The following is a 144,179-nucleotide window of genomic DNA, read 5'->3' on the forward strand; positions in this document are numbered from 1 at the left end:
GCGTGCCGTATGCCGCCATGAATATACCGAAATGAAACTCAGTGAAATGCAAGTTATTATTTTATTGAATATTCATTTTTACTTACAGATTTTCACATTAAATGTTGAAAGTGTCCCCCCTGTTGTCGAATACACAATTCAATTCGTCTAATCATGTTTCCAAACACAAGTTGTAACATTTCTTCTGTAACAGTAGCAGTGAAAGTGAAAATTGCAATTTTCAATTCATCGATGGATTTTGGACTGTTTTTATAGACAGTTGCTTTCGCTGGACCCCAGTAGAAAAAGTTAGGTGGTGTTAGGTCAGGCGATCGTGGAGGCCAAAGTCCGTGTGAAATTATGCGATCATCGAAAACATCAGCAGGTAGTGACATTGAAACGCGAGCTGTATGCGCGGTTGCACCATCTTGTTGAAAATAACTGTTCAGTATTCCACTTAACACAAGTTCTCCTATGAATGGGTATAGAATATCACTGCAGTATCGTTGTGCGTTTATTGTTTCGTTGAAAAACCCAGGCAGGAGAAAAATCAAAACGCACGCGCGGCTAATCATATGGCACTGTGGGGAGATTTTTTGAACACCCCGTATTTAAAGTAAAAAACTGTTATAGAATCACCTTGTTTATTTAAAGGACGATAACTGTATTTTCACAATGTTAATGTCGGCTAACGCTAGAACATTCAGATACGTCCGTGTAAAACAACCAGAATGCCGTAAAGTAATGAGTTTGCAAAAATTTCCTTTTTTTTTTTTAAAAAAAGTCTAAGTGATATCGTCTTACACATCGATGCAAAATGTTAATACCTCAGATAAAGGCAGCCACAGTCATCTCTTTGTTCAATATAAACTAAATAAAAATTATTAGTAATAGCAAATAACCGCCTTGGTATTTTAAAACAAAGAAAATTCTTTATGTAGTTTGATGACTTGTTCTGATATAATTTCTTACTAAAAATTATTTAAGGATTGAAGAAATTTTACTTTTATGCAATACAAAGTAGAATTTATTACTAAAAAGTAGTTATGTATTGACCAAATTACACTTTTATGCAATACAGAACAAGATTTGACAGTGTCTAGGATGTACCGATAAGTAAATATGCAAATATGGTTCCTCGAACGAACTAAGTTTAACATTGCATTTCATGTAACGAATATTACGTTCCAAAATTCAAGAAGCTGTGTGTTCACTGTTCGTTCGAGTGTCTCGGTAAAAGCTCACTGGCGAAAAGAGTAAAGATTAGAGTTGTCTCGTCGAAACTGATGTCATCAAAGACACAGCATTAGCGTAGTGAGAAATGAATGACAGAGGAAGATGGTTATGGTCTTTTCTCCAACCAAATCATGTGGAAACTGTCCATTTGTAGGCTATCAAAACAATATATCTGTGCTGACCATTTACAAGTTTGTAAAAGGCACACTGCCCAATATTTAACGTTAATGACCATGTTATTTTTCAGTCCTACTCATGCAACTGCACTTAAAACTAATTTTTTTTACACATTACATTTCTGAAACAAAAAAAGTCGTCAGTGAGACAGAAAGATTTGTCCAGAAGAAATGACTGGGAGTTACGTTTAAGAATTGCTTTACTACCTATATGACAATTTTCATGTTAGTGAGAAAATAATCAAAAGTTTTTGTTGGTGTATTCTGAGCTCCTTTGAGAGACAGCGGCAGCTTAAATAACGGGTTATTAAAGTAATTTTTTTCCTCTAGTGTTGTAGTGCGGATATCACTATTCTTCCCAGAATTGTGATGGATTATTTCCGACGAATTTTACTAGCGATTATATGTATTGTGATGATGCAATTAAAATGCCTAAATCTTTGAGGGGCAGTATCCCACTGCACTACCGCGGTTGAGCACGACACATTATTGTTAGTTCTCGCTTTTGCACAATCAGTACTTTCAAAGTAATGAGTTATTCCAAAACTGGTAGTATATTATTACATGGGACACTTTCTGCTCCCTTGATCATATTACACCGAACTTCAAGGAAACCAATGGATTACTGAGCACGAAACCCAAAACTGTTTAAGGAGTAATAAATTTTGTTCACCAAAAGCGAGAGTATTGTTTAGCTTAATAAAGGAGACAAACAATGGCAAAGGAATCTGTTATGGATTTAAACACAATTTTATTGTTTTGTTATCAACTTAGTTCTTATTTTAAATTCATATGTAGAGAAAAATTTTAGCTGCTTGTAAATTATTATGATTAAGAAATAATAAAGAAAACTTTTATTTCAAAACATAATTAAATATAACAACACATTATAAAATAAAGAAACTTAATTACTAAGAAATGAATATGTTCCATACAGTAAGAAAACAGGTTTCACTCTCTTGAATGATGAGAAACGACTGACTAGTGGACCTAAGAAACAGAAGCACCATATTGACAATACTGATGAAATTAGAATTATCGAGAAGAATGCTACTGCATTTTCTCCCATGTTTTATATGTTCTGATAGATAGTCGCTTTTTTATCTGTCAGCTATCTGTGTTTAATATATATATATATATATATATATATATATATATATATATATATAAATTATTATTTATCTAAGACTATATATTTAAAAGCCGGAACTATTGTGCCTTACAGTGTATGACATGATTGTATCATTGCATTCAGTCTGTAATACTTTTGACTGGTCATTAAACTTTTCTTTTCTATACACACGAACACTGTCAAAGTGTCGTCGTCTATAAATTAAATGTGGACTAGAGTTCAGCAGCAATTTGTGACTACTGCTGGAAGAATATTATTGTTACCGTCTCTCAACAAGAGATGCCTGTAAAACTGGTGGACAACTGTAAAACAGTGAGTTATTTCACTGGGTTCTGTTCGACACATCGTTCACCGAATAAGTCGGAGCTTCAAGCAGCGACCCCCTCGACACTGGCATCGGGAGTGGTGATGGTCTCAGTGGCGATGCCGAGGGTCACCCTGAGCGGACTGCGGTCCACCCTGTTGATGTCGTCGGAGATCTTGCTCGCCGAGGTGCCGGGTCCGCCGCCGCCGAACTGGCCGTTGAGCTGGCTGATGAGGAAGCTGAGGTGGACGCTGCGGTCGACCCAGAGGAACTTGACGCAGCGGCCCTTGCCGTCGGAGCGGTAGCCCGGCGAGCAGGGCTGCGACTGGCGGCCGGGCGCGACGAACAGCGACTTGGGCACGATGCGCCGCGGCCGGTCCGCCTCGTCGCGCTCCTCGTCGGGCTGCGGCAGCCAGTCGGCGCCGACGGGCGCGTCCGTCAGGCGGGCGGCGACGCCGGCGCTCCCGAGGCGCGGCAGGGCCGCCAACAACAGCACAGCGCACAGCCACAGCACGTGCCGCATGGCGTCACACCGCCATCACAGGGACCTGCGAACCGGATTAGATTACATTAATACTATTTCCATGGATCACGAATACGATATTTCGTAATGATGTGGAACGAGTCAAATTTTTCAATACATTGTAAGAGGTATGCGCTACCTGCGATATGTAAGCTATAAGAGAATCTGAGACCAAAGAGCAGTGTTGACTGCAGTACGAACTGTGTAGCAGTAGCAGTATGTTGTTGCTAGCGAGCAGTCGCCTGTCTGCGCTTGTCAGTCCTGTCTGGTGTATCATGTTGGCTGGGCCGGTCGCGGTGCAGCGATGCCGGAGCCTGAGTATTATTGTATAAGGTAAAAAAAGCAGCCTCGCTCATATCTAGTAACATTATGTAAACTCACATGTAAATCTTTAAAAAAAATGTCCTAACAATAATCTTTGTCCAATTTCTAACAAGCATTCATTTCAATTTAAAGAATTTAATGTTTTTTTTAATGCATGATCATTCCGATTGTTGCAAAAGAAAAATCATTTGCTTCCTTTCATTAATAACAAATGTATAGGCCAGCATTGCACAGAGATGTGCCGGAAAAGAGCTATTGTAAGAGCAGATATATTCGCCGTTTTTATTGAGGTAAGAATTTTTTCCTTTTTTTTATTCAGAATGATCTTACAGGGCCATGACGCAGCACTGCTGTCGTCCAAATTTTACCAGGTTACTGAATTTATTTTTTATTACGAGGTTTAGGAATTTTTCTGTTTCGAGCTTACATTAAATGAGAAAAGAATTTTGTGGGTACATTAAATGGGAAACAAATTTTGTGTGGAGGTTAAATCTGAATGAGTTTCTGTAGAGAGGTTACATTAAATTAGAATCACATTCATTATTAATATTTAAATTTATTTAGTTATTTCGTGTGGGGAGGTTACAACATGACATAATTAAGTTAATTTAACAACATAATAAAGTTAATATAACAACTTTTTTATTTTTTGTTCTTTTTTTAATTTTTCTTAATAATTTTTTTGTTTGGTTTTTTCTCTTTTTTTCTTAATTTATATCTAAAAATTCCTCTATGGAGTAGAAGGAGTTGTCATTCAGAAATTCTTTTAATTTCTTCTTAAATACTTTTGGTTATCTGTCAGACTTTTGATACTATTTGGTAAGTGACCAAAGACCTTAGTGGCAGTATAATTCACCCCTTTCTGTGCCAAAGTTAGATTTAATCTTGAATAGTGAAGATCATCCTTTCTCCTAGTATTTTAGCTATGCACACTGCTACTACTTTTGAATTGGGTTTGGTTGTTAATAAAAAATCCGGAACAGGTGGTGCCGGATAAGTAAACTTTGCTGTACAAGAACGTCACGCGAAAAGTATTGTGCCAAAGACAGGGAACCACTCAAGAGCCATCACCGCACAAGGTATGTTTCATTCAAGACAACCCGTTTCAGCAGTCTTACCTGTCACCTTCAGGTCTTAATCATTTTTTTGGTAGTAAAACGTGTTCATTTTACGCTGAACCTCATAGAAAGGGTAAAACGAACACGTCTTACTATAAAAAAAGTTTAACACCTGACGATAACATCTAAGACTGTTGAAACCGGTTGCCTCGAATAAAAATACACTACTGGCCATTAATATTGCTACACCACGAAGATGTGCTACAGACGCGGAATTTAACCGACAGGAAGAAGATACTGTGATATGCAAATGATTAGCTTTTCAGAACATTCAAACAAGCTTGGCGCCGGTGGCGACACCTACAACGTGCTGACATGAGGAAAGTATCCAACCGATTATTCATACACAAGCAGCAGTTGACCGGCGTTCCCTGGTGAAACGTAGTTGTGATGCCTCGTGTAAGGAGGAGAAATGCGTACCTTCACGTTTCCGACTTTCATAAAGGTCGGATTGTAGCGTATCGCGATTGCTGTTTATCGTATCGTGACATTACTGCTCGCGCTGGTCGAGATCCAACGACTGTTAGCAGAATATGGAATCGGTGGGTTCAGGAGGGTAATACGGAACGCCGTGCTGGATCCCAACGGCCTCGCATCACTAGTAGTCGAGATGACAGGCATCTTATCCGCATGACTGTAACGGATCGTGCAGCCACGTCTCGATCCCTGAGTCAACAGATTGGAACGTTTGCAAGACAACAACCATCTGCACGAACAGTTCGATGACGTTTGCAGCAGCATGGACTATCAGCTCGGAGACCATGGCTGCGGTTACCCTTGATGCAGCATCACAGACAGAAGCGCCTGCGATGGTGTACTCGACGACGAACCTGGGTGCACGAATGGCAAAACGTCATTTTTTCGGATGAATCCAGGTTCTGTTTACAGCATCATGATTGTCTCATCCGTGATGGCGACATCGCGGTGAACGCACATTGGAAGTGTGTATTCGTCATCGTCATACTGGAGTATCACCCGGCGTGATGGTAAGGGGTGTCACTGGTTACACATCTCGGTCACCTCTCGTTCTCATTGACGGCACGTTGAACAGTGGACGTTACATTTCAGATGTGTTACGACCCGTGGCTCTCCCCTTCATTCGATCCCTGCGAAACCCAACATTTCAGCAGGATAATGCACGACCGCATGTTGCAGGTCCTGTACGGACCTTTCTGGATACAAAAAATGTTCGACTGCTGCTCTGGCCAGCACATTCTCCAGATCTCTTATCAATTGAAAACGCCTGGTCAATGGTGGCCGAGCAACTGACTCGTCACAATACTCCAGTCACTACTCTTGATGAACTGTGGTATCGTGTTGAAGCTGCATGGGCAGCTGTACCTGTACACGCCATCCAAGCTGTGTTTGACTCAATGCCCAGGCGTATCAAGACCGTTATTACGGCCAAAGGTGGTTTTCAGAGTACTGATTTTTCAGGATCTATGCACCCAAATTGCGTGAAAATGTAATCACGTGTCAGTTCTAGTATAATATATTTGTCCAATGAATACCCGTTTAGCATCTGCATTTCTTCTTGGTGTAGCAATTTTAATGGCCAGTAGTGTATTTTACGTTTGTTTGCATGACCATCTTCCGTAGCAGCAGTTAAAATCTGTTACTAATGGTTACAATGGAAACCTATCCTAAGCATAGAAGGCAATGCAGGAAGGTGGGAGGAGTATATGCAGGGTCTATACAAGGGCAATGTACTTAAGGGCAATGTTATGGAAATGGAAGAGGACGTAGAGGAAGATGAAATTAGAGATACGATACTACGTGAAGAATTTGACAGAGCACTGAAAGACCTAAGTCGAAACAAGCCCCCAGGAGTAGACAACATTCCATTAGAACTACTGACAGGCTTGGGAGAGCCAGCCATGACAAAACTCTTCCATCTGCTGCGTAAGATATATATGAGACAGGCGAAATACCCTCAGACTTCAAGAAGAATATAATAATTCCAATCCCAAAGAAAGCAGAGATTGGCGAACTATCAGTTTACTAAATCACGATTGCAAAATACTAACAAGAATTCTTTACAAACGAATGGAAAAACTTGTAGAAGCCGACCTCGCGGAAGATCAGTTTGGATTCTGTAGAAATATTGGTACACGCCAGCCAATACTGACCCTACGACGTATCTTAGAAAATGGGTTTAGATAAGACAAACCTACGTTTTCATCATTTGTACACTTAGATAAAGTTTTTGACAATGTTGACTGGAATGCTCTTTTTCAGGCTCTGAAGGTAGCAGGGATAAGATACGAGGAGCGAAAGGCTGTTTATAATCTGTAAAGAAGCCAGAGAGTCGAGGGTCACGAAAGGGAAGCAGTGGTTGGGAAAGGAGTGAGACAGGGTTGTAGCCTATCCCCAATGTTATTCAATCTGTATGCGGAGCAAGCAGTAAAAGAAACAAAAGAAAAATTTGGAGTAGGAATTAAAATCCATGGAGATGAGATACAATCTTTAAGGTTCGCCAATGACATTTTAATCCTGTCAGAGACAGTAAATGACCTGGAAGAGCAGCTCAACGGAATGGACAGTGTTTTAAAGGGAGGATATAAGATGAACATCAACAAAAGCAAAACGAGGATAATGGAATTTAATCGAATCAAATCAGATGATGCTGAGGGAATTAGATTAGGGAATGAGACACTTAAAATAGTATATGAGTTTTCCGATTTGGGAGCAAAATAACTGATGATGGTTGAAGTAGAGAGGATATAAAATGTAGAATGGCAATGGCAAGGAAAGCGATTCTGAAGAACATAAACTTGTTAACATCGAGTATAGAAGTAAGTGTTAGGAAGTCTTTTCTGAAAGTATTTGTATGGAGTGTAGCCATCTATGGAAGTGAAACACAGACAAGAAGAGAATAGAAGCTTTCGAAATGTGGTGCTGTAGAAGAACGCTGAAGATTAGGTGGGTGGACCACGTAACTAATGAGGAGGTACTGAACACAACTGGGGAGAAGAGGAGTTTGTGGCACAACTTGACCAGAAGAAGGGATCGGTTGGTAGGACACTTTCTGAGGCATCAAGGGATCACCACTTTAGTATTGGAGGCTAGCGTGGCGGTTAAAAATCGTAGACGGAGACCAAGAGATGAATGTGTTAAGCAGATTCAGAAGGCCGTAGGTTGCAGTAGCTATTCCGAGATGAAGAGGCTTGCACAGGACAGAGTAGCATGGAGATCTGCAGCAAAGCAGACTCTGGACTGAAGACCACAACAACAACAAAAACTATTGGTTAAAATGCGGAGGATGTTAGACACCAGATAGAAAGAACGTGTAAGAGAATGGAAATATTGGACAAATCATTCAACTTTTGCTGAACACTTACACCAACACCAACATAAAATTACAGCCAGAGACACAGACATGGAAATCATAAGGATAGACAACAACAAAAAACTACTCCTCACCTTAAAAAAACTGCCACTTCCAAAATATCGAAACAGAAGAGAAACAACACATAAATGATCAAACCAGCCTGGCAAAACCACACACTCTTTAAACTGATCGACCTCTTAATATAAAATAAAATACAGACATATAACCACATGCTCCATTTACCACTAACATATCCTCCCAGATTCTGGCCTGCAATCACCGTCCAGGCCCATTGCTGCTACCCCTCCTCCTCCCCCCCCCCCCCAAAAAAAGAAGAAAAGAATTGTCAACCCACCCCATTTCTCTCACGTCTCTACCTAACATACAAGACAACTTCTCAGATTTTCACTAACTCTCGCACACACAAAAAAGTTGTTTCACAGGTTGACAACACTCACAACGTGAACGAAAACAAACGAACAGACATAAACACTGTCAACTCAAAAGACTTGCATCAGGCGACTGGTCTACTGGACTGGAGGCCCTAGCCACACGAAGTTTCCATTTGTGCGAATGAGAAACAGTTACAAAAGTGTAAATAATGCAGCCCAAGAAATACTGCAGAATCGCAAAAACTGCCAGGTGCCAATGTGAATGAAATCTTTTAATGTCGACCGCTGCTAGTAAGTACGGAAGGAGCAGAATATGTAAAGAAACATCGTAAGTTACTCGCACACCAACTTAATAAACAATACGCTGTTTTTAACGTAAAAGAACAAAAAATTTACAAACGTATGAATAGGAAAAATAACCACGGAAAATGTTTTATAAATAAAGGCGAAACGCGTCTGGTGTATTCTTATTAATTACGTTGATTAAATTGCATTCAGCTCAAGACGGGTAACCAATAGCAACAAAAAGTATTTTGAGCGATCTTGGCTTTTGAGTGGTTTTTAACAACTTAAACAGATCGCCCTTCAGTAATCTCATAATGAGTAAATTCAATCACATGGTGCCATGTCCGTGTCAGGCGTTCATGCATAGACAGCAAGAACACTGTTGGTCATTAAAACTGAAAAAAAGGAGGGGGGGGGGGTTCGGTACAACAGGAATAAAACTAAATACTTGGTAATAGGAGGAACAAATAAAGATCTGACACTGGAAGGAGTTATGAGAACTATTACACATACTGAAGAGTACAAACATCTAAGAGTAAAAATCACACAAAACAGTAAACAAGATAAGGAAATTAATTTAAGTATAACAGGCCACAAGCGAGTAGGACTCTACCATTCCGTACAAACTTAACAATGTATACAGACGGTTTATCCATTCCGGAAATCGATGATATTGACGATTTGCACCTATTATCAACAATAATACTGGCAAGACATCGGTCCCAGGGATTCTAGGACTTTCGGTAATGTTTTAGTTTCAAGTTGGAGGTCGGATAACAAGTGACACAACCAATATTTTATTTTCGTTTGATGCAATTACAAATTAACAATTTCGGATTCTTCCTTTACTTGTACTGTGAAAATTACTTCTTGATAATTTCGTGATTGTAGGTGAACGAGAAGTACCCTGTAGGTTTTGATAAGTAAGTTTTTGAGCCGCGCGGAGTGGCCGCGCGGTTTCAGGCGCCATGTCTCGGACTGCGCGGCCTCACCCGCCGAAGGCTCGATTCCTCCCTCCGGCATGGGTGTGTGTGTTGTTCTTAACATAAGTTAATTTAAGTAGTGTGTAAGTCTAGGGGCCGATGAGCTCAGCATTTTGGTCCCTTAGGAATTCACACACATTTGAACATTCTTCTGAGTTTTTGAGTATCAAAATATGTGGCATAAATGCCTCTTCATTAAGAAGGTCTTTTTTTTAGCATATAGCTTTTTAACATTGTCAGAAATGAGATTTTTAATGATAGGTCTAAAGAACTTGGGATCTTTCTTACAAGTAGCAAAAAAAGCTGTTTCGCTTTATATTTATTTTATACGTGACGTGTAAGTACTGCTTCTTTTTGTACAGTTAATCAGTTTTCAGTTTTCAAACTGTATTTCTATGCTTTTATATAAGCAAAATGTTACCATGTCTGCTGTTGTCATATAAAACTTTACGTGTGAGTTCAAATACTAAATACTGTTCATTTTAACGTTCATCTGTCTATATTTTAAATGTTAAATAGCCTACTTATATTTACGGCTAACAGACGGCACTCTTGGTGTCATGTTCACCTGCCCGCACTTGTTAACGCGGGCGCCTCAGTCCGTTGCTACCTGTGGCTTCACAGATATGAGCAGCCCATCGTGGCTCACCTTCATGCATTCTTTTTGAAAAAAGTTGTGACTAAAGCCCTTCTGGCCTGTTATTTATTTTATACGTGACATGTAAGTACTGTCTCTGTCTTGTATTGTCAGTCAGTAGTTACACTTTTATACAAAAAATTTTCTTTTCCCATAAATTTGTAGTTATGTTATAGGCCACTTCAAACATTTAAATTCTGATGAAGGCACTCTTAGAAGTGTTGAAACGTGGTTAGTGAGACTAAAAATTGTGACCAGGGACTCATTTGTTTCACCTTTAATTTATAAACGGTCACTGAACCAAGCAGCTGTGTTTAAAACGAGGCATAAAGTTTTGTGTCCTGTTCTTATCAAGGGTTCACGAGTGGGCCTTAGGCTCCGAAAGTCTATATCGATGATGTTTCGCTAAATAGTTCGCACGTTGACACTTGCTCATAGTCCAGCACTGAAATCTGCAGCAATTTGCGGAAGGGTTGCACTTCTGTCACGTTGAACCATTCTCTTCAGTCATCGTTTGTCCCGATACTTTTTCGACCGCAGCGACGTCGGAGGTTTGATGTTTTACCGGATTCCTGACATTCCTGGTACAATCGTGAAATGGTCGTACGGGAAAATCTCCACTTCATCACTTCCTCGGAGATGCTGTTTCCCATCGCTCGTGCGCCGGCTATTACACCACGTTCAAACTCACTTAAATCTTGATAACCTGGCATTGTAGCAGCAGCAACTGATATAACAACTGCGCCAGACACTTGTTTTATATAGGTGTAGCCGACCGCAAGGCCGTATTCTGCCTGTATTTGAAAACGCATGCTTATACCAGTTTCTTTGGCGCTTCAGGGTATATCACATAAGTACAATGATAGCTCCGCCCTTTTATACCTTGTGGACGCGGTACTACCGCCACCTGTATGTGTCTACACCGCTATTCCATGACTTTTGTCATGCCAGTGTACAGACAGTGTAACATCCACGAGATAAATTTTAGCTACAGTGCGACGAGAGGAAATTATGCCTGTAACAGTTATAAACATTATCTATTTGACATATAAAAAATAGTGAAAAAGATGATAAATATTAATTATTTATATAATATTCTATGATGTAATTGGATATATCGATGTGTATCATACAAAGACAATGATAATTGTAAATTCCTTTTATGATCTGCGTTTGTCTTCCTTTATTTTTACCTTTTGTTGGATTACTTTTGTAGGTTGCGGACGCATAGCAAACTGAGGTCTGTTAAGAAATAGTAATTATTTGTTATTTATTACTTGAGAATAGAGTTCATTATTATTATAAATATGAGTGAATAATTATTTGTAACTTTAATTCCTCTCTCAGTAAGCATTATCTGTGTTAATTATTTCTTTCCGCTGCAAGGAGCGCAGCCATTGATGATAGCGATTTGTATCGCGTTTTTGTCTGTTTTCCTTAGAAAAAAATCAAGTGTTTGCTTGATGAAGTCTAATATGTTTAATAAGCATTTAAAATACTTATTTGCTCTAACAATAGAAAGTCTCTATCAATTGTCTGCCGCCATCTTAACAATTATCTCAGCGGCAAATTCAAATTACGCAACTATGCAGACATAAATGCCGAACGTAATACAAACGTGTAAAAATAAATGTGCACCGGTGGTCCCGAACTCATTTTAATGAAAATGATTCGAATCAGATTGGTTCTTTAAAAACAGTGCTCATAGCACGATCCTTATAACAAACTTTTCTAGCGGATGTATAAAGCCGAAATTAATTACGCACCAGTTGCGAAGAATATTGTTTCAGGTAACATACGTCAGTGTTGTGCGCGGCTGACATTCGGTGGTTTTAATGATCATTTTGCTGAAGATAACTATTTCCATCATAATCAATAGTTGTATAGAATCTGTTGTATGAACTGTGATTTAGTGACAGTTACACAACTTACAGACAACACTTTAACACGACGTTAACTTGGAGTTCTTTAGCAACTTGGCCAATTCTTTAGCCGGGAGAAAAATTATTTAGTAATTACTCAATGTAATAAAATAAGATTATCATTTTCATTTACAAATTAGTTAAATACCAAACCACAGAATAACACAGCGAACGCCACAACAGTCATTTTCCTCTCGCCCTGTGAGCGAATGGAACTGGAAAGAAAATCGGTAATAGTGGTACTGTGCATCTCCCGCCAAGGACTTGAACAGTCGCTACCGCCCGATTTCTTACTCTGTCCTTTCATACCTGTACTATTAAATACTTCTATGTCTTAGTGGGTCAGCGTCAGACGAAAGTTGTAGCTCCATTGTTCACGCTGCTTCAGCATGTGAATCAACGTATTTGCTGTAGAAGAAACTTGCCGGGGAGGAAAACCGACAATCCGAAACGCCCGCGCACGCTAGTGTGCTACTAAAAAAGATCGCGTGACTGCAGTCTGTCTGCTATGCAGCCCTGGCCACGGGAACTGTGCGACATTGCCGCGTGCCACAGCGCTGACTGCACGTACGTCCGTCGCCGACATCTGTGCATGCCAGCTACGATCTGCTCTTGCAGATAGCCGACTTGCAATGTAGTTAATTACGAAACATCACCACCTGATATACTAAACTACAAAACTGCTGATTTTCTTGATATTTTACATGTTGTTGTTGTTGTGGTCTTCAGTCCTGAGACTGGTTTGATGCAGCTCTCCTTGCTACTCTATCCTGTGCAAGGTTCTTCATCTCCCAGTACCTACTGCAACCTACTTCCTTCTGGATCTGCTTAGTGTATTCATCTTTTGGTCTCCCTCTACGATTTTTACCCTCTACGCTGCCCTCCAATACTAAATTGGTACCGAGCGAGGTGGCGCAGTGGTTAGCACACTGGACTCGCATTCGGGAGGACGACGGTTTAATCCCGTCTCCAACCATCCTGATTTAGGTTTTCCGTGATTTCCCTAAATCGTTTCAGGCAAATGCCGGGATGGTTCCTTTGAAAGGGCACGGCCGATTTCCTTCCCAATCCTTCCCTAACCCGAGCTTGCGCTCCGTCTCTAATGACCTCGTTGTCGACGGACGTTAAACACTAACTAACTACCTACCTACTAAATTGGTGATTCCTTCATGCCTCAGAACATGTCCCACCAACCGATCCCATCTTCTAGTCAAGTTGTGCCACAAACTCCTCTTCTCCCCAAATCTGTTCAATACCTCCTCATTATTTATGTGATCTACCCATCTAATCTTCAGCATTCTTCTGTAGCACCACATTTCAAAAGCTTCTATTCTCTTCTTGTCCAAACTATTTTATCGTCCATGTTTCACTTCCATACATGGCTACACTCCACACAAATACTTTCAGAAACGACTTCCTGACTCTTAAATCTATACTCGATGTTAACAAATTTCTCTTCTTCAGAAACGCTTTCCTTGCGATTGCCAGTCTACATTTTATATCCTCTCTACTTCGACCATCATCAGTTTTTTGCTCCCCAAATAGCAAAACTCCTTTACTACTTGAGGTGTCTCATTTCCTAATCTAATTCCCTCAGCATCACCCGACTCAATTTGACTACATTCCATTATCCTCGTTTTGCTATTGTTGATGTTCATCTTACATCCTCCTTTCAAGACACTGTCAATTCCTTTCAATTGCTCTTCCAAGTCCGTTGCTGTCTCTGACAGAATTACAATGTCAGCGGCGAACTTCAAAGTTTTTATTTCTTCTCCATGGATTTTAATACCTACTCCGAATTTTTCTTTTGTTTCCTTCACTGCTTGCTCAATATACAGATTGAATAACATCGGGGACAGGCTACAACCCTGTCTCACTCCCTTCCCAACCCTTGCTTCCCTTTCATGCCCCTCGACTCTTATAACTGCCATCTGGTTTCTGTACAAATTGTAAATATTCTTTCGTTCCCTGTATTTTACCCCTGCCATCTTTAGAATTTGAAAGAGAGTATTCCAGTCAAGATTGTCGAAAGCTTTCTCTAAGTCTACAAATGCTAGAAACGTAGGTTTGCCTTTCCTTAATCTATTTTATAAGATAAGTCGTAGGGTCAATATTGCCTCACGTGTTCCAACATTTCTGCGGAATCCAAACTGATCTTCCCCGAGGTCGACTTCTACCAGTTTTTCCATTCGTCTGTAAAGAATGCGCGTTAGTATTTTGCAGCCGTGACTTATTAAACCGATAGTTCGGTAATTTTGCCATCTGTCAACACCTGCTTTCTTTGGGATCGGAATTATTATATTATTCTTGAAGTCTGAGGGTATTTCGCCTGTCTCATACATCTTGCTTACCAGATGGCAGAGTTTGTCAGGGCTGGTTCTCCCAAGGCTATCAGTAGTTCTAATGGAATGTTGTCTACTCCTGGGGCCTTGTTTCGACTTAGGTCTTTCAGTGCTCTGTTAAACTCTTCATCTACATTCTCTTCCATTTCTATAATATTGTCCTTAAGAACATCGTCCTTGTATAGACCCTCTATATACTCCCACCTTTATGCTTTCCCTTCTTTGCTTAGAACTGGGTATCCATCTGAGCTCTTGATATTCATGCAAGTGGTTCTCTTTTCTCCAAAGGTCTCTTTAATTTTACTGTAGGCAGTATCTGTCTTACCCCTAGTGAGATAAGCCTCTACATGCTTACATTTGTTCTCTAGCCATCCCTGCTTAGCCATTTTGCACTTCCTATCGATCTCATTTTTGAGACTTTTGCATTCCTTTTTGCCTGCTTCATTTACTGCATTTTTACATTTTCTCCTTTCATCAATTGAATTCAGTATCTCATCTGTTACCCGAGGATTTCTATTAGCCCTCGTCTTTTTGCCTACTTGATCCTCTGCTACCTTCACTATTTCGTCTCTCAAGCTACCCATTCTTCTTCTACTGTATTTCTTTCCCCCATTCTTGTCAATCGTTCCTTAATGGTCTCCCTGAAGCTCTCTACAGCCTCTGGTTCTTTCAGTTTATCCAGGTCCCATCACCTCAAATTCCCACCTTTTTGCTATTTCTTCAGTTTTACATATCTGTACCTAAAGCGAGTACCGCTACTGAACAGCTGTGAACGGAGAACAAAGTTTACCTAATCGCCTTACAGATTTGATCTCTGATTACCTGCGAAGTTCACTTCGTAATGGGAGTCGATGTTGCTTCACGTCCGTAGGTGTAAACCTGAAATTTTCCCCACACGTGACCCCTGAGTGGTGCTAAGAAGGCAACAAAATTGGCAGCCAGACAATCTTTCTAAACCTCCTGGCTATACGAGAAGTACATAATCGAGAGGAAATGACTCGTAATCACATCAAGAGCCCTTCTCAGGGCCAAGCATCTAGGAAACTTGGAACAAGTATTAAAATATGTCAATTGAACATTGAGGGCATTCGTAAAACCAAATGCCAAATTCTTCAAAAGTTATTGACTAAGCGTAACATTGATGTGGTTTCCCTACAGGAAACCCACACAAATAACGAAGATCAACTACGCTCCAGAGGAAAAATACCAGGATACGATATCATTGCTGCAACATACCACCATGCCTATGGAGTAGCCACATACGTCAAAAATAAAGCAGAGAACGCTCACCTGCTATCCACTTCCACAAATGACAATATCCACTCTGTGATAATCAAAATAGGTGAACTGGTCGTAAGTAACATTACAAACGACCAGGATCCGTATGGCCAGCACATGTTCTCCAATCACACCGCCATCCCGCGGTCTTAGTAGGGGACTTTAATAGCCACCACACGCAATGGCGATACAGAACAACTGATACAAATGGTGAGGCCTTAGCAAACTGGGCAGAAGAAAGCAACATCCACCTCATTTTCAATGCTAAAGATCGTGGTTCCTTCAGATCAGCAGCTTGGAAACGAGAGTATGACCCAGACCTATGCTTTGTCACGGCTGATGAAAATCACCAGCTTGTCAACACAAGCAGAAATGTTCTGGCATATTTCCCTCACAGTCAACACTGTACAGTCCTAGTAGAAATCGGCGCAAGTATTCCATTGGTAACCTCAACTCCTCGACTCAGATGGAACCTACAAAATGCAGATTGGAAAGCTTACTCTGAAGACCTCGATAAATGCCTGGGATGGATCTGTCAATCTGCTGATAGCTATAAAAGATTTGTGGGAGCAGTCATCAGTACAGCAAAAAAGCACACACCTACAGGAGACCGCAAAGAGTGTGAGGAACTGTATAATGACTACCAAAGCAGCGGTGACAGAGAAACAGCTAAGAACTCGTACACAGCCTTGATACTGCACTACGACGGAAGTGGATGGAAACTACTCAGGCTATGAACTTTAAAGTATCCAGCAGAAAAGCATGGTCCCTGCTTCGAAAACTAGGAGGAGCCAGCCGTTTCACTCGAGAAGAAAACCCCACAACACCTAACAAAATTGCTTTTCACATTCTTAAAACATCTAAAGGGATAAACCACCGAGAGACAACAATACGCATTAAATGTGAACTTAGAAAGCTTAAAGCAACAGCCAGTGTTGACAATAAATATTCATGCGACATTACCCCCGAAGAGATCTCGGCAGCATTAAAGGACACAAAACCAGGTAAAGCCCCTGGCTCAGATGACATCCTCCCAGAGTTTCTTATCAAGTCTGGCAAATATACCAAAATATGGTTAGCAAAGTTCTTCACATCACTACTGCAGACAGGAAACATATCCCAAGAGCTTAAACGCGCCCGGATAATTGTCCTCCTAAAGCCAGGTAAACCGGGAAATCTTCGGCAAATCTACTGGCCCATAGCACTGCTTACCATGATGTACAAACTTCTGGAACGAGTACTACTTAACAGGATCGGCCAGACAATACGCAACGGCCATCTCGGCAGAACAAGCCGGCTTTCGTCCCACCCGCAGCTGTGCAGACCAAGTACTGCCTTTTACAATACATATTGAAACGGGTTTCCAAAAGAAATTAAAAACATCTGTGGCCTTCATTGACTTGTCAGCAGCCTATGATACTGTCTGGAGACAAAGCCTACTCTATAAACTGATGAAAATAATTCCATGTCAAAAATTGGCAAAGCTTATTGGTAACATGATTGGTAACAGAGGATTCCAGGTCGTCATGGGAAAAAAGTAAGTAGCCAGAAATTTCTTCAAATTGGCTTACCTCAAGGCTCAGTATTAGCCCCACTGCTTTTCAGCCTACACTTTTCTGATATGCCAGCAACAGCTTGTATGAAATTTGGCTACGCTGATGACTGGGCTATTGCAACAAGGCACACCGATTTTCATACAATGGAAGAAACCCTGTCACCCGATCTGTCTGCCCTGGCAGCATACTTTCGTAAATGGAGGCATAGGCCTAACGCCACAAAGACAGAAGTAACTTGCTTCCACCTCAAGAACAGGGAATCCGACAGAGCTCTGGAAGTATATCTTGACGACACGCGCCTCAGCCACAACAGGGAGCTAAGGTACCTAGAGGTCACGTTAGACAGAACCTTGCAATTTACACCACACCTTACAAAAGCAGCTGCCAAGGTGAGAACAAGAAACAACCTCATCCAAAAACTCTGCGGAACCACCTGGGCCGTTGATCGGCAACAACTCTGAGGACGTCTGCACTGAGACTGGTATACTCTGCGGCAGAGTACTGTGCACCAGTATGGCTAAACAGTAGTCATGTGAACAAAATCGATGTCGAACTACACCATGCGCTTTATTTCAGCAACCGTTAGGTCTACCCCTAACATATGGCTACCTGTCCTGAGTCTTATACCACCCCCAAAAATACGACGAGAAGCAACCTTGGTCAGCGAATACAACAAGATCGAAGCAAACCCTGAACTACCGGTGCACATCGATATACCTGATCTGAGTGCCAAGAGGCATCCTCCTCTTGCTGTCGACAGCCTCCCTGGGTCTCACATCAACTCTTGGAGAAGAGAATGCCCCAACAACTTGCCACCTAATTATTAACGAGGCAGTTCCTGGGTTTGATCAGCTCCGAAAGATCTGGTCAACTCTGAACCGATTAAGAGCTGGGCATGGAAGTGCTGACTCACTCTTCAAATGGGGACTGCTGTCTTCGCCAGCACGTGACTGCAGCGCGCCTAAGCAGACCATCCAACACAGAGAAGAATGCAGTGCTAGAGCGTTGAGCGGGGACTTCGAAGAATTCCTCGTGGCATCCCAAAAATCCATCGAATATATACAAGGACTAGATGCTTGTCTGCGAATATATGTAATTTTATGTAATGTAGAATAACGTGATCCAATACTGAAATGTACGTAAATGCCATAAGCTAAATAAAATAAAAATGTGGGAGTATAAGCAGGACGAGTGTCCAGAACTATCTGTCGCTCTGCAGCGGAGAGTGCGCTATTTGCGGAATTTCCTGGCTGATTACAATGGCGTACCACACCGGGGCTCGAACCTGGAACTGCATAGCACGGGCAGTGCTCCTACTTACCGAGCAACACGGGTATGACTCACGACCCGTCTTCACAGCATCGCTTCAGATAAAGCAAATAATCGGCAAGTAAAGAAAAAACTTGTAACGGTACACGTATTTCCTAGCACCTTTACAAAATTCTAAAAATGAGTTTTCATTTCATTGCGTTGGCTTCATGTGTGAGTAGCAGGAGCATCTTTCACAATGTAGAGCCCTATTAGCTTTGGGCACGCCTACACCATCTAGCAGCAGCATTATGAGCTAACAGGATGTCACAGATCGAACTGTTCGGTGCTGTGCGGTGCTGCCACCTAGAGACAAATATTGTAAATATCTAGCTACATTAGCTGATATGTTTCAGATATTATTTATAGCAAAAATGTTTGATACGCAAATAATATTGTGTATAAAATGAGTAAATGTTATTGTCAAAATATAAATGTAAATTGCACGGGAGTAAAGACTATAGGGAGAACAGCAATGTACGTCAGTTACGGGAAGTATAGACATACAAAGAACAAGTGACTGACTATTCCGCCTTTTCAGTTGGCTTCTTCGTGAGCCTTCTTGTGACGTCGTGAAGGGTGCTTGTTAGTGAACAGACATGGACACAGCCTCTTGTTTATTCTAAGTAAAATAATATTGTTGCGTCGCCAATTATATGGCAGCAGTACGCCGTCACCATGGAATGCGCCAGCCAAATTTCTACAGGGACTTAACAGCCAGAAGAAATAAAGATGAAATGGACATCAAAACTTGGATTGGATTGATGTTTGGATAGCTACATAAAGGAAGCAGCAAATTACATGGAATATGAGCTGTTGGATGGAACCAAATATCTCGATAAAAGGATCATGTACCGGTACTCTTCGACTTCTGATCTTTATCATATTTGTGAAAACGTTTGTACTGGTTGATATGTGCTACTGTCGAAATTACATAGTATCTAGAACAGACGCACAGAACTGCTCACAGGCGTGACTACATATCTTAAGTACTTTTATACAAGTGTTGTGCAACCGGAGTTCGGTGACAACACACTACATGCGAAATTAACTGGAGGTGGTGTAAAAACCACCGCTCTCTCAACTTTGCGGTTTTATTTAAATAATTTGGTAATACACTTGGAGTTTCATTCACTAAGTAGTGAATTTATCCTGATGCTATGTGCCCTGTGCTGAAGTCAATTAACATTTCACGGTGATAAAAGTAGAAGCTGGTACCAGAATTAACATGTTCAGTATTTAACAAACGCAGTGGATCTACATCTTCTATACAAATAAGTCTGCCATACTGTCGTGTCTGTTTGAACAAGCTTCGCCAAAACTACTGGACGAATTTTTGTAGGGTTTCCGCAAGTAACTTGAGCTTAGCTTGGCGCTCCGTATATGCCTTAGTTCGAGAATACTGGATCATGAAAAAAAAGTGTATCGTTATTTAAAGTTTTGTTAAAACCGTCGCGTCTGTCCCATTGACTGTTTCAACACGCAAATCTCCAAAACAACTAGACGAATATTCATGGGGTTTTGGCAGGTACCTTGACCATAGCTTGTGGTGCCGTACAGACTTTTTATCTTATAAAAATCGTATCACGAAAAAAAATATCGTAACAGAAAGTTTTATTCGTACTAATATTACAAATGTGAAAGTATCTCTGTCTGTTACATTTTCACGACTACCCTCCTGAACAGGTGTCAATGAAATCTTGTATGGAGGTAGCTTGAACCGTGAGAAAGAATGTAGCCTACTTTAGGAAGTATGTAGTACGAGATACTTATTGATTTGAAGAATATTTCGTGAATTAGGGAAAATGATTATGGTTCGAGAAAGCTACTTGCTCTTTGACTTTTGATCTGTATCACATTTGTGAAAATGATTTCATAGGCTGATATGTGCTACGTGAAACGATTGGAAGTAATGAATGCAATGCTTATACAATCATCAATACGTTTAATCCATATATCCACACTGTTGTTGTTGTGGTTTTCAGTCCTGAGACTGGTTTGATGCAGCTCTCCATGCTAATCTATCCTGTGCAAGCTCCTTCATCTCCCAGTACCTACTGCAACCTACATCCTTCTGAATCTGCTTAGTGTATTCATCTCTTGGTCTCCCTTTACGATTTTTACCCTCCACGCTGCCCTCCAGTACTAAATTGGTGATCCCTTGATGCCTCAGAACATGTCCTATCAACCGATCCCTTCTTCTAGTCAAGTTGTGCCACAAACTACTCCTCTTCTCCCCAATCCTATTCAATACCTCCTCATTAGTTACGTGATCTACCCACCTAATCTTCAACATTCTTCTGTAGCACCACATTTCGAAAGCTTCTATTCTCTTCTTGTCCAAACTATTTATTGTCCATGTTTCACTTCCATACATGGCTACGCTCCATACAAATACTTTCAGAAACGACTTTCTGACACATAAATCTATACTCGATGTTAACAAATTTCTCTTCTTCAGAAACGCTTTCCTTGCCATTGCCAGTCTACATTTTATATCCTCTCTACTTCGACCATCATCAGTTATTTTGCTCCCCAAATAGCAAAACTCCTTTACTACTTTAAGTGTCTCATTTCGTAATCTAATTCCTTCAGCATCACCCGACTTAATTCGACTACATTCCATTGTCCTCGTTTTACTTTTGTTGATGTTCATCTTATATCGTCCTTTCAAGACACTGTCCATTCCGTTCAACTGCTCTTCCAAGTCCTTTGCTGTATCTGTCAGAATTACATTTCCACACTATCTGTTGCGAATGTGCACATTGTATAATGTATAGCTACTTCAATAGCATGATGCATAGATGCGTATCCTGCCATTGCCCCTCTGTACTCACTGCTCGGTAGCAACACTGTGCATGCCAACCCAACATGCATTGCGACAGCTTGGGATGGGGAACAGTGGGGCACACATCACAAGCTATGCTTGTCCAAACAGGCAGACGCGTGAGGGTAGCTGATATTATTGTACGTATAGTCACTTACTTGTCACCGTAACACATCATAACAAAATTACTGATATGCAGGTGCAGCCACAGCTAGAAAACAATAAATAAGTTTCATGTGACCGATGTGTGACACACTATGAAAGAGTCAACGAATGTGACTTCAAAGAGTAACATGCTGAATTAATCACTATTCAGAAGATGCACTGTGGTGAACTAGTTCCAGTGGAAACAGTTTCTTTCAGCATGTGTGATGAAGATAAAATATTAATTCCATAAAGCTTACTTTTCAGTGACACATTCAGTTAACTCTTGCTTTTCATTTCAGTTGCTGTACAGTGAACAACTTAAAACCGTTATTTATAAGCTGAAATGTTGCTCACACGAATACTCGAACGACTAGCCACCACAATGCACAGTGTAACTTCTGGGTAATACAGTTTAGTCATAAATATGCTTGTTGTGTATTTCTTATGTAAATGTTCTTTATTGTTGTGTGTGATACATGTTAACATCGCGTGAGTGTATATGCTGATAGTCTGACTTACTGCAGTTAATGAATTGCATTTGTTGCACTTGCTCCCAGTCCCCAGTCTTCTCCAAGTTACAATGAAATTATCAGTATAGGTAGCAACCCGTCCACTCATCAGATTGTTATTTCAGAACATTATTTCAAGTATAGTTGCTTACATACGCCCTCCCCTCATTAAGTGTGTAGTGCAAAATTGATTATCTAGTAGCTACTAAACGCGATCATCACCATTTCAGTCCTAAGGCTCAAGGTTAAATAAATATCACTCCTAATTAGGGAGGGACAAATTATATGAAACATCCCCTTAGAACAATTATTGAATTGCTGTGCTGATAAACTTCTTACAATATTTGATTTTCCAACAGCTGAGCAAAACTGGACGTACTCAGACATTTCGCTCTTTACCTATTCTGATCAACACTAAACTGACACACAATATTTTTAGCGCAACGCAATCTGACTCAATAATCCCTACAAACGAATGGCCCTGACTAACATTAACCTATACCTTTCACAAATCACTTACCTCACAAAAATCTTCGTTACTCGAACTACTGCAATACTTCGAGCGCCAATACTGCCAGCTAAATAAAAAGAGTCTAACTACTGAAGGGACTAACTACTGATAGGCATAGTTAGCAAATGAAAGATTTTGATAAAGAATATACAATGTATTTAACTTAATAGTGTTCAAAAGTCATAATATATATATCAATTCATGGCATCCAGTCTTACAAATTTACTGTCTCTGTCCAAAACTCCGCCATCTCACTCCCCACATCCTCCACTGCTGGCGGCTCACCTCCAATTGCGCAACGCTACGCGCTGTTAACAGCCAACTGCCCAACACTACAATAGCAAATTCCAACAATGCCACCCAGCCACAGACTGCACACAGGACAGCCAGTGATTTTCATACAGAGTGCTAGGTGACGTTACCAACATAGAATCCTAAACAGCCTACTTACGCACTGAACTGGAGACAGCCCTTAGCCATACGAAATGTAGAAAAGCAGCAGGTGCTGATGGGCTCTGTCCTGAATTTTTAGTGAACAATGGTCTTACAATGTGAAAGTCGCTGGTTTGCCTTTTCAACAGATTTCTTTGCTATCAAAAGCCAGGGAAAGAAGGAACAGCTGCACAACGGTTTCGACCAATATCTCTACTTAGCTCTGCTTATAAACTCTTGCAAAGAATGATATTAGACCGAATACCAGACAAAAGTTCTGTTATGCCATGTGGACAAGCAGGTTTCTGACATGATAACTGAGGCTTAAAGTTTCTAAACCAGAAATGTGTCTTTCCAAACCGTCTAATTGTCTAGCATCAGCAAATATCAAACCACAGTTTGGCCTTCTTCGCATAGTCAAATACAAGAAGCCACAATACCTAGGTGTCATATTAAAGAGAACGCTGACAAACTATAAAAGCCTTTCCAACACGCCTAAGAAGATACAAATACGAATGAACCTCGCGAGGAAGACAAAAAATAAATGGGGAGCAAATACATCAATTCTCCGCGGAGCGTTAGTAAACTTTGTTGCAGCAGAATATTGCGCACAATTTTTGCTACGCTGTGCTTACCTGAAGGAGGTTGACGTTGATTTCAATGCATTTATGAGAATCATTAGTGGTACAAGTGAGAGCCACACCTACATGCTGGCTACCAATACCATCAAGCATTTCCCCAGATTGCCTTCATCGAAAGGTAACTCACTCCCTCTTCACGAATATTTAATCTCGCTGCCTAGAAAACGCCTCAGGTTAACAACAGCATATGGAGAAGGAGTCCAAAAGTTCTCCACTGGGTTCAATAGGGACGCTGAATGGGAACTTGAACGGCAAGCGACGGAAACCTGGAAACACGAACTTATTCAGAATCTAACTGTTAAAGTTACAGGCTTTCAGCGTCCTAGGGTGGTGACGGTACAGCTTAACAGATTCTGGACTGGAGAAGATACGTGCATATACAACGTGCAGAAGTGGGGCTTTTGCAGTGACAGTACATGTGAGTGTGGAGATACCCAGACAATGAGCCACATTATAAATGAGTGCCGTAACAGGTATTTTCCAGGTGGTATCAAGTGTCTGCGAGACACTGGATCCAGTCTTCTGACATTCGTGGGTAGCCCGGGCCATTGAATGTTTATGTACTGTGTATTATTTGATTAAATACGTATAGCAACTTTGTGTTTATAACTGATGCATACGATTGCAATAACTGAGCTAGTACCTATCTCCTACTTTCTAAACAGAAGGAAGGATACTGCAGAGAACTGGCTTAAACACAACCGGGGGGACTGTTTCTAGAATGAATATTTCATTCTGCAGGGAACTGCACTAATTTTGAAACTACCTGGTGCATTAAAACTGTGTGATGGACCGGGTTTCGAACGTGGAATCCTGCCTTTCGCATGTAATGCTTTGGAAACAATCACCTGCTGTGGGTAAGTCAAGGATCGGTGTAACACGAAGTTTTAACCGGTAGGGAGTTTCAAAGAGGAGTATGATAAACACACTGAAATCCATAACCTACCATATTTTTCTTATCAGCAACTTGAAGAATGCTAAAAGTATACGTAGGAACTTCGGAAAGTAAGTTGCACATGTCTTCCTAAGCTAAGACAATTCCGCAAGAAGAGTGGCGCATTGTCGGAAGGAAGTACATTTTCCGTGTTTCCTGCCGACACAGATCTACTGCTGTTCAGATAACAATTGTGGAAGTGAAAGAGCGTGGCGACTGTAAATGCACTCCCAAGTTGAACTATGCGAGACAGTAGGATTCTTGAGCGCAAAAAGAATAAGCTGCACACGGATTCACCGTGAAATTCGACGGTATGCGGACAGAATGTCTGCATATATACTCCGCAAGCCACCTTTCGGTGCGTGGCGAAGGGTACCCTGTATCAGTACTAGTCGTTTCCTCTCCTGTTGCAGACAGAGCGAGGGGAAGACGACTGTCTATACGCCCCCGTATGAGCCCTAGTTTCCCGTATCTTATCTTCGTGGTCCTTACACGAAAAGTCGTTCTGCAGTCAACTGCAAATGCCAATGCTCTAAATTTTCTCAACAGTGTTCCTCGAAAAGGACTTCGCCTTCCCTGCAGGGATTCCCATTTGAGTTCCCGAAGCAGCTCCTTAACATTTACATGTTGTTCGAACCTACTGGCAATAAATCTAGAAGCCCGCCTCTGAATAGCTTCGATGTCTTCCTTTACTCCAATCTGGTATGTATTCCAAACAGCCGAGCAGTACTCAAGAAGAGATCGCACTAGCGTCCTATATGCGATCTCCTTTACAGGCGAACCACTCTTTCCTAGAATTCTCTCAATAATCTCGAGCTGACCGTTCGCCTCCCCCAACACAGTTCTCGCATTCTCGTTCCGTTTCGTGTCGCTTTGCAACGTAGCGCCCAGATATTTAAACGACAAGACAGTGTCAGACAGGATGCTACTAATGCCGTACTCGAACATTATGGGTTTGGTTTTCCTACTCATCTGCATTAGCTTACATGTTTCTACATTTAGAGCTAGCTGCCATTCATCACACCAACTAAAAATTTTGTCTGCGTCATCTTATATCTTCCTACAGTCACTCAACTTGGTCACTTTATCGTACATCACAGCATCATCAGCAATAACCGCAGATTTCTGCCCACCGTGCTCGCCAGATCATTTAGTTATACAGAAAATGATAGCGGTCTTGTCACACTTCCCTGCGGCACTCCTGACAATACCCTTGTTTCAGATGAACACTTGCCGTGGAGGACAACACACTGAATTCTATTACTTAAGAAGTCTTCGAGCCATTCACATATCTGTGAACCTATTCCGTATCCTCGTACCTTCGTTAACAGTCTGCAATGTGGTACCGTGTCAAATGCGTTTTGGAAATCTAGACACATGAAACTGCTTGCTGGCTTTCATCTATAGTTCGCAGTATATCTTCTGAGAAAAGGGCAGCCAGTGGTAAAATGGAGCCAACAATACGACCAAGGCCGCAGAGCAGTGTGTGATGCTGTTCGGGAAGGAAGGTCGTCGACATCGACCACAGACCACAACGTCCGGGAAATCGAGAAAATGACCGTCAGGAGCTAAGCGATTGGTAGAAGATTTTGAACGTTGTTTATAGAGACGTGACGACTAATTTGAAAATGCTTCATGTGTCTGTGTTACTTTGAATTGTAATGCAGTATTCAATAGAAGTTACATAGCAGCCCTAATGATGTGTAACATTTTTTGAACTCAGCTCGCAGCCTACATAAGAAAACTTAGGATGTGTTACAGGACCATCATTTTAGCTTTAGTACAGGTAAAGGAACGGAATAGTCAGTTACGACGTTGCTGTTGATGACGGAAGAATGAATCTGAAAGAGTCGAGACAATTCCGCAGGATTTATGAACCGAGAGAAAGCGCCAGACAACCTAAAATGGTGTAAAATGTTTGAAACTCTCAGAAAAATAGTCATCAGTTGTAGGGGAGACGTGTAATATACAAATATTGTCAGGAACGAAGAGGGAACAATGAGAATGGAAGGCCAAGGTAAAAGTGATCGAATTATAATGGGTGAAAATTATGGATGCAGTCCTACTCTACAACTTTTACGTCGCAGAAGCAATGATGGGGATTTAAGAAAGCTTCAGGCGTGGAATTGAAATTTATGCTGAAGAGCAAGAATGTTGTTGTCAGCGGAAGTGACGAAGAATTACAGGATCAGTTGAACGGAATGAACAGCGCACTGAGGACAGAATATGGACTGAATGTAAACCAAAGAAGGACGAGAGTATTAAGGAATAGCAGAATTTATATTAGCGCCAAATTTAACGTCAAAATTGGGGACCATGTTGTAGATGAAATGATGGAATTGTGGTACCTTGGGAGCAAAATATGACGGGTGGAGGAAGGAAATTATAAAGATGATACTAGCACAGCCAAATAAGGCGTTCGTCACTGAAAGAATCCTACTAATGTCAAACGTAGACCATAATTGGGGAAGAAATTTCTAACAATATATTTGTAGTACAGTGCTGGAAAGTGAATCATGGATTGTGCTAAAATCGGTAATACAGGAACCGGAGTGTTTGAGATGTGATGTTACAGAAGAGAAGAAGTTAAGAAATGCGGAGGTTCTCCACAGAAATGGCGAGGAAAGGAATCGTGGAAAGTAATACGTGAAAAATGCTGAACAGAAAAAGGTAAGTAGTGGCGAGTGGCATCAAATCAGTCAGGAGATTGATGACAAAAAAGAAATAGAAAAATAAGGCAGTCATAAACGATTTTTATAATATCACACGATGTGTTTAAAGATTTTTGTCTCTCATCTCCTTGTACTTCTCGTATACTTTTGGTTTACAACAACTGAATCTATGGAATTCTGAGTAACGTTATTGTCATGTTAGAAGGCAACACACTAAAATTACAAAGAGAAAGTGAAAAACTGTGAACAAAGCCTCAGTCTAAATTTCATTTAAATGTACAACTCTGTCAGTACAGTAATAAATTTAGAGTAAGACGTTTCATGATTAATTCTAGCTGGTTAAATGAAGAAGACGTACAGTAACCGCCCAGACTGCTGATATCATAAGTAAAGGGTAGTAGCACGGAGGTGCTTTGTAAAGCAGCACGCATTTGTTTTGTGTATGGTATGTACTCAGTTTTTTCTTATTGTTTAGTTCGTAAGGAATTTAAAATGTTTCTTAGGTGTTCTGTCTTCTGCGAGAAACTCCCCTCATGCGGCTGTTGTCTTGAAATGAGATTTTACTATTTACTAGTTGTTAGGAATGAAACGAAAAGTGGTCAAACGATGGTTTAATTCACCTGTATTTAAAGATACCGTAGTGTGCGTGTTTTAGAGTGGTTTGTAGGTGCTATCTGGTTGCTATCTATAGGTAATCGTTTCTTCATTGTTTCTGTGTTGTAGTAATTTCCAGTCCTCCACGGACGTTGACATCGACATTTCACTCACTCGTTCTTTCTAGGCGCATGAAGTTCTGGAGTCGACGTCAGCGCGTAAATTTAATTTACGGTATTATCTTTCGTGTTTGCAATGCTTTTTTATACTGGAGAATTGTACTGAGCCTATCAGTTAGCCTAACTAAAACCAATTTACGAGACCGTTGTTGGTAGATTTAGAAATGGTCGAATGTAAATAACGTTAGCAACCGCAACCAACAACCTGTAGTTCCGTTATAATTCTCTGAAACTGAGAGACTAAAAAAGCAGCTGCGTAAAGAGCATTTGAAATTTGTAAAAGAAGCGTTACTCACCGGGAGGTTTCAGCAACTTCTCTCTCGATTCATAAATTAATACTTATTAGAATCGAGTGCTTACGATTTATAAAATTTCTTTGTCTGTCAAAGACAAAGTTAACAGAAAAAATAACAGAACTCTCTTTCGGATGTCAAAAAACAGTAGAAATAGACAATTATGAATGCGTAGTGTACAAAATAAGGAAACCACGATTGTAAAAATGAAATATCTATCACTACAATGTCAATGTAGGGTTAATTTCCGTGTACGATATCAGGATGGCTGCAGTAGTTGCATGGGGAATGTTCATTATTTTGAATGGAATTGACCACCAACAATTCCTCTCTTGTGCCAACCTCTTCATTTCACAGTAGCACTTGCGCTCTGCGTCCTCAACTATATGTTGGACGTATTCCAATCTCTGTCTTCTAAAACTTTTACCCTCTGTAGTTCCCTCTAGAACCATGGAAGTTATTCTCCGATGTCTTAACACATGTCCCATCATCTTGTACCTTCTTCCTGTTAGTGTTTTCAGTATGTTCTGGGTGGGAGTCCATACGGAAGATAATGGGGATCCCTTACTAGAGTAGAGGTCAACAGAACTTTGGAAGACTTTGCGACAAAGTAAGATGGAAGGGACAGTAACATACCTTCGCAATTTCTAAAATCATTGCGGGAAGTGGAACCAAACGGCTACTCAAGTTGTACTGAACTCATAGACCAGACTTTCGCAAAAATATCGCCCACGCAATCCCGAAGACTGGAAGAGCAAATAAGTGCGAGAACTTTCGTACCATTTTAACAGTTCATGCATCCAAGTTGCTGACAAGAATAATATACGGCAGAATGGAAAACAGGTCCAGCTCAAAATGAACACATTTGATAACCAACATTTGTGAAGACCTGAAGATGATAGCAAAGTCTGTCAAAAGTGGTTATTTGTAAATAAAGAAAATTTTATGCGGTCTTGGCTTTAGAAAGTTTTTACCAAGTAAAACACATCCGCTCCTTCCGATTTGTCGACAAGAGAAAATGCAATGGAAAGAAAATTGAGGATTTGTTAGATGACGATCAGTTTGACTTTCGGTGGGGTAAAGGAAACAGAGAGGCAGTTCTGACGTTGGGATTGATAGAGGAAGGAAAAAAATCAAGACACGTTCATAAGACGTACCTAGTTTATGAATCCGTGTACCTTGTGTAAGAATCCGGGTGTTTGGCACCTCTTCCTACTTTCAGTGAACTTCAAAGCCTTATAGCCACAACAGAGAGTGTAGCATCTCTAAACACGATCTCTGAAGTGTACGATGAGTTTCCGTGGGACGGCAAGTTGAACATTTGTGAAAACCAGAACAAAACTTGGATGACAACGTAACTGCAGACATTTCCCATGGCTGTATCTGAATGCCTCTAATATGCCCTTGTAAAATCACCTTTTTCTTTTTCTTTTTTTTTTTGAGGAAAAGATACTTTTTAGTTCATAGTTGTGACATATTCGCAATTAAATTCCATGCGATCCAAAAAAAAATTGTTTTGTTATAAATCCAGTCAGCACATCGCAAAAGTTTATTAACCAGTTATTAACCAGGTTATTAATTTTGGTCAACTGTGGCCATTTTCAGACCTAAAAATAGTAAAATATAGAGGTTGCTTGGTGCACAATGTTTCCAAATTACATAAAATACAGCATGAAAACCGAACGAAGTGGCGCCGTGGTTAGCACACTGGACTCGCATTCGAGAGAACGGTTCAAACCCGCGTTCGGCCAGCTTGATTTGGATTATCCGTGGTTTCCCTAAATCGCTTCAGGCAAATGCCGGGATAGTTCCTTAGAAAGGGGACGACCGATTTCCTTCCCTATCCTTCCTAATCCGATGGGACCGATGACCTCGCTGTTGCGCCCCTCCCCCAAATCAGCCAACCAACCAATAGAATCAGGAATCATTACTAGCAAACGTGACAGGATTTTTGTGCCTGAATCGATCCGGTACACTACATAATTCGTGCATTACGTATATAAATGGTACAGTCACATAAATAAGCCACGCAAGCTTCTTCTTCTTTCGTTTCACCCTCTTTGGGATACGCTGGATCAATCATTCATTTGTGCGTTGTTCTTTTCTTAGGGCCCATTTATTTCTTCATTCTATTCTTGCTGATCTTCTTTTCCTCTCTTCTTCCGAGATGAAGGGTTTGGGCTTTTTTGTAGATTTGTCTTGGAACCTTATGTTTTCATCTTTAGTAATTAATTTAGCTGTTCGATCAATAAGTGAATTTTCTGAAATCTTTAATTCCACTAGGTCTCTCTCAGTTTCTCTAACCAGTTGGGTTTCGTTTTGCGGTTACAGGAAAAGTCAAAGATTTGTTTAGTTAATCTGTTGAAATTCATTCTCAGAAGATGACCATAAAAATTTATCCTCCTTTTTCGCATAGTATCTGAAAGTTTTTCAATTTTCTTGTAGAGTGTTTCATTTTTTATGTATATAATCTTATTGTCTTGAAATTTTGGTCCTATGATTTTTCTTAAAGTTTTTCTTTCCTTTAGCTCAAGTTTCTCCATTTGGCCTTTGAAATTCATGTTTAGTGTTTCTGCTGCATACAGTGCTTCTGGCTTAATCACTGTCTTGTAATGCACAATTTTGGACCGCCACGAAAGGGAATTTTTGTTGTATGTATTTTTTGTTAGATGGAAGGCCAATTCAAGTTTATTTTTTTTTTTTTTTTTTTGGATTCCATTGCTTTGCTTTCCCCAGCATTCCAACTAATCCATTCTCCGAGATATTTGAATTCTTTTACTATTTCAATCTTTTGTTCTTGAACTTTGAGGTATTTACATGAGTGCTTGATGTTTGTCAATATCTTAGGTTTTTTCAAAGGAAATGTGAATACCTATTTTAGCTGCTTGTTTCTTTAGTTCAAGGATTTGCTCCCATGCTTCTTCCATTCTTTCAGCAAACAGGGCCATATCGTCTGCAAAAGCAATGCGATGTACTTTAAGGTTCTTCTTTTTGCAATCCAGTCTTGTACAAGCTTCGTCACTAGATCAAAAGACTTCTGTGATCTGTGAGTGGATTTATAACAAAACAACGATGCGCAACGTAAAATTTAAGCCAAGTTTTTATTTTCAATTATGTAAAAATCTGTTGAAATCGGGTGAGTCTGTTTCAAACGCATTGTATATTCTGCAGCTAAGCAGCAACCTGCAAAAAAAAAAAAGAAGCACAGCGTTCAAAGTGCTTGCTCGTACTCGAGGAGCCGAGTTCAAACCTCGATCCAGCCACCCGTTACCCTGAATTTGGTTCTCAGCTGTTTTCCTACGTAAAGCCAGATGAACGTCACGGTACCTTTTTGAGCAGAATCCATCTTGTACAATGACACCACTGTCGACGGACCATTTAATACCTAACGAAGCAGAACCGGACGTCCTAAAAACAGATATGATGCTCACCCACTCTCGCAATTCCCCGGGTTGTTTTCGTGTTCCGCAAGGCGCAGTGGACAGCGGTTAAAATGGGGACCCGAGTTGCGTAGCCGGCAGAGCGACCGGCGCCTCTTGCAATCCCTTTCAGACATTTTCGTGATACACAGCACACGGCAGCTAAAAGGGGAAACGACACCCTTGCGTATTTACAGAGTTGTCAAGGTTTCACTTCATCATTGCACCGACCTCATTCGCTGCAGATAACTGAAGCATGCCGTGAATAACACTGTATGACACACTTTTTCGGATATTGGAGTTTTGGTGGGATAGCGCTGTTTATCTCCTCTTAAGCCAGTGGTAATAGTCTTCACGGTATACAATACCCGATCAAAAGGAGGCGGACTTTGATTTAAATGTCGCAGGAGGCGGACCCACCAGCACAAAATGAGGCGGGTAGTATCGTGTTGTCAGTAGAGAATCAGTATCAGTAAAATAGATTGATCATGAGATCTCAGTGACTTTGAACGAGGACTAGTCATTAAATGTCACCTAAGAAAATCCATCAGGCACATTTCAACCAACTTCACCAACAGCTGTCATGCGTATGGGCCGCCGCCTTCTCCCTGTAGCACCACCTAATTCACCTGCTTCTTCGTATTTCTTTATCATATTTTCAGCCCATTTATTGACAGGAGCATCTTCGCAGCTCTGTCGGCGATATTCCCGCAATGCAGCGCTACTATTGCTGCTGTTCAATTAAAGCAATGTTACCAGTAGAGCACGGTCTTTCTTCTCAATAGCCATTGCGTTTCGTTTCGAAAGCTTCATCCTAAACCTTTACACCAGCAATCACTTCGCAACAGATATCAATAATCTTGACCAAGCGTAAAAGACAAAAAACATTTCACTTCCTGACTGCTTACAACGTCATATTTTCACCTAGTGGCAGAAAGTAGAACTATTATTTTTTCAGCGTACTCTGCGAACGCACCGATAAATGAACATAGATAAGATGGCTCTGAGTACTATGGGGCTTAACATTTAAGGTCATCAGTCCCGGCCGGCCGGTGTGGCCGTGCGGTTCTAGGCGCTTCGGTCTGAAACCGCGTGACCGCTACGGTCGCAGGTTCGAATCCTGCCTCGGGCATGGATATGTGTGATGTCCTTAGGTTATTTAGGTTTAAGTAGTTCTAAGTTCTAGTGGACTGATGACCACAGATGTTAAGTCCCATAGTGCTCAGAGCCATCTGAACCATTTTTCATCAGTCCCCTAGAACTAAGAACTACTTAAACCTAACTAACGTAAGGGCATCACACACATCCATGCCCGAGGCAGGATTCGAACCTGCGGCCGGAGCGGTCGAGCAGTTCCAGACTGACGCGCCTAGAACCGCTCGGCCACACCGGGCGGCTAGATAAGATGTTTCAGCACCCAGCGATGTACACAGCCAGCGCTGTAGCACTCGCAACGCCGTCAGTTTATTTACAAACACTCGGCAATTGAGAGAGTTTTAGTGTGTAAACACTGTAGAGGAAGACAGAGTAGTATGCATACAGCAAATAACTGACGACGTAGGGAGCAAATGCTACTCTGATATGCACAGATGAGAAACAAAATAAAGTAGGCGACAAGAATCCCCCCCCCTCTCTCCCCCCTCCCCCACCCCTCCCATACATTCAAATTGAACACTGCTGACAGGATGGCTAGCAGAATCATATCACACATCGTTCGTATTCCCAAGAATTGGAGAAGCCAACGGACCACACATTGGACTGTTATTTCTGCCTGACAAAAATAGAATCACCTCGAAAACAAGGGGAACTGTGCAATATCTTAATTTATCATCCACTATAACACATTCATGTCACAGCGAAGAATTGCCGATACCAGTGCCTCCTGAAACTGTGACAATGACCGAAGACGAATAGAGTGATGAACACACACACACACACACACACACACACAGAGAGAGAGAGAGAGAGAGAGAGAGAGAGGAAGACAGCGAAGGAAATATGTACGCCGACCCAAGATTTCAGGGCTACAGTGAATCAAATGAACCGCACCTTTTGTCTCAATGGGATCTCAGCGATCTTGTTCATGCTTTAAGTTTGTCGAAGTAACAGGCTGGGCATTTAACTTCTTGATAAAAAGGGACTGAACCTTAGTTTTCGTGATGCAAAAGTGTTTATCATGAATATTTGTCCAAGAAAGGTGATTTGGTTTTCTGCAATGATGTAGAGTTTATTACGAAGACTCTTGGGTAAGATTCCAATGTAAATGAGTGGTGCTTGTCCGTTGTCTCCACCAAAGTTAGCCTGAAAGCAGTACTTCTCCATAGTCGGAAAAAAACCTTCTGTTCCGATTACCCGTGCAGTTAACCTAAAGACACAAATGAGAACTTTAAACAGCTTCTGACCCTTATCCAGTATGAGAAATACAAATGGTGTACGTGTGGCGATATCATGGCAATTGTAGTTCTTCCAATTAACCTCGGTAATGCAGCTGAGGCACACAAAGAATTGCTGATTTTTGTATGAGTAAGACAGCGGAGATAGAATTGTCATTGTTATGGGGAAAAATGACCTATTCGAAATGAAGTACTGCCTGGAAAGAAGAATCTGAACACTCCTTTTCATGAACCGAAAAATACACTACTGGCCATTAGAATTGCTACACCACGAAGATGACGCGAAATTTAACGGACAAGAAGAAGATGCTGTGAATGCAAATGATTAGCTTTTCAGAGCATTCACACAAAGTGGCTCCGGTGGCGACACCTACAACGTGCTGACATGAGGAAAGTTTCCAATCGATTTCTCATACACAAACAGCAGTTGACCGGCGTTGCCTGGTGAAACGTTGTTGTGATGCCTCATGTAAACAGGAGAAATGCGTACCATCACGTTTCCGACTTTGATAAAGGTCGGATTGTAGCCTATCGCGATTGCGGTTTATCGTATCGCGACATTGCTGCTCGCGTTGGTCGAGATTAAATGACTGTTAGCAGAATATGGAATCGGCGGATTCAGGAGGGTAACACGGAGCGCCGTGTTGGATCCCAACGACCTCGTATCACTAGCAGTCGAGATGACAGGCATCTTATCCGCATGGCTGTAACGGATCGTGCAGACACGTCTCGATCCCCGAGTCAGCAGATGGGGACGTTTGCAAGACAACAACCATCAACCATCTGCACGAACAGTTCGACGACGTTAGCAGCAGCATGGACTATCAGCTCGGCGACCATGGCTGTGGTTACTCTTGACACTCAGACAAGAGCGCCTGCGATGGTGTACTCAACGATGACCCCAGATGTACGAATGGCAAAACGTCATTTTTTTCGGACGAATCCAGGTTCTGTTTACAGGATCATGATGGTCGCATCCGTGTTTGGCGACGTCGCGGTGAACGCACATTGGAAGCGTGTATTCGACATCGCCATACTGGCGTATCACCTGGCGTGATGGTATGGGGTGTCATTGGTTACACGTCTCGGTGACCTTTTGGTTTTATTGACGGCACTTCGAACAGTGGACGTTACATTTCAGATGTGTTACGATCCGTGGCTCTCCCCTTCATTCGATCCCTGCGAAACCCTACATTTCAGCAGAATAATGCACGACCGCATGTTGCAGGTCCTCTATGGGCCTCTCTGGATACAGAAAGCACATTCCCCAGGTCTCTCACCAATTGAAAACGTCTGATCAATGGTGGCCGAGCATCTGGCTCGACACAATACGCCAGTCACTACTCTTGATGAACTGTGGTATCGTGTTGAATCTGCATGGGCAGCTGTACCTGTACACGCCATCCTGGCTCTGTTTGACTCAATGCCGAGGCGTATCAAGGCTATTATTACGGCCAGAGGTGTTTGTTGTCGGTACTGATTTCTCAGGATCTATACACCCAAACTGCGTGAAAATGTAATCACATGTCAGTTCTAGTATAATATATTTGTCCAATGAATACCCGTTTATCATCTGCATTTCTTCTTGGTGAGCCGGCCGAAGTGGCCGTGCGGTTAAAGGAGCTGCAGTCTGGAACCGCAAGACCGCTACGGTCGCAGGTTCGAATCCTGCCTCGGGCATGGATGTTTGTGATGTCCTTAGGTTAGTTAGGATTAAGTGGTTCAAAGTTCTAGGGGACTAATGACCTCAGAAGTTGAGTCCCATAGTGCTCAGAGCCATTTGAACCATTTTTTCTTCTTGGTGTAGCAATTTTAATGGCCAGTAGTGTATGTTTCTAACTCCGCTGTATTTTAAATTAGATGGTGAAAAAAGTTGTGGAAGCTACGACCAAACCTACACGCCGATTTATGTACTTGCGAGAGATGTTCGAAGGATCAGTGAAGCAACATTGAAGGAAGGAGTATTTGTAGCACCGCACATTAGGAAATTAACGTTGGATGAAGTTTTCCTTCATTTATTGAATGATACTGTAAGAATGGCTTGACTACCTTTCATGTGTCTGCAAAAATGTTTAAGGCAATCATAAGGCAAAGAAGTATCGGGATATTGAACAAAAACTTGTCAACTGAACTAAATTTCTTGAATGATCATACAGACTTCTTCCCGGATAATCTTTTCACTGCACGCAAAAGGCAAAGGTCCCGAGTTCGAGTCTCGGTCCGGCATCCAGTTTTAATCCGCCAGAAAGTTACATATCAGCGCACACTCCGCTGCAGAGTGAAAATCTCATTCTGGAATCTTTTCACTGTTAGTCAAGAACATGGTCAGCAGTTCCACGAGCACATTTCTAATGCGAAAATGGGGTACAATAATGTCGTGCGGCCGCTGCTGGTCGTTGCAAAGCGGCGTTCCTGAGGCAAAGTAATGCAGGAAATCGTTAAGCGAATTTCATTTAGTCTGATGTTAGTCATTTTTGGTTGCTTTGTGTACTGATAGACTTTTTTTGCTGTTTGCATTCGGAACTCTTGTTGCGAGAGCGTCTCATTTTGCTACATACATGTAATACATAGGCTGCCGTAAGCATTTACAAAACCCATTATTACATGAAAACTGAGGCCTCACTCACATAGGCAAGTTACCGAAGATGTTATTACACGATGAACGCAGCTGTCAGAGCAAGAAATGGCACAAAGAGCTCATAAAAGCGGATTTCTCTGAAACATACCCATGAATCGGGTTTCTTCAGAGGCTCGTACTAAGCAGCAATGAAATTTTAATAGCTCACTTCGTCTTTTAGCACGTACCAGAGTTGTTTTTCTGCATAAATTAGTTTCCCGTGTGAGTTTCATGCACGCTTATCTTATCAAGCGCCGTATTTCACGTTTACGTTGCTAAGACCGTATTTTTCGCGAAACTCGCTTTGCGTCATTCCCCAGTGTACCCACCCACAGTATTTTTTGCTTGTGACCAGAGTCACAAGGACACCAGTTTCAAAGCAAAATGCTTTCTACGCCTCAGATAAAGCCGCTGATTTGATCAGTGACATCAGTAAAATCATCAGCCTCCAGAATTCGACGGTAAGTTTATTGCAATCACACGCTCTTTCCGTGTTGAGACGATTAGCAGAGGTAGGAGTTCGCAGGATATGATGAGAGAGGAGCAAAGAGGTGACCTTGGTCTATTCAGAGAATGTTGGGATACTCGGGGGCAGCACGACCAGAAATAAGGATGTTGTGGTGAACACGGGAAGAGATAAGACCGGATAATAACGTGACGATGATATCCGCCAAGTCTTAGGACTACCACAAATAGTACATTGGCTACAGCTGCAGTACGTCCCGCTCCACCGCACCCAAAAGATTCCACTCACAAACGTGGGAAAACCGAGGGAGCGTAGGCTTCTATAAGAAACTTTAGAATTTTTCCGCTCGGACGAATGTGCGACATGGACTTACAAGGGAGTAACATGTTACTGGAAACATGGTGAAGATATGTTAGTCACCATCCTTAAAAGACTACAGTGGTCGCTTCGGAGCGCTTTAGATGGCGTCTTCGTTGGACTTGGGGGCTCATTTTGAAGACAGTTCTCCAGCGAATGAGATTCCAGGCCGAAGACGTGTCTGGAGACGCCCTGGACAGCGGTGTCCTCAGTGTCGTCCGCCATAAGGGCGGACATCCAGGAGTGTCGGTCAGGGGTGCCATTCCTTTTCATAGAGAACCTCTTTGGTTGTCGTCTATGGCACCCTTTCAGCACAGCGTACGTCGAGTATATTCTATGCCCCGTTTTATTTCCCTCATGGCAACCCATCCTAGAGCTGAATTTCAGGCAAGATAATGCCCGCTCAGAAACGGCAAAATTCCTACTGCTTGTCAAACCCTATCTTGGCTGGAATTTGCCGTATCTTTCCCCAGTTGAGAACGTTTGGAGCATTATGGGTAGGTCCTTCAACCAGTTCGGAATTTTGACGATCTAACGCTCCAAATGAAGAGAATTTCGCACAATATCCTTCAGAAGGACATCCACAAACTCTATGAATCAATGCGAAGCCGAATAATTGCTTGGATATGGGTCAGAGCTGGACCAAAGCGTGCTTGACTTGCTCAACTTGTGAAGCTCTTTCTCTTGAGTAAATCATTCAATTTTTCTGGAATAGTAATCATTTGCTTGCCTGTACACGTACATCCCATCTACCGATTTTCGTCTCATTCAGATGATTTCTTCGTGCCTCGTTTTTTTGTGTCTTAGAGTGTATTTACAATAATATGCAGGATATGGCCGCCGTCTGTGTCGATGCAATGTTCTGCTCGATTTATCGAACTGTGAAACACGCGTAGCAGCCCTGCCTGACGGATAGCACAATAGCGTTTTCAGTGTTCTGTTGTGGTTCTTTCATTGTGTGAAGACTGGGTACACATGACCCTCTAATTTACCCCGCAGATTAAAATCACAAGGAGAGAGAGCAGGTGATCGAGTTGGTCAGGAGATTACACTGCATTCTGCCGATTCTCCTTTCCTCACAAAACGCTTCATGTATTCGTGGCAAGGTTGTTAAGGCATTGTGTACTCTTTGTCCGACTTGCTGAAAATATACGTGAGTTGATCCACATATTCTGGACATACCGCTTAGCGTTAACAGTTTGGTCAAAAAATGGCGTTACTATGCGAACACCAGACATTGTGCACCAAACACCAGTCTTGAGATGATGCTACGGCAATTCAAAGCAATGACGAGGATTTTCTAGTGGGCAGTGTCTCATGTTCTGTTGAGTTCAAGTGTCCTGACAGGCGGAATCAGGCCTCATCTGAAGATATCAAAAACATATGGTCCGAAAGTCTTGATTCCACTTCACTCAGAAATCATCGGCAGGACTCAACACGCTAAAGTTCATCTGGACGCGTTAACTAAAGCACAACAGCAAATTTGCTTGTGAAAATACAGGACGTCAAATTAAATACCTTTCAGCCGTCTAGTTTCCAGACTTAATTTTATTTGGTTACCAGTTTCAGCCGTTTACTACGCCATTTTTACGCCCCTAACCGACCTGTAGGAAGCTTCTACCTCGGTCAGCCGACTGTCCAGTTGATGGTTGAAGTGGTCGCTGTAGCAAAAATCTACTAATACCAGTACTGCTGGCCCCTGCTTTGATCAGAACCGAGGTAGTCTCTTCCTACATGTTAGTAAAACGCTGAAACTCGTAGAGAAATAAAATCAAGTTTGGAAACTAGACAGCTGAAAGTTGTTTAATTTGACATCCTGTATCGAACGGCCGAGTCCCGCAAGGCAAGTCCTCGCCTTGCGGCGAGTTTGGGTGCCAGCACTTCAACTGGAACTCGACACTGTGTTCCTCAAACCTCTCCATCACACTCTTGGCCTCGTGACATGGCCCAGTGTCTTAATGAAAAATGGCACTGCCGTCGAGAAACCTGATCGTTATGAAGGGGTATACGAGGTCTACAACCAGTGTACGCGTGGTGCCTTGCACGAGCTCCACTCCGCTGGACTGATGGACGCCCACGTGAATGTTGCGCAGAGCATAATGGAGCCGGCACCAGCTTGTCTCCGTCGCACAGTAGAAGCGTCAAGGAGGTGTTGCCCTGGAAGAGGACGGATTCACTCTGTCCCTTCAGAATGGTGAAGAAAGTGTCGGGATTCATCAGACCATGCAACGCTCTGCCACTGCGCCAACGTCCAGTGCCGATGGTCACGTGCCCATTTCAGTCGTAGTTGCCGACGTCCTGGTGTTAACTTTGGCACACGGGTGGGTCGTCGGCTGCGGAGGTCCATCGTTAGGAGTGTTCGGTGCATTATGTATTCAGACACACTTGTCAGCATTAAAGTCTGATGTTAGTTCCGCCACAGTTCTCCTCCTGCCCTGTTTTACCAGTCTGCCCAGCCTACGACGTCCGACATCTGTAATGAGGGGTGGCCGCCCAGCCTTACGACGTCTGGCTGTGGTTTCTCCTTGGTTTCGCCAAGACGCACACCACAGCACTCCTCGAACACCCGACAAGTCGTGCAGTTTCATGAGTGCTCATGCCGAACGGGGGCACCGTAGCACGCCCTCGGTCAGACTCAGATCGCGCGCCTACCCCACACACGACACACGGACAGCACGTTCATTGATACCAAACGCACCGTGCGTGTGTCTGACTAGCAGTCATTCCTCACCAGGTGACGCCGCTATCGCTTGGTCGGATTTATAGCCGTAGTAGATTGGTGGTCAAAATGTTCTTGCTGATCAGTGTATTAGGTCGCTTTCTTGTCTGTTCGGGACAAATTTTGCAACTGTTTTGAAACTAACTCCCATACGAGTTACAAACTTGAAACTTTCAGTGGAGCTCAGAACTGAACGACAATGCATTTTTAACGCGCTCTCGCTCCTGGTGTACGACGGTGGACACTTCGTTTTTCTGTCTTTCTGTCTGTTCATCACATATTTTGCAATTGACTAATTTTCCGATGAGCTAGAGGTTAGAATCTTTCAACACAGCTCAGAACTGGATAGCAATCCAATATTAACTCGCTTTCTTAAGGGGGGCTCTAAGCACTATGGGACTTATCATCTCAGGTCATCAGTCCCCTAGACTTACAACTACTTAAACCTAACTAACCTAAGGACATCACACACATCCATGCCCGAGGCAGGATTCGAACCTGCGACCGCAGCAGCCACGTGGTTCCGCACTGAACATCCTAGAAACCCTCGGCCACCGCGCCCGGCCCGACTCGATTTCTTGTCTGGCCGTGTAGCGGAGGTTACTTGATGTACCACTGCTATTTCTGCCTTTTCCTTCTCCAGTCTCGAATGTTTCGTAGTTAAGAGTGATAGCTGGTAAGTCTCCGTATGATTACGATTTCCTTTAAATTTTACCTCCCTGGTTTTGCGGGAGATACGCTGGAGGAAGCAATGTATTAGTTGGCTCAAGTGAAGAGAAACTGAATGAACCTGAAATTTACCACATATATGTCGTAATCTCATCAAAATGTTTGAATTCGACTGCAAAATTTCGTACACACAAAACTAAAAAGCGGAGAATAATCGAGGCGCTGAGAACCAAAAGGCCTAAAGCACACGGTCGTCGGACTCACATGGAAGCGAATATCAGAGAAACCGGTGAGACAACTGTTCATGAATGTTGGTATATACACTCGTGTTCAGAAAAAAACAGAACACTTTGAACAATTACAGACAGGGCGTTCACATTCACAGGACATGTACATTAGTATGTTCAGCAGAAATGATAAGCATTTCAGTCACTTCGGTTCAGTATGTGCTCTGTTGCTTAGTAGTCACAGGTTGCACGAAGTGTGATGACATCGACGCGCATAAGGCGCGAATGGCTTCCTGCGGTATAGCCATCCATACTTGGTTCCAAAGTTCATCTGTGGTGGTTGACATTGAGTCACAGCGCTGAACGTGTCGTTCCACCATATTTTCGACTGGTGACAAGTCTGGTGATCTGGCGGTCCACGGCAAAAGGCTAACATCGTGTGACCCCAAGAAGCCAGGTATTCATGCAGCAACATGCAGTTTTGCTGAAAAATGGTTGATTGGTTGGTTGTTTTTGGGGGGAAGGAGACCAGACAGCGAGGTCATCGGTCTCATCGGATTAGGGAAGGAAGTCGGCCGTGCCCTTTGAAAGGAACCATCCCGGCATTTGCCTGGAGCGATTTAGGGAAATCACGGAAAACCTAAATCAGGATGGCCGGACGCGGGGTTGAACCGTCGTCCTTCCGAATGCGAGTCCAGTGTGCTAACCACTGCGCCACCTCGCTCGGTGAAAAATGGCGACTGGGTGTTATGCAGAAAGGGTATGTCTATGGGTCGCAAAATGTAACTGACGTAGGTCACACTGCTTACAGTGGCCTGCATACGCACCAATTGCGATTTTTGGTTGCACGCAACAGCACCACATTCATAAGGCCTTGAGGTGGTGCTCTGGGACTTGTGCAAATGCAGTCACTGCGATGCAGCTCCCCCTGTCTGTGGCGAACCAAAATGCAGCCATCATTTTCAAAAAAACGGAACGTGGATTGTCCGAAAACACTATCTGATGCCATTCCTGTCCCCAATGACGTCGTTCCACACACCGTTGCGGTCTAGCATGTTTCTGCACATTCGTCAAAGGTAGGCGGAGAAGGGGACGATACACACGTAACCCATGCCGTAATAAACGGCGATGGACTGTCGCCCTTGGCAGTGTACGATATGTTGCGCTATTCCACTGTTACGCTACAGCCGAGGAGGACGCAGGTCTGTCCTGCAATGCCATTCGGTTGAGATGTCGATCTTCACGGGGTGTGGTTTGGATGGTGGACCTGACCCATCTCGCCGTGTCTACGGCCTTCCGTGAACGATTCTGCACACACCCGTTGCACTGTCGAAACACTTCGTCCCACACGAGCAACAATTTCGCGCAGGCATCACATTCTCTCATGCCAATAATGCGCCCTCTTTCAGACTCAGTGATCTGACAATACGGCTGGCCCATACGTCTGCGAGACATCCTGCACGTCTGCCCTAGTCACACTGAGCCATTACCTTCGGTTTATAGCGACAACAAATGGGTAGGTGGCGCTGCGCCGCATATCGATATTGACTTTGAACCCACCAGCCAACATAGTTCAAATGCTAATCATTTCTGCAGAGCATACTAATCTACACGTCCTGCGAGAACATCCTATCTCTAGGAGTTCAAGGTGTTCTGTTTCTTTTCTGAACATGACCGTACATTCTGGACATACAGCACAAATAAATATGGCTCACCACAAGATTAGTGAATGTCAGAAGAATACATACACGCTACAGCCTCAAAAATCGACGATAGAGTGCTTTAGGCACTTATGGCCTCAACTACACTCCTGGAAATGGAAAAAAGAACACATTGACACCGGTGTGTCAGACCCACCATACTTGCTCCGGACACTGCGAGAGGGCTGTACAAGCAATGATCACACGCACGGCACAGCGGACACACCAGGAACCGCGGTGTTGGCCGTCGAATGGCGCTAGCTGCGCAGCATTTGTGCACCGCCGCCGTCAGTGTCAGCCAGTTTGCCGTGGCATACGGAGCTCCATCGCAGTCTTTAACACTGGTAGCATGCCGCGACAGCGTGGACGTGAACCGTATGTGCAGTTGACGGACTTTGAGCTAGGGCGTATAGTGGGCATGCGGGAGGCCGGGTGGACGTACCGCCGAATTGCTCAACACGTGGGGCGTGAGGTCTCCACAGTACATCGATGTTGTCGCCAGTGGTCGGCGGAAGGTGCACGTGCCCGTCGACCTGGGACCGGACCGCAGCGACGCCCGGATGCACGCCAAGACCGTAGGATCCTACGCAGTGCCGTAGGGGACCGCACCGCCACTTCCCAGCAAATTAGGGACACTGTTGCTCCTGGGGTATCGGCGAGGACCATTCGCAACCGTCTCCATGAAGCTGGGCTACGGTCCCGCACGCCGTTAGGCCGTCTTCCGCTCACGCCCCAACATTGTGCAGCCCGCCTCCAGTGGTGTCGCGACAGGCATGAATGGAGGGACGAATGGAGACGTGTCGTCTTCAGCGATGAGAGTCGCTTCTGCCTTGGTGCCAATAATGGTCGTATGCGTGTTTGGCGCCGTGCAGGTGAGCGCCACAATCAGGACTGCATACGACCGAGGCACACAGGGCCAACACCCGGCATCATGGTGTGGGGAGCGATCTCCTACACTGGCCGTACACCACTGGTGATCGTCGAGGGGACACTGAATAGTGCACGGTACATCCAAACCGTCATCGAACCCATCATTCTACCATTCCTAGACCGGCAAGGGCACTTGCTGTTCCAACAGGACAATGCACGTCCGCATGTATCCCGTGCCACCCAACGTGCTCTAGAAGGTGTAAGTCAACTACCCTGGCCAGCAAGATCTCCGGATCTGTCCCCCATTGAGCATGTTTGGGACTGGATGAAGCGTCGTCTCACGCGGTCTGCACGTCCAGCACGAACGCTGGTCCAACTGAGGCGCCAGGTGGAAATGGCATGGCAAGCCGTTCCACAGGACTACATCCAGCATCTCTACGATCGTCTCCATGGGAGAATAGCAGCCTGCATTGCTGCGAAAGGTGGATATACACTGTACTAGTGCCGACATTGTGCATGCTCTGTTGCCTGTGTCTATGTGCCTGTGGTTCTGTCAGTGTGATCATGTGATGTATCTGACCCCAGGAATGTGTCAATAAAGTTTCCCCTTCCTGGGACAATGAATTCACGGTGTTCTTATTTCAATTTCCAGGAGTGTATTTACATACAAAGCTTTTTAATATAACTCGTTTTTGAAACGAACTAAGAAGTATAAAATAATTTAATAATATATCTTAGCCCCATACGAATTCCTGGTCCCATACAGACAGTCCTGAGAATCTGTTCTTGTGAATTTCTAGAAGCTATGATAATACTTGTAAAATTGAAAGCGGAAAAAGTGGGGCGCAAGGTATAGATAATAGTAAGAAGTGTAGAGAGTAGCTGTCGTTGAGAAAAATCGTACAACAGTTACTATCATTTGCGCAGCAATAAAACTGTTATTGACGTAGGTGAACCATTCATGCATGAATTACTTATTCCATATGCCACACGTTCTTCGTTTTAAATTTTGCAGATATTGCCATGCTATTAACAATTCACAAGCACAAATTTTCAGAACTATTTTCATGGGGTTAGGAAACCGTCTGGGGCTAGGAGACATTATTTTTTACATTTTTAGCCCGTTTTAGAAATATATTATTTTAAAAAGGTTTTTATTTAAATAGTTTTTTGTACAGCTGTGAGACCTTGCATATCACTGCTCACAAATAAAGAAAAAATAAGAAAAGGTGACTCGTTGTGGATGTACAGGATTAGTGTATACGTTACAAGGAAGTGGTGAACTGAATCGCTAGTTACTCTTCCTCCATCTTACCAACAGGTGACCACAAGCACCGGAAATACGTAGCAATTCATGAGTGCTGGTTAACAGGAAGATGCGGTAAGGCGGCCGCAATCAACGCGCCACAGGCACGCGAAAAGGACGGGAATTTTGCTGACAGCGCAGGGAACGACTCTCACAATCAGACGTGCACTAATGGAACATGTGGTCGTTTTACGCAGAAAAGAAACGAAAGTTAACAGAAGTATTCGGCATATATCACCTCACGACTATCGCGAAATGGAAGCCTTGACACCTTAAGCGTGCTGAAAACTGTTTTTATATGTAGGAAGTTTTTGATACGTGGTACTGTGGCTCAGTTGACTGAAACACGATTTAGACCCCATAAAACTGTCTACCAAGTATATAACAGAACTGGTTGCTCTTCGACAACTCAACGCATCTCCGGAGATGGAGACACGTGACATATCTACATAAACTGTCGTATATATGCAACATAAAATTTCACTATCGTATATTAACTGAATTAATGTTATTGAAACACAGTTAAATGGTAGAACCGTGCGTCTAAGCGCTGTAATTGGCACAAATAAACTAACGAAATACAGAGATTCGGTACCTTATAAAGTCTTTAGCCTGCACAACGTAGAGGTAAACAAGGAACTAAAAGGAAGTGCTGAAGGGGGATTAAACTTCAGGGTGTAAGCATATCAAGGAGAAGATTCACTGACGGCTTTGCTATTCACAGTGGAAGTAAAAACAATTACGGAACAGTTGAATGGAATGATTTGTCTATTGAGCACAGAATATGGAATGAGAGTAAAACAAATAAAGACGAAAGTAAAGAGCAGCTGCAGAAATGTCATTAGCAAAAAATTTAACACCGAAATTGGGGATCAGATGGCAGCTGAAGGGAAGTGGTTCTGCTCAAAATGTTCAAATGTGTGTGAAATCTTATGGGACTTAACTGCTAAGGTCATTAGTCCCTAAGCTTACACACTACTTAACCTAAATTATGCTAAGGACAAACACAGACACCCATGCCCGAGGGAGGACTCGAACCTCCGCCGGGACCAACCGCAGAGCCCATGACTGCAGCGCCTAAGACCGCTCGGCTAATCCCGCGCGGCAAATGGTTCTGCTACCTTAGAAAAATATAGCTCATGATGGCGAAACAAGGATATAAAAAGGCTAAGACAAACAAAGAAGGCATTCAATACCGAATGAAGTCAACTAATAACAAACATAGACCTTAATTCGAGGAAGAAATTTCCGGAAATGTATGTCTCGAGATGGGAACCATGCATGGTGCCAAAAACTTGATATTTATTTTTCTCTTGTACACCGGAAATTAATGGAAATTCTAAAGGGCTCCAGGGGAAAAATAAACTGCAGATCGAAACCCTTGTCCGAAACCATACTCCACCGAGGCAACAGAGCATCGTATTCACAGGAGATAAGGCCTTTCTACACTGCTGCTAGCTCCTTTTCCACTGACGACCGTGGCAATCGGTCGCGATCACAGAGTAGCAAACATCATTGCGAGACGTTCCGACTACGGTCCTTCAGCAATAAAATGTCGCGTTTGCTCCCGAAGGGATGGTCTGGTGTCAGGCGCCGGCGCCTATGACTTCGACGCTCTGTAGCATCGCTGGATGACCTTTCTGGACGCAAGTTCCTAACCTCGATTTGTTCCTCAAGATACCCCCTACAACCCTCGAAGTTTGTCGCAACATTTCTGGGACACCTTTATACATCAGGAAATAACTTCCACGGTATTTGCTTGAGCTGTAGAGTGTAAATATTGTAGGGGAAGATAGAGTTTGCAATATTTCATGAAACGTTTATAAACAAATCCGTCGCAGTTGCAGTACAGAAGTTCGGCGATTATTTTCGAACCAACTTGTTCATTCTCAAGCCTGATCTAGCGAGGCTGCCCTGAAAGTACCTGATCTTAATAACGAACATCATGATGGCAATACGTGCTTTACCAAGTAAGCCGGCCGCGGTGGTCTAGCGGTTCTAGGCGCTCAGTCAGGAACCGCGCGACTGCTACGGTCGCAGGTTTGAATCCTGCCTCGGGCATGGATGTTTGTGATGTCCTTAGGTTAGTTAGGTTTAAGTAGTTCAAAGTTCTAGGGGACTGATGACCACAGATGTTAAGTCCCATAGTGCTCAGAGCCATTTGAACCATTTTACCAAGTAATCGTGGATGACTGTCACAATCAACATGTGCCTACTTGGCAAATCAGAATAAAACTTTGACAGTGACTGAGAATGAACTAGTTAGTTCGGATTAGTCACCAAACATAAGTACTGCATTTGTGAAAGTTTTTTTAATAAGCGGTTCATGAAATTCTAAAAAAAAGTTGCGGATCGTGTTTCAATAAAATGCTGAAACTGAAAAAAAGATTGGAGCGTATTCAACAGATAAGTGAGGACCCTGTGTGCAAGTGCTCCTCTGAAATCAGGACTTTAGCGCAAGAGAGGAACTTCGGTGTACGGCATCAAACCCTTCAGATGGCTGATGAAAGAAAAGAAGTCAATATAAAAATTATGGAATGTAGCGCAAAGTGAAACTGGGCAGGCAGAGTATGGACTTTAAATTGTTCCACAATCTTGCCGAGGCACATGCAAATCAGGGATTTCATGTCCTTCTAAGAAACAATAGCCAAATCTTCTTATGTTTCTGATTCATTTGAAATCAAACTTTTCTCTATCAATTACTATCCTATGTGACATCCCAACAGATGAAATATGGTGTCTTCAGATGTTTTAGTTGTATTTCCATCAAACTTGCTTAGAGACGATTATCTCTGTAAGTTCGTAGCTCGGTCGTCTTTCATACATGACATCAAGAGCTTCGTAGGTAACGACGAGAATGCTGATGCTGTCTTGCTTCCGGAAGGCATTCGATACATCTCTGCACTGTTGTTTTGCTTCACTGGTATTGGTCATGAACTTCTTTTTAATGATACCTTTGGTCCTGTTTTGGATGCCTGTTTCTGTAATTCTGTGGACTGTTCTTTGACTCCATCCAGTGGGTCAGTTATCAACGCCATGTCGTCTGCAAAAGCCAGACGACCTATGATGATTTTATTTGCATTTCTTCCCAGTTAAACACTCTTGGCAATGATGTACGAGGGTGAGTCAAATGAAAACCTTAAATATATTTTTAAATATTATTTATTGTGCAGAAGTGGTACGAAGCTGTATCACTTTTAAACATAATCTCCCCCACGCTCAATGCAAGTCCTCCAGCACTTACAAAGTGCATAAATTCCTTTAGAAAAAAATTCTTTTGGTAGTCCTCGCAACCACTCATGCACCGTGTGGCGTACCTCTGCATCAGAACGGGACTTATTTCCTCCCATTGCGTCTTTAAGTGGTCAAAACATATGGAAATCACTTGGGACAAGGTCTGGTGAGTATGGTGGATGAGGAAGACACTCAAAATGCAGGTCTGCGATTGTTGCAACTGTTGTACAGGCAGTGTGGCGCATTGCATTGACATGTTGCAAAAGGACACCTGCTGACAGCAATCCACGACGTTTTCATTTGACTGCAGGCCGCAAGTGATTTTTTAGATCTGTGTATGATGCACTGGTAACAGTGGTCACTCTAGGGATGTAATGCTCCAAAATGACGCCCTTTTTCGCCCCAAAAGAGAGTCAGCATAACCTTCCGTGCTGATGGTTCTGTTCGAAACTTCTTTGGTTTTGGTGATGAGGAATGGCGCCATTCCTTGCTCGCTCTCTTCGTTTCCGGTTGGTGGAAGTGAACCCAGGTTTCGTCCCCAGTAACGATTCTTGCAAGGAAACCATCACCTTCTCGTTCAAAGCGCCGAAGCATCAACACGTGTTTCTCTCATTTCTGGAGTCAGCTGCCGTGGCATACATCTTGCAGACACTTTGTGAAACTGGAGCACATCATGCACAGTGTGGTATGCTGACCCATGACTAATCTGTAAACATGATGCAATGTCTTTCAGTGTCACTCGGCGGTTTTCCTTCACTATGGCTTCAACTGCTGCAATGTTCTGTGGAGTCACAACTCGTTGTGCCTGACCTGGACGAGGAGCATCTTCCACTGAAGTCACACCATTTGCGAACTTCCTACTCCATTTGTAGACTTGCTGCTGTGACAAACATGCATCATCGTACTGAACCTTCATTCGTCGATGAATTTCAATAGGCTTCACATCTTCACTACGCAAAAACTGATTAACAGAACGCTGTTCTTCCCTGGTGCAAGTTGCAAGTGGGGCGACCATCTTTATGCTGATACTGCGACGGTACGTGTGCATCTGCACTATGCTGCCACCTACAGGCCGTTCTGCACGCTGTTTCTAGCACGCTTACCAACTTACAGGATAACGGCGCGAAATTTCGATTCGTTATTACAAATTTAAGGTTTTCATTTGACTCACCCTCGTATTTCCTCCATTCTTTCACTAGCTCCATTCTCTCACGACTACCTTACACTCGACTCTGTTGCAATAGGTTTTGACAGACCTCCTGCTAATATTACTTTCTATGTTGTGTTTGTTTAAGTTCCTTTTTAGTTCTGCTCTTTTACTATCCGCTCCGAATTCCCTAATAACGTTAGTCAGTGCGTTTCTGCCGAATAAGTTAAGAACTTTTTAAAATCTACATAAGTTACCACATATTGCAAGTTCCTGATCTTCCTCATTTCCATTACTTTCTAGGGATTTAATATCTGCTCTGCGAAAGACTATGCTACACTCCTGGAAATGGAAAAAAGAACACATTGACACCGGTGTGTCAGACCCACCATACTTGCTCCGGACACTGCGAGAGGGCTGTACAAGCAATGATCACACGCACGGCACAGCGGACACACCAGGAACCGCGGTGTTGGCCGTCGAATGGCGCTAGCTGCGCAGCATTTGTGCACCGCCGCCGTCAGTGTCAGCCAGTTTGCCGTGGCATATGGAGCTCCATCGCAGTCTTTAACACTGGTAGCATGCCGCGACAGCGTGGACGTGAACCGTATGTGCAGTTGACGGACTTTGAGCGAGGGCGTATAGTGGGCATGCGGGAGGCCGGGTGGACGTACCGCCGAATTGCTCAACACGTGGGGCGTGAGGTCTCCACAGTACATCGATGTTGTCGCCAGTGGTCGGCGGAACGTGCACGTGCCCGTCGACCTGGGACCGGACCGCAGCGACGCACGGATGCACGCCAAGACCGTAGGAGCCTACGCAGTGCCGTAGGGGACCGCACCGCCACTTCCCAGCAAATTAGGGACACTGTTGCTCCTGGGGTATCGGCGAGGACCATTCGCAACCGTCTCCATGAAGCTGGGCTACGGTCCCGCACACCGTTAGGCCGTCTTCCGCTCACGCCCCAACATCGTGCAGCCCGCCTCCAGTGGTGTCGCGACAGGCGTGAATGGAGGGACGAATGGAGACGTGTCGTCTTCAGCGATGAGAGTCGCTTCTGCCTTGGTGCCAATAATAGTCGTATGCGTGTTTGGCGCCGTGCAGGTGAGCGCCACAATCAGGACTGCATACGACCGAGGCACACAGGGCCAACACCCGGCATCATGGTGTGGGGAGCGATCTCCTACACTGGCCGTACACCACTGGTGATCGTCGAGGGGACACTGAATAGTGCACGGTACATCCAAACCGCCATCGAACCCATCGTTCTACCATTCCTAGACCGGCAAGGGCACTTGCTGTTCCAACAGGACAATGCACGTCCGCATGTATCCCGTGCCACCCAACGTGCTCTAGAAGGTGTAAGTCAACTACCCTGGCAAGCAAGATCTCCGGATCTGTCCCCCATTGAGCATGTTTGGGACTGGATGAAGCGTCGTCTCACGCGGTCTGCACGTCCAGCACGAACGCTGGTCCAACTGAGGCGCCAGGTGGAAATGGCGTGGCAAGCCGTTCCACAGGACTACATCCAGCATCTCTACGATCGTCTCCATGGGAGAATAGCAGCCTGCATTGCTGCGAAAGGTGGATATACACTGTACTAGTGCCGACATTGTGCATGCTCTGTTGCCTGTGTCTATGTGCCTGTGGTTCTGTCAGTGTGATCATGTGATGTATCTGACCCCAGGAATGTGTCAATAAAGTTTCCCCTTCCTGGGACAATGAATTCACGGTGTTCTTATTTCAATTTCCAGGAGTGTACATCCTACTCATTGTAGGTCGAGAATTACTTCAGCTCTCTCCAAAAGTGCTGTGGAGAAGACCTAACACATCAATGGCAAGAAGAAGATTCCTCTGGAATTATTATGGCCTGTTGTCTTTCCTTATTTATGTAGTGGAGGAGAGGGAGGAGGAGGAGATTAACGTTTAACGTCATGTCAACAACGAGGTCATTAGAGACGCAGCACGAGCTCGAATTATGGAAGAATGAGGAAGGAAATCGGTCGTGCCCTTCCAAACGAACCATTCCGGCATTTTCCTGAAACGATTTAGAGAAATCACGGGAAACCTAAATCAGGATGGCCGGACGCGGGTTTGAACTGTCGTCCTCCCGAATGCGAGTCCAGTGTGCTAACCACTGCGCCACCCCGCTCGGTTCTATTTGGTGGAGGTATTAATGCCAAGGTGCAATTGCTGGGAAGCTGTTTGTCGTCCAGATTTCACTAATGATATCCGTTAACATAGAATAATGTTGTCATCGGACTGTCTGGATAATTCAGCAACTACATTGGCTTCTCCTGACGCTTTGTTATTTTAAAGTTGTACATCATCTTGATATAAGGCTACACAGTCGAAACTGCGCATTATTGTTTCATACAAATTTTAAAAAAAGCACTCCGTCTCCAGGTCACGAGTGGCCTACCGGGACCATCCGACCGCCATGCCATCCTCAGTTGAGGATGCGGTTAGGAGGGGCGTGGGGTCAGCACACCCCTCTCCCGGTCGTTATGATGGTATTCTTGACCGAATCCGCTACTATTCGGTCGAGTAGCTCCTCAATTGGCATCACGAGGCTGAGTGCACCCCGAAAAATGGCAACAGTGCATGGCGGCCTGGATGGTCACCCATCCAAGTGCCGACCACGTCCGACAGCGCTTAACTTCGGTAATCTCACCGGAACCGGTGTATCCACTGCGGCAAGGCCGTTGCCCTTTACACAAAATAAAAGGATATTCTAATCCTGCCAGTGATAGCCAGTGCTGTACATTGTCATCATTCAGTAAATTACTGTTCATTCCAGTTACGTGAGTATGCTAATTTCTTGGTTCCATTTTTACAAAACCGGACGCGATAGAAAAAAAAGACTGAGGTCAGGTATGGAGTCAGTGCAAAAAATTAACTAAATAATAAAAAATAAAAAAGCTATGATCAATCTATTTCCTGTCAAAAAGTAAGGTTCAAACGGTTTTTCGTTGGCGGGTCTAATAAGAGATGGCCGCATGGCTAGATGTCAACGAAAAGGATTTGTACTCTGCATTTTGCACAGCATGAATGCGTTATGGAAAACCACGAATCAAACTTTTCGCTAATGTCTTCCATACGATGTGAAAAGGTACGTCAACATATGCATCTGAACTCCTGTCTCAAATTTCTCAGACCTCCGTGACGCACAACATCTCTCTTGTAAACTCTGACACTGGAGTCTTGTGATGTACCTTTTGCATTTCTGGCTTTTATGTTTTTGTTTTCTTCAAAGGCAAAGAGAAAAGGTGAAGCGGTAGCCCAGAGTACAGCCTGCGCCTACCGTCTGTTATTTTTGATTTTCAAATGTTAAAAAACATAAGATGTTTTCTGTTCCTCGGTAAGAGAAAGGACTCGCTCTCTTTTAATGAACGAAGGTAGACGCCAGTTGTTTTAGAGCGTAATCGGCGGTAGCCGTTTTGGTTGTGAGAATAAGTAAAAAGTCTCTATGGACTCCATGACATGCACCATCTTACACGCTTATATATAAATTAGCAGAAATCTTGCATTTATTCTGAATTTTTTGTATTTTTCTTTTCTTGTTGTGTAGGATCGACTTCCTGCGCATTTTTACCTTGACAACTACACATAAAAAATACGTTCCAGCACTACTAACTACATAGAAAAAAGAGGATGTGTTAGCGTCTGCTTTAGAGATCAAGCCGCGCGGGATAAGCCAGGCGGTCTGGGCGCTGCAGTCATCGACTGTGCGGCTGGCCCCGGCGGAGGTTCGAGTCCTCCCTCGGGCATGGGTGTGTGTGTTTGTCCTTAGGATGATTTAGGTTAAGTAGTGTGTAAGCTTAGGGACTGATGACCTTAGCAGTTAAGTCCCATAAGATTTCACATACATTTGAACTTTAGAGATCAAACTGCTTCTAGAATTACTACTTGTAGTGCGTCGTTAGTGTACTTATTCTACCCTTGGCATTTGACAAACCTTCATACTTTGTACAATATTGCCGGCCGAGGTGGACGAGCGGTTCTAGGCGCTTCAGTCCGGAACCGCGCGACTGCTACGGTTGCAGGTTCGAATCCTGCCTTAAGCATGGGTGTGTGTGATGTTCTTAGGTTAGTTAGGTTTAAGTAGTTCTAAGTTCTAGGGGACTGATACCTCAGTTGTTAAGTCCCATACTGCTCAGAGCCATTTGTACAATATTTACGAGTGCTCATTTGTGAGCGAGAATGGGGAATGTTTTATCCTTTGACAATCCTAATTTCATCACTACTTGTTAATCGTAGTTATGCGACGACATATACAAGTTTACCTTCGTATCGTGTGACCGGTAACTTTACTGTTTTTTTGTCATGTGTAATTTCACTGATAATTCATTCGCGCTAAAGAAGAAGGTGCTTATGCTAAATATACTGCTTTCGCTTCTGCGTGTGTCAAGAACGCAGTGTAGAAAGTATTGCTTCACTGCATTTTGTGCTTATCCCTCGTACGAATTGTAGATCATATTTTCATTTATATTCACCTTATGGTTGCTCAAGTTAACAGTTAGTCGCTAAGGAAATAGTTTTTATACTAAACTTTTTTTCATTCTGATGCATGTGTGGCAAGCACCTGGACGAAGTTTTCTACCAGTGAAATTGAAGGTAAGGGCCGCACTGCACGATTCGGCATGGTATTCCGTTATGCATTGTATTTCGGCGGTCCTCAGACATCAATTAGTGGTTAAACGAATTTCCTCTGTTTTCTACGTCGCACACGCATTGCACACTGTATTCACTTCAAAGGCTGTAGCGTCTCCTTATTTAGGGAGACAGCATAGTCTGTCGAGCCTCCTCCACACGCTCTAGCATTTACTAAACGAACCTCTGGCAAACGAGCGGCTCTTCGTAGGATTTTCTCTAATTCCGATATTAATCCTAGTACAGGCCCAAGACGGATCATCAATACTCAAGACAGCCGAACTAGGGGATAAACCATCTTTCCTTAAGATTACTGTTCCACAGCGCAGTGGCTGGGGGTTCTTGTATCCGCGTGCGTGGTGGCCGGTGGCTGGCGGAGTCACCTGGTGCGTCAGGCGATTCTCAGAAGTCCGCTGGTGAAATGGCGGGGCGCGTGGCCGCCGCGATGTAATCCCATGGGAAATGCCGAACGTCGACCTGCGTGCGACATGGTCAGCACACTGGAACTACTCTCCGAACTTAAACGCAACCAAATTCTTAATGTCCCAAAAGACTACTGGCGAACCGTTGTGGCCGAGCGGTTCTAGGCGCTACAGTCTGGAACCGCGTGACCGCTATGGTCGCAGGTTCGAATCCTGCCTCGGGCATGGATATGTGTGATGTCCTTAGGTTAGTTAGGTTTAATTAGTTCTAAGTTCTAGGGGACTGATGAATTTAGAAGTTAAGTCCCATAGTGCTAAGAGCCATTTTGAACTACTGGCGAAGAACCTGTGGTCATATATTAAAGCCGCGCTTATACCGATTTTGAAACATGTTTCGCAACGCTGTTTGCGCCTCTTGCTGGACTATTGATGTCCGCAGCACGTTGCAAAAACGAAGGTACCCATCTGTGGCTATGTCGGTACAGACAAAAGGAAACAATGTTTCTGGCCCGCTACTGCTAAATGCCGCTTCTTGTTGTCTAATAAGTTCGCTGTTTGACGGTATCAGGTACTGTTTGAGGCTGAACAGAATTTTGTACAACAGAACGGAGTAATCGTCAGCGGACGTGTATAGAGGGTGTTTCAAAGTCTTTGGATCAAACATCTTAGGTTGACAGATGGTGTCACGGGAAAAAACTTTTGATAAGAGAGAAATTATTCGCTGACGCTTCTCAGTAATGATAGGGGTCCTTTAAGTGTTGGCAGGCTCTGGAACGACGAGATTTCATTCAACTAGCATAGTGTGTTAACCAGATTTGCTGCATACTGCCTGCTCTTTTTTTTCTTTTGAGTCATCAGTCTTCTGACTGGCTTGAATCGACCCGCCACGAATTCCTTGCCTGGGCCAACCTCTTCACCTCAGAGTAGCACTTGCAACCTATGTCTTCAATTATTTGCTGGATGTATTCCAGTCTCTATCTTCCTCTACAGTTTTTACCCTCTGCAGCTCCCTCTAGTACCGCAGAAGTCATTCCCTGATGTCTTAACAGTTGTCCTTTTATTCTGTCCTTAACAGTTGTCCTTTTATTCTGTCCTCCTTGATAGTGTTTTCCACTTATTCCTTTCCTCTCCAATACTGCCCAGAACCTCCTCATTCCTTATCTTATCAGTCCACCTAATTTTCAACATTCGTCTGTAGCACCACATCTCAAATGCTTCGTTTCTCTACTGTTCCGGTTTTCCCATAGTCCATGTTTCCCTATCATACAATGCTGTGCTCCAAATGTACATTCTCAGAAATTTCTTCCTCAAAATAAGGCCTATGTTTGATACTAGTAGACTTATTTTGGCCAGGAATGCCCTTTTTGCCAGTGCTAGTCTGCTTTTGATGTCCACCTTGCTCTGTAAGTCATTGGTTATTTTGTTGCCCTGGTAATAGAACTCCTTAACTTCATCTACTTCGTGACCATCGATCCTGATGTTAAGTGTCTTGCTATTCTCATTACTGCCACTCCTCATTACTTTCGTTTTTCTTTGATTTACTCTCAGTCTATACTCTGCGCTCATTAGACTGTTCATTCCATTCAGCAGATCCCGTAATTCTTCTTCACTTACACTCAGGATAGCAATGTCATCAGCGAATCGTATCATTGACGTCCTTTTACGTTGAATTTTAATTCCATTCCTGAACCTTTCTTTTATTTCCATCATTGCTCCTTCGATGTACAGATTGAACAGTTGAGATGAAAGACTGCATCCCTGCCTTACACCCTTCTTAATTCGAGCACTTCGTTATTGACCGTTCACTCTTATTAATCCTTCTTGGCTCTTGTACATATTGTATGTTATCGTCTCTCCCTACATCTCACCCCTATTTTTCTCAGAATTTCGAACATCTTGCACCATTTTACATTGTCGAACGCTTTTTCTATGTCGACAAACCCAATGAACGTGTCTTGACTTTTCTTTAGTCTTGCTTTCATTATCAACCGCAACATCAGAATTGCCTATCTGGTGCCTTTACCTTCTCTAAAGCCAAACTGATCCTAATGTAACGCATCCCCAATTTTCTTTTCCGTTCTTCTGTATATTATCCTTGTCAGCAACTTGGATGCTTGAGCTGTTAAGCTTTTGTGCGATAATTCTCGCACTTGTCAGTTTTTCGGAATTGTGTGGATGATATTTTTTCGAGAGTCAGATGGTATGTCGCCAGACACATACATTCTACACACGAACGCGAACAGACGTTTTGTTGCTACTACCCCCAATGATTTCCGAAATTCTGATGAAATGTTATCTATTCCTTTTGCCTCATTTGATTATGTCATCCAAAGCTCTCTTAAATTGTATCTCTCATACTGGATCTCGTATCTCTTCTAAATCGACTCCTATTTCTTCTTCTATCACATCAGACAAGTCTTCCACAAGTCCCTTCAGTATACTCTTTCCACCTATCTACTCCCTCCTCTGCATTAAACGTGGAATTCCCGTTACCACCCTTGCTTTTAATTTCACCGAAAGTTTTTTTGACTTTCGTACATGCTGAGGACGTCCTTCCAACAAGCATTTCTTTTTCGATTTCTTCATTTTTTTCATGCAGTCATTTCGTCTTAGGTCCCTGCACTTCCTGTTTATTTCATTCTTCAGTGAATTGTATTTCTGTATTCCTGAATACTACTTGCCCCATCAAAAAGATAGAATGATTTTCAACAAGAAAAGATTAAGAATGAGAGTCTGTAAGATATTTTAGAAACGAATCAGAAACTTTAATTTTGCTCGGTCTATCATTTTTCACGCACATTAGATGACTGGGCAAGTTTCTGAAAACAGCCACAAGCTGCACTTAGCATTTTTTTTCACCGGTTTCGTTCTTCAAATAAACAAGAACATCATCAGAATATACGGTCTAAAGTTGGTTGACAGCACTAAAGATGACGTTTAAAGTTGGCTGACAGAAAGAAAGATTAAACTGGCTGTACTATAGAACTTAAACTTAGGTTTAAAGTACGTTTAAAATACAGTAGTAAACGGCGCTGTCAGTGTCACCATTTACTACTGTACTTTACACGTAAGTTTAAACGCAAGTTTTACTGTAGTACAGCCAGTTTAATCTTTCTTCCTGTCAGCCAACTTTAAACGCCATCTTTAGTGTTGTCAGCCAACTTTAAACTTTACATTCTGATGACGCTCCTGTTTATTTGAAAAAAAGCAAACCGGCAAATAAAAAATACTGAGTGAGAGTTGTGGCCGTTTTCATAAACATAGTTTTAAGAGTCGCTTGCGCTCAGACAGCGCCTGCCCTTGCTAGATGGCTGAATTATAGGCAACAGATATAGGGGATAGACAAAATAATGTGAACACCTGGTTTATTAATAAGGGGTTGGACCCCCATTTGCCCGTAATACAGCTGCGATTCTTCTTGGAATATTGCGTATAATGATTGTATACTCTCCAGTGGAAGGTTACGCCACTCTTCGATCAGAGCCCTCTAGTGACGAGGAAGGCGCAAACCCGCTCCGAATCTGCGCTTTAATACCGCCCACAAGGGTTCGATAATGTTGAAGTCTGGGGACTGTGCTGGCCAGGAAGTCGCTGCAGTTCAGTTACATGCTCCTCAAACCACGATTGTACTGCCTTGGTACTGTCCTGACTGTGTGAATGGGCGCATTATCGTCCTGAAATATGGCATCATTGTTGGGGAACAACATTTGTATCATGGAATGTACCTGATCACCTAAAATATTCACGTATCGGTTGGCTGTAACACGACCTTTGAGAGTAATGATGGGACCAGCAGAATACCATGATATGGCTGCCCACACCATCACACTTCCACGTCCATGCTTAACCGTTGGAATCAAGCAATCAGGATTTTAGCATCTTTGGCGTTCTCCAGACGTACACCCGGCCCGATTTTAGACCACATGACGTGTTTCTACTGATTAGCTGTCCAGTATTTATGCTTCTGACAACATGTTTTACGTTTCTTTGCATTGGTTATCGTCACTAATGGTTTCGGTGTAGCAGCTTGCCCATGAATATTCGCTTTATGGAGTCCTCGGCAGACAGTGTCGATAGATACGGGGTCTCGAAGATGGCTATTGTGCTCTGCAGTCACTTTAGCCGCCGTAGTTTTGTGTTGTTTTGACACAATTCGTATTAGCATAAGACGATATATGTCATTTAGTTATGATTTCGCCCATTATTAAGTTTGCACGATGATGTTTTTCCATATTTTGTGTAGACTGTCATGATTGTTGAAACAGTTGCTCTTGAAACATTCAGTAAGTTGGCTGTCATGGTTACTGATGCTCCAGCTAATCGGACCCCCACAATCTGCCCTCTTTGGAACTCTGTTAGGTCTCTCATTGCACGTCGACCTCGGCCTCTGAATGCAAATACGAAGTGTGCACTACTCGTAAACAACCTGCTCTGATGCCTAGTCCGTATTGAACACGCACAGTCCAGCGCGACACATGCGTGGTTGATCGTCAAACACAACCACCCCATTACTACCATTGTTCACATTATATTGTCTATTTCCTGTATTGTATACACACACAGCGGACTGCCTTGGTCCTGTAGACTGTCAGGGGCACAGCCAAGACAAAAGGTCGCATAGCGTCGACGGAAAGCGTCAGCGAATATTTTGTCTGCAACAACAGTTGTTCCCGATGGCATGATCCATCAACCCTCGGCATTTGCTAAACAGACTTTGTCTTACGTTTTGTAGCATGGGAATCGAAAATAATTGCCGATTCCCCTGTCACGTTCGCCATTGTTGACTGTGATATTACTGTAGAAGAGGTCGCAGGTGTTGATAACGAAGAAGATTTGAGTGCTTGTGCGGTAAGCCTCTGTGGTCACCCTAATCTCTCAAATTTTCTTATTGTGATCAGTTCGTGAGGTGTGTATGGGAAGAAGTAACATGTTAAATATAAACGTAGGCTTCCGCGGTCATTGTCACAGTCAATAAATTTTTCTGGGTTTGTGACTGCATTGTCAATATGTAAAAATACCGACCTTTCGGTTACTGTTGCAAGTGACACCCTGAAGAAGGTCACTTGTAACAGTGACCGAAACGTCGGTCGTTTTACTTATTAACAATGCGGTCACAAACCCAGAAAAATTTATTGACTGTGGCAAGTAATATGTTGTCCGAGTTTTCCCGAAAAGTGTTCTCTCGAAATTTCAATAGTAAACCTCTCCGTGATGGACAACGCCTCTCTTGCAGCATCTGTCACTGTAGTTTGTTATCTCTGCAATGCTCTCGACCCGACTAAATGAATTTGTAACGGAACGCCCCGCTCTTTGTTGGATCTCCTCTACCGCTTCTGTCAATCAATGGGAAGGGTCCCGGATTGATGAACAGTAATGAAGGATCGGTTGAAAGAGCACCTTGTAAGATACTTCTTTCGTAGATGAGTTATATTTCCTTAAGTCGCTATCTGGCACCTGCTTTTCCTAATATTTGCTTTATGTGGTGATTTCACTTGAGATCGCCCTGCATAGTTAGTCCTAGATATTTTATGGTAAATACTGTTTCCAACAACTTGTCATCAACAATGTAGCTGCACAGTAGTGATGTCTTTTCCCATGTATGCGCAGTACGTTACATTTATTTACTGCTAGACCTTGCACCATTCATCAATCCTCTGCAGGTCATTCTGCAAACCTAAGAGAGTTGAATGAAAAGTAATGCCTCCACCTTCGTTAATTGGGTTTGGATGGGAATATTTTAATAACTCAAACGCAGAAATAATCCTTAGAATGTGATCTTTAATTACAATATTCATTTTTCCACATAATCACCAGCCAGTTGGATACATTTCTGCCAACGATGAAGAAGTTTTTAGAACCCGTCACGCAGGAAGTCGACACTGTTCCCGCAACCATATTCTCACAGTTCTCTCAAAGTTTTCATCAGAAGCATAATGATGTCCCCGCAGATCGTCTTTCATTATCGGGAACAGATGGAAGTGAGACGGTGCTAAATTTGGACTGTATAGAGGATGCCGTACGGTGGTGAGATTCAGTCTCTGGAGTTTTGCTGTGGTGACACGTGAAGTGTATGGTTTGGCATTGTCATGCTGCAGGAAAACATTTGCCTTTTCCTTTCGGACCCTTGTTAGCCGTCGTTTCAGAGTTCGCAGCGTTGTGATGTAATTGAATTTACTGTTGTTTCACTCAAGGAAGTCAACACGGATAACACCATCTGCGTCCCAGAACACTGTGGCCATGATTTTTCCAGGTGAGGGCTGCGTCTTGAATTTCTTTTTCTGGGGCAAGTCTTTGTGTCGATATTCCATAGACTGACGTTTGGTCTCCGGGTCGTAATGGTGTACCCCCCTTTCGTCTCCTGTCACAATTGAATGGAGAAAGGCGTCACCTTCATTCTCGTAAAGCGAGAGGAGTTCCTGGCAAATTTTAAGTCTGTGCGCTTTCATTTCAGGAGTCAGCATCCGGGATACCCATCGTATACAGATCTTCCGATAGCCAAGCAAAGCAATAATGTGACCCACCCGTTCTTGTGAAATGCCGATTGTGCTTGCAGCTTCACTCTAAGTGATACGACGATCGTCCTGAATCAGTCTGTCGATGTTTTGCTTGTGTAACTCGGTGGCTGTTGTCATAGGACGTCCAACTCTTCCGCCTCAACATTTTTAAACTTACTCGCCCAACGATGCACAGTACTCACAACAACACAATCACCATAAACTGCTTTCATTCTCTGACGAATCTCCTTTGGGGTGACACCTTCTGCTGTCAAGAATTCAGTGACTGCACGTTGCTTAAATCGCATTGACCGACTGTCTGCGCAGGGTTCCATACTTTACACTGTAACAACACAATGCTAAGGCTTCCCGTCAACTGGACCTATAGAGAAGAGGCTATGGAACAGGTAAGTACCTGCCGCATCCCAATGCTGCCAGCTGTTGAAGAGTTACGAAGGTGGAGGCATTACTTTTCAGTCTTCCCTCGTATACTGCCTCCTTCTGCTGTTACTTTCTTGTAGATGACCGTATCGTCTCCGAAAATTCAAAAGCGCTTCCGTCGCTTTCTAGTAGATCATTTATATACATCGTAAAGAGTAAGCATCGAATCAGAATTCCTTCGAGTACTCTGGAAGCTACCTTTATATCTATCGATTTTGTTCCGTTAAGAGCGGCGAGTTGAGTCCTATCTGCAATTTTGAAATATGGAATAAATACGGACCGCGCTTTTTCCAGGCCAGGCTTTGAGAGCACGAGAATGAACTGTCTTTCTACCCTGACCATCACAGTCACCAGGCTACTGTGCCTTTGTGGTCAACTTTGGAGAGAAGGGTGCTGATCTCTACTCAGCTCCACCACCATTTCCTAAACTTGTCACTATTTTGCAGGGAGAACGGTATAAGAGACCCTTGTAAACCGTACATCAGCTGTATTTATCCATTCCGAGACTAGTGGAAGCTGTTTTGAATGACATCAGTACCGTATTAATGTGGTAATGTCTTGGGTGTTCTGTGTTCCCATATTCTTGTCCAATTCCTATGTACTGAGGTAGCAGCTACTGAGACACAGCAGAAGGGGCTAAAACGACGTTGTATGAATGAAGAAAGACTACTCAGAAGGAACTAGTCAACTACTAAGGAAAGGACGAGTTTCAAGCAAACCATAAAAGCAGCGTGATGGAATATTGTTTATTAGACAAATCTTTTCGGGAATGTCTTCCACAGGGTGTGAAAAGGCACATCTATGTCTACACCTCCTCAAGCCACTTCACGGTATGTGAAGTGGGAGGTGATTCGTATCATTACCAGTTTCCACCACCCTTGCTTCATTCGCGAAGGCTGATTTGGAGGAACCACTGTCAGAAATCCTCCGTATGAGCACTAATTTCTCTGACATCTCCCACCTCGGTAATTTCCTCGCGTTTACTAAACGAGCCCGTGACATGACGCAATGCAAAGACGGACCATCCACAGTCCAGACAGTGGAAGGAGGAGATGAATTACCTTTCCTTAAAATTTTTCCATGACTCTTAGTCTGGGCATCTGGTTTACCTATAGCTAGTCTTATGTTTTTATCCTGCTTTAGATTGCTTCGAACGGTTGTTCCCACCCAGTTTCAGGTAGTCACTATTCCCAGGGATTCGTCGCTAATAGGGTAATCTAACAGTAACGGATCTTTTCGCGTATTTGTGTGCAGTGCGTTGCAATACGTTCATGGTCAGCTGGCCCTCTCTGCACCAACCGTCCGTCTTCAGCAGGTCTTCCCCTATTTCTCTGCAGTCTTATGGCGTTACAGCCTCCCTATAGACAACAACACTGTCCACTAAAAGGGTCACAGAGCTTCCGAAACAATCCATTAGAACATGTACAGGAGGTGAAATAAATACGGAAACACCAATAACGCAACACACTCCTGTGCCTAATAAAGTGTAGGAAGCCCGTCGGCACAAACCAGCTTCCATCGTCTCGGAATGGACAAATACTGGTTCTGTGTGGTTTTTAAGGGAATTTTCACCATTATTCTTGCATGTTCTGCTAACGATGATGGAGGTGAACAGCGATCATGCGCCCTTCTCTCCAAAGAAGATTACGAAGGCTCAACAATACTGTGACCTGGTGATCGTGGTGATCACGCGAGTTTGGAATAATTAATCCTCGTGCTCACAGTACCAGTCCTGGTCGAAGCAGATTTGAGAACAGGGCCCTGTCGCCTTGGAAACAGCACCATCACTGGAGAACAAACATTGTACCATGGGATGGACCTAATCAGCCATAATGTACACATCCAAACTTAATGAGAAAACATGGGGCCCAACGAATACCACGACAAGGGTGTCGAAATCATCACTGAATCCCCACCGTGTTTCACTCTTGGACTATAAACTCAGACGGAAACTGTGTGAGACAAGACTCATCCCACCGAATGACTTTCTTCCGTTGCTCCAAAGTCCAGATTTAATGGCTTCGGCACCATGCTTTCGTATTACAGCCACTTGAATCAGTGATGAGTGGCTTTGGTTGACCAGCTCGCCCTGGCGTTCGCTTGCTATGAAGCTCCTTTCGTGTTGTTTTGGTGCTGAAAGCGAACGCGAGAGCGACATTAGTTCCGAAGTGACTTCTGCAGCTGTCGTCCTCTTATTTTTCGTCTTCAGTAACCGTCTGTCAAGATCACTCCAGCACACTTTCGTCCGCATTGCAACTTAGCGGGTGATGGTTCAAACGGCTCTGAGCACTATGGGACTTAACATCTGAGGTCATCAGTCCCCTAGAAGTTAGAACTACTTAAACCTAACTAACCTAAAGACATCACATACATCCATGCCCGAGGCAGGATTCGAACCTGCGACCTTAGCGGTCGCGCGGTTCCAGACTGTAGCGCCTAGGACCGCTCGGCGAATCATCGTGCGTTCATACTCCATCTGGTACAGACGTCGAGATACTGGGACTGCGTTGTTAGAGAGGCCATCGAGATTCGCACCAATGACGACCTCATAAACCGTGACTGTGGCTATAATCTTAGCAAGGCTTGGGAACCAGCGATTGCGTTAAACAAGAGTAAATCGAGCAAACGTATAGTTGTGACGACCACGGCGGACAGAGCCATCACACCGACGTCATCTCAGACGCCGTCGCAATCTGTTCCACCGCGCGACCGTGGCGCGGGGCGCGGACGGCGGAGGGAGTGCATCGCGGGTGGAGTGTATTTAAATCGGCGGCCGCCGCGACCGAACCCAGTTCCCCCTGAGCAGCCATAGCGTACGGATCTCCGTACCGGCATGTTCATAGGAGCTCAGTCAGTCAGTTCACTTGATGATGGCGACATGTATGATCGCCGAAATATTGTACCCGTTGCACACTGTAGACCGGCAGTCCACCCGTGGATATTTTGATTATCAAATACGCCGGGAGAAACTCAAAAATCACATCTTAAGTATATTTTCCATTTGCATGAATAAAGAACACAATTAATCTATGCGTACAATTTGTATTATAGAAAGAGGATATCGGCTACCAAATAACATCCTCTCCTTGCATCCCATGGCAAAGCTCTACCGAGACAACGAGACGACATAAAATCCTGTATCAGAAAAACTGATTTGGCTATGCCTCCTACCCAAACTAAAATATTATAAGTAACTTAATTTCTCATTATACACAAAGACAATACTGAAATTTAAACGTGGAAACAACTCTTTATTACATATTAAATTATAAACACGGAAAGAACTCCTTGTTGTTGTTGTTGTGGTCTTCAGTCCTGAGACTGGTTTGATGCAGCTCTCCATTCTACTCTATCCTATGAAAGCTTCTTCATCTCCCAGTACCTACTGCAACCTACACCCTTCTGAATCTGCTTAGTGTATTCATCTTTTGGTCTCCCTCTACGACTTTTACCCTCTACGCTGCCCTCCAATACTAAATTGGTGATTCCTTCATGCCTCAGAACATGTCCTACCAACCGATCCCATCTTCTAGTCAAGTTGTGCCACAAACTCCTCTTCTCCCCAAATCTGTTCAATACCTCCTTATTATTTATGTGATCTATCCATCTAATCTTTAACATTCTTCTGTAGCACCACATTTCGAAAGCTTCTATTCTCTTCTTGTCCAAACTATTTATCGTCCGTGTTTCACTTCCATACATGGCTACACTCCGTACAAATACTTTCAGAAACGACTTCCTGACACTTAAATCTATACTCGATGTTAACAAATTTCTCTTCTTCAGAAACGCTTTCCTTGCCATTGCCAGTCTACATTTTATATCTTCTCTACTTCGACCATCATCAGTTAGTTTGCTCCCCAAATTGCAAAACTCATTTACTACATTAAGTGTCTCATTTCCTAATTTAATTCCCTCAGCATCACCCGACATAATTCGACTACATTCCATTATCCTCGTTTTGCTTTTCTTGGTGTTCATCTTATATCCTTCTTTCAAGACACTGCCCATTCTGTTCAACTGTTCTTCCAAGTCCTTTGCTGTCTCTGGCAGAATTACAATGTCATCAGCAAACCTCAAAGTTTTTATTTCTTCTCCATGGATTTTAATACCTACTCCGAATTTTTCTTTTGTTTCCTTCACTGCTTGCTCAATATACAGATTGAATAACATCGGGGAGAGACTACAACCCTGTCTCACTCCCTTCCCAACCACTGCTTCCCTTTAATGCCCCTCGACTCTTATAACTGCCATCTGGTTTCTGTACAAATTGTAAATAGCCTTTCGCTCCCTGTATTTTACCCGTATCACTTTCAGAATTTGTCAAAAGCTTTCTCTAAGTCTACAAATGCTAGTAATTATGTGTCAGTTGGTACAAATCCCGCCCCCCCCCCCCCCCCGCTCGCCTCCCCATCTCTGTCTCTCCTTTTCCTGAAGCATCTCAGGTAGCTCTCTTCTTCTAGGAACTGCTCGTTCTACTTCTCGTGAAGTGAACAGCGGTAGGCTCTCACCGTACAGGTATTCCAGAGGCTCTGATAGCATCACTCCGGTGACGAGAGTGCTTTCGTTGTTCCTCACTGACCGAAAATTTCAGAGACAAACATTAAGGCCACAGTCTAGAATTGAATCTTAAAGCTCCTCAAACAGCCTAATATTCTTGAATGTTTCCAGCATGTTGGCTACAGCAGAAATATAAGGTGTATCCTTTGTTCCCTAAGAATTTAGTAGCAACCTCCCTGAATAATACCCCTCTCCCTCTTACCAACATAACTTTCTTTTTCAAATAGGCAATAGAACATTATTTTTCGAATGTCAGGTCCAACAAACACGTCTTCTTTTAATTTTGCTTCTGAGAGAGGAGGGAACCTTTTTGCAGATTAGGGTGTACTGAGAAACAATTGTCAAGAAAAAAAATCGATACTTTTCGCCGTTCCCGAGTTAGTTAACATTGAAATTAGCCAATCAGGCCTCTGAGGGCGCATATTCAAGTGGCCCGCTAGAGGTGCTGCCGTCAGATGTGCTCTTCGTTTGGTTTCCTAAAGCAGAACAAGAGAGCGATACAAAAATTGGACATAGGATCTTAGTAAGGATCGAACCCGAACCGAGCGCTGAGCAGTCTCGCTATCATCTGCGCTGCGAGAGCAACTGATACTGACTGTACCTGGCGGGCCCGCTTAAATTTGCGCACACCACGGCCTAATAGGCTAACTTCAAGGCTAATAAAGTCTAAAACGCGGCAGCAAGGCATCGAATTTTTTTCTTAACAGTTATTTATCGGCACATTCTACCCTGCAATACCCTTACAAGCTTTTCACACTGTTTCTGGCCAGTTTCTATGGAACCCTCAGGGCGCAAGTTCTACTCGCACTTGATCGGTTTTTATTTTGTGTTGTAAACATAATTTTACATTTAAACTGAAGCTGTCAATATTCGCACTTCTTTAAAGTCTCATCAAGATCTATATATTTATACAGCTTATTTCAGACGGTACATTATTACAGATGACTTCATAATCTGTGAAAAGTCTAGCATGACTTTTGATACACTTGACTCGTGATTAATGTACAAAGTTCTCAACACGCTACCCTGTGGAACGTATGAGGTTACCTCTGCTTCTGTCAAAAAATTTCCATCTAAGAAAACGTGCTGCTTGCTCGCTGCCTCTTGTTTGTGGTACAAGTGTTATAACTGTAGTTGAAAAGGGCGTACGTTTCATGTGCCTATGTCCTCCCAAATCACTTAACGTTCTTCTTTATTTTAAAATTAGCTTACTGTCGTTGCACAGTCGACATTGCAATGTTGTTTGCCGTAACTTGTAACTTTATCATCATTACAGTTTTCTTGCTTCATACTTTTCGTATTACACTACATAATCAGATAATCTACAAATGTATAAAGCAATGCATTTGTGTCAACACATCGATGAGAACTAATCACTCATTCTCGTGTCAGTATCATCGCGTAGCGTTCGACTCGTTTCGTTGACAGGGTCAACGACATTCTGGAAACATTAGTTATCAGTTACTTGTTCCAGATTCACGATAAACGCTATGACGTGGAACGTGTCAACAGAACAAACATAGAACATTTATATACAACTGAAAAAATTAAAAATACTGTTCATGTGTCAACGAGCTGGTCATTTACAAGGTTTTTTCTTTAAAAATGACTGTCTCTAATCTGTGACATGCAAGCAGCTGTTGAGGAGAAATGTCTTCTATCCACACCTGAAAATACTTCTACTATTTGTCAGACATTATGTTTCCATCTGGTAAGGTATCAAAGAGCCTTATAGCTACATAATTGGACCCATTCTGTGCCAAGGTTACAACCAATAAAGTGTAATGCAGATAATTTTTCCTTCTAATATTGTACTTTACTGTTACTATCAAACTTAGGCGGATTGTTGGTAAGAAATTTCATAAGTGAATAAATAACTGGGCGTTTTTTATAACATATCTGATGAAAGAGATACCTGCAACCCCACGCATAATTCTAATTACTTTTTTATGTGATGAGTATCTTTTGCCTAAGTGAAGCGTTATCTCCGAATATTAATCCATAAGATATCAATGAATGATAATAGGCAAAACTGGTTAACTTACTAAATTTTGTATCCTCAAATTTAGCAATTTTTCTTGTAGCAAAAGTAGCTGAAACTAAACGTGTTAGCACGTCTACTACACCGTTTTTCTAGTTTCAGTTTACATCACTACACACATATAAGAATCTTCAATTTTCTACGCTTTTTACTATCTCTTTGTAGGCTACATTGTGTTAATAGGAGCTGGGATATATTTGACAGCTCAAAACTGGGTGAGCTGCGTTTTTTCAAAGTTTGAAGCTACTCCATTTCTGCAAAACCATTCAATAACTTAAAAAAATCATTGTTTACAATTTTCTCTATTGATACGATTTCACTTGGCTTCACAACAATGCTTGAATCATCTTCAAACAGGAGTAATTTTGCCTCTCGATTCAAATAGAAAGGCTAATGATTATCATCAAAAGTAGAAGGCCATTGATCGAAGCCGTTGGCATTCTGATTGTAGTTTCTGCTCATGCAGACGCTATGCCGTTTACTTTTGTATGACTCGAACAGCCTAGGATAACTTTCTGCATTTAGTTTCTTAAATAAAAGCTAAATCAGGCATTTGCTGAACTACAACACTCGTTGTCCATAAAAACTTAACTTCTCTACTAGAATATTACGATTGACACAAATGCCTTCACCAAGTCACAGAAGATTCCAGTTCTGATATTTTGTCATTTAAAGTTTTCATAACATCTCCGAGCATGCATAAGTAGCTGGCTCAGTAGAGTGGCCGTTTTGAAATCCCAGCTGCGACAGGCTAAGTATCCCATTATTACACAGGTGGATGACAACCCTGGAGTACATTACCCTCTCGATTTTTTTTTTTTTATAATGTAGGAAGCGACGTTGGGCTGTAGTTCAAAAATGGTTCAAATGGCTCTGAGCACTATGGGACGTAACTTCTGAGCTCATCAGTCCCCTAGAACTTAGAACTACTTAAACCTAACTAACCTAAGGACATCACACACGTCCATGCCCGAGGCAGGATTCGAACCTGCGACCGTAGAGGTAGCGCGGTTCCAGACTGTAGCGCCTAGAACCGCTCGGCCACTCCGGCCGGTGGGCTGTAGTTGTTGACATATGTGGACTCATCTCATTTATAGAGATGCCTAACAATGGGATATTCTATCTTCCTGAGGAAACACTCTGAGTTACGATGCATTGCATAAGTGACTAACAGCGTGACATGTTATAGGGCCTGAATTTTTTAGTGTCTTATTGGAGCTATAATTCACGCCATATGAACTTTTACTTTTCAGTCATAATGGTGTTCCTTATTGCGGATGGGAATTCTCGGTATTGAATCTTCAGTGTGTTGGTTTTTCTTTTCCTCTTCATAAATATTTTCACCAATTTTATCACCTATTTTTGAATAGTAATTGTTAAGAATATCTGCTACTCATGAATTGTAACGAACACTTAGCAGTCATTTCAGTTCATGGTTAAGCTACAATATGATACAAGAACACTGTAGGTGTTTCTTATACTTCTATAGAAATAGTCGAGGACAGACAACCATTTTCGCAACGCAAACTTTTCGGGCATGTACGCCTTGGAGCGGGACATAGTTAAGTCGTAAAGAGAAGTAATAACACAGACCAGCTCTTACCTCGTAATACTCGGGAATGGGACCGGAAAAGTAGGAAAGATTCTCTACGAAGGAATTTAAACTGATTTTAGAATATAGATGTAGAGTAGGATAGGAACTTGACCACAATATCATGAGAACGTGAAAAGAGTGGGAAAATACGCCGATGGAAAAATTTTTTGTAGCACTGTTTATGCTGTAACTTCACAACGCCTCACCATCCGGCGATGTTTACACTTTGTAAAGGGACGTGCGATGACAACCGTTGTTTGTTGTTGTTTGTTGTGGTCTTCAGCCCTGAGACTGGTTTGATGCAGCTCTCCATGCTACTCTATCCTGTGCAAGCTTTTTCATCTCCCAGTACCTACTGCAACCTACATCCTTCTGAATCTGCTTAGTGTATTCATCTCTTGGTCTCCCTCTACGATTTTTACCCTCCACGCTGCCCTCCAATACTAAATTGGTGATCCCTTGATGCCTCAGAACATGTCCTACCAACCGATCCCTTCTTCTGGTCAAGTTGTGCCACAAACTTCTCTTCTCCCCAATCCTATTCAATACTTCTTCATTAGTTATGTGATCTATCCATCTAATCTTCAGCATTCTTCTGTAGCACCACATTTCGAAAGCTTCTATTCTCTTCTTGTCCAAACTATTTATCGTCCATGTTTCACTTCCATACATGGCTACACTCCATACGAATACTTTCAGAAATGACTTCCTGACACTTAAATCTATACTTGATATTAACAAATATCTCTTCTTCAGAAACGCTTTCCTTGCCATTGCCAGTCTACATTTTATATCCTCTCTACTTCGACCATCATCAGTTATTTTGCTCCCCAAATAGCAAAACTCCTTTACTACTTTAAGTGTCTCATTTCCTAATCTAATTCCCTCAGCATCACCCGACTTAATTAGACTACATTCCATTATCCTTGTTTTGCTTTTGTTGATGTTCATCTTATATCCTCCTTTCAAGACACTGTCCATTCCGTTCAACTGCTCTTGCAAGTCCTTTGCTGTCTCTGACAGAATTACAATGTCATCGGCGAACCTCAAAGTTTTTATTTCTTCTCCATGAATTTTAATACCTACTCCGAATTTTTCTTTTGTTTCCTTTACTGCTTGCTCAATATACAGATTGAACAACATCGGGGAGAGGCTACAACCCAGTCTTACTCCCTTCCCAACCACTGCTTCCCTTTCATGTCCCTATTACAATATCCTGATTGAACCTGTTCGGTGGCCCTCGGGCGGAGGGAAAAAGTCACCTTCGTTAAAGCTGCCGGCGCTGTGCGCTAATTGCCGTGTGTTATCGCGTGACACAGGCGTGTTGTTCTGCACGGGTGACGGTGGTAACAGCGCGCCTACAGCCGCCGTGAACTTCTCTTCGCGTTCAGCACCTCGTCGACACAGCAAGTGTCGCACGAGCTCCAATTACGCTCTCGCCGGACGGTTACGAGACTCGAGCGTTAGAGTATAGTGCATTTGTCTCTTAAGTATAGAATCGACCATAGTCCCTGGTGTGGTACGACAAGGAACTGGTACGTACATCAGAAGTTCTCACGTAAGCACCAACACAGTGCGTTCAAAACGGTTCACGCCTTTCAACACCCTCTATGTGTCACCGAACTATGTCTCTAAATAATGTGCCCTACATTTGAAATAGATTACCGCTTTCACTAATTCACTCAGATACATTTCGCTACGTTTAAAGAGTTCAGCTACTGTTGATCATTCTATTCATACTACTGGCCATTAAAATTGCTACACCACGATGATGACGTGCTACGGACGCGACATTTAACCGACTGAAAGAAGATGCTGTGACATGCAAATGATTAGCTTTTCAGAGCGTTCACACAAGGTTGGCACCGGTGGCGACACCTACAACGTGCTGACATGAGGAAAGTTTCCAACCAATTTCTCATACACAAACAGCAGTTGATCGCCGTTGCCTGGTGAAACGTTGTTGTGATGCCTCGTGTAAACAGGAGAAATGCGTACCATCACGTTTCCGACTTTGATAAAGGTCGGATTGTAGCCTATCGCGATTGCGGTTTATCGTATCGCGACATTCCTGCTCGCGTTGGTCGAGGTCCAATGACTGTTAGTAGAATATGGAATAGGTGGGTTCAGGAGGGTAATACGGAACGCCGTGCTGGATCCCAACGGCCTCGTATCACTAACGGTCGAGATGACAGGCATCTTATCCGCATGACTGTAACGTATCGTGCAGCCACGTCTCGATCCCTGAGTCAACAGATGGGGACGTTTGCAAGACAACAACCATCTGCATGAACAGTTCTACGACATTTGCAGCAGCATGGACTATCAGCTCGGAGACCATGGTTGCGGTTACCCTTGACGATGCATTACAGACAGGAGCACCTGCCATGGTGTACTCAACGATGAACCTGGGTGCACGGATGGCAAAACGACATGATGGTCGCATCCGTGTTTGGCGACATCGCGGTGAACGCACATTGGAAGCGTGTATTCGTCATCGCCATACTGGCTGATCACCCGTGATGGTATGGGGTGCACTGGTTACACGTCTCGGTCACCTCTTGTTCGCTCTGACGGCATTTTGCACAGTGGACGTTACATTTCAGATGTGTTACAACCCGTGGCTCTACCCTTCATTCGATCCCTGCGAAACGCTACATTTGAGCAGGATAATGCACGACCGCATGTTGCAGGTCCTGTACGGGCCTTTCTGGATACAGAAAATGTTCGACTGCTGCCCTGGCCAGCATATTCTCCAGATCTCTCACTAATTGAAAACGTCTGGTCAAAGGTGGCCGAGCAACTGACTAGTCACAATACGCCAGTCACTACTCTTGATGGACTGTGGTATCGTGTTGAAGCTGCATGGGCAGCTGTACCTGTACACGCCATCCAAGCTCTGTTTGACTCAATGCCCAGGCGTATCAGGGCTGTCATTACGGCCAGAGGTGGTTGTTCTGGGTACTGATTTCTCAGGATCTATGCACCCAAATTGCGTGAAAATGTAATCATGTGTCAGTTCTAGTATAATATATTTGTCCAATGAATACCGGTTTATCATCTGCATTTCTTCTTGGTGTAGCAGTTTTAACGGCCAGTAGTGTATTTACATAAACAGCGATGTTACCGGTTTGGAACCGACAAGTTGATCTTCAGAGGGCTGTTCACATTTAGATACACATTGGTTGATGTTTACATAAGTTTTCAGCTCTTTATTCCCCTTTGTTGCAAAAGGTTCGTGCGCGCGGTGGGGCGGGGGAGGGGGGGGGGGGGGGAGATGGAGGTTGCCCTACAGCGTGGTTCGTGGTGAGAGATAACGCGTGAAATTTGGAATTCTCGGCACACTCCTCACACTGTAGATCTCGGAATACTGAACTACCTAACGATTTCTGAAATGGAATGTCCCATGCGTCTAAATCCAATTACCGTTTCGCGTTCAGAGTCTGTTAAATCCCGTCGTGCGGCCATAACCACGATGGAAACCTTTTCACATGAATCAGCTGAGTTCAAATGACAGCTCTGCCTATGCACTGCCCTCTTATACCTTGTGTACGCGATACTACCGCCATCTGTGTACGTGTCGCTATCCCACGACCTTCCTCACCTCAGCGTATATACACTACTGGCCATTAAAACTGCTACACCAAGATGAAATGCAGATGATAAACGGGTATTCATTGGACAAATATATTGTACTAAAACTGACATGTGATTACATTTTCACGCAATTTGGGTGCATAGATCCTGAGAAATCAGTACCCAGAACAACCACCTCTGGCCGTAATAACGGCCTTGATACACCTGGGCATTGAGTCAAACAGAGCAGGGATGGCTTGTACAGGTACAGCTGCCCATACAGCTTCAACACGATACCACAGTTGCTCGGCCACCATTGACCAGACGTATTCCATTAGTGAGAGATCTGGAGAATGTGCTGGCCAGGGCACCAGTCGAACATTTTCTGTATCCAGAAATGACGTTTTGCCATTCGTGCACCCAGTTTCGTCATTGAGTGCACCATCACAGGCGCTCCTGTCTGTGATGCAGCGTCAAGGGTAACCGCAACCATGGTCTCCGAGCTGATAATCCATGCTGCTGCAAACGTCGTCGAACTGTTCGTGCAGATGGTTGTTGTCTTGCATACGTCCCCTTCTGTTGACTCAGAGATCGAGACGTGGCTGCACGATCCGTTACAGCCATGCGGATAAGATGCCTGTTATCTCGACTGCTAGTGATACGAGGCCGTTGGGATCCAGCACGGCGTTCCGTATTACCCTCCTGAACACACCGATTCCATATTCTGCTAACAGTCATTGGATCTCGACCAACGCGAGCAGCAATGTCTACGATAAACCGCAATCGCGATAGGCTACAATCCGACCTTTATCAAAGTCGGAAACGTGATGGTACGCATTTCTCCTGTTTACACGAGGCATCACAACAACGTTTCAGCAGGCAACGGCGGTCAACTGCTGTTTGTGTATGAGAAACTTTCCTCATGTCAACACGTTGTAGGTGTCACCACCGGCGCCAATCTTGCGTGAATGCCCTGAAAAGTTAATCATTTGCATATCACAGCATCTTCTTCCTGTCGGTTAAATTTCGCGTCTGTAGCACGTCATCTTAGTCGTGTAGCAATTTTAATGGCCAGTAGTGTATTAAAGCGGATGTTCCATACGCTGTTCTCGCAGCTGAAAACAGTTCTGGCCTCCTCACTGCAGTAAACTTTCCAACATCCCCTTACATCTTGACAAAACTGTATAATTCGCTGTTTAATATCTTCAGCAGTATCAGCGTGACTGCTATACACTTTTGAGTGACGTCATGTGATCTTGAAGACCGACGTAATAGCAGTGCTCCATCTATTAACGCATTTTGGGCCATACTGGTTCAAATGTTCAAATATGTGTGAAATCTTATGGGACTTAACTGCTAAGGTCATCAGTCCCTAAGCTTACACACGACTTAACCTAAATTATCCTAAGGACAAACACACACACCCATACCCGTGGGAGGACTCGAACCTCCGCCGGGACCAGCCGCACAGTTAATGACTGCAGTGCCCGCGCGGCGGCCATACTGGTGCGGTAGTTGTCGTACATCAACAGCAAAATATGTTACAAGTATACACATAGACCACCGGTGAAATTTATAGAGGCTAATAAAAAAGTCTACAATTTAAATGTATTTGTGCTAACTAGGACAGTATTTCGCACTGTCAGTGGCTGCTCGTAATCACACATTCTCAAATTATCTCATAAACGACTCGTTTGCGGAACCATGCTTAATGGAACATTCTTGTTTCTGCTATCGTTTACGTTTCTACATCTCAGTTTTCCCCAGTGAATTATGATATTCCCGCACCATCTTACAGAAACAGCCACTTTTAACGAAACCAACTGGAATTAAGTGTGGCATCTCTGTTTCTAAACAGTGACTCACATATTCGGACATATTTCTCATAAGCATAAATGGAAACCTCTGATTGTTATTTTATTCTCGTTGTATTCCATTCTCTCGAAAACTTTTTTTCAGGATTCACCAGTGAAGCTCTAGTTCAGGGCTACCCTTGCAACGGAAGCCATCTGCTCTGACTGATTTATCTCACGGGACTCTGTACGTCCATCTTCTTAGAAATGGTTGCGGAACTCGGCTGTTCGACAAACGATGCCAAATTAAATACCTTTCAGCCGTCAGTTTTCAACCCTATTTTATTTGCCAACCAGTATCAGCGTTTTACTACCCTATCTTCAGGCTCCTGACCGACGCTAGGAAGAATCTACCTCGGTTGTGTTCAAAACAGGGGCCTGCAATACTGGTTTTAGTAGACACCTGCTACAGCGATCACTTCAACCATCACCGACGGTCGACAGGTGTGGTTGAAGTGATCGCTGTTGCAGGTGTCTACTAAAACCAGTATTGCAGGCCCCTGTTTTGAACACAACCGAGGTAGATTCTTCCTAGACGTCGGTCAGAGGCCTGAAGACGGCGTAATACAACGCTGAAACTGGTTGCCAAATAGAATAGAGTTGAAAGTTGACGGCTGAAAGGTATTTAATTTGACATCCTCAATCTCACGGGAAGTTAGAGGAATGAGAGTGTCTTTTGAACACCTGGTGAATATACGGTGGAGTCAGTCTCTGGAACGCTGATTATCATGAGGAGCTGTGCACAACACTTCAATTTGGATGTGCTGAGGAAGGTCCGTTGAGACTGTAATTGTCAACGAGACTGCTCGTAACCAGAACGAACTGGAAGGAGGTGGAACAACAGCCGTTTAGACAGGAGACATACATGTCTTCTCTAGGTGATGTCCATGTACGCATGTAGAGACATTCTTCTGACTATTTTCATTGCAAATACCGCATGTACACGTTTGGTAGATTAATTAGCCCAGCTCTGTGAAACACACTGATCTTCTTGTAAATATGAACTTCTATTGCATGTTTCTCACAACTGAATTTTATTTTTGTTTTTCATTGAAATACTTCGCTGTTATTGGCGTCCTCACTGATCTAGAAAGAAAATTATGGTTATGATAATTACTTGTTTAACTAATTCTGAGTCGTTTGTTATTAAGATACACAGTGTATCAAGTAGTAATTTTAGGCTAATGTAACACTGAGAATGAAAAAATTGTCCAAGTAGGCTGAAGTCTGTTCATTATCTGTGCAATTAGCCAGTTTCAACCACAGGTCATTTTCAAGCATGTATTTTAAGCTTCGCGCCTCACCTGTCCAGGTATACAAATGTACCAGCGATGTAGAAAAATGTGAAATGATGCGTGAAGCTTAAAAAGTATGCTTCAAAATGGCTCACTGTTGAATCTGTAATATATAGATTACAGCCTACTTGGACCATGTGTTCATCCTCAAAACACAATGAGACTGTGGACACCCACAAAAAATAAAAAATAAATAATTTAAAATTCTTGTTATAATTATCACAGCCTTCTCTCGAATATCCCCCGACATTAAGGTCGCTACCGTGATATAAACTCGATCTGAAGATAGTCAATTCAAATACTGCTGATTGATGAAATATTCAACAGTAATATAGGGCAATTCAAGGTGAATATAGCAATTTCAAACGGCTATAACTATACCCAGCGATATATTGTTAAGAATTTCATAGAATGTAATAGAAAGTGCAAAATTTCGATCGTTGCGCAAGCGAAGCACACTTTTTTAAATCATCATCTTCCAAACCATTGGATCTGTTGCACTGGACATGACAACGCCATGTTCTCTTCTGGACCACATAGATATTCGGACCCGACACGTGAGGATTTTTTTATGCGATGATGTGAAGTATCTCGCGTATGTGCCTCCTTCACTGAAAACTATTTTAGAACTCAAAAGTGCACGCGTCGACGACCCCACACATGCTTCAGAATATATAGCGTGATATGGATTATCGTTTGTATGTTGTCCGTGTGACAAAGGGGAGTCGACGCATCGTAGGCGTGATGAACACTAATTGTTTGAGCTGACTCTCGCTACACAATGTAAAAGATGCACTGCAAGTATCTCCTGAAGCACAAGAGACAATGCGTCTGACGACTTTAGGAGAGACACGCTGTATAAATCAAAGACGTTTGATACTTGAAAAGTGTATAGTTTCATTTGATTAAAAAGCACCTATGCTTGGATCTCAGACAGCACCCCACGTTTGATACTGAGATGTTATTCCAACACAGTTTGAGAGCCTCTGTTACGCTTTCGAGTGTAGGGGAATACCAGTGGGCTGAAGTCCAAAGGGGAATTTGGAATGAGGAGGGAGTTGCGCAAAGCCATCGTCTAAGGGTGGCGTAGTGGTTAGTACGTCTGCCTAACGCGCATGACACTCGGGTTCGAATCGCAGCCTTGGTACGAATTTTCATTTGTCGCTTCAGTCTGAGCATATATATGTAATAGATATGTGAAACTTGAAAAGGTCGCTGGAACCGTATATTTCATTTGGTTGAAAAGAACAGTTTGTTATGGCCTGGCACCTGCGTCTCGGAAACGGCGATGCAGGTCGCCTGTTAGCGTGCTACTGTCTTGAGCAATGGAAAGAGACTGAAGGATGGGGAAACCGTAGGCGAAAAGATGTTGATGTTCACGGCTCATGACAAAACGTGGCGGTTGCAGGCTATCAAGCTCTGTAAAGTGTAAAGGAGGATATGCAGCGATCTGTGGCGGCTCTGGCAACAGAGTACAATGCTGGTTCATACACAGTGCGGAGCACACCGTCCAGGACACATACGAGTAGCTGGCCATGGAGCACCTCAGCAGACATTCCCGACGTGTTTCCATGACGACAGAACGACTTCGTCATTTACGATTGTAGTAGGCAGGGGACCACTGAGATCAGTGGAAACTGCCACCTAGTCGGAGAAATAGTCATGCTTTTATAGTAGTTGTCTGGATTCGCCGCCATCCAGGCGAACTGTTGCTCTGAACATGCACCGCGGCACGAAGGCAGACCGGTGGGAGCAGCATAATGCTAGGGAGCACATACACCTCGACTACCATGGTATTTGGAAGGCGCGAGGACAGCTGTGGACTGCATGAATATCACTATTGACCACTCACATGCCTTCACGCTTGACGTCTCCCCACGTGACAACAGAATTTTCCAGCAGGCCATAATCTACTGAAGGGGTTTGAGGTGCGTGTTAGCGAACTTACGTTGACGTCTTGGGCAACAAATTCGCCTGGTTTGAAGTCGACGGAACACGTCTGGGATGCTATTGAGCACCAGCCCCACCCTTCTAAACCCCCTGCAGGAATTGCGTGACATTGCCACTCACATCGAGAAGCCTCCAAGGGCTTGTCCAGTCTATGCCGTTGCGTCTCAATGGTGGATCAACAAGCCGTTAAGGGGGGGGGGGGGGGGGGGGGGGGAAGGTTCAATGGTTCAAATGGCTCTGAGCACTATGGAACTTAACATCTGTGGTCATCAGTCCCCTAGAACTTAGAACTACTTAAACCTAACTGACCTAAGGACATCACACACATCCATGCCCGAGGCAGGATTCGAACCTGCGACCGTAGCAGTCCGGCGGTTCCGGACTGAGCGCCTGAAACGCTAGACCACCGCGGCCGGCTGGGGGGGGGGGGGGGGGGGGGTAGAGGGAGGCGTTCATGAAATTGTCTGAAAATGGCAATTTTCAATTTTTTTTATTAGTAGAACTCAACGACGTAAGTTCTAAAAGTTTCAATGATGGAATCACATTCGAAGTGCCTGAAAAATAACTAAACGTGTAACGCGACCTTCCTGCCACGCTCACTTTTTGAAGCAACGCTTCAGTATCTACATACTCAGAGATCAGAGAGATAACAACCCATTCATTCACGAGGAGAAGCTTCCAAATTGTAATCTGGGTGTTGTTAAGCCCACTTATAGGCTTCTGACCGATACTGAAGATCTGAAAAATTTGTTCATGGCAAAATCCAGAATCCGAAAGGAATCTCATAATTCGCTCATATGTAAACGATGCCCTAAAACCATATTTTCATCAGCTACAGTTGCCAGAATTGGAACTTAAGATGCAGTTCTTGTATTAATGGTGGCAACACAGAGAAGATGTAGCTATTAGGGAGAATGGGGTCAAAGACAGGAAATTTCACTCATGACTACTCGAGAAAAATAGATTTACAGCGCCCCTCTGCAGCTGAAAAATCAGTTGACGATCTGGCAAAGGAAAGAAGGCAGAAAAGACCAAACGAGAAGGGAAAGGGGACCCTAAGTCTAAATTTGGTGCCTTCTGAAGAGCTGACAAGAAAAAATGTTAGCTTGAACTATAAAAGCATTTCCTAAAAATTATATTTTTTACAGTTTTTGTACCTTTTTCTCAGAATCTATGAAGGCTAGAATTACGAAATTTTGTACTTATTTCTTTAAAACGCAATAAATGTTGTCTCAAGCGTAAATTTTGAAATTCTGAGTATAATCTGAGATGTGGAGCAAAGTGCTGGGAATTTAGCATGAATTTTATTTTATAGAATTATAATTAAAATGATTAAAATTCTCCTATTCGATATATTCAAAAAACCTCATGGGAGAAACTTACTGTATGCAAAGAGATAAAACAGAAAATTTTGTAAAAATTTCTTGAATAATTTTTGAAAAAAAGTACATGTATCGCGTTTTTAAAATAAAATTTTTAAATTCTATAAAAAAGTAATGTCTAGTCCAAGGGACTTAAATGTGTTCATTTCGTAAAAAGCATGGTATAAAATTTTATTGCTGTATCTTCGAAACTCTAGATTTGATGCATCTTCTGTTTTTCATGAACGTGTGCCTCCTTAAGCACGGCGCCAAAATGCTTTGGTTCATCACTGTATCTAAGTATCCTCAACATGGTGCGTTGATGACATAGGCAGAGTTATCCCAGATGTACTGCCAACTTCGAAGGATTATAAACAGTGTCTTAAGGAACGCACTGAGGAAAAGTCATTCAACGATGCTGCAAGGCATCGTTTGCCGTTAGGTCACCCCTTCGGCAGCAAACGTCAGTTGGAACGCTGACTGACTACTGGTGGTACTCATCGCAGGGGACCTCAGATTATTCAGGACGTTACATGACAACAACGCTGTCGAGGCCGTTAAGCGCAATGGCGACAGAGGCTTCAGAGATACAACTCACGTGTGATGCTAAAGGGGAAGGCCTGCCGGAAGCCGTTTGCCCTTGTAACTTCGACGTGCCTTAGTCTATAAGGTCCGCAGCTATAAGAAATGGCGACATCACTTACCACTAGTTCTATAAGACGCCAAACTGCCTTGCTTTCGCTCTACGTTTCGTATTTTCTTCAGTCCAGCTCCGGTGTCGTACTTGCCGCCCGATTTCAGAAGTGGAACGAAGACCATTCTCGCCCTAGAGCATTTCTGAAGAGAGGAATGAAAATTTTTGCCAAGGCTGGGACTCAAACCCGGGTCTCCTGATCACTAGGCAAATGCGCTAATAACTATGCCACCCTGCTTTGCGCAACTGCACCATTGCATTGACATCAGTACACACACACACATTATTTCAAAATTTATAGGAAAGCGACAACTACAGACACAGTAATACCTTCTTGCTCACAACACCCCATAGCTCACAAACATGCAGCTTTCCACTCAGCGGTACACTGTCCCACATCTATCCCCATGTCCAGAGATGATTTTAAAGCAGAATCAGATACAATAAAATTTACTGCCACAGCCAATGGTTACAGTCCAGATCTTGTTGACCACATCTTGCACAGGAAACAAAAACGGAAAATTATACCCCTCCTCTATGCCCCACCTGCTTCCCCATCCACTGTCAACAAGAAATGGTGTACACTACCATTTCTAGGTGAGGTATTACATATTGTAGCCAAAGCACTGAAAGCCTGCAAGTATAGGCTTTCCCACTGTTTTAAGAACACGACAGCCCAGTGTGTTTTTAATAGCAAAGATAAGATCCAATTATTAGCCAACAGTGGGGCATACAAAATCACCTGTTCTGATTGTGACAAATTTTACATCGGTCAGTCAGGCAGAGATATAGCAACTAGTTTGGCTGACATGAACGCAGCTGGAGGAGTTCCTTATGTATTCCGTAGTTATATTGATAATTTTTTCTTCTTATAATTGGTATGTGTATCACTCTTCATGTTTTATACCTCCTGATGCAGCCTTGTCTAGTACTAATTACATTTTATTTTATTAGTTCTGTTTATTAATAGAAACTGTTATGTAGGCATGCTGTTCCTAACTTGTGTTAAAGGTTTTCCTGTATACTCCATTGTTATTTATTTACTGTTCACTTTTCTACTTTTTCATTGCATTACCAACACACTGTCAAAGATGTTACTTACTGTATGTTTTTGCTTCAGTCTAGACGTGTTACGTCTCTTGTAACTTCTTTGGTGACAATACTCAGTAAATGTCTGAAGATTACCTTGTAAGCCGAAAACCGGTTAACACAATAAAAGTCATATTGTAAAACAAAAGCAAACTGGTGCTTTTCATTTATTATAATGTTTTTCTGCCAAGAACCGACGGAAGATTCTGTTAACATGATTAGACCTTCTCATTATGAAACACTAAAACAACTGCATTCCCACGTTTCGACGGATTATGCAACGGTCCTCTTCAGGTCAGTTAGTCACCGTGAAGAAGACCACTGCAAAGTCGGTCGGAACCTCAGCGTTTTAATTATTTTAGTGTTTCATAATGATACTGCCTAATACTCAGAATGATTTCAGTCAACCTTGGTGATAAGTTTCTTCCAATTCAAGTTTTCATCACTGTGTGCACCAAAAATAGGGAACATTCTGTTCTGTTAACAGTCTCTCGCTCATGGGCTACATCGGTGGTTGGCAAGACACTATTTGTTGTAAAAAAATGAATATCGTATGTTATCTCGAAGTGAAGCGAGAATTTATTTTCAGAGAACCATTAATAATTCTTTAAAAACATCATTGACAATTTCTTCTTTTACTTTCTCTCGAATAGGTTTTATTATAACACTAGTATCGTCTGCAAACGGCACCAATTCTGCTAGATTAATGTTAATAGGAAGGTCATTGGTATACGTAAGGAACAGAAGCGAGCACAAAATTAAACTCCGTGTCACTCTGTGTGTTCTGTCCAATCACTGAAGTTTTTCTCCCTCCAACAATGTCTGAATTACTGAGTACAAACTTTTTGCATTCTGTTTGTTAAATATGATTCGAACCAGTTGTTTGTAAAGTTATCAGTTCCAGAGAAATTAAGGTTTTTTAAGAGAGTGACTTGTCCTACACAATCAGACGCCTTTGACAGGTCACAAAAGATACCACACGCCAATATTTTTTATTAATTTAAACGTGTCATATTTGGTTAGCGAAAGTATAAATAGCAATCTCAGTCTCGAATCCGAACTGTGATGTGCTAGGAAAGTTTGTTTCTACTTGAATTGAGACAACTCATGAGTACTTTACTTTTTAGAGTATTTTGGCAAAAAAAGTGTCAGTAAGGAAATTGTAGAATTCTACTTCTTTCTTATCAATTTCTTACTCGTATAAAGAAGTTTAACTATGACATGTTTTAAACTATATAAATAAAAATCAATTGCCGCATATATGAAGGATCATCACTTGAGAATGGCTCGACCGATATAGCTGATTTTGTTTTGTCGTGTTCGTAATTGTCAGGGCAAGGTTTGCAGGAAAGAAAATTTTTGGAAAATCCACCGGAAAAGTCGGAAATCTGGACGGTATTTTTGTATGAAAATGTCAATAAAGCAATATGAACTCCAGTTTGACAGCTATGTTGTCACATGTCTTCATAACAAGAACGAATTCCACTTTGGATATTGATATTTTGCGAAAAATAATACAATTGAAAGCTTAATTTCAATATGTCATCGGTGCGCTACGATCAACCCATTAAAAACGCCAACAAAGAATTGCCGAAACAATCAATTCCTGTTTATTCCATCTCAATAAATTCATTATCTTACTGCAACTGTTTTATTTCAGTTCACGCAAATCAAGGAAAGATTCGGTTGGATGAATCCCTTTTCGAGCAACTGACTGACTGACTGACTGACAGACAGGCAATGCAGAGCCAAGATACTTGGAGATACGGATATGTTATACGGTAAACACTTTCCGTTAAACCGTCTGGGAGAAAGAACGTGCTAAGCTGTGTTGTGAAAATGTGCGGTTTTGTTTTCCTTTTTGCAGTGTTTTTTAACAGAAAGCAGGAAAATTGTGTTTACGGCTATCTTTGTAATCTATCTGTTTGTAGATTACAACCATGCGAATTACAGTCATTAAAACTACTATCCTCACAGCTGTAAAGATCTCTCTCATACCGCGTTTACTAATGATTCCAACCAGTTTTCCCATTCGTTTTGAGTTCTATTCCAAATCAAGGTTTCGTTTGCAGTAAAAATAAATAAGGTCAGAGAGAGGGTGAGAGAAAGAGACGAAGAAAGAAGGGGGCAGGAAATGGATATAAAGAAGGGGAAGGAGAATATGGCCAGAAAAATGAGGAACGAGCAGTGGATAGAGAGAGTGTGGGGTAAAAAAAGACATACGAGGAGTGGGGGAAAGATGATGGACGGAGGTAGGAGGGACGAGGAGGAGATGGACAAAGGGTTGGGGGGGAAGGGGAAGGAAAGAGGGATGGAGAGAGGTGGAGAGGGAGATTACGACTTACATCCAATTCCATACGTCCTTAGCAATTGTGAAGCTTTGCTGGGTTCGCTAGTCTGCCTATAAAAATTCACTGTGCTACTAAGAAGAGAAACTCACCATCGCAGCCCCTCAGGAATAGTGGAAAGATGGCTCATTGTATAAAACAATTCGGCCTACCGGTACCATCCGACCGCCGTGTCATCCTCCGTGGAGGATGAGGATAGGATGGGCGTGGGGTCAGCACATCGCTCTCCCGGTCGTAAGACGGTATTCTTGACCGAAGCCGCTACTATTCGGTCGAGTAGCTCCTCAATTGGCATCACGAGGCTAAGTGCACCCCAAAAAATGGCAACAGCGCATGGCGTCCTGGATGGTCACCCATCCAAGTGCCGACCACGCCCGACAGCGCTTAACTTCGGTGATCTCACGGAAACCGGTGTATCCACTGCGGCAATGCGGTTGCCTTGGTTCATTGTGTAGCACGTCAAAAACTGAACCCAGATCAAGCATGAAAACAGAAGGAGGGTGTACTGAAGTGTGGAAAAAAGAAGCAAAGTAGAAGCAGTGAACGGTCCAAGAGGAATAAGTGCAACATTGCGCTACTCAAACTAACCGTGGCGTAGTGGTAATGTGGTGACAGTGTTGGTTTGAGAACGGGGAGATCCAGGTTCAAATCTCTGTCGCCCCGCTGTTTTTTTTATTTTTTCTACAAAATTATAAACTATTCGTCCGATCCATTGAAGTGTCTGTTTGCTGTACTCAGATTCATGTCTGTGTCGTGGTGTAACGTCCGTTTGCATCAACGACCTGTAGCAAAGGGGCCTCCAGTCGTACTTACCTCCTGTTTCTTCTACACAAGTACCACACCTTAGCCGGCCGGTGTGGCCGAGCGGTTCTAGTCGCGTCGATCTGGAACCGCGCGACCGCAACGGTCGCTGGTTCGAATCCTGCTTCGGGCATGGATGTGTGTGATGTCCTTAGGTTAGTTAGGTTTAAATAGTTCTAAGTTCTAGGGGGTCTGATGACCTCTGATGTTAAGTCCCATAGTGCTCAGAGCCATTTGAACCACACCTTATGCCCCTTACGAAGTTTTGACTCTTGAATTCCTTCGTTGTGACATAGTTCACACCCGTTTATTTGTTGTTTTGACTTCTGTGAGAGGTCTACGCGGCATCTCGCCTGCTCTCACTATTCATCAAGTTTTCTTTCGACGGTAATATATGCTTACCACATGACTGATATTCTATAACCAACGTATAGTATCACAGTAGACAAGACTACAGAAGAAAAGAGGCGCGAGGGAGATATGAACACGGATCTCCCACTTCGCAGGCCAAGAACGTGTTCACACACCACGACACAGTGGTTCTTGCAAGACGTTCGATGTTGCACATCTTGATCCTGGATCGTTCGCTGTTTCTATTTTGCTTCTTTTTTCACAGTTCAGTACAACGTCTTCTCGTTTTCATGCTTGATCTGTGGTCAGTTTTTGACGGACATTACATTCGGCCGTGTTACCGCTAGATCTGAGGGCGTACGATGGACAGTTTTGCGTGTAAGGACATTACTTAAGTAAGAACAACATGCAATACTGCAGTGCTATAATGCCAGCAATGGAGAAATAATCAAAACGTGTAGATGTTAAGGCTCTGCTATCGTAAAGAACCGGCAGCCGTGTTAAGGAATAACAAGTAAACAATGGTAAACACAGTGCGTGACAGTGTACACGCCGGATGCGCCTGCAGGCCGTCTGAGCGGCGAGCGCTCTTTAACCGCGACCTTCTAATAAATTCATTGGGCGGCGGAATGAGTCAGAGGCGTCGCACCCGTGACTGGGATGGGATGGGACGGCATCCCGGCGTGAGTGCGTTTCCTAATGAACGGGCACACTGGGGCCCGACTCAGCAGCTGCCCGCTTAAGTCAGCCTTGCGTAAGCCGCGGCGACAAACACTGCGCCACATTCCGCAGGGTGGCGCCCGCGGGGGTCGTGTCTGGGGCCGCCGCAACAGCTACGAGCCTCGTCTTACGAGGAGGCGAGGGCACGCGGTATAACGCTTCACAGATAAGCGCGTCCATTACTTCATCAGCAGTGACGATGACACTGGCTTAAACATTACGAGTGCGAGGAGAAATTTGTCATCGACCCGGCGCAGAGATGGTGCAGATGTCTGTTTGTGTTGCGTTGGTACATCTAGCACAGTGTCGTAATGTCAAGTGTTTTGTTTATTCGGCATTTAAAATGGACTGCACGATAACATTTTATGATCAGATGCTGTCACTGGACGAACTGGAAGTTGTCGTTAGTGTGCAGTTCCGGCTGTTCGGTCATTTTGAGATGTTTGTATAAGAACAAATATTCAGAACTAGCCTGTGAGTTTTGTTCCTCATACGACTGGAAACGCTATATCTACGTGCAGCAATCGCTCCTGGATATCTGATAATGGATAAATTCCGAAACGCATCGTATGAGCAATAAAGTCATTACTCGAACAGTCCACTGGTGCACTGCCGGTCCATAGTGTCCAATGGGCACAGTATTTTGGCAATCAGACATGTCGCCATCGTCAGGTGCGCTGACGAACAGCACATCTGACGATGGCGACATGTCTGATCGCCGAAATACTGTGCCCATTGGACACTATGGAACGCATTACACCTGTGGACTGTTCGAGCAAGAAATACGCCGGGAGAAACTGAAGAATCACAATAAGGTCATTCTTTGCTGATATATGCCATTGCGACACAATCAGCCTGAAGGCAGAACTACTCATTATTAGTGTGATTACGTAGGAGCCACAGAGTAAGTTACACAAGTCGTCCGATGCAAAGACCATTGCTCAACAAAGGTGCCTAGAATTGCGCTCTACCAAAACTGCGGTCCAGGTAGTTTTCGAACACTACACACATGACGTAGCAAATTATATATATATATATGTATATATATATATATTCCATATATTCTAGCCTATATATATATATATATATATATATATATATATATATATATCGTACCAATTGCTGTCCACTTTAATAGAATTGGTAGTGTATATATGTATATATATATATATATATATGACCAGAAAAATGAGGAAGGAGGAGTCGATAGATAGAGTGTGGGATAAAAAAAGACATACGAGGAGTGGGGGAAAGGTGATGGAAGGAGGTAGGAGAATACAAGGAGAATGGTCACCTTTCAGAAACAGAGTTCCTCCCTCCTACATGGCAGTATTTGTAGAACCACGTGCTAAACATGTAAAGCTGTCCTCAACCCGAAAGGTGGTATATATGTATGTAAATAATCTTATAGATATGTTCTGTTTTGTACTCAATAGAAAGTTCTCACCGTGATCAAAGGCAAGAGTTTCCTATTATTGATAAATGCCAAAATTGTTTATGAATGACAGAAACATGTTTTATATAACTCTGACGAAGTATGGAAGCGATGTTTGATATCTTTTTCTTTGGCAGTTTCTTTTATTTTACCTTTTTGTTGAGGAAATTGTTTTTTATAGCCTCTATGATACATCTGTATTGCTCCCTTTATTTTTACAACATCCCTCTGTTTCACGTTACAAATCAACAATTTTCGAATAAAAACTGAAGTAAACATTGACAATTTCCATTTTTGCTACAAATACTGTTTATTCTTAAGGTAACCATGCAGAACAAAAATGTTCCGTAGGTTACCCGGCCCGTTAGATATCCTCATTCAGTTTCTAAACGGTTCCGCGCTTCCAGTTTTTAGGGGAATTTATTAAGTCAGTTATCGGATACGTGAAGAAAGCGATCGTTGTAAGGTGACGCCTGATAATTATGCAGCACACCCGACGTACAGGTAACGCGGATATGAGCTTAACTGACCAAAGATAGTAGAAAAACTACCGTAGTCTGCGTTTACTTATGATAAACCATGGTAGTCTGGGGTTGTTTTACAACTTTAAAGGTGACGCATTGTCAGTACTGGAAATGTACTCCAGTGTTGAAGTACGCGAGACGATATAATTCCTGTGGGCAAAACGACTGAAGTGCACACAGGCGAAATTCTGGCGTTATATGGACCAGATGGAATGTCGCATCTAGGTGTAGTGAAATGGAGGCAACGATTCGACCAAGGCCTCACAGACATGGATGATGCTGATCGGGAAGGAAGGCGAGCGATATCAAGCACATGCCATCCAAGCAATCGAGGAACTGTTTCGTAACAATCACAGAGTAACTATCGTTTTATGGATAACAAAAACAGAATGATCCTGTCCAATATACATACACAGTATCTTGCGAGCCTTAATGCCATGACTGACAGTGTGAAAAGTGCTTCAGTCGGGCAATTTGGGCGGCTGTGTACCATGTCGCAACCAAAATTATTTAAAGTAACGCTGTGCATGTTCTGTTCACAAAAATTCATTGTTATGACATGTTTATCGCCAGCGAAAAGTTAGCCTAAGCCGATGCGTATTTCTGATTCTAATACCACTACGGCCTTGTGTATTCCGTACACGCCTAATTTGTGACAGCTGGATACTATATTGTGCTCTTTCGCGACGTTTTCAGGTGTGCTTGCTGTATTGTGACATCCTTCACACTGATCGCCTGCCAGGCGAACGCAACCACGTTGAACTTCAGCAACTCATCAATTCATTATTTGCAACTTCCTGATAGATTAAAAGTGGGCTCTACGGGGATTCGAACTCAGCACCTCTCCTTCAGCGGTCATCCAAACAAGTCTCGCGACCCGGTATCACAGCTTTACATCTGTGGAGTTTGGAAGGTAGGAAAGGTGGACCTTAAGCTGTGAGGACGGATCGGGTGTCGTCCTTGGCTAGCTCAGTTGCCAAGAGCACTGACCACAGAAGCGGAGGCGCCAGGTTCGAGTCCCAGTCCAGCACATAGTTTTAATCTACCAGGAAATTTCAGGCCAAATCGTTTAATCTGACACAGCGCAAGTGATACCATCACTCTTGTGTGGTTGTGTTATGAGCGTGTACCCGACTAGAACGTGATTTTTGTGAGCCGACGGACTGTCCGCAGACCACGTCCATAGCGAAATTCGTCCCGTGTGTGGTTAGAACTGTACTTCGCGGAAATTTGTGTTCAATTGTATACAGGAATTCAGCAAAGAACACGAAAAATCACAAACAAGGAGCGTCCTGAGCGCCGTGGTAATACAGTGATGGAGCATTGTTTCCCTGTTTAGATGTATTTCGCTACCCCGAAGACATCGGTCTTGTGGTCTGCAGCAATTTAAGGAGCCAAATATCCAGAGAGGTCACTCGTTAGATGCGAAAGCTGCCACAAGAACTCTAAGCAGCAGACTATTAACGCCTTCTCGAATGTATGTGTTTAAGCTTACAGGAGGAGTATATTGGAAAGGAAAATAAATTTCAGGCTGGTACATGTCTATATGCCAGCTCGCGACTTACTTATTGACTGACCCTCGTATTTTCTGGAGTTCAAAATCATTAACCATCGTAGACTGTCTAACTTCCTAGAAAAAAGTAGAAACTTTTACTTCAGGATTCGGTGCGCAGTATGAAACTTCGTGGCAGATTAAAACTGTCTGTTGGACCGACACTCCAAACGGTTTAAACGACTCTAAGCACTATGGGACTTAACATCTGAGGTCATCAGTCCCCTGGACTTAGAACTACGTAAACCTGACTATCCTAAGGACATCACGTATGTCCATGCCAGAGGCAGGATTCGAACCTGCGACCGACACTACAACTCGGGACCTTTACCTTTCGCGGGTAAGTTCTCTACCGACTGAGATACCCAAGACCGACTCACGACCGTTTCTGACAGATTTTCTTTCGCCATTACCTCATCTCTTACCTTCCAAACTCAGAGAAGCTCTCCTGTGAAACTTACAAGACTAGCACTGTTGGAAGAAAGGATATTGCGGAAACATGGTTATGACACAGCCTGGAGGATGTTTCCAAAATGACATTTTCATTCTACCGCGGAGCGTGTGCTTATGTGATGCTTCCTGGCAGATTTAAACTTGCTTTCAGGAGTGCTAGTCCTGCAAGTTTCACAGGAGAACTTCTGTGAAGTTTGGAAGGTAAGAGTCGGGGTACTGTTGAAGGTAAAGCTGTGAGGAACAGTCGTCAGTCGTCAGTAGCATAGTTGGTAGAACCCTTGCCTGCGAAAGGCAAAGGTCCCGAGTTCGAGTTTCCGTCTGGCGTACCGTTCTAATCTGCCAGGAAGTTTCGTTTCAGTACACACTCCGCTGCAGAGTGAAAATCTCATTCTGGAATGCGCGTTATTATCGATTTCCGGCTTGTGGCCATTTTCATCTACAATGTTCGTGGATCCTGCTTATTAATATTTGAAACAAAGTTTCAAAACAGTGCATGCGCCGCTGCTGCGTGAAAAAAATCATTCTGGGAAGTCATTACATATATCCTGACACCTTTATAACCTTCACTAACATTGGATGAATGACGTGAGCCGCGCATAGAAAAGAAATTTATGAGGGGCTATATTCCAGTTTATCCGTTTCAGAGAACGATACAAAATTAATTTCGAAAGAAATATTCCGGTGATCAAGTTGATGACGTAGGTTACTGCGCTATACGTGGCTACATGAACTAATAAAAGCTGTGCCGATATCAACGGCATCTCTGTGCCGGATGGAGAACTTTCCTCCTTGCCTTGTTCAGTATTCTCAACCGACGCCACAGACCACCATCACAGAAGACGGTTCCCGATAAGCACGACAACCGGAAGGCTTATATGCGGCATCAGTGACAAATCGAGAGATCCAGTCACGTCAGACGCGACAGAGAAAGCAATACAAGGTAGAAATGCAGCGTCATACTGGGGAAGGAAAATACGGTCCACTGGAAAGATTCTAAGGGCTCATGCGGTCGGCTACTATCGTTATACTATCCGTACTTAGATTCCGTCGCTAATGACTTACGCTCATTACCTTCCTGTTCCGCATTACATTAGCTGTCTAATGCTCCGTCTGGTTTAGTAAAATGGCGTGGGATGTTTCATCATCAGTCGCGATGGTTTCGAGAATGTTGATATCTGCATCTACAAATGCAAGGAGAATGGTCACCTTTCAGAAACAGAGTTCGTCCCCCCTACGGGGCAGCATTTGTAGGACCACGTGCGAAACATGTAAGGCTGTCCTCAACCTGAAAAGTGGTTTGAGCAACGTAGTGCCATTTTCAAATGCAGACGTACTTCGAGATCGCGCTTGTAATCGTGTTTAAAAAAGTCTGTTTTACGCGGGAACAGAAATATGTTGTTATAACCAGAACGAGTACGAACAATACAAAGTGTGCTGGTAGGGACTTAAACCATTATCCTGCCCCCTCCCCCTTCCTCCCCCGCGTTTCACAGATTCTTTAAACAATCAAACTCTCACGTACATAACAGCTTCAAACGTATGATTACAATACTATCTTCATGTATTAAACGTCTGACGTTAAGCAGATAAAACTGTTGTGGTTAAAGACACAAAACCCTACTTATATTGGTTTTATTAGTTTCGGATTATTCATCCACAGACTAATGAGAAAGTCAAAATTAACATTGATGACTATAGCCTGGGTAATTTACTCTCCGTTTTAAGCAAAGCTAGGTTTTCAAACATTTCAATATTTATGACGCCATATGTACGGTACAATATGTCGTACAATGATATAATCTTGCAGGTATACGCAGAGGTATACTCTGATCAGCAAGCACATCCCGGAAGGTTTACCAGAAGATAAGAACATCACCTACCAACTATCGGCTTACCCTGTCCAGGTGATAGCACCGTCACTCGGCGAGGAATGACTGCTAGTCAGACACACGCACGGAGCATGTAGTATCAGTGAGCGTGCTGTCCGTGTCTAGAATGAGAAAGGCGCGCGATCTATCTGAGTTTCACCGAGGGGCCGGCCGGAGTGGCCGAGCGGTTCTAGGCGCTTCAGTCTGGAACCGCGCGACCGCTACGGTCGCAGGTTCGAATCCTGCCTCGGGCATGGATGTGTGTGATGTCTTTCGGTTAGTTAGGTTTAAGTAGTTCTAAGTTCTAGGGGACTGATGACCTCAGATGTTGAGTCCCATAGTGCCCAGAGCCACCTGAACCGTTTTTACCGAGGTTCAGATTGTGATGACCCGATGGCTCGGTACGAGCGTTTCGGCAACTGCACGACTTGTCGGGTGTTCGAGGAGTGCTGCGGTGAGCGTCTTCGACACAAGTCGAAACCAAGGTGAAACCACGTCCAGACGTCGTGGGGTTGTGCGCCCACCCCTCGTTACAGATGTCGGACATCATAGGCTGGCCAGACTGGTAGAACACGACAGGCGGCGAACTGTGGCGGTACTAATATCAGACTTTAATGCTGGGAAGAGGACAACTGTGTCTGAACACTCAGTGCTCCGAACACTCCTAAAGCGATCGTGTGAGACCCAACTCGCTTTATTTGTTCGTGAGACCCAGAAAATATTAGATACAGGCTCCCAGGTAGATGCCATTTTCCTTGACTTCCGGAAGGCGTTCGATACAGTTCCGCGCTGTCGCCTGATAAACAAAGTTAGAGCCTACGGAATATCAGACCAGCTGTGTGGCTGGATTGAAGAGTTTTTAGCAATCAGAACACAGCATGTTGTTCTCAATGGAGAGACGTCTACAGACGTTGAAGTAACCTCTGGCGTTCCACAGGGGAGTGTTATGGGACCATTGCTTTTCACAATATATATATATATATATATATATATATATAAATGACCTAGTAGATAGTGTCGGAAGTTCCATGCGGCTTTTCGCGGATGGTACTGTCGTATACAGAGAAGTTGAAGCATTAGAAAATTGCAGCGAAATGCAGGAAGATCTGCAGCGGATAGGCACTTGGTGCACGGAGTAGCAATTTACCCTTAACATAGACAAATGTAATGTATTGCGAATACATAGAAAGAAGAATCCTTTATTGTACGATTATATGATAGCGGAACAAACAGTGGTAGCAGTTACTTCTGTAAAATATCTGGGAGTATGCGTACGGAACGATTTGAAGTGGAATGATCATATCAAATTAATTGTCGGTAAGGCGGGTGCCACATTGAGATTCATTGGGAGAGTGCTTAGAAAATGTAGTCCATCAACAAGGGAGGTGGTTTACAATACACTCATTCGACCTATACTTAAGTATTGCTCATCAGTGTGGGATCCGTGCCAGGTCGGGTTGACGGAGGTGGTAGAGAAGATCCAAAGAAGAGCGGCGCGTTTCGTCACAGGGTTATTTGGTAAGTGTGATAGCGTTACGGAGATGTTTAGCAAACTCAAGTGGCAGACTCTGCAAGAGAGGCGCTCTACATCGCGGTGTAGCTCGCTGTCCAGGTTTCGAGAGGGTGCGTTTCTGGATGAGGTATCGAATATATTGCTTCCCCCTACTTATACCTCCCGAGGATATCACGAATGTAAAATTAGAGAGATTCTAGCGCGCACGGAGGCTTTCCGGCATTCGTTCTTCCCGAGAACCATACGTGACTCGAACAGGAAAGGGAGGTAATAATAGTGGCACGTAAAGTGCCCTCCGCCATACACCGTTGGGTCGCTTGCGGAGTATAAATGTAGAAAGATGGGCCTCCGCAGTAGACGACCCAAGTATGTGCCAATGTTAATACGACGACACAGGGAACTGCAACTGAAAGGGCACGTGACTATCGGCAATGGACGTAGGCGTAATGGTAGAGCGTTGCATGGTCTGATGAATCCCTGGACTTTATTCCTCATACCGAGCGCGAATCGTCCTCTTCCAGGGGAATAGCCCCTTCATACCTGTATTGCGAGACGGAGACAAGCTGGCGTTGGCTCCACTATGCTCTGAAGAACATTAGCGTGGACATCAATGGGTCCAAGGGAGCTCATGCAAGCCACCATGACGGCCAAGTAGTATAGACCACGTACACCCTTTGACCGTCGTGTTCCCGACGGCAGTGCATTTTTCACAAGATAATGCGCTAAGGCCGGAAGTGTGATGGAGTACTTCGAGCAACACAGTGGTGAGTTCCAATTGATGTGCTGGCTCCCCTTCTCGCCAGATCTGAACCCTATCGAACGCATCTGGGATATGATTGAACGTGGCGTCAGAGCTCATCGCACCCCTCCCCGGAATTTACGGGAATTAGGTGACTTGTGTGTGCAAATGTGGTTCCAGTTCCCTCCAGCGAGCTACCAAAGCCTCATTGCTTCCATGCCACGACGCGCCGCCGCTTGCATCCGTGACAAAGATGGACATACCGGCTATTAGGTAGGTAGTCATAGAGTTCTGCCTGCTCAGTATTTGTGGATGCTATCCGCAAAGTTTGTTGCGAATAGAGTTAGTAGTACAGAAGTAATACATTAAAACGTCGTGCTTGATGCTGAAGTGTTACTGCATGAACAACGAAAATGTTGTAACCTATAAAATTTTTCCTTTCATTATTTTGTAGGGATCTCAGGTAGAAAAAGTTTCAAAGGTTTTAAATTATTTGTAAAATTTGTTGGAAATCACTAAGTGCTGTAATTCTCAAATCTATACGGTTCATAAATCAAAGTCCTACGCCGCAGTTTCTGTCTGTTGGTTCAGGCCAATTTCAGGAACTACTGTAGACATTTTGATACTGTTTTCACAGATAGGACTCATTCACGAGGAAGATTTGTGCGTATAATTTATTATCGCTATGCACGACGATTAGTCCGGCCGTAGGTATTCAGAGGCATCCGTTCGAAGACGGAGCGAGATAGTCTGAGGGATTTGCACGCCATGAGTTACACTGCTCGAGACATATACACAGTTTCTAGCATTTATACTGGAGTCTATTGTGTTTGTGGTGTCACCGCAAGACACCACACTTACTAGGTGGTAGATTAAATCGGCCGCGGTCCATTTAGTACATGTCGGACCCGCGTGTCGCCACTGTGTGATCGCAGACCTAGCGCCACCACAAGGCAGGTCTCGTGATATGATAGAGCACTCGCCCCAGTTGTACGGACGACCTAGCTAGCGACTAGATGTACGAAGCCTTTCTCTCTCATTAGCCGAGAGACAGAATAGCCTTCAGCTAAGTTAATGGCAACGAACTAGCAAGGCGCCATTAGCCTTACAGTGATTGTAATTAAAGTCTCCTGTGTATAGTCAAGAGCGATGTACCACAATGATTGATTAAAGATAAGTATTAATCCAGCTACGTACTTTTCTTCATAGCATTAATTACGTAGCCTGTTCCAGTACTTCACGCCCGTCTGCGCTAGTCTAGCGTGCATTTTCAGCCATCTCGATCTACAAGGTGTTGGCCCAGCTGCCGACACATCAGTGTTAAAAACCTTTAACGTAAAAATGGCTCTGAGCACTATGGGACTTAACTTCTGACGTCATCAGTCCCCTAGAACTTTTCTTTTTTTTTTTTTTTTTTTTTAATTCTTTATTGACATAACAATAATACAATAATAATTATACATATGTGGCCCACCTCCTAACATGCTTAGTGGACCATTAATTGTTACATAAGACTAAGTTTTTTGCAGCTTAGATTAAAATTTTGTTGTTAGTGAGCTACTATTTAAATTCCTAAGGTAGTGTTAGATTCCTACAGCAACAATGGGCAGTTTAGTTTTTTCCTCCTTCTAACCTAGAAATGACTACTAACTGCAGCGTCACAGGTGTGCCAGTAAATACAAACCTACTTGGAGTGGCCAGGCTCCTCGAGCTAACCCCGGGGAGCATGCCCCTGGCACCGGGCCGGCCAAGGTTAGTAATCGCTGCAGTTTCCTATGTTAGTATTCTAAACTACGTCCTACTACTACTAGCTTAACCTACGTCATAGTTGGTGCTTGTCGTAATCGGTGTGATTGATCCCACCCCCCTAATCCCATACGTGGCGGTTTCCAACTAGAACTTAGAACTACTTAAACCTAACTAACCTATGGACATCACACACACCCATGCTCGAGGCAGGATTCGAACCTGCGACCGTAGCGGTCGCGCGGTTCCAGACTGTAGCGCCTTCAACGTAAGATCATACCTTTTCATGAATAGATTATGACGATATTTTCAATTTTTAAATTTGGTAAATAACTGTAATGATAATAAAAATTTGTTACCACTGGAAGCCGTTAGATACAGTCAACCTGCAGCTGGGAGTAGCTGACCTATTTAGCTACTTAGTAATGTAGATGAGAAACTGGATGAATCTGTCCGCAGAGAGCTGTCCAAGTTTCTCGACAAATAATTGTTCTGATAGTAAAATTTGAGGAGATTTTGTTGTATTGTGTGCTGTAAGATCCATGAACAAACAGCGGTCAGCTGGACCACGTAATGCTCACTTGGGAGAATACGGTGTGGGGGGTATTGGTGGACACACAGACAGCTTGTACGATGAATAATGTGCGGAAGAAGTGGGTTCAAATTATTGTGAGCCGTGAGCTCGGTTCTGTGAATTCCATACTTCTGATTGGTTTTTTGAGGGACTTCGGTCGTTCACTTGTACAATAAAATGTAACACCTATTGCTGTCATTACGATGTTTTTTGTTACATGGCTACCAATTTCGATACTTCAGTACACAATCTTCAGACCTTAACTGATGCTGAGGGGGTTGACGCCTGTCGTATATACGATTCATCAGTGACCAACATCCGTGAACTGTTTTTCGCAGACTAGCTTAACAACCAAGTTGGTGGTTGATGTTTGAAGACACAACATCGTTGTTACAGGTAGTCTGCATTCACCAGTTCACAGATGTTGGCCACTGATGAATAGTGTATACGATTGGAGTTAACGCCTTCAGCATCAGTTAAGGCCTGAAGATGATGCACTGAAGCACCGAAACTGGTGGCTATATAATAAACAACATCGTAGTGATGGCTGTAGGTGTTCCAATTTATTACACAGTCCCGTGAATGGTTTGTACTGACAATGAGACAGCGCCTACTTGTCATCACCGATTTCGTCCAAAGTTATAGTGTATGCATGACTTGGCCAGAAATAAAAGTGACAGAAGTGAGAGCTCCAGATGACCACGCGTTTAGAAATCAGGTCGGACGAGGCAAGAGTCATTTATGTTAGCGCGGTCTTCACGCTGTTATTGGCATAGAGGGAAAAGCACAGAAAGTTATATTGAAGGTAGAGTCGCTATCCACGAACTTCTTCTTCATTTTCAGTTTTTACGTTACACTGCAAATAAACTGAAATAATGCTGAATATATTGTATTTATTAATATTATCATAAACTGCGTGACAAGGAAAGGCAAAGGAAAATCTGGATTTGTAAATAAATTACCAGGAAGAGACCGTAAGACATACAAGAGAATTTCGTACTAGTATATGAAATTAGATACTTTTATTATATATTTCCTTGAAAGGGTGGACAGATCATTAGAGTGACTCGTGAATTAGTGTAGAACACAACTTTTTATATGACATGCGCCTCGAAGGCTCCAAATGACATCCAAGATTACAATATATTTTATTTGTCACCAAACCACCTTGTCTTTTGTTTTCGTTCTTGGAGAGCGTGGTTGCTCTTTGATGGTCAAGCCACAGCCAAGCCGCGACGCCAAAGCAAAAAAGGCCCCGCCAACTGCAAGTGAAACCATTTACTTGTCATCACACCTTGTCTTTTCTTGTATCCCACACCTCCCGTTTAATGTCTGCACGTAAGAAAACAAACACCCACGCACAATATATGTTCCGCGACTTACTCCCTACTCAATATTATTCTGCCGCGAACATATTCCCTCGTTCAATACAAGGAGTGTGAAATGTCGTTTGCCTAAACGGCGTGTAACACTTCAGGACTTGATTAGGTCCTTCGTGGAGGGGCTCGGTGTGACGCAGCGATTTCGAGACTAAGCCCACGGATCGTAAGAAACATATGGGTCACAAAACAGTCTGCCTCTGAACTGTCGATCAAGACGCGATACTAGTGTAGTGTCAAGGCCTTAGACATATAAGGAGCCCATTGCAGAGAAAGCGCGGGAGGCGGGCAGTACGTCCACTCGGTAAACCAGCTTTCTAGAGCACTGCAGTTACTGCAATATACCATTCTCCACGTGGGTACGACGTCTCGCAGAGATACTGCTATACGCGCTCTCTAAGAACACGCTCGGCGAGGTTGCTGGTTGGAGTAGTCGAAACGATAAAAAATCAAATGACGTTAACTGCTGTTGACTGGTTTCCGGTCTCCACAAACACTACATAGCAGACAACACCATGTTTAGTATACGTCTACAAAGGCAGAAGTGACGCGATGGTGGATTTCGAAAACATCGCCCATGCGAAATCCAACTCGCACTTCACCCTCACGACATTCTAAAAGACATAGATGTAAGGAGCCAAATAAGATGCAGTATTTCTTGATTTCCGAAAAGTATGCGATATAGCATCGCTCCTTCTCATTTTAATCATAGCACGAACAAGTGGTTTCGAACGAAATTTGTGATTATACTGTGGATTCCTCTTTAGGGAAATGCAGAATCTCGTCGTATATGGAGTCATCGCTAGATGTACAAATAAAGTCAGACGTGGCCCAGGGAAGTGTGTTAGGATCCTAGCAGTCATGCTGTGCGATATTCGGTTGGTGCATAAGTTCATGGCGGTATTTTTTTTTTTTTTTTGGTGTTGGTATTCGGTTGCTGTGGGTTGTTTGTCAACTGTCATTTTTTATTTGTAGTTAACTCTTTCTATTTGAGTTTACATTTTGTCATTTGGAGATGGTGAGTAGAGCTGTGGGCGCTAGGAAATGGTGTGCCAAGTGGAGAAATCGGTACATTTCTGGCATATTCTTCTGTTTGAGTTCAGTGCAGGGATGACAGCAGCGGAAGAAGCAGTCAGAAACATTTTCGCCGTTTATGGGGTAATGCCATTGGACAGAGGAATCAAAAAAAAAAAAAAAAAAAAAGCACTCCGTCTTCAGGCCACGAGTGGCCTACCGGGAACATCCGACCGCCGTGTCATCCTCAGTGGAGGATGCGGATAGGAAGGGCGTGGGATCAGCGCACCGCTCTCCCTGTCGTTATGATGGTATTCTTGACCTAAGCCGCTACTAGTCGGTCGAGTAGCTCCTCAATTGACATCACGAGGCTGAGTGCACCCCGAAAAATGGCAACAGCGCACGGCGGCCTGGATGGTAACCCATCCAAGTGCCGGCCACGCCCGACAGCTCTTAACTTCGGTAATCTCACGGGAACCGGTGTATCCACTACGGCAAGGCCGTTGCCCCATTGGACAGAGCAGGGCAAGAAAATTATTTTCCCGTTTTAAGGACATTAGTGACTCATCACGTTCAAGAAAACCTTTGGGGTTTGATGAAGGTCGTTTAAACGCATTAATCCACAATGATCCACGTCAGCGTACTCGAGATCTGACCAATGTGATGAACTGTGATCATTCTACCATTATACAACATTTGTGTGCAATGGGGAACGTTCAAACATCGGGCATAGGGGCATCGCATGCTCTACGCCAAAATCACAAAAATCAGCTGTTAGTCATATGTTTATCTCTGCTTGCTCGTCATCAATTGGCTCGTGGACAGCACCCACAATTCCTGTTCTGTATCGTTATTGGTGCTGAGAAATTTTTGCTTATGCTAGCATAAGGTAAAGAAAGGACTGGTCCAGGCCAGAGAAAGCAGAAGAACTGCGCATACCGACAAAACGTAATGTTATGTATCTGGTGGAACAGCGAGGGTGCGGTGTACTAAGAATTGCTTCCACCATGGTGATGAAATTTACTGTCAACAACTAAGGCGTCATGCAGACGCAATCCAAGCACAACGTCCAACAAAAGTGAATGAAGTGATGCTACTCCACAATAACACCTGCCCGTATTCTGCTAGATTGACGAAAAACACTGTACAGGAGTTGCGTTGAGAAGCCATTCCATTACCACCTTATTCACCTGATATTGCACCCACAGATTTTCACCTGTTCAGCTTGCCGTCGAACAACCTTCAAGGAACTTCCTTACCGGGCGAAAAAGCGCTCCGAACATGGCTCTACAAGTTTTTCGCCTCAAAGCCACGTGATTTCTACAGCTATGAAATCGAAAATTTACCCCTGTGTTGGCATACTGTTATAAATAACGAAGGAGAATACATTATTGATGACTAAAGTCTGTTATGTGTATCTGTTGTGTGTATTAAACTTACGAATAAACGCTACGAACTAATGCAGCAACCCAATATATTAATCACCTGACCGACAATACCAATATTACTATAAGACTGTTTCGAGATGATGCATTTATCTACAGGGTCATTCCGTGATGAAGTTAGAAAATTTCAGGCATGACGGAGAAGGATAAATATATGTCTGAGGTAAGCAACCCTGATCAGGAAATGACCAAGTCGAAGTTATATGCGAAAACTGTTCTGATACCTGTGGTAGCGGAGTAACGTGCCGGTACAGTTGTAGCTGAGCTTGTGGGGTAGGCTACTTTCAGAGATGGTAGCATGGACCAAAACGGGAAAGAAGTGTCTAGTAAAAATGGGCTCTAAAACGCTTACATTAACAGTTACGGACACTTGATCAGTAGAAGAGGTATGTTTCCCGGAAGCGAAGAAGGACAAATGCTCATAGTTCTTGAGGCATGCATTTTAGACCGCACATTTAGTGGGCAGTTTTTTCTTGTTCTGGTCAATACTACAACCTCTGAAGGTTGCCTACGCTATAATTTTAGCAGCAACATTACCGTTACATGTAGCAGAACGATTCTCGCTTGTAGCTTTCCACTCGGTCGTTTTCGTACCGGGATACCTTACCTCAAATTTTGAAACCATCATCGTCCCTGAAAGTTTGTGACATCATCGCGAAATCATCCTATATAATGAAGTACTGTCTGAAAATAGCTGCACAAATATTCAGTCAGATCTTGACAATAGTACAAAGTCGTGCAAAGAGTGGTAAATTGCTTTAGTATACAGAAATTTAAAACTGTGGGTTTCACAAAACGCGAAAATTGTATCCTATGACTAGAGTATCAGTAAGTCGCAAATGGAATTAGTCAAATCACACAAACTACCTGTGCGTAACAATTTGCAAGGATATGAAATGCAATGATCACAAAGGCTCAGTCGTAGATGAAGCAAGTAGCAAACTTCGGTTAACTGGCAGGATATTAGGAGAGTGCAATCAAGGAAATTGCTGACAAAACATTTGTCTGCAGGATCTACATGAAACAGGGCTAACAGTGGATATATTTCGTTCACAAAGAAGTGCGCCACGAATTGTAGCAGATTTGTTTAACCCATAGGAAAGCATCACGGGAATTCTGAAGGCAGAAGCCTGAAGATTGACGTCAACTATCTCGTGAGAGGCTACTTACGAAGCTCAAAAACCTAGAACAAGCTGGGGCAAATAAAAGTGTCTAGAGAACAGAGTTCCAGGTAACAAAGAAACACAGGAAATACAGAACTAACCTGACTGTAACAGATGTTGGAACTGACCACCGTCCGTCTCTTGGCCCTTTTGGGCCCTGGTCAGCAAGTTGCTGAAGCCGGATCGAAACTGGACTGCTGGAATTGCTGCAGTCTGATCCGAAATGTTGTGCTGCATTTCTTGAAGACTCTGAGGGTTGTTGCGATACATCTCAAACCTGAGGGCTCCCCACACAAAGTAATCGCACACTGACAGATCAGATGACCTGGGTGGCGAGCTATGACCGCGACTAGACTGACCTCTGCTAACAACTCAGTCAGGCGTGAAGGTAACACAATTGTGCTCCAAGGTTCGGCCGGCTGTATGGGCAGTTGCTGCATCCTGTAAGTGTAGGTCTTTCATTCCTCCGTTACTGCTGACACAAATGGTTTCATTATCGTATCCACTCATCTGGGACACTTTTATTTGCCCTATCCGGTAGTAAGTGACGAATCTAGGAATATTCTACAATTCATTACACATCGCTCCTGTACGGTTACGAAGACAAGGACAAATTACAGCAGGTCTAGAGGCATTTAACCAGTCATTCCTCCCGCGCTCCGTGCGGGAATGGAACAAGAACCTACTACGTAACAGGAGACAGGAGGAGGTCAGTGTTTAACGTCCCGTCGACAATGAGGTCATTAGAGACGGAGCACAAGCTCGGATTAGGGAAGGATGGGGAAGGAAATCGGCCATGCCCTTTCAAAGGAACCATCCCGACATTTGCCAGAAACGATTTATGGAAATCACGGAAAACCTAAATCAGGATGGATGGACGCGAGTTTGAACCGTTGTACTTCCACATGCGAGTCCAATGTGCTAACCACTGCTCCACCCCTCGCCGGCCGCGGTGGTCTAGCGGTTCTAGGCGCTCAGTCCGGAGCCGCGCGACTGCTACGGTCGCAGGTTCGAATCCTGCCTCGGGCATTGATGTGTGTGCTGTTCTTAGGTTAGTTAAGTTTAAGTAGTTCTAAGTTCTAGGGGACTGATGACCACAGATGTTAAGTCCCATAGTGCTCAGAGCCCTTTGAACCCCCCACCCCTCTCGATCAACCTACTACGTGGCACTGTGGGAAGTACCCTCTGCATAGCACATCACAATGGTTTTCAACGTAAATGTAGAGAACTGTCACAGAAATGTTTTGTGTAAGTGATTTTCCAAATTATCATATTTACTGATTTGCTAGACGCTTGACCACTGTGCTGTCGACAAGGTAAAGTAGCTAGCTACCGCTAAACAATAAATAATGATCAAATTAATTCGATTCATATCGGTTTAGCTACTTCCGTCAGCCACCTCGTAGACGTAGAGATCGCGCGTATTGTATTTGCTGACACAATAAGCAGCGAATAGGGGACGGAGTGTCACTTATATGATACGCAGGCTGGAGTGGCACTCATTAAAACAAAGGTGTTTTTGGTTGCCGCGAGATCTTTTCGTGAAATAATGCGAAAATATTTTTTTGATACCTACCTATATAGCGAGAAATGACCATTGTATTTAAAGAAATCAGAGTTCGCAGAGAAAGTGTTCGTTTTTTCACTGCGCTGTTCGGAAATAGACCGGTAGAAAAATAGTCTGAAAGCGGTTGGATGAAGCTTCTGCCAAGGGCTTATCTTGGAATTGCAGAATAGCCATTAGCTGTAGATGTTGACAGCTGAATTACTGTAGGAGAATGTATGCATACTTTTTTCAACAAGGCGCCTAAATTAGTCTAGGCGAATGTGTGCGTGGTTCATTCAACCAGCCCGTGGAAAATTTCTTTCCCATCATGTCCAACTCTACTTGTGCTTCGTCTTTAACAGACTTAGTGTAGGCGGGATCTTAAACTCTAACCCTCCTTATTGTTCATTTATTTAATACGTCAAGATGTTACTGAGAGGAATAGAGTGATAGTTTTCGACTTCCAGATGTTACTATTTGTAGCTTACTCAGATAGGTTTGATGGTGGCTTTAAATATCTTCACACAATCGCGTTAGGCAGTTGTGAATCAAAATTGTTGGATGTGAGGTCCGCCAGTTATGCAAAACACCGTTTTTCCTCAGTACCCAAACATGTTTCGGCACCACTGTGCCATCATCAGTGGGTTTTCGTTTTTATTTATTCTGTAATGTGAACATTTTTTGTTAAATGATTATAATATTATGTTCATCTTTAGTTCAAACAATAGATCGTTTCTTTTTGTAATTACCTTTACATTTGGTGTGCATGAATTTTCTGGATCACTTGTGTGTTAATTACTACAGGTAGCTTGTCATCTGAAACCAAACGATGTTGATGAGAAAGTTTTTTGCTGGAAGTTAACCAATCTTCTAGAATGTAATTCAGTTTGTCGCGATGTCTTCGCGCCTATGTTCGTTTTTACTTCTGTTTTTGTGTGGCAAGCGCTTCCATTCTCCGCATCATGCTGAGATGTGATGCACACGTAACTATAACAAGTATTTTTCACAAATAACGATCTATTGCTTGAACTAAAGATGCACATAATTTTATAATCATTTAACAAAAATGTTCACATTACAGAATAAATAAAAACGAAAACCCACTGACGATGGATGGCACAGTGGTGCCGAAACATGTTTGGGTACTGAGAAAAAACGGTGTTTTCCGTAACTGGCGGACCTCACATCCAACAATTTTAATTCCAAACACGGCCAATACAAGGAGCTGCAAATCAAAATGATGAATAGTTGTGACTCATTCTCGAATTTCGTATCATCTACTCTGCTTATAAGCGTTAACGCTATAAGCGACTTCTTAGCTGAGTTTTTCACTTTCACGTTCAGATGGAGGTCATCATTGTTTGCGTCACGTGCGAGGAGGATGCAGAGCTGGATGTCAGCTAGATTAGGTCACCTTACTGAAAGACACATGCGGTGTGATTTATGCTTCAGTAATGCAGCACATTTCATCGGCGGGGAGAGGAGTCATCTGTCACAGTATGAGTGTAACATTACTGATAACCTAGGTTATTTAAGCCAAACAGCACAGTGCAATACTGTATGCGGAAGTCGCTGAAGTGATTTCCGATCATAAGACGTACTGGGCTTAAATCCCACTACTACTATCCGTGATAAAAGATCTCAGGTGTATAATGGGATGGTTCACTAACCCAATTGTCTCCCATACTCTTAAGTGCCGGTATGTTTTCTTCACTTATACTGCGCCTAGTTTCCTGCTTCAAAATTTTATGGCTGTTACATTGTTACGACTTCAATGAAATCTCTGCTGACGGTACATGGAAATGAGTAAGACTTATTTAGTGATTGCGTTACTGAACTAAATTGTCCTCGGTTCTCATGCTACGTCAGATTTGTACGAAACTCACTCTGTAATGTTAGTCTCCATCATGTTGGACAGGATGCAAGAAACTGACAGAAATATAGCTGAATTTACGTTAATGCTAAACGATCTGTTAGGAATTGTTGGACGACAAGTGAATGTATGTTGGCGGTACTATACACAGCCAGATATTGGTAAGGTGTGACCCTCGGCAACGTATTTTGTGAAGAAGCTTGCGTTGGTCGAGTTGAAACATGTCAAAATAAAGGAAAGTTGCATGCGATTTGTTGCTTCTCTATAGTTTTAATCTAAAGTATTTATCCATTGTAATGTTGAGTTCTAATGGATAACACGTGTACATACACTGCCTCTGTTCACTTGGAAATTTTAGTTAAATAATTTTTGATGCACACTCTAGACGATACTCACCGAAACATTTCACCCGAAACTGAAACAAATCGGAGAGGGAACTGAAAAATAACTGGGAGGAATAATGAAAATCTAAGAGGTTATCGTCTGCGATGAAGCCTCGCACATCAATTGAATCACATATACAACATCTGCATCTTACAGTTTTTTCTCTTAATTGCTGATAGAACTCTACGTGATGCGTCTCTACTCATTAAAACAAAAGAATTTTTCGCATGTGAGCAATAACCCTTTAATTGTGGTAGTTGTCGTTTACAGCATACTGTGCTGTTATCACTTCACTCCCACTAACAGTAAACGCACTTAAGTACGCCTCAGAAGCGTCTGAACTAAGTGCTGTTCTAAAGAAAAGCATTATGTCACACTACGTTACGACAAAGATACTAGCCCATTACTGTTAGTAGTGGTAAAGTAATGCACTCGTAATCGGTGTGAAGTAGGTTCAGATCCCAGTCTGCGAATACTCATAGGACCTATTTGCCGTGTCCTTCAACTTCTGGTGACGAAATATTGTTCTTGTGTATAGTGAATCTATGTGTAAGGTGGTCATGTCATTTGGTTTTTGTATGTCATCGATATGCACATCAAAGAGAGAGCAAGTTACGTTACTGTCTTTTCATGGCACATTATTTTCCTCTGCGCAGTCTGATACGTTCTTAGTTGAAGGGTGGTAGGTGATGGACGTATTCTGTAGTGCTGTGTTGACTTGTTATGGTATCTGTTAGATGAAGAAAGATTTGTTGTAAAGGACAGCAAGGATGAATATAATGTACGTATCGAAAGGGATATAAATTTTGAATATTTTTTTTTAAAAAAAAAAGACTGAGGTAAGACTGCAGCACTGCACATGATTATTGTCAACTAGTTCACTTGCTCAGAGCTGAGAGAAAGACCATCCCACTTCTCAGAGTTATGCATTAACGTACACTACTGGCCATTAAAATTGCTACACCAAGAAGAAATGCAGATGATAAACGGGTATTCATTGGACAAATATATTATACTAGAACTGACATGTGATTACATTTTCACGCAATTTGGGTGCATAGATCCTGAGAAATCAGTACCCAGAACAACCACCTCTGGCTGTAATAACGGCCTTGATACGCCTGGGCATTGAGTCAAACAGAGCTTGGATGGCGTGTACAGGTACAGCTCCCCATGCAGCTTCAACACGATACCACAGTTCATCCAGAGTAGTGACTGGCCTTTTGTGACGAGCCAGTTGCTCGGCCACCATTGACCAGACGTTTTCAGACGATTTCTGCCTACTATTAACTGATTGAAAGCGGCTGATTCTTTGGAATAAGCTAAAGTTTTTAACAACAAACGATATTAAAGAAAACATATGTTGAAAGGCCCAGTGTCAGAAATACCCAACTTCTCAACAGGGCTCTCCGTCTCTGAGACAAAAATACCCTTTGCGAATGGGAACAGTTAACCCAGAATAAAATCCAAAATGTCATAAGCGAATGAAAATAAGCAAAGTAGACGAGTTTCCGTGCTGCACTATCACCTACTGTAGATATTCTTCTAATGGTAAATATAGCAGCAATGGGTTTTTCAAAAAGATTCTGAACATGGGCTTTCCATGACAGATTGCCATCCATCTATCTGAACACCTAGGAATTTGGACCGTTGAGGCTCAGTAAACACGTGCCCATTCTGTGTAATTAAAATGTCATTTTTGGCTGAACTGTATGTTAGAAACCGTAATAACCGAGTATTACTGTGATTTAACATGTTTCATTTCTGCACGCATGAACAAGTCTTGAACTACACTACTTGATACACTGCCTATATGGCCCTCGACATCCTTCATTATCAAACTATTATCATCAGCAGAAATATTATGGAATCACTTGTTATATATGGCCCAACTTGTCTAGTATTTTTCTATTATCAACACAATCAAGTGCCGTAGTGAAATTAAAAAAAGACGCCTATGGACTATCTATTTAATCCAGCCAGTGCCTCACGGACAAAAGAGAATATGGCATTTGCAGCACTTCAACCAGTTCTGAAACCAAACTATTTGCTTGACAACACTTAAAAATATACGCAGACATCTCCGTTGCTCACAGAGATTCGATAACAATGTTAGAAATAGTGGCATGTATCTGTGCAGTGTAGCGATCAAGGAAAGTTACTTTGCCTGCATAATACTGTGTAATTTAATTCTTACAAAACTCATTGACTGATTCTTATGTACTGCTTGTCAATTTGTTAGTATGATGAGGGAGAGAAAAATGCAAAGCCGAGACTCGCAATTTGTGACTGTATTACTTGTGGAGCGCAACAGCGTCGTATACATGTCGAACAAACGCCAGCGGAATGAAGGCGCTAATACAAAGACATTTGTGCGTTGTGTAAATTACTCTGGGAACTACGAGAGCGAATGCCCCTAGACGAACCAAGAAACAGGATTTTTCTTGCTACATTCATCTTACATAGTGGCCATCATAGCAAAATTAGAGATATTAGAGCTTTATACGGTGGCAGATTTTTCTTCGCGTTCACCAATACCCAAGAAAGAAAATAGGAGTAATCCGCCGAATTACAGACCCAAATCGCTAATGTCGATTTGCAGTAGGATTTTGGAACACGTAATGTGTTCGAACGTTATGAGTTACGTCGAAGGAAACGATTTATTAACAAATAGCCAACATGAATTCAGAAAGCATCGTTTATGTGAAACACAACTAGCTCTTTATTCTCACGAAGTAATAAGTGCGATTGACAGGGGATGTCGGACTGATTCCACATTTTTAGATTTCCAGAAGGCTTTTTTTGACATCGTACGTCATAAGCGACTTCTAATGAAATTGCGTGCCTATGGACTATCGTCCAGGTTGTGCGACTGGATTCGTGATTTCTTGTTAGAAAGTTAAAAGACGTAGTAACTGACGGAAAGTCATCGACTAAAAGAGAAGTAATATCTGCCGTTCCTCAAGAAAGTGTTAACGCCCTCTGCTGTTCCTGATTTTCATAAACGGTTTAGTCGACAATCTGAGTAACTCTCTTAGGTTGTTTGCAGATGATGCTATTTACCGTCTGGTAAAGTCATCAGATGACCAAAACGATTTCAAAAATGATTTATGTAAGATGTCTGTATGGTGCTAAAAGTGGCAATTGGCCCTGAATAAAGAAAAGTGTGAAGTTTCCAGAATGAAATTTTCTCTCTGCAGCGGAGTGTGCGCAGATATGAAACTTCCTGGCAGATTAAAATTGTGTGCCGGACCGAGACTCGAACTCGGGACCTTTGCCTTTCGCAGGCAAGTGCTCTACAAAGCACTTCGTGGAGCCCTTGCCCGCAAAAGGCAAAGGTCCCGAGTTCGAGTCTCGGTCCGGCACACAGCAAGTGCTCTACAAAGCACTTCGTAGAGCCCTTGCCCGCGAAAGGCAAAGATCCCGAGTTCGAGTCTCGGTCCGGCACCCAGTTTAATCTTCCAGGAAGTTTCAGGTGTGAAGTTATTCACATGAGTACTAAAAGAAATCTGCTAAATTTGGATTACGCGATAAGTCACATAAATCTGAAGGCTGTAAATTAAACTAAATACTGAGGGATTACAATTACAAATAACCTAAATTGGAACGATCACATAGACAATGTTGTGAGTACAGCAAACGAAAGACTGCGATTCATTGGCAGAACACTTAGAAGGTGCACCAGGTCTACTAAAGAGACTGCTTACACCACGCTTGTCCGCCAAATTCTGGAGTATTGCTGTGCGGCGTTGGATCCGCATCAGGTAGGACTGACGGATGACATCGAAAAAGTTCAAAGAAGGGCAACTAGTTTTCTATTTTCGCGAAATAGGCGAGATAGTGCCACAGACATGATACGTGAATTGGAATGGCAATCATGAAATCAAATGCGTTTTTCAAATGTTCAAATGTGTGTGAAACCTTATGGGACTTAATTGCTAAGGTCATCAGTCCCTAAGCTTACACACCACTTAACCTACATTACTCTAAGGACAAACACACACACCCATGCCCGAGGGAGGACTCGAACCACCGCCGGGACCAGCCGCATAGCCCATGACTTCAGCGCCTTAGACGGCTCGGCTAATCCCGCGCGGCAAACGCGTTTTTCGTTGCGACGGAATCTTCTCATGAAATTCCAATCAGCAGTTTTCTCCTCCGATTGCGAAAACATTCTATTGGCACCCACCTACACAAGGAGAAATGATTATCACGATAAACTAAGAGAAATCAGCGCTCGCACAGAAAAATTTAAGTGCTCTTTTTTCCCGCGCGCCGTTCGAGAGTGTAAAGGTAGAGACAGCTTGAAGGTAGTTCACTGAACCCTCTGCAATAAACTTAATTGTGAATTCCGGAGCAATAATGTAGATGTAGATGTGTATGAAGATGTAGAGCATCGGCGAAATGAATAAGAGGCAAAATGTTCGTGCTAAACTATTTACTCTCTTTCACCGTGCCTCAGCGAACATAAATGTGGCTTGAGAATGCGAGAGATCTGCCTCTTCACGAAAATTTGCATCTTGAAATCAATTCTTTAACTAGTGACACACACACACACAGCGCTTAAACGGAGATAGGAAAACTAGGAAGCAATTAGCTGCTTGAAGCAGCAATACTGATGTACTTGGAGAAATAGATAACAAAAGAAAAGTGTTTCACAACATTACCAGTGATACCGGGTCGCGAAAGAGTAGCGTCTTAAGCGGAGAGCACACTGCACGGACGTCCACTCGGCGCAGGAGGTTAACGCTGACTGAGGCCAGTCGTGGCTGGCAACCGGTTCGGACCTCTGAATTGCGTTCGCGGCGGGGCGCTAGTGCGCATGCGCAAAGGATTGCGTGCGTCGCGACGCGATGAGATGCGGCGCGAAGGACGCCGCTCCACCTGCTGCGCGTCCCGATACTCTGATATCTGAGGGGCGGAGCGCCGGGGGGTGGTGTGGAGTGGGGGATGCGGAAATTCCCCGCGCGTCTGCGACGATGCGAAGAGTGTTTTGGTTGGATCGCTTTCAGCGTTCCCATTGCCGCCGAAGGCGCGGAAGAGGGAAGACTGCTTTCGCGTTATCGCGGCGTCCCGGCAAGGAAAAAGAAGTTCACCGTCGTACCTCAGGAGTCTCTAGCCGCTGCAGGGGTGGAGGCGGCTGTTGACTCATCCACACTCCGGAATGCTGAGTTTGGATGGGGGGAAAGACGTAGCTTCCTGCGAACCATCTCTGAAACGTATTTTCTTTCTCATGTTTAGCTTCTACAAAATTTAACAAGGAGTGACTTTTTCCTTTAGTGCTACTTCTCCTCCTTCTTTTAGTCTTGCACATCTCACGATCACTTTATTTAGGATCAGCTTAATTTTCTTTGTGCTTGTCCAATATTCTTTAATTCTCATACTATGCAACATTCTTCGCTCTTCTGTCTATGATGATTTTTCCCTGGATCTAATTCTGTCCTGAATTCCTGTTTGTTGTTGTGGTCTTCAGTCCAGAGACTGGTTTGATGCAGCTCTATCCTGAGCGAGCTTCTTCATCTCCCAGTACCTACTGCAACCTACAGCCTTTTGAATCTGTTTAGTGTATTCATCACTTGGTATCCCTCTACGATTTTTGCCCTCCAGCCGGCCGGGGTGGCCGAGCGGTTCTAGGCGCTTCAGTCTGGAAACGCGCGACCGCTACGGTCGCAGGTTCGAATCCTGCCTCGGGCATGGATGTTTGTGATGTCCTTAGGTTAGTTAGGATTAAGTGGTTCAAAGTTCTAGGGGACTGATGACCTCAGAAGTTAAGTCACATAGTGCTCAGAGCCATTTGAATCATTTTTTTACCCTCCACGCTGCCCTCCAATACCCAATTGGTGATCCCTTGATGCCTCAGAATATGCCCTACCAACCGATCCCTTCTTCTAGTTAAGCTGTGCCACAAATTTCTCTTCTCTCCAATTCTATTCAATATCTCTTCATTAGTTATGTGATCTACCCGTCTAATCTTTAACATTTTTCTGTAGCACCACATTTCAAAAGCTTCTATTCTCTTCTTGCCTAAACTATTTATCGTCCACGTCTCAGTTCCTCACATGGCTACACTCCATACAAATACTTTCAGAAACGACTTCCTGCCACTTAAATCTATACTCGATGTTAACAAATTTTTCTTCTTCAGAAACGCTTTCTTTGCCATTGCCAGTCTACATTTTATATCCTCTCTACTTCGACCATCATCAGTTATCTTGCTCCCCAAATAGCTAAACTCATTTACTACTTTAAGCGTCTCATTTCCTAATCTAATTCCCGCAGCATCACCCGATTTAATTCGACTACATTCCATTATCCTCGTTTTGCTTTTGTTGATGTTCATCTTACATCCTCCTTTCAAGACACTGTCCATTCCGTTCAACTGCTCTTCCAGGTCCTATGCTGTCTCTGACAGAATTACAATGTCATCGGCGAACCTCAAAGTTTTTATTTCTTCTCCATGGATTTTAATACCTAATCCGAATTTTTCTTTGTTTCCTTTACTGCTTGCTCAATACACAGAGTGAATAACATCGGGAATAGGCTACAACCCTGTCTCACTCCCTTCCCAACCACTGCTTCCCTTTAATGCCCCTCGACTCTTATAACTGCCATCTGGTTTCTGTACAAATTGTAAATAGCCTTTCGATCCCTGGATACCCATGCATTCTGAATTCTTTGTTTCAGAGTCACAATGCTGTAAATCTGTTTCCTGTATTCTCATTTCTTCCAGATCGATTTGTACCTCCAGATCGATTTGTACCTCTTAGATCGAGCATACTTTGGTTCTCTTCTTCAGAAGAAACTGGGTTGTTTGATGTGCCAGTCTCCCTGGATCATTCTACAACTGTGACCGAAGAACATCGTCCTTCCTTTCCTGGTGGTGTCCGAGGTACTCCTTATCTGGCTATACAGCTCTTCATCCGATCTTCTACACTGACCCTCTCCTGTTCTTATAGGTCCTAATGTCTTTCTGAGTAACCTTCATTCAACAAGCTCTGGCCTCGTAAGATATCCTGTTCTTACAAGATTCAGACATTATGCTGCATATAGCGTTTCAGGGTGGTTGACTGTCGCAGTTCTACATTCATTGAAATGTTCTTCTTATTGTAGACATTCATAGTTTCTTTGCTAAACTCATCTCGGTTATATGTGCCCACATCGCTTCTTTTTCAGCCAGACAAATTTCTGTTCACTCTCCTAGACATTCAGCTATATCTATTCTACGAATTTTTTCTCCTTCTGTTATCATTCCTGCTAGGACCTGTCTTTTTAGATGAAAATTGCATATCACTTCCAATGTAGTCCTCTTTTCTTTATTCATGCGCTTACTCCACATGGCCTTGTAACCCAACGTCTTTTAACTGGTTATATTCTATTTACGAAGTGCGGTTCTATTAGGATTGAAAAGCGCCTGAGTTCTTCATTACACTCAGAACATTTCTTAGACACAAATTTCATTAGATGTGGTAAAAAACAAGAGTGGCAAATCTGTATTGTTTTTTCTTGTGTTCCATGCATCTTTTTTCTAGTTGTTTTGATCCCGAAGACTGGCGTACTGTTCACAACGTTACGTTTTCCCCTTTCCAAGGTAAGAACGAAAATAATCTCTCTTACATTCCAGCAGAACAAATGCACTTCGAAGTTTCTAATGCATGACCAAGGTCTTCAACACTTCCCTTCTATTGCTGTTTCGTTCCTCTTGTGAAATAATAGACCCTGGCCTTATTAACAGTAGCGAGCAAGAGAAAAGAATCAGCTGGACTCTTTTCAACGGACCAAACTTCGTAATAAATCCGTTATCTCTTTCATTTTTGGCAAGCGTTCAACATTTCTGGCACTAATCTTACTTTGTTTTTGTTTTTCTTATTTTACAGCTTTTTAAAGGTCAAAACGTTGAAATAAATTCATTTTCTCTTTCATCTCTGGTCGACATTCAACATTTGAGGTATTCATCTTATTTTTTTGTTTCATTTTTTTCGCATCCTTTTCTTTTGAACCACAGTGCGGAAGTTATGATCGACCGGGTTTTCTCAGCCAATAATGCTATACCATCATTTCATATTTCCTCTTCTTTACGATGTTCACCTTATACTAAGGGTCTAAACTACAGTGAATTGTTGTACTTACTAACAGACTTTGAAGTACTATTTAATTAAAGGTTTTGAATATACTTATTTGAAAATATATTTGCTTTTACAACGGCACGGGTTATTCTGACTATTAATATTTTACTCACTTACCTTCATGAGTTTCCTTAAAACGACACCTGTCCTGGAGTAACTTACACTGTTGTTCAACTTGTAAAAGATGTTTAAAAAACGGGCTGAATTGTACATGTCAGCCGAGTGCATAAAACGTTCTATTTTCTGCTGAAAGAGGTTTCTTTGTGATAGGTCCAACTGAAACTGCCGGATGAAACCAATTCTGATCTAAAATGTTTGAGCTGTATTCCCATTTGAACGATATAGTTGTTGCTGCCAAGTCCGTCCTAACACACAGTTTTAGATACAAATGCACATTTTGGTTCACAGTTTGCTCATCTCGTTCGCGCACGTAGCAGACAGTTGGCAACTCCAGCATACAGGTACAACTCGCGACCTGTTGCCTAAAGAACCGCAACTTTTAGCAGTCAATGAGCGTTTTGAAAGTTCAACGACGGCGGTCAGTTTTAGTTTGCTCGCCATAAGCGACAGAGTTTACCAGTGTTCTGCAATCACAAGTTCGGAATTATGACCGCATTGCACATCACGCGAAATTTTTAAACCCGTCTAAAGAATGTTACAATATCCTCTAAAATTCCCAAAATTTCTGGAAAAATTATTTACGGCAGTTCTCAATCATTTTCTGAGCTACTCTGCTGCTTAGCGGAAGGAAATTTCAACGGTTTTTATAGCACACGCAAGCGTAGCTCCGCACGCTACGATAGCTGACTCCCGATCCTTGAGAACAAGCGAGCGCACATTTCTCTGTTCTTCCTTCTGATTGGCTCAAATATACTGTAGCCAATAAGCCTCACAATTTTTCATGAACAACCCCGTTAATGTGACTCCCCCCCCCCCCCCCCGCCCCCCATTCCCCGACCAACCATAGTACCGAATTTAGTTTAATCAGTACGTCTTTCGCCAAAAGTATATAAAATGGACATGATTTAACAATAAAGAACAACCGTCTTTAGCCACGAATCGTAATTTTTGTTAAAATGTATGATGCATTTCGAGCCCCGGGGCGTTCGTCTTCAGGTGCTTTGACATTCTGCATCAGCTTTACATTTCGTTTAATTCTGGGCTGTTTGTGGTAGTAGATGAGTAGTTCTGGAAAATGTTCATGTACAGATACAAACTTTCTATTAAACAGCACACTTGCAGAAACATTTTGACACAGCACATTTTCGAACACACTTCAATTTTTTCAATTGATACAAGTCTCAGCACCCGAGATTAGCTCATAAAACTTTATTGGACTGTTCTTCCTCATCTACTCTACATACCGGATCTCGCACCTTCCTACTTCCATCTGTTTGGCCCAAAGAAGGATGCACTCTGCGGGAAGCAGTAAGTGGATGATGGGGACATTATTGATTCAACAAAGCGTTGACTCTGACGTCGACCAGTGAGCATAAAGGCCCTTCCAGTAAGGCGGCGTAAGGCCATAGAACTGAACGGAGATAATGTTAAAAAAAAGGATTTTGTAACCAAAGTGTGATGTAATAAAACCGTCTATGTTGGGATAAAATGCAGTAACAGATCTTGAATAATATGAAATAAATGCGTCCCAAGTTAAAGACTGAAATTCCAGAAATCAACTAGCAGACAACTGTACGAAAATGTACGAACGTGATCACACATAAACACTTTATGTAATTACCACGATTATTATGGACTTCTTAAAATTTGCACTTTGTTTTTGTAAGGCGTGTGCCAAAGATGATTTTGCATGAATAATGGATTTATGATAGTATTTTCTTTGCTACATGTTGTTATAGGTAAATCTTTGTTCTTGGTCAGAACGAGTATGGAGAACGAGTTACGAATGTGTTGAGGTGTCGTGGAGGTTGAACTTCATTGTATTCTACATCTACATCTACATCCATACTCCGCAAACCACCTGACGGTGTGTGGCGGAGGGTACCTTGAGTACATCTATCGGTTCTCCCTTCTATTCCAGTCTCGTATTGTTCGTGGAAAGAAGGATTGTCGGTATGCTTCTGTGTGGGCTCTAATCACTCTGATTTTATCCTCATGGTCTCTTCGCGAGATATACGTAGGAGCGAGTAATATACTGCATGACTCTTCGGTGAAGGTATGTTCTCGAAACTTCGACAAAAGCCCGTACCGAGCTACTGAGCGTCTCTCCTGCAGAGTCTTCCACTGGAGTTTATCTGTCATCTCCGTAACGCTTTCGCGATTACTAAATGATCCTGTAACGATGCGCGCTGCTCTCCGTTGGATCTTCTCTATCTCTTCTATCAACCCTATCTGGTACGGATCCCACACTGCTGAGCAGTATTCAAGCAGTGGGCGAACAAGTGTACTGTAACCTACTTCCTTTGTTTTCGGATTGCATTTCCCTAGGATTCTTCCAATGAATCTCAGTCTGGCATCTGCTTTACCGACGATCAACTTTATATGATCATTCCATTTTAAATTACTCCTAATGCATACTCCCAGATAGTTTATGGAATTAACTGCTTCCAGTTGCTGACCTGCTATATTGTAGCTAAATGATAAGGGATCTTTCTTTCTATGTATTCGCAGCACATTACACTTGTCTACATTGAGATTCAATTGCCATTCCCTGCACCATGCGTCAATTCGCTGCAGATCCTCCTGCATTTCAGTACAATTCTCCAAAGTTACAACCTCTCGATATACCACAGCATCATCCGCAAAAAGCCTCAGTGAACTTCCGACGTCATCCACAAGGTCATTTATGTATATTGTGAGTTGCAACGGTCCTACGACACTCCCCTGCGTCACACCTGAAATCACTCTTACTTCGGAAGACTCCTCTCCATTGAGAATGACATGCAGCATTCTGTTATCTAGGAACTCTTGAATCCAATCACACAATTGGTCTGATAGTCCATATGCTATTGTGAGGTGAAATAATAAAATATACATCTATTCGACAGCAAAAACTCAATCAGTGTTTACATCATTTAAGAAAATGAAGCCGAGCATCCCCTACATCAGTATTTGAAATTTCATTTCAGGATCTAGCATGGACATGGATTACGAGCCTACAACTAGTAGTAGTAGTAGCTTTATTCATCCGTAGATCTCTTTTTACAAGGATGTAGTATTTACAAGTTTAGATCAATTTAAAATAAGCTAATTTGTATAAACATATATTTACAGACTTCTAGTTAGAGACAATCATTAGATTTACTCCTGGTATACAATACTTTCTTTACAAATAACTTATTAAATACTGTAATGCCACACTGTTCACTCATATCTCACTACCAGTCACTGCACACACTATACACACGTTGTTTAATAATGCTTCACTCACTACACACACACACACACACACACACAACTACTGGTGATCTCTGGGACATTTTCTGTACCGCAACTTCCCATTTGCTATCCTGAAAAACCGATTGTGAGTCAGCATCCCTCCATAATGAGTGAGATGTTGAGCTCGACAACAACGAAGAACCTACCTCTCTCTACAGTGTGTCACTCTCTCAGTGTGTCAAGCTTTGTGAAATTGTTACCTGCCAACCAAATTTAAACTGACTTCAAAATTAATAGTTCAAATGGCTCGAAGCACTAAGGGACTTAACATCTGAGGTCATCAGTCCCCTAGAACTTAGAACTACTTAAACCTAACTAAACTAAGGACATCACACACATCCATGCCCGAGGCAGGATTCGAACCTGCGAACTTAGCGGTCGCGCGGTTCCGGACTGAAGCGCCTAGAACCGTCGGCCACAACGGCCGGCGATTTTTTCATCTCTAACATTCATTTTCCCTTGAGTTGTACATTTGTATATTAATCTAGGTATTCGTTCTTCTGACATCATTAGAATGTGTTCATGCCATTTCCTTCTGCACTTCGGGAGGACGACGGCTCAATCCCGCGCCCGGCCACCCGGATTTAGGTTTTCCGTGATTTCCCTAAATCGCTCCAGGCCAATGCCGGGATGGTTCCATTGAAAGGTCACGGCTGACTCCTTCCCCGTCCTTCCCTAATCCGATGAGACTGATGACCTCGCTGTCTGGTCTCTTTCCCCAAACAACCAACCTTCTGCACTCCTCTAGTTTCTGAAGTATGTTTTTGACACCCAGTTCATTTTTATTTCATTATTTTCATCCGATCTATGAGTCTGTAGCCAACTGGAGGGCTTAGTAGTCTCATCTCTGCCTCCGCAATCATCCTCATTTGACTGGCGATTTGAGTCTAAGTCTCTGGCCCTACATTAGAACTGGCTCTGCCACCGCATCATAAAATTTTAGTACTGGCTCTTCTCTGACCTTTTTAAGCGGAGTGTGATTTATAGTACTTACTAACTACTGCATTTTTTGCAGTCCGTATTCTTGATCATTGCGTATGTGATATATGAGATCTCATAGCCCAAGTGTTTTAAAGTATTTATTTGTTCTAGCGGTTTGTCATCAGTTATTGTTTTTGCTCTTAAAAGCTCCTTACCATGGAATGCCATTATTTTTACCTCTAGGTGTTATCATATTATAACCAATTGTTACACTGTGCAGGGACCAAATTTCTCTCTGTAATTTATCTTCCGAGTCCATTAAGATTATGAATTTGTATTTGTAATTTTGTTGTTATGCTTATAATGGTGCACTACTTTATTCTGCCATCAGTTTGCGACGTCGTCTACGTATGTATCAGATAACGTGGGTGATAAAAGACGCCCCGTTCCACTCCTTGACAGATGTATGTGGCAAACGGACTTCCTATTTGTACTTTCATTTTGTTGCGTATTTACATACTACGAATTACACTTATAGATCTTGGGCTACACCATTATTTTCTAAAATTTTCCATAATTTAACTCTAACTTTATCAAAAGCTTTCTCATAGTCAATAAAGGCTATGTATGTGGGATGGTTGTATTCATTGTGTTTTCAGTACTTTGGCAGGCTGGAAAAATATTGTCTAAGCATGATCTTCCCATCCGAAACCCCGTTATGTTCCTCAGTAAGAAACGTTTCCGAAAGTACCTTTAGTCTATTTTTTATCAGTTTCTCATATATCTTGTATCCAAAGTTCAGAAGACTAGTACCTCGATAAATGTCGCGTTTTCTGCGATCCCATTTTTGAATTAACAAGTGCTGTTTGTTATTCATCTGTTATGCTGCTCTATTTCCAGGAAGTATTTACAAAATGCCGTAGTTTTGTGAGTAATGATCCCGAAGCATATTAAATAACTCTGCATTGAGATTTTCTTCCCCTGGTGATTTTCTGTTTTTAGACTTTTTAACACAACCTTTAGTTATTCCATTCATATAAGATCAACATGCTTGTCACTAACTGCAGTTTTCACATTTTCCCCACCACTTGTCCACAGATCCTAGGAATAACCCAACCACTTTCTTTCTGAAATGGGGTTAATTTGATCTATTTCGTCTTTATTGTTTCAGCATGCTATGGCCTACAGTTTGTTTTCCGTGTACATCATGCTCCACTTCACTTAGAAAGTGTTCCCAGCTTTGGTGTTTTATTGTCCTTGTCTATCTTTTGGCCACTGCTGTGGTCACTTATACTCGACGTAGTTTTCTTGTTTCCTTGACTTAGTGCGTTAAATATCTGACGCCCCTTTTGAAACCTCGAATACGTCACTCAATAATCTCCCTGAGCCTAAAGATCCGACCCACAGAAAGTAGCAATCGATTTACCCATTAGTGCCTGGTGAAATCCGACGCATTTCACTAAACTCCAACTACTTGAAGTGCAAATTAACAGAACGTCGCGATTTTTCCGACACGTTAAAGTACAACCGAGCCCCAGAGTTTCATGACCTCGTGGTGACCGTCACCCAGTAAGCTTCCGGCCTCAAAAAAAAAAAAAAAAAAAAAAAAAAAAAATAGGTTTCCTACCAACTGCTGAGAAAAGCAGGGACCAAGTTCTACCTTCTAGGACGCACAAAACATATAATGCTTTCGTTCCTCAGAGGTTTCCCATCCTGCCAGGCACCAAGCGACGTGGGCGTTTTCTGTATCAAGTCACCTATTTTCAGAAAGAGACGTTCAATTTTTTTTCGTGTATCCCAACGTTATTCGCTGTACTGGAGAAGTTCTCGCATGGTGATCGCGCCATAGATCAGATTCCGGGATACTATTCTGCAGGATGATTGTCTTTATTCTCCAATTTTTCTTTGAGGGCGAAATTTGCATGTAATGTTATACATACATCTCAATAATATTAATATTAAGAAATAAAGTACACCAGAGCGCTAACTGTGACAAGGGTAACAACAGTCCATAAGAATATGAAGTTGATTTTAATTAACTGGGTCCTCTTTCTTTGTTATTTGACATCTCTCATGTACACGTCTCGGCGCGTGGCGAGGCTGAATTGTACTAACCGTTGTTACCTCTGGCCTGAGAGGATATACGACGTGTCTCTGACTGCGTACGTCATTTATTACTTATTGTTAACTGCGTGAGTGTGTCTAAGGCAAGGCGAGTGTTTTAGGAAGTTCCAGAGCCTTGTCACTCGGCATGCGTCGAAGTCTATCGCATCTTGATTAGTCAGCGGCGCAGTGAAGAAACGAGGGTTCCAGCGAACAACTCCTCTTTTACGATCGCATTGTTATACGCAGGCAACGGAGTCATGTAAATGCGCGTCTTCGAGGAAAGACGTCGTCCCGTTCGTAAAGCACTGCTGTCAAAATTCCAAGAGTGAAATTTTCTAGACGATTCTACCGAAATGACACAGCATCCCTCACACTTCCGGAGCAATGACACGGGAGGAGTAATTTGTAATTGTAGGGCGCCGGCCGGAGTGGCCGAGTGGTTCTAGGCGCTTCAGTCTGGAACCGCGCGACCGCTACGGTCGCAGGTTCGAATCCTGCCTCGGGTATGTATGTGTGTGATGTCCTTAGGTTAGTTAAGTTTAAGTAGTTCTAAGTTCTAGGGGACTGATGACCTTAGATGTTAAGTCCCATACTGCTCAGAGTCATTTGAGCCAATTGTAGGGCACGTCAAACAAAATCGTCCCTACCACGTCCACTATTTATAATATAGTGTCCGCCCCCGGTAGCTGAGTGGTCAGCGCGACAGACTGTCAATCCAAAGGGCCCGGGTTCGATTCCCGGCTGGGTCGGAGATTTTCTCCGCTCCGGGACTGGGTGTTGTGTTGTCCTAATCATCATCATTTCATCCCCATCGACGCGCAAGTCGCCGAAGTGGCGTCAAATCGAAAGACGTGCACCAGGCGAACGGTCTAACCGACGGGAGGCCCTCGTCACACGACATTTCATTTCATTTATAATTTAGTAAAAATAATAGCAAAAATGAAAGAAAATTGAGAATCTATTGAATGGTGATCAGTTTGGCTTTCGCAGAAGTAAAAACACCAAGGAAGAAGCTCTGATGCTGTCTTTGAAATGGATGCAAGATATAAGGAATATCAGAGAGATTCATAGACTTTGTCGACCTAGCAAAAGGGTTCGACAGTATGAAATAGTGAATAAGACAAGAGTATAGTTTTCGCCTCAACTGTTCAATTTACACATCGTAAAAACACTGACGGAAGTGTAAGAAAGGTTCATGATTGTGATTAAAATTCTGGGTGAAAGGATATCAATGATAAGATTCGCTAATGACGATGGAATTCTCAGTGAAAGCGAAAGTGAAGCAGAATACAAAACCTATTGAATAGAGTGAACAGAGTAATGAGCACAGAATACGGATTGAGAGTAAACCGAAGAATGACGAAAGTAATGACTATTAGCTGAAATGAAAATAACTAACGATGAACTTAAGAGCAAAATTGGTAACCAAGAAATACATCATGCTATGCAGTTCTATGAACCTGGAAGCAGAATGGCAAATGACGGACGAAGATTTCCGTAAGACATTTGACACGGCCCAAGTGTACCTATTGTTAAGGAATGTACAATCATACAGATTAGGTTCCCAGGTATGTGAGTGGCTCGAAGACTTCTTAACTAACAGAAAACAGTATGCTGTGCTCGACGGAAAGTGTTCATCAGAGCCAATGGTATTGTCAGGAGTGCCCGAGGGAAGTGCGATAGGACCGCTGTTATTCTCTATATACAGGGTGTCACAGCTATCTTGTCCACCCAAAATATCTCTGGAACAATAACAGCTATTGGAAAACGACTTTCACCGGTATCGATGTAGGGCTGGGGCCCATGAATGTACGTATTTGGAAACATTCTAAAACGAAAGCATATGTGTTTTTTAACACAAACTTATGTTTTTTTAAATGGACCTCCTATATTTTTTCTTCAGCAATCCATAGCCTGACAAATCACATACTCAATGGCGTTGATTGCATCGCAATATTCCCATTGCATCCCGAGATATTGAGACGCGAAGTTGACGCTTGAAACACCCGACATGCGCTGCTAGCGCACGTCCTGTGGCTCAGGCGTGAACCCCATGCTGCCCGTAATCGCGATGTGATTGACATGCGTAATCACACTTCCATACTTATCAAGAGGTCCGAAACGAATAATACGGTCTGCTGCCATCCTGCATTAACGTCGTACATTCCAGCAGGTATTTATCCCATAGGCTAGGGGTGTTGCGGTTCTGTAACATATCTGTGTACCGCAACGTTAGTCACAAAGTTAACTTCGCTTATCGTTAATCCGTTACTAAAAAGGTAATGCCGTTCAAGTTTAAAACTTTACTTTACTGTAGATCTAGCGCAAGTGACAGTTAATCATTCACTCGTAATAGTAAAATTCATGTTGATGGTTTTAGTGAAACGAGCAAGTGGACTAAAAGTTTTACCGTTGTTTAGGTAAAAATGTTTTGATTTGGGAAGTTCAGGTAGGACATAGAAGATGAATGTAAACATGTTTAACCAAATAGTTTTATTATCACATAATTATCAATGTTATGTTTATCTAATGCGTTAAATGACAAATTGTTGCAAACAAATGTTTCTTAACGACACTGGGTAAAATGGCCCTTTGTAGAAACTTCCACTGTGATACCAGCACTACATACTAAACATAGCGTTCACATCTCATGCTCAAAGTGATGCCCATTGGCTTGCATACATAGGGTCACTCTGCGGATGAAGGATGCCCTACTTCGTGCTACTGTTTCCTCTTTGATGGCTGTACAAGCATCAATAATGCGTTGCTTCATGTCCTCTGGTGTTGTTGGTTCATGTTGGTAAAAAGCATCCTTCACTGCTTCCCAAAGAAAATAATCCAGCGGTGTAAGGTCCGGAGATCGGGCAGGCCACCTAACTGGGCCACCTCGTCCAATCCACCTACCAGGGAACTTACGGTTCAGAAGTCGTCGTGCTCGTAAGGCGTTATGTGCAGGGCATCCGTCATGCTGATACCTCATGACCATTCTCCGGTTCAGAGGTACGGTGTCCAAGAGAACAGGAAGATTGTGTCGTATAAATCTGGAGTATTGTCTGCCATTTTGGATGCCATTTATAAAGAAATGTCTGATAATGGTATCTCCAATAATCCTACACCAAACATTAACTTTCCACGGACGTTGATGCTCTACCTGACGGAACCATTTTGGATTGTCTGCGGACCAATAATGCATATTCCTCATATTGACAATTCCTTTGTTGGAGAATGATGCCTCGTCGGTAAAGAGAACATCTGCAAAAAAATTTGGGTTAATCAGAAGTTTTTGCTGAGCCCACCGACAAAATGTTAGCCTATTGCGGAAGTCATTTCCATGAAGATCCTGGTGTAAATGAACATGGTAAGGATGAAATTTATGACGTTTAAGAATACGCTGTGCACTTGATTTCGACACACCAACTTCACGTTCAATTTGACGTGTGCTGATTTGAGGATTCACAGCTATGGTAGCGAGCACAGCAACTTCAGCACGCTCATCTGTGTGTGTTCTAGGACGATATCGAGGTCTTGGATTTAAGCTTCCCGTTTCACGTAGACGAGATGTGAGACGACCAAACATCCAGCGCGAAGACGATGGCTTGTCAGGGAATCGTCTTCTGTACAGTCGTTCTGCCTGAACAGCATTTCGTCCACCTACAACAGGGTACAGTACAGGTATGTAGAGTAGGGTAGAAAACAGACATATTAATAATCATAATGTTCGCTAACAGTACTATCAACAAACAAGCAATCTCATAACGTATTTCCCGTCAACTTACATTCTCCATAGATCAGCAGCATTTCTACCATATCTTCATGTGTACATTATACTCTACAGTATAAATTCCACAACACAACGTTTATTCACAATGTGTACTACCTCCGTGCCGTCACTAGATTACTCTGATGCATGACTACACTGCCAAGCGGTGTACTGCACGCCAATGCAACAACAAATGGGATCTCGGAGGGTGGTGGAGTACAGGAGTTTGCATGGGTCGCAAATCATAAACAAGGCGAAGTGGTAACTATGGCAGTAGTGGGAACTACGTTGGACACTTGACTAGGTAGAGCCAGGCCCTGCGCGACAGGCACAATGGGTCATATAACGCATTAGATAAACCTTATTTTGGGTGTGCAGGATAAATAAGACAATCTGACGGGTGTAAAACGATCGGTACTGGTTCATATTGTGTACGTATATACGTAAAACGCGCAAGAGGGAAACCATTATGTGCTTATGAGAGTTGATGGCAGCAGACCGTATTATTCGTTTCGGACCTCTTGATAAGTATGGAGGTGTGGTTACATGTCAATCACATCGCGATTACGGGCAGCATGGGGTTCACGCCTGAGCCTCAAGACGTGCGCTAGCAGCGCATGTCGGGTGTTTCAAGCGTCAACTTCGCGTCTCAATATCTCGGGATGCAATGGGAATATTGCGATGCAATCAACGCCATTGAGTATGTGCTTTGTCAGGCTATGGATTGCTGAAGAAAAAATATAGGAGGTCCATTTAAAAAAACATAAGTTTGTGTTAAAAAACACATATGCTTTCGTTTTAGAATGTTTCCAAATATGTACATTCATGGGCCCCAGCCCTACATTGATACCGGTGAAAGTCGTTTTCCAACAGCTGTTATTGTTCCAGAGATATTTTGGGTGGACAAGATAGCTGGGACACCCTGTATATAAATAATTTGGCGGGCAGGGTAAGCAGATACTGTGGTGTATGGGAAGATGTCGTCATTCAGTGACTGTAGAGGATGCAAGGTGACTTAGACTAGTTGTTGTGATGAATGGCAGCTCAATATAAGTATCTGAAAATATAAGTTAATGCAGATGAGTAGGAAAAACAAACACATAACGTTCCAGTAGAATATTAGTAGTGTGCTGCTTGACAGAGTCACGTCGATTAAGTAGCCAGAAATAACGTTGGAAAACAAACAGAAATGGAATGAGCATGTTAGGATTGTGGTAGGGAAGGCGAATGGTCGACTTTGGTTTATTCGGAGAATTTTAGGTAAATGTTCATCTGTAAAGGGGACTGCATGTATGACAGTAGTGCGACAGATTCTTGAGTACTTGAAGCAAAACAAGCGCTGTATCGTCTGTAAGATACAGAGGCGAGAGTGTGTGCTGGGACTTACCCCAGTTCACTGCCAGTAGTGCCACGTCACCTTAAGGCGTCCACGTGTAGCGCATAAATATTGCACCGTAATTAAATATAAAATTAAGTCAAAATTTCCATTTCAAAATTTGTCAACATATATTTTATTCTAATAACGTTTTAAATATCAAGTCTTAAAGTAATTAAATCAACAGTTTTCGTAAAAATACAGTTTTAAGAAAAAAATAAGTGGCACTAAATAATAAAGCTAGAAAGACATGATTTGGTCAGAATGTTCCTATGGAGCTCAGAAATAAGTAGTGCAAGTTTCAAAGCAAAAGAATGAAAATTACAGCCAGAATCCACGTTTTTAAGAAAAATTGAAGGCGCTAAATATTGGACTTATAAATGTAAAAATTTGTTTTGTGCTTCAGTTCACTCTAAAAATAATAACTAAGAGACCACGTATAGGTACCTCTTATAGCTTTTGAGTAATTTAAGGAAAACCAAATATGTAACCAAAATAGACCCATTTGTAGTATATTAAGTACGTGTAATTTTAATGATAGAAAATTTTGGCTACATCACATGTTAAAACCTACTAAATAATACAGATATGCCAAATATTAGAACCGTAATAGTAATAACATCCAATACAACTTCTATTAAAGTTATAGTTCAGAGGTAAGAATACATGTAAAAATTAAGAAGATTCTAAATTAATTCGTAGCTTTGCGATTAAAGATTATGTGTCCGAGAAAGCGGTCGTTCAGAGGCTGCTGACGTGTGCATAAGGCAGATGACAACAGTTGTTCCCTTGACCGTCCGCTGCGGCATATATATAAATACAGCCCGAGAGGCAGGAGAAAGGTCTTGTACGCAACTTGGGAAACCAAGAGCACTGGCGCCCGACCACAAGGTGGCCAGACCTGTTGCTGGAGTAAAGGCACGCCACGACATGAGCCAGATGAACTAAAAGAAGCAGCGCAACCGTGACGAAGATTCCGACGAGAGGACAACTTCCAACACCCTCAGGAAGAAGTAGGAAAGGCGTGATCCGCTCACCCTACAACACGAAGCTCCGTGAACTTGCGTAGCGTGGCAGGAGAAAGATTCACTTCACACTCAGACACTGTGAGATCCACGTCTGTTAAACGTCGGATCGCGCTCTGCCTCGGAAGACGTCAGAGGTGGACTGTGACAAATCGCGTATTTTCTGTAATAACTGGTATTGAACTCGCAAGGTGTGTACACCGTCCTGGATCGCTTAGAGTTCGCTAAAGTAACTGTTAGTGTGCCGTCTGTGATAATTACAAATCCGCGTGGCAAGTGGTGACAAGTATTTCCACTTTTGTGGCGAGCATTCATTTCAAACATTTATTTGAGTATTATTAATCAGGGCGAAAGACAATTGGGCAGGAACGTACCGTAGAAGTCGCCTCTGAACTGCTAGTTGCGCTGTTTGGAATAGAGAGATCTACTGTCAATTAAACATAGTGATTTTCAAAGTGTTGTGCGCGACATACTTTACTCAATATATGTTTGAACTAGAATGTTATACCTTCATTTATAATCCTGATCCCGATAAGAAGAAAGCGAATATAAACATTTCTTTCAGTGACCTGGACCAAAATGTGGCTGTGCAGACGGAAAACTAAGATCAGTACGTTCTCTATCACTTTCTGGCTGACCACAAAATTAGTTGCCAGGCTCGAGTGAGAAATAGGACGAACAAAGACAATAAACAAACCATATTCATAATTTTACCTGCCGCCCTACATACTGTTCGAATATTTGGGATCCGCACCACGTCCGATTAAAGGAAGACACTGAAGCCCTTCAGAGGCAGGCTGGTAGATTTGCTACCGGTAGGTTCGAACAACATGTACAATACGAGACTGGAATAGAAGGGAGAACCGATAGAGGTACTCAGGGTACCCTCCGCCACACACCGTCAGGTGGCTTGCGGAGTATGGATGTAGATGTAGATGTAGATGTTTCAGAAACTCAAAAGGGAATCACTGGAGAGATGGCGACATTCTTTTCGAGGAACACTATTGAGAAAATTTGGAGAACTGACATTTGAGGCTGACTGCAAGACAATTCTGCTGGCACCAATGCAAATTTCACTTAAGGGCTAAGAAGATTAGATTAGAGAGATTAGGGCTCGTGTGGATGGTTGATTTTCCTTCGCTTTGTTTGCGAGTGGAACAGGAAAGGAAACTACTAATAGAGGCTACTAGAAATATACTAGTATCAAATATAGGTCTTAATTTGAAGAAGAAATTTCACAGAATGTTCTTTTGGAGCACAGCATGAATCATGATCTCTGGGAAAAAAGAAACGAAAGCTCTGAGATGTGGTGCTATAGGAGGATGTTAAAAATTAGGGTGACCTGGTAAGATAAGGTATGAAGAAAGGAACATGTGGAGAACACCGATAAGAAGAAAAGACAGGACGATGACGAATGTGTTAAGGCGTAAGAGAATAACATCCGTTGTACTATAGGGAGCTAAATCTAAAACCCCGTCCGAAAAGGCCTTGGAAGGCCCAAAGGGACCGACCGGCCGCCGTGTCATCCTCAACCCACAGGCGTTACTGGATGTGAATATGGAGGGACATGTGGTCAGCACACTGCTCTCCCTGCTGTATGTCAGTTTACGAAACCAGAGCCACTACTTCTCAATCAAATAGCTCCTCAGTTTGCGTCACAAGGGCTGAGTGCACCCCACTTGCCAACAGCCCCCGACGGACCGGATGGTCACCCATCCGAGTGCTAGCCCAGCTCGACAGCGCTTAACTTCGGTGATCTGACGGGAACCGGTACTAAAGGGAACTATAGAGGCAAAAAATCTGAAGGGGAGGACAGACACTGGAATACACAAAAAAAATAATAATTAAGCAGGTGCAGTGCAAATGCTGCTCTGAGGTGAAGAACTTGGCACTTAAGTGGAATTCGTGGGAACTGGTGACAAAAAATATGTGACTGCTTTCGGAGTAGTTTTGCAGAAGCAGTTCTGATTCGTGCAGTGTACACATGTTGTTTCCTTAATGTTTAATTCCGGGTGCCTCTCACTGGAGTCTGGTATCTCTCTTAATACGAAATCGTACTTGATTTACCTATAGTGAAAGTCTTCCAAACCTCTAATCTCGGAATGGACGACAGTATGAAATATCATACCAAACCCAAAACTGATACAAGGAACACAGAGCTCTTGTTGGCAGGATCCTATTGCAGCCGGTATGCCTCTTGCCTTCGTCTATATTTTAAACCTGTCACACAGAAGAACGTAGAGTGCAATAGGGAACTATGAGACATTTCCCAGGACAGGTGTCATGCGGTCTCCCTCAACATCCTTTGCTGTATAAACTTCTCCTCTAGATTTACGGATTACTAGCTGCACCTTGCAGTGTTACCTGTAATTAAACAGTTGTTTACAAAAAAATAGTGTTGTTTGTACTTAATCTAATCTCCTATTAGCCCATGTCCTCCTTCACCCTCTCTCCGTCCATCTCCTCTTTCTTCCATCTGTGCTCATCTCCTCCACTACCCCTCTCCGTTCACCTTTTTCGCTACCCATTCTCTGTGTCGATTTCCTGCCTCATCTCTCTGTCCTCTCTTCCTCCCCACCCTCTCGTCCAACTTCTCCTCCTTCTCCCTCTCGTCCTTCCCATCCTCCCTCCTCTCTCTATCTTTTCCTCTCTCTGTCCATGTCGTTCATCACCCTATCTGTATCTATCTCCTCCTTCCCCCCTCTCTCTCTGTCCATATCCTCCTCCCCTGTACTCCCTCTCTCCACGTTATCATCCTCACTCCAATAGGAGGCTGTTGGTTCTTAAACTCACAGTCTTTCTTCGCAGATCATAACTAATATGTGTACCAAATTTCATTGAAATCTTTCCGGGGGTGTAGGATAAGCTTTTTATCTATGGCTTTGTCCACATACGCATGTGTCAAATATATTTTACATGTATTCAACGTATTTCACACCTATTTGTACACATGTTTAACCTGTATCTCTAGCGAGTTTCGCACTGTTGTTTTATTTTCCTGCAACTCCATATTTATGACGTCGTATCTCCTGAAACATGTGATGTACAACGAATGTTTTTGTAGGTACGCCGGCCGGTGTGGCCGTGCGGTTCTAGGTGCTTCAGTCTGGAACCGCGTGACCGCTACGGTCGCAGGTTCTAATCCTGCCTCGGGCATGGCTGTGTGTGATGTCCTTAGGTTAGTTAGGTTTAAGTAGTTCTAAGTTCTAGGGGACTGATGACCACAGATGTTAAGTCCCATAGTGCTCAGAGCCATTTGAACCATTTGTAGGTACATTCAGCGACACATATTGATGATAGTGCCTTGAAATGTGTTTGCAGATAGAAGTAGTAGCCGAGAAGTAACGTCACATTGGGCGACTTGCGTGCTGGTAATGAGGATGAGATAATGATGAGTACAACATAACACCCAGTCCACGGGCGGAGAAAGATCTCAAACCGGCCGGAATCGAACCCTGGCCCACTTCATGGTAGGCAAGCACGTAACCACGTTTTTTTTAAATCTCATTTTGTTTGTTATTGTTCGTTGCATCTGTTCGGGGCGGCCGCCCAGGACACCTGTTGAAATTCATTGTTGATCCATTCGCTCAGTTTTTTTTTTTTTATTACCCAGAACAGTTAACCCTCTGACCGAACACGCTGAGCTATCGTGCCGGCACCACTCAGGTAAGCAGGTGGACTACAGGTAACAAATTTAAACGTTATACATGTTGCGTCAGCTTTTCACGCATCTCAGTGTTCATCGCATATCTACTGAACAATGTATCGTACCAAGATTATGACATACCTCTTGAACTGTGCGTCGTTGCGTGATACAAGTTTGCTGGTATATTCAGTGGTATATGTGAACATGGTCTGCAAAACGTGTTGCGAATACAGTTAGTAACAAGAAAGTAATAAATTAAAACGTCGTGTTTCAAGCGGTAGTTTTCTACATCTACATCCTACCTTTTTTAATATTTCTATTTACGGCTGAAATCATCGATGCCGCAACCGCTTTATGATCGCTAATTCCCTGTTCTGCGTTAACTGTTTCAAATAGTTCGGGTCTGTTTGTCACCAGAAGGTCTAATATGTTATCGCCACGAGTCGGTTCTCTGTTTAACTGCTCAAGGTAGTTTTCAGATAAAACACTTAAAAAAATTTCACTGGATTCTTTGTCCCTGCCACCCGTTATGAACGTTTGAGTCTCCCAGTCTATATCCGGCAAATTAAAATCTCCACCCAGAACTATAACATGGTGGGGAAATCTACTCGAAATATTTTCCAAATTATCCTTCAGGTGCTCAGCCACAACAGCTGCTGAGCCAGGGGGCCTATAGAGACATCCAATTACCATGTCTGAGCCTGCTTTAACCGTGACCTTCACCCAAATCATTTCACATTTCGAATCTCCGTCAATTTCCTTCAATACTATTGCACTTCTAATCGCTATAAACACGCCTCCCCCTTCACTGTCCAGCCTGTCTCTGCGGTATACATTCTAATCTGAGTTTAGCATTTCATTGCTGTTTACGTCTGGTTTCAGCCAACTTTCTGTCCCTAGTACCATATGGGCGTTGTGACCGTTTATTAATGAAAGCAGTTCTGGGACCTTTCTATAGACGCTCCTGCAGTTTACTATTAGCACATTAATATTGTTATTCCCTGTTGCATTTTGCCTACTCCTAGCTTGCCGCGTCTCAGGAGGTGTCTTGTCGGGCCTAGGGAGGGAATTCTCTAACCTAAAAAACCCCCATGTGCGCTCCACACGTACTCCGCTACCCTTGTAGCCGCTTCCGGCGTGTAGTGCACGCCTGACCTATTCAGGGGGACCCTACATTTCTCCACCCGATAGCGGAGGTCGAGAAATTTGCACCCCAGATCTCCGCAGAATCGTCTGAGCCTCTGGTTTAAGCCTTCCACTCGGCTCCAAACCAGAGGACCGCGATCGGTTCTGGGAACGATACTACAAATAGTTAGCTCTGATTCCACGCCGCGAGCGAGGCTTTCCGCCTTCACCAATTCCGCCAACCGCCTGCTGTACGAACTGAAAATGACCTCTGAACCCAGACGGCAGGAGTGATTGGTGCCGACATGAGCAACAATTTGCAGTCGGGTGCACCCAGTGCTCTCTATCGCCGCCGGCAGGGCCTCCTCCACATCTCGGATGAGACCCCCCGGCAAGCAGACAGAGTGAACACTGGCCTTCTTCCCCGACCTTTCCGCTATTTCCCTAAGGGGCTCCATCACCTGCCTAACGTTGGAGCTCCCAATAACTAATAACCCCCCCCCCCCCCCCCCCCCGTGTGCCTGCTCGGACCTTGCTGAAGGATGTCCACTCACAGGCAGAGCGGGCGATGCCACACGGCCAGCCTCCACATTTACCCTCCGCCTCGTGCTCCGCGAACGCCGCTGAACCCGCCACTCCCCTTAGGGAGAGGGTGGCCCAACCGCCCCCGGTACCCGCGAAGATGTCTCGACAGCAGGGACAGTGGGTGAAGCATGTAACACCTGGGGTGTACCATGCGACGCACCAGACTCTCCACTGCCGCTACACTCCGAGGCAGCAGCCTGAAGACGGCTGACCGCGGCCATCAACACGCTCAGCTGTTCGCGAACAGTGGCCAGCTCCTCCTGCGCCCGTACACAGCAGTCACACATCCTATCCATCCTAAGGAATCAGTTTACTGTAGAGAGTTAATCAACTTTTAAATAGACTGCTAATTCACTAAAGGCGGCTGATTGTTGACTAAACTGTGATTGCTAGCCACTTCTTGTAGAAAACAATGAAAACAGCACTACCTGTCTCTGGACTGTATTCCAAACAAACACTAGCACTACTGGCACTGTGGCTGACTAAAGGGACTCCCTCTGACGACTGTATTCAAAACAAACACGAAATCTATGGAACGCTATTACTAGCACTCGACAATTAAAGCTTCCTAAAAGCAAAAACACACGGAAGAAGAAGTGACAAGTAAGATAAATACAGTTAATACTTAAATTAAGATAGCTCGCTGCACAGCAGACGTGAAGCAGGCGGCAGTTACGACGCTTAGTTCTGCCAACTCTATTAAAGAATTACACCCAGTTTGCTCTTCGTTTGCTGCGCACACTGTCGTCACCTGCAACTGCCCTAAACGCGGAAAAACTCAAATGTTTCTATAATATCATTGCTACTTAAGGCCATTACAACGACGTTGTGGCGAAACAAGCGCTGTATCATTGCGAGAGATACAGAGGTGAGCAAGTGTGCCGGGACCGAACCCCAGACCACTGCTATTAGCGCCACATCGTCACAGTGCGCCCGTGCGTAGCATACAAAGTATTGGCGGTGGTGGTAAGTTCCTATGGGACCAAACTGTTGAGGTCATCGGTCCCTAGGCTTACACACTCACTTAAACTAAATTATGCTAATGACAACACACACACCCATGTCCGAGGGAGGACTCGAACTTCCGACGGGGGGAGCCGCGCGGACCGTGGCTATAAAGTATTGTGCCATGATCTAAGAATGGAATTAAAAATTAAAGTAACTTTTCCAAACTTCGTGAATATATGCTTCAGTATATTAACGTTAAAACTGTTGAATCTCAGAATGATCAGGTGAATTAGTTTTCCTAAATATGTTATTTTAACAAAAAAATAAGTAGCGCTAAATAGTATAGCTAGAAAGCTAAAAATTTTTCAGGATGTGCAAATGTGTCTCACAATCAAAAGTTAAAAGTCTCAACTTTATCGGTGCAATATTTTGTTCAAAATCAGCGTCTTTACGAAAAATTGAAGGTACTAAATAAAAGACACAGAAGGAGGAAATTCGTATGTAGCCTCAGTGTGGTATAAAAACATTAATACGTGGCTTCATTAATTTACCTCTATCAGTTTCCAAGTTATTACACTAAAAAATAAATTTGGATCAAAAACTTCCCTATTCATATTACATTGTCTAATTGTAGCATTCGATTACATTAAGGAAATAATACATCTACCAATTTTCAAGAATTTAGTGTAAATAAGAATCAATGCAAGGGTACATAAAGAGGTAGTTCAGAGGTCATGTTCTACTATCTGTTCCATTCTAACCATTCTAGCTGGCCAAGTTTAAATGCTGTGTAGTTAAAACTTTTTCAGTGACTAATGTCAACTTAACTCCATTCATATAAAAATATGATATTAATTAATACGTGTCGGAGATAGCGGCCATTTAGATGCTGCTGCTTGTGCCTAGAGCTGTTGGCAGCAGATGTTCCGTTCGGCGGTCTGCTGCGCCCATATATAACACCGCCAGAGAGGCAGGGAAAAGAAACATTTCGCGCCGAGCTATCAATCTGTCGGAGTCAATCAAACGCCGCGATACGCTGTGCCTCAGATGACGTCATAACTGGGCAGCTACCAAACAAGTTTCCGGTAAATGTAGGAGTGAACTTGCGAGGACAGTACACCATCCTGGATGGCTTAGATTTTGCGAAAATAACTGTTTGTGAGCCGTCTGTAATGCTAACAAAACTGCGTGGCAAGTGGTGAGATCATTTTCCACTTTTGTGGCTAGCAGTTAACTTTGATGATTCTAAGTCGGGACGATAGACTATTTTACTTGGAACTTATCTTAGAGGTCTCCTCTGAACTGCTAATAGTACTGTTTACGATAGGGACATTATTATTATTATGAGGAATATTATTATGTTTGTGTGTGTGAACTTTTACTGAATATGTCTGAGACATGCGTGGCTCGTGTTCGTGCCATCTCTTATTTAACATCTTGTTTTTTTTTACCTTACTGCCACCTTGTTATGTTAATTTTCAATTATTGGTGTCACTGAGTTACTGCCTTGCCTGCCCGTGAGCGGCAGCAGCAGCACTTATCGATAAAAGTCCTGCCGTATTTTCTTTGCTGGACTGCTATTACTTCCTGGTCGTCGTGTGTCGTCAAATGAGTGGAACGTGCCAGCAGTGAGTTGGGACCTGGCATTGTTTGAGTTGGCATGGGGCACAAGATCAGTCGGGGCGCGGCAGTCGTGAGGTCCGAACCGCCATGACTCGCCCGACAGTTGCGACACGCATGATTGGAATGGGGACGACTTTGGTTATTTTTTTTTATTTTTTATTTTTTTTATCGTTTTGTTTGGTCGTTGCGGACGTCGCAAGACATCTTGTTCAAGTTCGGTGGCGGATCCTTCCACTCAGTTTTTTTTTATTACAGAGGCCAACTGGCTCTCCGACCGAACACGCTGAGCTACCGTGCCGGCGATTGGTCGTCGGTCGGCCGTCTTGCCGGACGACGTGTATTTGTCCGACGATCGCTTATGGGTTGGCTGCGTGCGCCCACGCGTGATTCGTCCCTGTTATTGTACAGTCAATGCCGTTAGCATTGCCTAGTTCTTCGTGCAAGTGTTCGGGAAACAGTGTGTAGTTTGTGTGATTTTGACTGACAAGTTATTTTAATGTTGTTGGCGTACTGGCTCTGAGGAGTCGGTCGGTTGGCGTGGAGCAGTGAGGAATTGTCGGGGGAGGCTTAGTTTGGCCGGGGCCCGCTGGCGGTCTCTGCGTGTCGGAGTGTGTGGGGCTGTTCCCATTGCTACGAGGTCCGTGGCTCACCGACCCTGGACACGAAAGTTGAGTTTTGATTTCACCTACCAGCAAGTCAAGACTGTTCACAATGTGTCGTTTGGAGTTCTTTGTCGGCTGTTGGGATATTCCCGCGAACAACAACGTGGTTTTCAAGTAGCAAAATTCTAGCCACCCGCTTGTGGAGTTTCACTGTATTTGGTTATTTGAATTGAAGTGCACCAGCGGAATCTTCTGCCTTGTGGCCGCTAACGTTCCGGTTACCTGCCCTGGCCGTTGACGGAAATTTCAGGCAGTGTTGTTTCCTCTTCGTGTAGTTGCAGCCCCGCACGGTGTGTAGTTTGACAGCTCCGCGTATGATTGGTTGTTGGCACTAATATCTTCTACGTTGTTCCGTTCAGCTCCCTGTTGTGCCCTGGTCGGGTGAAGTGGAAGTTATCTTGTCGGTGGGTCCGTTGTCTGTCGGTCGGTTGGGTTGTCGTCGGATCGTGAATGGTTGGCCTGACTGCCTGTCTCACCCAAGCGAGCATTAGTGTTTGAATTGCAGGCCGACCCTCGAACATCTGGGCGCCCTTGTGTGTACTGCCTTATTTTTTTAATTTGTTCTTTTTGTTGGTACCTGTATGGCTTCTAGTTGGTTTTGTGTTTTAAATTAGAGTTGTTTTACTCTTAAGGTCTTCAGCCTAGTTTAAAGTACTGTTTCACGAAGCCCTTTGGCATTTAAAATTTTTTTTTGATTTTTAAGTCTTCGGCCTTCAGCCGATTTGAATTTAACTTGTTTACTTCAGCCTAACTAAAGAACTGCTTTAAGATATGGCTTGCCTTTTAGATTTCTGATTATGCTTGCGTTTTCAAGTTATTGGCCTTCAGCCGTTTTTAAATTGAGGCGGCTTTCAGCCGGTAATTAAGTCCCAAAGATTAAAGTTGTGTGTTTAAAAAAAATTTTTGGACTCTTGTAATGTTTGATCAAATAATAAAGTTGTAACTGACAGCCCCTTATTTTGGCCCTTTTCCACAATTAATTCTATCTGCCTTGTCCTGCCGGTTAAGCAGGGCACTTCAATGTTAATCGATTAGAACGCAAAACTTCTATTTATAGTCACATTTCCTGATCCTGCTCAGTAAATAGCAAGTAAGAACATTTCATTTCAGTGAGCATAAGAAGAATGTGTACTTGCAAACTGGAAATTATAGTCAGTATGTTCTCCATCGCTTTGTGGTTGACCGTGAAAATAGTTTTCAGGCTCTTGTACAAACGGGTACAGTATTTTAAAATTCACCCGCCACCCCACAGCTTCTACTAGGGGTAGGTAATGTTTCATCAAGTGTCCTTATTTAAATCCAATTTAAATATTCACACCAGCTTCAAAGCGACTTGATCCACCTTTGGAATGCAATACAGCAGCGATTATGCGTGGCGGCTTCGACCAAGCCTTGGTAGTTTCTGGAAATATGTGGCACCGGATGTCTGTACATAGGTCACGCGGTTTCCGTAAATTACGGGCCCGTAGTTTGTGATTGCGGGCTTGGTGCCTGATATTGTACAACATCTATTCAGTTAGGTTCAGATCATGAGAATTTGGTGGCCAATGCATCACCATGAATTCAGTATTGTGCTGTAGAACTGTCATACTGTAGCACAATCCTGGTCTTGTGATATAGGCAGTTACTCAACTGGAAGATGTCATGGCCACCTGGGGAGACATAACCTTCAAGCTATGCAGATGGTGAGCAATAATGTTCACACAGTACACAGTGGTCATGGTGCCTTTGATTACTACCACAGGTCTCACAGCGGATCAGAGCATAGGGTCCCTGTAGGAAAAGGTGGCCGTGCACAGTGGCCAATTTTCGTCCAAAGCGCTGGGCAAGTTCATTCGTTTGTTTGGAAAGGCAGGCTGACAGTGTTTTCCGCCTTTCGGCCGGTTGGCAATCACAGAGTCGAGGCGCACGAATTGCAAACTTTCTAAAAAGATTTTACAGAAACTATTTGGTAAAAAAATTTCGTTTTTACTTTCGTGATAACTTTATATGCGAGCTTCATGACGATGTGCCCATTATTTCGTTAATGGTCATAGTTATTGCGATATTTGCATTTAAGTAAGACATTGCGCAAAATTCGAAAATGTTTGCAATGAAAAATAGGGGTCTTATGATTTTGTGTTTGGTGCATATTATATAATATGTTGCTGCAAAAGAAATTTAGCTAAAATACCGAATTTTTCTTTAGACTTGGGTGGAGGTCTATGTCTGCCACCAATCTCATGAAAATTGATCTGATGCAGCACACTCACTTGCGATCGCCCGCCCCAGCGATAAAGCCAGAGTGAAAAACCCATAACATTCCTCACAATTTATAAACTGTTTGAGATAACAAAATGAGGCTTTGGCAAAGAAGAGAGTATTTTACCATATGGTTACTACTCAAAACTTCATTATCTGCTGTGTTATTCCACTTTTCGAAGGAAGAATGTAATTTATAAGGGTCATCGATAGCTGGTGAAACGAGAAATGCTATGTCTGTTGGAAACACATAAGTGAAGGAACAACACGTTTATTTTTTTTTCCGATGGTGTGCTGTTTTATAAGCTACTGACCTTAATTTTCCTCAGTTCCTCACGTAATGAACTTAAACCACTGTTTTAGAATTCTCTCCGAATTGCATCTCCACAACATGTTAGTGGGGTGACACTGTGTAAACTCCTCTGTGTTTAGGCAAAAGAAGCAAAATTTAACGTGCCAACAAGAGAAATGTGTATGCTTTCCTCAAAACTCGCCACTCATGACGCTTCTCTGAAGTTAGAAATGATCACAAGCCAGCCGAAAATAAATCGCTGCTATCGTTACTTTATCAGTGGAATTCTTTTTAGATACTGACCAAAGCAGAGGTGACAGATATTTTTGAATGGTGTGGAGGGGCTCCACTTAATATTTGCAAAAAGTGTGCGTGTAGTCCTCAGTTTAGAATGGCGCTTGTCCTTCAGTACTCGACATTTCCCTTACAGCGCCTCCCTATAGCCCCCACCATTACCCCTCTGCCCTGCGTGCCCTGCCAACTGCACATCTACCGGCCACGTTATTTTGCGTGCACTCTGGTACTATTCACATCGACCTGTGTTCTTGTTGTGGCGCGTGTTTCGAGTCAGGGTCACGGTGTTTCCAACAGCGAACACCAACCAGGTGTAACAAGAAACGAGATTCATACGACCAGGCAACATGTGTCCATGACCCAACTCGATGATCCCGTGCTCACTGCAGTCGTAACTGGTTGGGTCAACAGGGAAACAATGCGCGCTGAAAGTTGAGTCCCGAAATACTTGTGCCTGCACCGCTACTGCACTCTGTCGTAAGATTGTCCACATGTTGCCGCCTATCCTTAGTTTACGGAGCAGGCAAGCTTCTGGCCTCCACGTTCCGTGATGAGGCGTGGGTTTCCAGCCCCTTGTCGCTCGATCGTGGTTTCACCGTCCTTCAACCACTTTCCGTAGACGCTTATGATACTTGCAAGCGAACAGCCGACCAGCTTCATCATTTCTGAAATGCTCATTCCTGGACGTCAGGCCACGGTAGTCTGGCCTTTTTAAAAGTCGCTTATGTCGGTGGATTTCCTCATTCGTTAGAGTAATTCTCCATTCGTCTTTTCTCCGCTTATGCACTGTACTTCGATTATGTGCCCACAGCGCCACCGGGCGGCATTTAATGTATTGGTGGACAGTGGGTATAATTTTTCGCCTCGTCAGTGTATGTGGTAATTTTATATACATGTTTATATATTACGTCCGGTTTGTTTTAAACAAAGATAACTGATTAAGAGAAAACATCTATTAATTTTTTTTTAAAAAGTCGCTAAATAAATAAAAATATTCTTTGCTGTATTCCCTGGCACGAGACACTACAACGTAATGACGAAGATGAGAAAATCAATGACTGAAACAAAGGACAAGATGGCAGAAGCCTAAAACTAGCAAGGTCAAATAACAAAAATGAATGACAGAGTATTAGAAATCAAAGACGATCTGAAAGGGCACCTAGCAGCTACGAACAAAGAAGTGAACAACTACACAGCAAAAGTAAATGAAAACAGAAGTGAGAAAAACTTCAAACAACCCCGACTGTTTTGTAGAGTATTTAGTTAGATTATCGGTTTCGGCACACTATATTACCATCTTCGGTTCTGTAAAGCACAAACCCTGTTGTAAGCACAGAATGGTTATACTAATCATATATGACGCATATACATAAATTTTTGTTGCAAAATATGGATATATAATGTACCTTATGCACTACTTTTCAGAGAATCTCGTCCATGTGCACAATTATTACGTCACATAGTAAAACGATATTTCAAGAACACGTAAGGGATAGTATACTGAGGTGACATAGCTCATGGGATAGCGATATGCACATATACGGATGGCGGTAGTATCGCATACACAAGGTATGAAAGGGCAGTGCATTGCCGGAGTTGTCAGTTGTACTCAGATGATTCATGTGAAAAGTTTCCGACGGGATTATGGCCGTACGAGAGGAGATAACAAACTTTGAACGCGGAATGGTAGTTAGAGCTAGAGGCTTGAGACATTCCATTTGAGAAATCATTAGGAATTCAATATTCCGTGATCCACAGTGTCAAAAGTGTGCCGAGAATACCAAATACCAGGCATTACCTCTCACCGCGGACAACGCAGTGGCCGACGGGTATGACTTAAAGAGCGGCATTTTCTTAGAGTTGTCAGTGCTAGCAGACAAGCAACACTGCTTGAAACACCCACAGAAATCAATGTGGGACGTAGCACGAGTGTGTCCGTTAGTAAATATCCTCGGAGTAGTGAAGAAACTCAAATCACTCAATAAAAGCAAGTCTTCTAGTCCAGACTGTATACCAGTTAGGTTCCTTTCGGAGTATGCAGATGCATTAGCTCCATACTTAACAATCGTATACAACCGTTCGCTCGACGAAAGATCCGTACCCAAAGACTGGAAAGTTGCACAGGTCACACCAATATTCAAGAAAGATAGTAGGAGTAATCCATTAAATTATAGGCCCATATCGTTAACGTCGATATGCAGCAGGATTTTAGACATATATTGTGTTCGAACATTATGAATTACCTCGAAGGAAACGGTCTATTGACACACAGTCAACATGGGTTTAGAAAACATCGTTCCTGTGAAACACAACTAGCTCTTTATTCACATAAAGTGCTGAGTGCTATTGACAAGGGATTTCAGATTGATTCCGTATTACTGGATTTCCGGAAGACTTTTGACACTGTACCACACAAGCGGCTCGTAGTAAAATTGCTTGCTTATGGAATATCGTCTCAGTTATGTGACTGGATTTGCAATTTCCTGTCAGAGAGGTGACAGTTCGTAGTAATTGACGGAAAATCATCGAGTAAAACAGAAGTGATTTCAGGCGTTCCCCAAGGTAGTGTTATAGGCCTTTTCTTGTTCCTTGTCTGTATTAACGATTTTGGAGACAATCGGAGCAGCCGTCTTCGGTTGTTTGCAGATGACGCTGTCGTTTATCGACTAATAAAGTCATCAGAAGATCAAAACAAACTGAAAAACGGTTTAGAAAAAATATATGAATGGTGTGAAAAGTGGCAGTTGACCCTAAATAACGAAAAGTGTGAGGTCATCCACATAAGTGCTAAACGGAACTCGTTAAACTTCGGTTACACGATAAATCAGTCTAATCTAAAAGCCGTAAATTCAACTAAATACCTAGGTATTACAATTACGAACAACTTAAATGGGAAGGAACACATAGAAAATGTTGTGGGGCAGGCTAACCAAAGACTGCGTTTTAGTGGCAGGACACTTAGAAAATGTAACAGACCTACTTAGGAGACTGCCTGCACTACGCTTGTCCGTCCTCTTTTAGAATACTGCTGCGCGGCGTGGGATCCTTATCAGGTAGGACTGACGGAGTACATCGAAAAAGTTCAAAGAAAGGCAGCACGTTTTGTATTATCGCGAAATATGGGAGAGAGTGTCACTGAAGTGATACAGGATTTGGGCTGGACATCATTAAAAGAAAGGCGTTTTTCGTTGCGACGGAATCTTCGTACGAAATTCCAATCACCAACTTTCTCCCCCGAATGCGAAAATATTTTGTTGACACCGACCTGCATAGGGCGGAACGATCACCATGATAAAATAAGGGAAATCAGAGCTCGTACGGAAAGATATAGGTGTTGATTCTTTCCGCGCGCTATACGAGATTGGAATAATAGAGAATTGTGTACGTGGTTCGATGAACCCTCTGCCAGGCACTTAAATATGACTTGCGGAGTATCCATGTAGATGTAGATGTAGATGTCGGACAGTGTGGCGAAATTTGGCATTAATGGGCTATGGAAGCAGACAATCGCTAAGAGCACGTCATTGGCTGCAGTGCCTTTCCTGGGCTCGGGACCGTGTAGGTTGGACATTAGACGACTGAAAAAAGGTGGCCTGGTCAGATGAGTCCCGATTTCAGTTGGTAAGAGTTGATGGTAGGGTTCGAATGTGGTGCAGGACATAGATCTAAGTTGTCAACAAGGCACTGTGCAAGTTTGTGGTGGTTCCATAATGGTGTGAGCAGTGTTTACATGGAATGGACTGGATACCCTGCTCCAACGTTGAGTTCACGATCGTTCACTGCAAATGGTTGCGGTTCTCTACTCGGAGACTATCTGCAGGACTTAATGGACGACAATTCGCCATGTCACCAGGCCACAATTGTTCGCGAATGGTTTTAGGAACATACTGGAAAATTCGAGCGAATGACTTGCCATCCAGATCGCACGACGTGAATCTCATCGAACATTTATGGGACATAATCGAGAGGTCAGTTCGTGCACAAAATCATTATTTCTGCGGGGTCTTCCAGCTACTTATTGAGTCCACGTCACGTCGAGTTGCTGCACTACTCGGGGCAAAAGGAAAGTCCTATAGGGTATTAGGAGGTATCCCATGACTTTTGTCTCCTTAGTGTATAAAAAGTGAATGAAGTAGACGATGGAGTAATCAATGCTGAAACGTGCAGTCTGGAGAGGTGTTTTAGGTGGGAAATGAGAAGATTAAGAGATGTTTGTAGCACAGATATGTCAAATAATAAAACAGAACTGCATGACGTGATAATTGATGCAGCCTTAAAACAGTGGTATGTGAAAGGCCCTTAGACCTTAGAGTGATGTCCTATGAGTTGGCCGCAATCAAATGCACTGATATCTCATGCATTTCCCCTCCAACATTCAAATATCACTCCGACTGTCACTTAATTTCTTACGTGTACTAGAGTGATTATTTGTTTTAGTGCTGCCCTGGCGCTTCGGATTCACAATAAAATTATTAACAATGTTCTTCTGTATATGAAACGACTGAAATCTGTCTGTCGGCGTTCCGAAATACGTGCAGCCGTACAGTCATTCACTGCAAAAGCGTCGTCCATTGTAAACTCTTTTTCCCTGACGAGTAGTTCGGTTCTGCGAACAGTTCAAAACTGCGAAGGCTTTTACTGCAGAAAACTGTGTGTCGTATGGCGTTTCTCCACAACGGGTTTCATCAGTTTACAGTTTCCACTAAAGAGACGTTACTAAGACCTGACTGATTGTAGGTTGTTTTTATGGTAGTCATCTAAGATGACGTCCTCACACACAAGAAGTTCTCTGCATAGTGATGTGCCAACTTCATTGCCTCTGATGAAAAAGCTTCTGAGATAAAAGGCTGGCACAGGAGAGGAATTAGTGGCGGACCGCATCAAATCAGTCAGAAGATAGATGACTCAGAGCGTCAGTTCTGGGAATACAGATTATTAAAACTGAAAGCTGGTTAGGTGTGGTTAGGTGTGATGGGACGGAAACATAACATTAAAAATCAACAGAAGGCACGCATAACAAATAGATAACATTTTTATTGTTGTAACTGAGGCTCTATAGACAGCGTATTAACAACCAGTCTAATGTTCAGTGTCTAATTGTATATCTTACTCATCACGTTTTTTTTTTCATCCGTAAATACCTCTCCTTCATCTGATTATGGTTCCACCGCAAAACCCTGATAGCTTTCCAACATCCTACTGAAACTTTTCCTGACATTTATTTAATTTTCAACAATTCCTATCTCTCGTAGATTTGTTTCACTCTTGGAAGCACCTTAGATAAATTCGGTTTTACAAAACTCCGGACTTTCTCTGGGAGGTTTGCTCACCCGTACGAAGATGTACCAGTGGTGCAGTAATCCTCTCTCTATAATTGTCTCTTCGTCTTTTCTTTTTGGCCACTTGGGGACCACATTAATTTGGATCAGCTTCTCTTTTTCTGACATGAAACAATATCCAGTATTCCTTCATTCTCATACTTTTCAGTCTTCTTTCCTCTTCTGTTACGTGATAAGTTTGCCCAGAGTCCAATCCTGTCATGCTGAATTTTTTGTCTGAAAGTCAACCTGTTGTAGTAAATCTCAGTTACCTGTACTCGCATGACTTCTTGATTCCACTACATGTCTTGGATCCAGCGTACTTTTGTTCAGAAGCAAATGTGTTATTTTATGTCCATTGTAAGGATGTGCTCGAAGAACGTGGTCCTTTTCGTGATGATATCTGTCTTGGTATACAATTCTTGGTTCGATTGTTTTCCTATATTGGCCGCCTCCTGTTCTTTTAAGTCCCAGTATCCTCCAGAGAATTCTTCTTTCCTCAAGTTATAGCCATTTAAGTAATCCTTTTCTTACGACGCTTTCTGCGTTGAATGAAGCTTCTGGTAATGCCTTTATTTTGCACTGACTGAAATATTCTCCTGATTATTGTAGATGTTCGTAGTTTGTATGCTAAATCCATGTTGTTTATTCGTGCTAGTTCTTTTTCTGTCAGATCAGTTTCTGTCTGATCTCCTAGGTATCTAAACCACAACCTTCTGAATTTTCTGAATTCCCCACATAGTATGTCTTCTCGATAGAGATATCTAGGCCTACCTTTGCCGTTTGTGTCTATTGCTGGGTGGTTTGATTAGCTGCCGCTTTTAATTTTCTAATTATTCCGACGATATCACAACATCGTTTGCTAATGGCAGACGTTCTACCCAATTTATTGTTTTCTTGCACGGCGTTAAAGGGTAAAAGATAGAGTTCGTCTCCCTGTCTGCGTCTGATTTTGAACTTGAAGGGCTCTGAAATCTTTCCTCTGAACTCCACTTCTGATGTCTTGTTGCTTAAAATCTGTTTAATCAATTCGCTGGGTTTTCTATGCAAGCTCATATCCTCCAAAATTTTATCTGTGTATTTAATAATCAAAGTTTATTCCGCACATGATCTGCTCTTTATGAAGTCTCTTTGGTACTCATAAATTTGTGGATTTAGTTGCTGTTTCACCGTGTTCTGAATGCTTTTGAGAATCGGTTTTAGGTTACTAGTATTAACGAGTTTTAGGTCACTGGTATTAACAAATACCTCCGTAATTCCCAAGCTCCGACTTCTCCTTTTCCGTGAGTGGGTTGTGTTAATGCCGAGTCCACCCTTCTGGAAGCTGTCCTTCTTCCCAAACATTGCTTATACTGTGTATCAGTTAGATGATTACTTTCTCGTTAGCATATTTCAAGAGTTTTGCAATGATCCCATCTTTCTCTGGAGCTTTATTTTCCTTAGAGATATTTATAATGTAATTGATTCGAAATTGCAGTATATTTCTTTATTTTTTCTCAGCCGAATCTGTCACTGAATTCTGTTAACTAAGATCTTTTTGAGTATCCTGCGTTCTCCTTTAAGTAACAGTGAGACTTGTCATTTTCGATGCAAGCA

At 43.0% G+C, this 144,179-nt stretch overlaps 1 protein-coding gene and 1 pseudogene across 1 annotated transcript; both read right to left on the reverse strand.

The window, feature by feature from the left end:
• Positions 1-2,211: 2,211 nt before the first annotated feature.
• Positions 2,212-109,922, reverse strand: LOC124777037. Its single transcript, XM_047252303.1, has 2 exons — positions 109,808-109,922; positions 2,212-3,375 (listed from the first exon to the last, which is right to left on the reverse strand). Exon 2 carries the CDS (start codon positions 3,348-3,350, stop codon positions 2,892-2,894), a length of 459 nt encoding a protein of 152 aa, XP_047108259.1. The 5' UTR covers positions 3,351-3,375; positions 109,808-109,922; the 3' UTR covers positions 2,212-2,891.
• On the reverse strand, positions 84,382-84,499 carry LOC124778211 (annotated as a pseudogene).
• Positions 109,923-144,179: the final 34,257 nt, after the last annotated feature.

This window comes from Schistocerca piceifrons, chromosome 2 (genome assembly GCF_021461385.2).
Source record: "Schistocerca piceifrons isolate TAMUIC-IGC-003096 chromosome 2, iqSchPice1.1, whole genome shotgun sequence".
Lineage (NCBI taxonomy): Eukaryota > Metazoa > Arthropoda > Insecta > Orthoptera > Acrididae > Schistocerca > Schistocerca piceifrons.

Bases quoted from the DNA above. Each gene is read 5' to 3' on its own strand.
- LOC124777037 (XM_047252303.1), bottom strand. From the start codon at position 3,350: ATGCGGCACGTGCTGTGGCTGTGCGCTGTGCTGTTGTTGGCGGCCCTG.